Source organism: Pistacia vera, unplaced genomic scaffold, assembly GCF_008641045.1.
Source record: "Pistacia vera cultivar Batoury unplaced genomic scaffold, PisVer_v2 Contig217, whole genome shotgun sequence".
Classification (NCBI taxonomy): Eukaryota; Viridiplantae; Streptophyta; class Magnoliopsida; order Sapindales; family Anacardiaceae; genus Pistacia; species Pistacia vera.
In genome coordinates, this window is record NW_022196021.1 from 763,750 (window position 1) to 877,769 (window position 114,020).

The 114,020-nt window shown below is 32.3% G+C and overlaps 6 protein-coding genes and 3 pseudogenes across 8 annotated transcripts; all 9 read left to right on the top strand.

Annotated features, from left to right (window-relative positions):
• The first annotated feature begins 7,795 nt into the window (after positions 1 to 7,795).
• On the top strand, positions 7,796 to 9,293 carry LOC116130025. The gene is made up of 5 exons (XM_031415775.1): positions 7,796 to 7,891; positions 7,998 to 8,174; positions 8,306 to 8,380; positions 8,825 to 8,984; positions 9,193 to 9,293. Exons 1-5 carry the CDS (start codon positions 7,796 to 7,798, stop codon positions 9,291 to 9,293), a joined length of 609 nt encoding a protein of 202 aa, XP_031271635.1.
• Positions 9,294 to 22,100: 12,807 nt separating this feature from the next.
• On the top strand, positions 22,101 to 31,639 carry LOC116130119 (ubiquitin-conjugating enzyme E2 variant 1B-like). 2 transcript variants are annotated; one of them, XM_031415881.1, is made up of 6 exons: positions 22,101 to 22,221; positions 26,078 to 26,217; positions 30,525 to 30,650; positions 30,740 to 30,866; positions 30,980 to 31,064; positions 31,452 to 31,639. In XM_031415881.1, exons 1-5 carry the CDS (start codon positions 22,194 to 22,196, stop codon positions 31,036 to 31,038), a joined length of 480 nt encoding a protein of 159 aa, XP_031271741.1. In that variant the 5' UTR covers positions 22,101 to 22,193; the 3' UTR covers positions 31,039 to 31,064; positions 31,452 to 31,639. The 2 variants fall into 2 exon arrangements, with proteins under 2 accessions (XP_031271741.1, XP_031271740.1); XM_031415880.1 differs by lacking the exon at positions 31,452 to 31,639 and having other exon boundaries at positions 30,980 to 31,368.
• A 1,538-nt stretch (positions 31,640 to 33,177) lies between these two features.
• Positions 33,178 to 42,457, top strand: LOC116130026 (annotated as a pseudogene).
• Positions 42,458 to 44,343: 1,886 nt separating this feature from the next.
• Positions 44,344 to 47,043, top strand: LOC116130088 (probable peroxygenase 4). The gene is made up of 7 exons (XM_031415835.1): positions 44,344 to 44,585; positions 44,671 to 44,775; positions 44,866 to 44,957; positions 45,947 to 46,041; positions 46,294 to 46,419; positions 46,706 to 46,852; positions 46,996 to 47,043. The coding sequence occupies exons 1-7, from the start codon at positions 44,546 to 44,548 to the stop codon at positions 47,003 to 47,005; spliced, it is 615 nt and encodes a 204-aa protein (XP_031271695.1). The 5' UTR covers positions 44,344 to 44,545; the 3' UTR covers positions 47,006 to 47,043.
• Positions 47,044 to 57,426: 10,383 nt separating this feature from the next.
• On the top strand, positions 57,427 to 60,137 carry LOC116130123 (plasmodesmata-located protein 6). Of its 2 annotated transcripts, XR_004128000.1 has the most exons (4): positions 57,427 to 58,312; positions 59,515 to 59,634; positions 59,771 to 59,836; positions 59,925 to 60,137. XR_004128000.1 is itself a non-coding variant. In XM_031415886.1 (3 exons), exons 1-3 carry the CDS (start codon positions 57,580 to 57,582, stop codon positions 59,779 to 59,781), a joined length of 864 nt encoding a protein of 287 aa, XP_031271746.1. In that variant the 5' UTR covers positions 57,427 to 57,579; the 3' UTR covers positions 59,782 to 60,137. The 2 variants fall into 2 exon arrangements, 1 of the variants encoding a protein (XP_031271746.1); XM_031415886.1 differs by having other exon boundaries at positions 59,771 to 60,137.
• Positions 60,138 to 70,061: 9,924 nt separating this feature from the next.
• Positions 70,062 to 70,622, top strand: LOC116130028 (annotated as a pseudogene).
• Positions 70,623 to 72,678: 2,056 nt separating this feature from the next.
• On the top strand, positions 72,679 to 73,751 carry LOC116130029 (annotated as a pseudogene).
• Positions 73,752 to 86,145: 12,394 nt separating this feature from the next.
• On the top strand, positions 86,146 to 86,855 carry LOC116130089. Its single transcript, XM_031415836.1, has one exon. It carries the CDS (start codon positions 86,233 to 86,235, stop codon positions 86,623 to 86,625), a length of 393 nt encoding a protein of 130 aa, XP_031271696.1. The 5' UTR covers positions 86,146 to 86,232; the 3' UTR covers positions 86,626 to 86,855.
• Positions 86,856 to 88,766: 1,911 nt separating this feature from the next.
• On the top strand, positions 88,767 to 100,550 carry LOC116130054 (plant UBX domain-containing protein 2). The gene is made up of 3 exons (XM_031415800.1): positions 88,767 to 89,963; positions 99,209 to 99,487; positions 100,021 to 100,550. Exons 1-3 carry the CDS (start codon positions 88,983 to 88,985, stop codon positions 100,243 to 100,245), a joined length of 1,485 nt encoding a protein of 494 aa, XP_031271660.1. The 5' UTR covers positions 88,767 to 88,982; the 3' UTR covers positions 100,246 to 100,550.
• The last annotated feature ends 13,470 nt before the right edge of the window (positions 100,551 to 114,020 follow it).

A 114,020-nucleotide genomic window follows, 5' to 3' on the forward strand; every position in this document is an offset into this window, starting at 1 on the left:
AGATACCTGGACCGGCTCACCCTTAACCTTTAATTTGTAGCCTAATCTCTCTCATTCCAAACAATGACTACATAATTTTGTCTTTCATTACTTTTTTTATAAGAGAAAACTTTATATGAATTTTAAAACTTGTAATTCATTCATAGAAGAGAATGTCAAATCCGAATATTATAATTTTGGAAAATCCAAATTATTGTAAGCTGACTGAGAAAAGAAAAAGAATTTGACTAAGTTTCACGCTTTAGAAGATTGCAAATCAATTAACTAGTTAAAACATAGTAGTTAAGAGCACATTAGTTATTGTCATTTGGAGAATTCGAGATTTTGGAAATATAGCAAACGTTTGCATTTGAGAATATAAATAAACTTTTGAAAACCAAGAGAGAGAGGCAATATTTAATAGTCAGATTAATAATGGTGCATAACTACAAACAAGTAATAGTCAGAGTGTGCATTGTTTTTTTCAGGACAAACAAACATTTGAAATCAAATTATGGGTCATTAAGGGTGTATTTGGTTCATTATTTTGGATAAGATTTTAAGAATAATTTTGGGTAATTGGATAGGGGAGTATTACAAAGTAAAATTTAAAAAATTTTGGGTAGTTGGATAGGGAAGTATTACGAGGTAAAATTTAAAAATTTATAAAAAAACCCCTAAGGTTTATTAATTTAATTAAACACCCTAATATGTAAAATGACAAAAATACCCTCACCACCCATAGTGCTAGATTCCGGCCACCACCGCCGGAATCTGGCCAGAAAATTTTATTACGACACAGACCGGTCGGATCTGTGTTGTAATGCGTCACTATGGCCTTTTCCGGCTAGATCCAGTTGACGGCCACATTTAGGCATAGATCTAGCCTTTTCCGGCTAGATGCACCACGGATCTGGCCAAAAAAGGCCAGATCTATGCCCAAATGTGGCCGTCAACAGCGGCAAAGGTCCATCGACGGCCGTTGTGATAGATTGCAGCTACCACCAACTGTGGTTGTCGGAATCTGGCAAGTACGGGTAGGTGGGGGTGTTTTTGCTAATTTTTAAACTTTTTTTTCTAGGGGGTATTTAGTAAAATTAATAAACTTAAAGGGTCTAAAAGTGATTAAAAAATTCACTAATATTTCTAGAATAATGTGCCAAACAATATTTGGGGAATATGATTGGGAATATGGGTAGAAATATTGAACCAAACGCACCCTAAATTCTCAGCAATTCCCTTTTCCCCTTAATTAACCAATTGCCATTATTGTTTTATTTTTTATAGAAAGTACCTAAACTTCAATCTATTTCCATTACATTTCTTTTTATGAACCACCTCACTGTATTTTCACATATAAATGGTCGATCTGTTTATATCCATCCTATAGGTTTGATTTTTTTTCTTGACTTGATTAAAACGACCTGCTCGTTGGATTTTCACATTTTTCTATAATTTTGGCCCTCTGTTTCTAATAGTAGAAAGTATAATACTTTATATATAAACTTTTCATACAAATTGATGAGTTTTAATATAATTAGATTATTTTAAATTAAGAATAAACTTAACAAATTAAAGGAGATGATATGTCAAACATGCAGGCTTGTCACATTAGTTCGTAAGGAATGATTTGTATAATTATTTTAACTTCTCATTTATACTATTATGGTTAGTGACGATACTATTTCTTGGGGTCCTTAGTCTATTCATGGATTATTCATAACATTACGTACTTGTTTAATGTGTTTTCAAAACATCTAATTTTTATTCAAAATTATATATTTATAGTTTGTTTTGCACTGTGCATTTTACATTAAGTACAATAATTTTGGATGATTGAAGAGACAAAGGTAGGGCAGGAGGTGTTGAAGTACAGAGAAAAGGACAGGAATCCAAGTTAATTTGGCACGTATTCTTTATGAACAAATTAAATGAGTTTTTTCTTATTGTCGAACACTCAATATTTATATCATTAATATTTTACTTTAATTAACCAACTACTACCAAAATTATTGATATTAATTTGGATGCTTTGATGTAGAAAAATCGGGCAGACAAAATAGAAAGTCCATTTCCATAAATTTCTACTCCATTTATCACCTCTTAATGTTTTATTTTTTATTTTTTTATTTTTTTTAATAACCGAAGGTGTTCGGATCAACTTATGCGTATCTCAACTAATCATCGGGAGTCGAGACTTTGAAACTACCAACCGGATAAGAGTTCCAGTAGTTATCCTTATTAACAACTGAAGAGGGTTCTTGAACTTAAGATCTCTTGAATAATACATCCAAGAGTCCCTATCGAACCATTCGGTCACCTAAAGATATTTCCTCTTAATGATTTTCATTTTTCACTTATAAATAGTAACGTAAAAGTTTTTTAGACAAAGTATTTCATATAAAGACACTGTGATGTGATACTGTTTTTACGTGAATATAAAAGTTATTAGTTAATTAATTTAACTTAAAAGTCTAAGTTATTAGTTAATTACTTGAATAATAGTACACATTTATGTATGCACATTCATATTTATTATTAAGTTTTGTTTATTACAAATAAATGCATCACTGAATTATGAAAATCTTGCACCCTATATGATATATAGAAATTCCATTTCCATTTCCCTACTTTCTACTGTAGAGTAATGTTAAGTTTACAGCTGAATCATACAAACAGATAAAAAATAAATGACATAATAGTTATTTTACATAAATTTTATATAATTTTTATCTGTTTATATAACTCAGTTATAAGTAAAACATTATTACTTCTTCATTTTTCAAGTACTCAAAAGGTAAGTAAAACATTATTGATTCCTCATTTTTCAAGTACTCGGAATAATTAATGAACGTACCTACCATTCAGCATTATTATTTTGTCAAGTGTTGATCCCAAATTACTTTTGCATAGTATTCGCTTTAATTAATAACATTAATTGTTTGATCTCTTAGAGAAAGTGATAAACACTATCCTAGTACAAATGCTTATCTGAAATAATATAATATCAGTTAAACAGGTTTTTTTTTTTTTTTTAACAGTTAATTATATAATTATCTTATCTTTTTTTTTTTTTAAATTTATCCGTACTATCACTAGTATGTTACTTAACCAGTTAATATTTACAACATAAAAATATGATTCATTCATTTATAAAATCATTATATAGGTGGGTGATCAGCTTTCAGCTATGCAAAATAATGGACTGACCATAATAGCTTACAGTATCCGACTAAAAGTAATTAATGAGTAGATGCAATACAGACTAAAGAAAGTGCACCAAATGATGTGATAAAATTTTGATCGTTTATTAATTTTAACTTAATATTGATCAATGATCAGGATTTTAACATATCATTCTGTGCATAAATTCGGTGTACTACTGTCAGTGTCTGTAACATTACTCCCAAAAAAAACACCAAAATGAATGTTTAGTTAAGAGAATATTGTATTATTGTGAATGTTATACTAATAAAAAGATAGATTATCTTGAAGATTACTATGAATGTTTAGGAAAATGTGTTTGGATAGTTAGAATAAATTGATGGATCTATTATATTAACATGTTTGGGATGGAAGAATAAATTGGTAGATATATTATATAATTTATTAAATTGGCTTCTTTTTAAATACTAATATAATATTATTTTTATTATTATTTTTTGAATAATTTCTTTTGACCCCTTACGTTTGAGATATTGCTAAAACACCACAACAACAAAAAAAAAAAAATTAAAACTTAACAAGAACACCACCACCCACCCCAAGCCACTGTCGGCCGCTACCACCACCGCCGACGGTGGTAGAAATGGTAGTAACGATGCACGACCGATTGAATCCATGATGGATCTAGTCAGAAATATCCAGATTTATTACTAGAACTTGTCATTGTTAACGGCCAAAGTTTTGGTCATTGACGGCCAGAGATATGGTCGTCGTTGATGGCCAGTGTTCTGGCTGTTGACGACCAAATCTATCTAGTTGTCTGGCCGTTAACGATGGCCAAACAACCAAATATCTAGTCGAAAATGGCCAGAACAGATATGGTCATTTCTGACAACATCTTTGGCGATCAGGTAGTTTCCAGCCAAATCTACGACGATTTGGTAGTTTCCGGCCATATATCTGGTAGGAAATTGCCATATCGGCAGCATTGGCCAACAGTGGTGGCCAGATTCAATCACCACCCTTGGGTAATTTTTTTCAAGGTTTTAAAACCCAGACTGACCTGACTGGTTTAACCGGTTCGATCGAAACCGATGGCTTAGCCGAGTCGGTCAAGATAGAAAACCGAAAATAAGAATTAACTAAGAATTAACCCGTTTTAGCCCGCGGTTGGACTGGTTTTACTGCCGCGATCCACCGGTCCAACCGGTTTTGTCAACTCAAATTCTTAAGTTCTAAGATTCAAATCCTTTTACAATTTTCAATTAAAGCCATGTGGCTAACCAACCCAAAAAAATAATACTAATCAAAGAAGCCACTAGAAGAAGAGAGAATCCAACTCGAAGAAGAGGAGAAAAAACAAGTGAGAGGAGTTGAAACCCTAGGCTGTTGCTGCTGCGGTGGCCATGGTGGTGGAGAATGGTGGAGGTGCATATAACAGTGGCGGCACACAGCTAATAAGATTTTTTTAAAAAGGAAGAGTGGATGTGTTTGTGTGTTTTTTGTGTAGAAGGCATGCACCTTTTGATTAGAGGAAAGCTGAAGAATCGAAAGAGCTTTAATAATTAAAACAGAAGAAATGAAAGAGTAAAGAACAATAAAGAGAGTTGGAGAAAGAAGTTATTGAAGCTTTCTCTCTCTACTCTTCTTGGTTCCTGCAATTTAAGATAGAAGAGATTGAAAATAAATCATTTAATTTAATAAATAAAGAAGGTTTACTTATATTGAACATAAAAAACAAATATTAAATATCAAGAATGTACTGAATTGCATTTAATGAAAAGCTGTTTGTTGGTGGACACGTATGAGAGGTGAGAGATAAATGAGCTACTGAGATAAAGAAGGAGAGGTGTACAGAAAACATTAAATTGGGTGATGGGATCAAAAAAACGATATCATCGGTTTAATTCACCGGTTCAACCGAGTCAACTGGTTTAACCTGTTAACTCAGGATCCGATCATCTATTTGGGTTACTGATCGGGTCAATTTTTAAAGCAATGATTTTTTTAAAGTCTAATGGTATTTATGTCTTAACAATTTTGCATACAAAGATAAAATAGTCTTTGAATTTTTTGTAAATTTTTTTCAAAACAATGGTATTATTGTCTCAAAATTTTAATAGTTAATGGTAAAATTGTAACAAAATTAAATTACCAAGTAATCTTAAAATACCTAAGAAAATAGAGATAATCAGATTACTTCCTATATTACAAATAGTAAATACTATTGGTTTATAAAGATTACCGTAATCTTATATTACTTGACAACCAAACATAGTAATCAAGTCATATAAGTTGACATTAAACCAAAAATTGGTTGGTTGAGTGGTAAAGGCTTGGGGCCAAGGGGTTTGCTCCCCTGTGGTCTCAGGTTCGAATCACAAAAACGGTTGCTAATATTATTGGCCACAAACTGCAAGGTCTGTCCTATTTTGAGAGCTTTGTTTGGGATCAAATGACTAATTGATGTGTATGTAAACTGGTCCAGACACCTCCAATATATATATATATATATTAACATTGCCTCAACAAAGGGAGATAACACACAAAGTATAGATAAAATTAGATAAACACGGAGATGGGCAAAATTAGAGTGGCAGGTGAGGTAGGTGTAAAATTCAAGCCATGCAAATTATGTAACCAACAACAGCCATCAGAAATATTAATAATAGAAAAACAAGAAAGTAAGTGGAAGCAATGCTGAAGAAAGAAGAATATAGACGGTCGGGCATCAAGTTTAAAGTCATTTTGGTGTGGTGAGTAAATAGCTGCAGGTTTTTGCCATTAATGTTATGGTGCGAGGACATGGAAGAATTCAAAGAAAAACTTGGGTGTCAAGTACTGTCAAGTGTCTGTTGTTTTGAAATTCGAAAAGAAATAAATCACCATTGTTAAATTAATATTCTCTTCAATTTCCTTGGTTGGAACCCCCGAACCATCCGCTCCCGCTTAGGAAACTTTAGCTTCAACGTTATGTCATTGTCCACCACCAACTTTAGTGGCAAACCCCTGGAAACTGGAAACTTATGATTTAGGGAAATAAGGATATGCTTCTGCTAACAATTATAGCTCTTGGTTTGGTGGTAAGCGTGTGATGTTAACAAGTTTTTTTAAGTTCGGTCAGCTGACATTTATAGCTCTTAGTTTAATGGTAAGCATCTATCTTAACAAATGATATCATAGTCTTGTTACTATCTCTGCTAAAAGCTACAAGTGTCTTATGCCACTGTCATTCTAGTGGTAAGCCCAAAATTCTACCATCGGCCTGGTGATAAACGCATAACCCTATTGCCTCTTCTAACAGTTGTAACTTTTGGATTGGTGGTAAATGTAGATATACAAAATCTACCGTCATAAAAATAGGGTCTGATCTCGTGAGATTGAGACCATTGACAATCCCCTAGACCAGGACACATGAAAGGACAAGCGTGAAGCTTCCGAAAAACACTGGGGTGGTGTTTGCCGTAGGCACTCCGACGCTCAAGTCAGCGAGGTTGAAAGAGATTATTTGATAAGAATTAAGGAAATTAAGAATTATCAAGAGTCTTGTCGGAGGTTAGAACTACAGCAGAGGCATCGGGTTCTTGAGAGCAAGAACTTTAAGAGCAAATAGATTATTTTGAGTAGTGTAGATTAACTATGGGAGATTGACTCTTAATGAGAGGGCAAACCTCTGTTTTTATCGTGAACCCAAAAGGTTGGAATCCTAGTAGGACATTGAGTCCTCTTTTTTGAGAGATAATCCCTATCAAGAAAGAAATATGATTTTTTGACCTTATCATATTAAGTTTAATAGTTTAAATAAGATTTGGAATCTTAGTAAGACACTAAGTCTTATTTTGGGAGATAATCCCTATCATGAAAGAGATATGATTTCTTGACCTTATCAGATCAAGTTTAATAGTTTAAATAAGAGTTGGAATCTTAGTAAGACACTAAGTCTTATTTTGGGAGATAATCCCTATCATGAAAGAGATATGATTTCTTGACCTTATCATATCAAGTTTAATAGTTTGAGTAAGATTTGGAATCTTAGTAGAAGAGGAAATGGAATGGGATTCTGATTTCCTATTTATAGACTGTTGCAGGCTAATGGACTGAAACTCAGTTTACCATAACTTATAGGATAGTCCAACTCATAGAGTCGATAGTTCGCAAGGTGATTTTAAGAGTAGACTCAATTGGGATTGGGTTGAGACCTTGAATCATGATATGTTTATTTTATTGTTTGGCCTCGTCAAACCCAAGACAATTTTTAGCCCTAACAGTAAACACCTGATCTTAAGCACCACCATTTTCTAACACTGTAATTTTGCCAAGAGATAAAATGATAACCCTTAGATCATTAAAAGCATTACTGACAACCTGGGAGTCTTAAAGGCTAAACTGCAGTAACTTGGACCAAGATTTAACAGTACTTGCCAACCCCAGTAAGGCAAGACACGGCAACCTTGAATCATTAAGGGCTAACCACGGCATCTTGGACCAAGATTTGACAGCTAAATTATTATATGTTACAGATAATCGATATATACAGTAATAACCCTGTTTATTTCCATGGAGGTCTCGTTTATAAATATGCACAACCAGCCGTAACCCATGTTTAAATTCACCAGCACCAGTATATATATTTTTACACATCTAAAAACCGATGATAGAGACGTGGGATATTGTGTGTCTTCCTGGAGAGGAAACCACCATGAAAAAGACTACAGTTGGCCTCAAACGACTCCATGCGACCAAAAATGTACTAAACACATATTCTTCATCTCTCTTCTTTCTTTCTCGTTTTCTATATTCTTTTTTCTATAAGACTTGTTCTTAGATCCATCATGCCTTGTTTCAATTTTCAGGACAATTATACGGTTGTACCTCAATGGATAATTGTTATGTACAATAAAGAGTTCTTTGGGAACTGCATGGCTCACCCGAACACAAAGAAGAACGAGGTGGATCGTTTTTGCATTGATTGTCTCTCGTCTTTGTGCTGTCACTGTCTTCCGTTTCACACTCGCCACAGATATGTTAAGGTCTCTCTTCTTCCTTTTCTCCAGTAATATATTTTTAGTAAGTAATATGAATTCACTGCCTTAGATTTTCTTTTCCTTGTAAAACTTAATAAAAAAAATTTCATGGCTACTGGATGGTTTTGCTTTTGCAGATTCGTCGATACGTCTATAACGATGTGATCAATCGCCATGATTTGAGCAAACTCTTCAACTGTTCCGGCATTCAAGTATGTTAATTTCCTCAACTCATTCAGAAAATTTGATAATAAAAAGAGAATTAGGGCAAATTTGTGTAGAAACCGTTCATCTTCCCTACTTAATAATTTACAAGATTTTCTTTCAGTCTTAGTTTAGAAATGAGATGAAAAATACAAATAGTAACCTGCAATTTGCTAATGAAATATTTCGCCACCAGATTTATTGAAAAAGGTCCAGAAGAATTTATGATGCACCTATCAATACATTTAATTGTAGTACAAAGCTTTTGTTACATCACTTAAATCCATCATCAGAGTGGGCCAAATTTAAGAAGTTATGGATGACCTTCTTCTCCTTTAATTTTTTTTTTCTAATTCAAATCGGTTCTTCATAGTTATAGATTTATTAATTTAAATTAATTATCATAAGAATTCACTGTTTTTTTAAAATAAATTTCATTTGTTTTTTCACAGACTTATCATACAAATAAAACCAAAGTCCTGTTCTTGAAACAAAGGAATCCTCATCAACAACAACAACCGCAACAAATTAATTCAAAGGATTATGGTTGCATTATTTGTGACAGAAATCTACAAGATAATTCACTCTATTGTAGTATTGCATGCAAGGTCAGTCTCTCTAAATTCCCTCTTTTATTTGTTTTTTTTTTTATTTGGTTTGGATAAATATGTATGATAATAATCATTTGGGATAAATATTTAATATCCTTAATCCTGGTTAATATGACAGGTTGGAGCTCTATTTGGAGATAGACACAGAGAAGAAATTAAAGATAAATCAAATAATAATCACAACCATAATCTAAAACTTATCGTCAAAGATGAAGATGAGGATAAAGAATACTTGACACCACCATCGCCCAAGAGGCAAAAACAAAAGCGATCAAGAAAAGGGATTCCACTAAGGGCTCCAATGCTGTGATTTTCATCACCAGTTTTGTGAATAATTAAAATCATGTGTATTATTATTTCATGTTTAGTAAGAACATATACTACTTAATTTAGATTTAAGCGTACTAATTAATTAAAGTGATTAGGATTGTATAATTATAAATAATATCATTTTGATTTCTCCAACTATCATTTTATCAACACTTATCAATGGATCTTTGACTATATCATACTTGCAGGATCAATTAAAGATATCATATATAGATATGAGTCTAGGGCTGTTATTGAGCCGAGTTTTCGGCTAAACGAGTTCGGCTCAATCAAGGGGGACGAGTTTGAGCCAAGCCAGATGAGCTGCTAATTTCCTAGCTCAACTCGAACTCATTAAGGGAGAGGGGGATTCAAGCTTGGCTCGCAAGCTAGCTTAACGAGCCGAATTTGAGCCAGCTTGCAAGCCACTAGAAAAATGTGCATCTTTGATCTGTAGACTACTTTTTTTATCTTTGATCTTTCCAAGTCTAACTAAAGGAAAAGTATCCATGGAGAAGAACAGTGCCAGCAACAACTCTAAAGACCAGAGAATTGGCAGTAATGCCATTAGAGACTACAACAACAATAATCAAAACTTTAGCAACGTCAAGCTTAAAGATTCACTGAACAGCAACAGCCATAACAATGGAGAAGAATATCTTAGTGGGTATTCATGGCCACCAGGATCTTACACATGTAGCTTCTGCAAAAGCAATTTAGATCTACTCAAGCTCTCGGTGGTCATATGAATGTCCACAGAAGAGACAAAGCTAGGTTGAGGCAGTCACCTCCAAGGGATGGTCAGTACCCAGTTCTTAATCACCTCCAACAAGACGCCCGACAGGAGGAGCAATGGGCAACACGAGCGTGACGGCGAGAATAAGACGGCGACAGCGTGGTGGACGCTAAAACTATCGGTCGGGTAAGAGTTTTAGTGGCTACCCCTATTAGCAACTGAGAAGTAACTCAAACTCAGGACATCTTAAGTAATACACTTAAGAGTCCCTATCAAACCACTTGACCACTGGACTTCGTTTGATTTACTATTCTGATGCTTCGTAGAACGGTATTTTGGAAAAAGTAAAGTTAAATTGAGTTGGGTTATTTTTACGAAAAATGTAATTGTTAATGTTTTTAGTTGAATAAAGTAAAATTGGATTTTGAGAATATTGAAATAAATGTTTTTTTGGGTTTTTAGAATAGAATAATGGAATAGGATAGTGGAAAACTAGTAAAACAAATGCAGCAGATGTTTTTATAACAATATTTATATAAACTCGTATGAGGAGAGGATACAATGATAAATGCCATTCTAGTTTTTATGATATAAGTCAATTAACAATCAACATAAGCCAGAATATTTTAGTGAGTGTTGAATATTGAAAGCAAACTAAAATTAGATAAAAATACGATATGCACCATTGGAAATGTTGTTTTTTCCGACATAGAATAATTGTCAGAAAACACAACTCCTGCATCTCGGACTATGATTTTCGACTCAAAAAATCATGTGCCGGAAAAAAACTGAGCCAGCTTTGTCGAGGACAAAGCTATCTGATGTCAAATGGAGTGTTGTTAAAAGCACTAACACAATCTATATTGTGCTAAACCAAAGTTCAAATTTCAAAATTTATGTCATCTTCTGATGCACTTTTACGTCGGAAATGTTTTAACCTCCTCCAACATGCATGTAAACAAGTTTTAGCAATTCATGGTTTTTTGTCTCTCGACCGCGCTATGAATTTTTTTTCAATTTTAGTACTTAAGTGTCGACGCAATACATGCGTCGAAACCATAAGTGGCCATCTTCCGAGCATGCATGGCATTAAAAATTGGTTTCCTGGCCACTTCTAACACCAAGTGTGCATATGAAATCGAAGAAGTTTGGCTGCTGCCTGCTGGTCATATTCCGACGCGAGGCCAGCATTGGGAATGACAGGCGAGAAACTCCGACGAAGCAGAATACTTATGCCGGCATTGCTTAATTGCATCGCTACAGTGGTAACCTTAATTTGAATGGGAAACATAGGGTACGAGATTGTAAATTATATATATATATATATATATATATAAAGTACTGGACAATAAATAAATATTAATAACATATGCAATAAAAGGGATGTAAGAATTTGTCAAAAAACAAATGGTTATCCATGTATAAAAGCATCTCCAAACGACTCTTTATATAACCTAAACTCTTTATTATAAAGAGTCTATCCATAAAAATAAGAGTCCAACATACTTTTTATCTTTAAAATATAAATTAGAGAGTAAGTTTAGCTCTTCATATTTAGAGAGTCAAATTTCACTCTCTATCCTAATTTTAATTAATAAACTGCAAGTTTTTATACATTTTATTTATTAATTCTCTTTCTCATTAAGTCTCTTTCTAACAAATAAAGAGCATCTTCATTAAATTTAAATAGTCTATTGGATTTGAATAAAAGTTGTGTTCTTTATATTTAAAAATTAATGAAGATGTTCTTTATCTATATAAAAGATGCTCTTCAAAATAAAGATCACCATTGGAGATGCTCTAAGATGTTAGAGTATCTCCAAATGACTCTTTATATGACTCAAACTCTTTATTATAAAGAGTTTATCCTTAAAAATAAAAGTCCAACAGACTCTTTATCTTTAAAATATAAATTAGAGAGTGAATTTGGCTCTCCACATTTAGAGAGTCAAATTCACTCTCTATCCTAAATTTAATTAATAAACTATAAGTTCTTATGCATTTTATTTATTAATTCTCTCTTCCATTAAGCATTTTATTTATTAATTCTCTTTTTCATTAAGTCTCTTTCTTAAAAATAAAGAGCATCTTCATTAAATTTAAAGAGTCTATTGGATTTGAATAAAAATTGTGTCTTTATATTTAAAAATTAATGAAGATGCTCTTTATTTATATAAAAGATGCTCTTCAAAATAAAGATCACCATTGGAGATGCTCTAAGATATTAGAGCATCTCCAAATGACTCTTTATATGACCCAACTCTTTCTTATAAAGAGTTTATCCATAAAAATAAGAGTCTAACAGACTCTTTATCTTTAAAATATAAATTAGAGAGTGAGTTTAACTCTCCACATTTAGAGAGTCAAATTTTACTCTCTATCCTAATTTTAATTAATAAATTATAAGTTTCTATGTATTTTATTTATTAATTCTCTCTCCTGTTAAGCATTTTATTTATTAATTCTCTCTCCCATTAAGTCTCTTTCTTAAAAATAAAGAGTATCTTCATTAAATTTAAAAAGTCTAATAGATTTGAATAAAAATTATATTTTTTATATTTAAAAATTAATAAAATTATTCTTTATTTATGTAAAAGATGCTTTTAAAAAGAAAGAGCAGCATTGAAGATGTAGAAGGGCAGCAGATATAAAAATTCAATTTAAGGTGCAACTAAGTTTCTTGCTGGAACGGCAAGAGAGACAACCTGAACTTTAAATTAAAAAATTAAAGCCATTTAATTTTCAGCTATCTGCTTCTGAACAAACAAGCTGTGTATGCTTGCTTAATTACTTGTTGGTCCAATTATTAATTAATGTAAATAGTGAACTATGTCATAAATTAATTAATAGATATCTATATACTTGACATGAACAACTCAAGTCATTGATCTCTATTTCTTGTTTCTGGAAAAATGAAATAAAATTACTAAAAACTATTATTTAATTGATATGAAAATTCTTTGATATGAATGTCCTTAAATTTTTAGTATATGAATCATATGTTATTATTATTTACCTCAAAATGAAAGATAGTATACCTCTCACTTTGTGGTCAGATGATAAACTCTTTAGTCATTAGAATTAGTTATATTGCGACAGCGTGGTGGACGCTAAAACTATCGGTCGCTAAGAGCTTTTAGTGGCTACCCTATTACAACGAGAAGTAACTCAAACTCAAAACTTCTTAATGTAATACACTAATAGTCCTATCAAACCACTTGCCAGGCTCGTTTGATTTACTATTCTATCTTTGTAAACGAGAAAAAGTAATTAAATTGAGTTAGGTTATTTTTACAAAAATGTATGTTAATGTTTGAGTTGAATAAAGTAAAATTGGATTTTAGAAATTGGAATAAATGTTTTTTTGGGTTTTTAGAATAGATATGGAATAGGATAGTGAAAATAGTAAAACAAATGCAGATGTTTTTATAACATATTTAATAAACTCGTATGAGGAGAGGATACAATGATAAATCCATTCTAGTTTTTATGATATCAGTCAATTAACATCAACTGAACAGCAACAGCCATAACAATGGAGAAGAATATCTTAGTGGGTTTTCATGGCCACCAAGATCTTACAAATGTAGCTTCCAAAACAGCAATTTAGATTTGCTCAAGCTCTCGGTGGTCATATGAATGTCCATAGAAGAGACAGAGCTAGGTTGAGGCAGTCACCTCCAAGGGATGGTCAGTACCCAACTCTTAATCACCTCTAACAAGACGCTCGACGGGAGGAACAATGGGCAACAGGAGCGCGACAACGAGAATAAGACGATGACAACAATAAGACGGTGACGGCGATAGCATGGTGGTGGATTGGGTGATTTTTTCTTTTTTACTTTTAGGGGGCGTTTGGTTCAGGAATGTTAGATTACTATGAATGTTAGATTACTGGGAAGATAGATTACCTTAGAAGATTACTGGGAATATTTAAAAAAATATGTTTGGTTAGTTGGTGGGTATGTTATATGAATATGTTAGGTTATGGAGAATAAATTGGTGGGTATGTTATTTAAATTACTAAATTGTCCCCCTTTTAAATATTAATATAAGATTATTTTTATTATTAATTTTTGAATAATTTCTTTTAACCCCCAATATTTCAGATTTAGCTAAAACACCCCCGCTTATATAAAACTTTCATTTATGACGAAATCACCCCCACCTCCTGCTGCCGCCTGCCGCCACTGCAAACCGCCACCGGAAATCTCCGAAAGCACCTATGAGTACCTCACCGTGACGAAGAGGCTTCGATATGGTTGTTTTCGGCCATTTTGATGGCCGAAAAAGGCCATATCAGGCCAGATCTGGCCGAAAATGGCCAGATCTGGCCGAAAATGGCCAGATCCATTCTGGCCATTTCCGGCTAGATCGGTGGATCTGGCCGTTAATGGCCAGATCCTTGGCCATTAGAGGCCAGATCTGGGTGAGATCTGGCCGTTAACGGCCAGATCTATTCCAGCCGAAATAGATCTGGCCGTTAACGGCCAGATCTGGTCGCTAATGGCTAAGGATCTGGCCATTAACGGTCAGATCCACCGATCTGGCCGAAAATGGCCAGAATAGATCTGGCCATTTCCGGCCAGATCTGGCCTGATATGGCCGTTTTCGACCATCGAAATGGCCGAAAACAGCCATATTGATGCCTCCCGGAGCCTCCCATAGAAACTCGTTCTTTTTTAGGGACTCCGGCGAGTTTTCGGTGGCGATCCGTGGTGGTTGGCCGCTGTCGGCGGTGGTGGTAGTGGTGGTGATGGCTGAGTGGCAGTGGTCTATAAATTGTTTTAAGTACAAGGACATTATTGTCCAAAATTTTAGTTAAATAAGGGTAAAATTGAAATAGGATATTAATGTAAATTTATTTTAAAATGAGGGCATTATTGTCCAAATTTTTCATTAATAAGGGATAAAATTGTAACAAAAAATGATAACCCTGGTAATCTTAGAATACATAAGAAAATGGAGGTAATCAGATTACCTCCAATATTACCAATAGTAACTACTATTGGTATTTGAAGATTACCGGAATCTTATATTACTTGACAACCAAACGTGGTAATCAAGTAATATAAGATGACATTACCCCAATAATCTGAGATTACTGCCAACCAAACGCCCTCTTAGGGATTTTCAGTAAATGGGGGAAGAGATCGTGTTTTCACAAATTTTTACAAGTGGGGATTTGTCATTTTTTCAAATATTAAGTAATGCAAATTACAATTTAAAGCCCCATAGTTTCAAAAACCCTCTACATCAACCCTTTTTTTTGGAGCCAGATTCGGCTCACGAGCTGTTCGAGCCGAGCCGAGCATTGATCAAACTCGGCTTATAAAATATTCACGAATTGAGGCAAGCCGACTCAATTATAGCCGAGTCGAGCTCTGGACGAGCTTGACTCGAGCTAGCTCGCGAGCCGCTAGATTTGTTTACCAGATCATGACTTTGCAATTGCAACATTATATTTTTTATTTTTACAGATAATTAAACTAGATTAAAAATTTTTTTTTATGAATGGAGGTGTCCGAGCCAACTTACACATACCTAAACTAATCTCTTAGGACCCTAAAACTATCAGTCAGCTAAGAGCTTTCGTAGCTACCCTTATTAACAACCGAAGAGTAACTCGAACTCAAAACTTCTTGATCAGTAATACACTCAATAGTCCCTATCAAACCACTTGGCCAATGGGCTCCGTTTGATTTACTATTCTAATTCTTTGTAAAACAGTGAAAAAAGTAAACTTGAATTGAGTTAGGTTATTTTTACGAAAAATGTAATCGTTAATGTTTTGAGTTGAATAAAGTAAAATTGGATTTTAAGAATATTGGAATAAATGTTTTTTTGGGTTTTTAGAATAGAATAGTGGAATAGGATAGTAGAAAAATAGTAAAACAAATGCAACGGATGTTTTTATAACAATATTTATATAAACTCGTATGAGGAGAGGATACAATGATAAATTCCATTCTAGTTTTTATGATATCAGTCAATTAACAATCAATATAAGCCAGAATATTTTAGTAAGTGTTGAATATTGAAAGCAAACGAAAATTAGATAAAAATATGATATCCACCATTGGTAATGTTGTTTTTTCCGACATAGAATAATTGTCAGAAAACACAACTCCTGCATCTCGGACTATGATTTTCGACAAAAAAAATCATGTGCCGGAAAAACACTGAGCCAGCTTTGTCGAGGACAAAGTTATCTGATGTCAAATGGAGTGTTGTTAAAAGCACTAACACAATCTATATTGTGCTAAACCAAAGTTCAAATTTCAAAATATATGTCATCTTCTGATGCACTTTTATGTCGGAAATGTTTTAACCTCCTCCAACATGCATGTAAACAAGTTTTAGCAATTCATGGTTTTTTTTTTTTTTTTTTTTTTCTCCACCGCGCTATGATTTTTTTTTTTAATTTTAGTACTTCAGTGTCGACGCAATACATGCGTCGAAACCATAAGACAAGTGGCCATCTTCCGAGCATGCATGGCATTAAAAATTGGTTTCCTGGCCATTTCTAACACCAAGTGTGCATAATCGAAGAAGTTTGGCTGCTGGTCATATTCCGACGTGAGGCCAGCATTGGGAATGACAGGAGAGAAACTCCGGCGAAGCAGAATACCTATGCCGGCATTCCTTGCATCGCTACAGTGGCAACCTTCATTTCCATGGGAAAACAAAGGGTACGAGATTGTATATATATATATATATATATAGAGAGAGAGAGAGAGAGAGAGAGAGAGTAAAACCTCTTTATAATCATAACGGTGGGATTAATTAATTTTATTATTACAAAGAGGTTATAACTTAATAACTTAATAGAGGTATAGTAACAAAAATTTCTTTATAATTCATGTTTTAATAGTACAGTATTAGGATTTCAATTGATGTCTTAATACTATTAAGATTTCAATTTAACGCTTCAATTGCTTACTTTTAAAACAGATAGAAGATCGTATCTTGAAACCAGTAAAAATAAGTGTCATTAATGGAATTGTAAATGCAATTTTGTATGGTTAAATTGATGTAAAGCCACAAACAATTGCCAATTGTTTTAATCATTACAAAATTATGCAGCAAATTGATGTGAAGCCACATATTATTGTCAATTGTTTTAATCATTACGAAATTATACAGCAAATTGATGTGAAGTCACATACTATGACCAATTGTTTTAATCATTACCAAATTAGAATCCCCGCTATCGATGAATTGCAAGTTATAAATTAAGTGGAAGAGGAGAATCAAAAAGTCGTTGTAGAATTTAGTGATCAGATTTGCAACTTCATTACACTAATCGAATGAATATTAATGTCTTTCTCAATCATCCAAATGAGCAATAAGTCATGTATGTTTTAACTAAAGAATAAATCATTATTACAATTAGACAAAAAGATAAAAGAAATTATCATGAGGATGATATTACGAAAATACAAAAGGTTTGTGCCAAGAAGCTCTAAATATACTTGAGAAACTATAAATATATGACTTCAACAAGAAGATGTTTATGCCAGCGAGTAATCTACCAACAAGTTAAAAGATGTCGTAACAATTCTAAACCATAAATCATTATCTCAAATAACTTTAAATAAATATTTTATTTCATCTTAAACATTTAATGTAACATAACATATATTTTTTTGTATTATATAGGTAATTATTACTATGTGGAGACAACTTTTCTTAAAACGGGAATTAGAAAAATTAAAACTTATTACAATGTAGAGTTTATTTTTACTTATAACTATCTCAAATTGGGAATTGAATTTTTTATGACTATGTAGAGTTTATTCCTATATAAAATATCACTATATCTAGGTTTTACTCTATATATATATATATATATAGATATATATATATATATATTATATATATATATATATTATTTATATAGAGAGAGAGAGAGAGAGAGAGAGAGAGAGAGAGAGAGAGAGAGAGAGAGAGAATACTGACAATAAATAAATATTAATAACATATGCAATAAAAGGAATGTAGGAATTTGTAGAAAAACAAATGGTTATCCATGCATAAGGAGCATCTCTAATTGTGCTATTTATTTTGAAGAGCATCTTTCATATAAATAAAGAGTATCTTCATTAATTTTTAAATAAAACCAACTCTCTGTCTATATTTATATTTTAAACAAATCAATAAAAAATCAGTAAATTAAAATAACTAACCATCATAAATAATAAAACTTCAAAATAAATTAAACAGAACAATAAATCGTTCAAAACAAATTTAGTTCCATATCAAACATGACACAAACAAAAAGAATTTGTTTACATATATATTTATTATCATTACATAAATTATCATAAATATTTTAAATGTTTACATATATATTTTGTATCAACGCTCATAAATTTATAGTGAAATGAAAATCTATTGTAATATATGATCAATACATATGTGTGATTAATTTGTTATATATAAATATATATTATTATTACTATCTACATATACATTTTGTATCAACACCCATAAATTTATAGTGAAATGAGAGTCTATTATAATATATGATCAATATATATGTGTGATTAATTTGTTATATATAATGTATAATTGTGTATATACAAAATTATTATCATACATATATTAATCAAAGGTTAAATATGTTATGAAATTACCAAAATTATAGGTTATCATATATTTATTATCATTACATAAATTATCATAAATATTTTAATTGTTTACATATATATTTTGTATCAACACTCATAAATTTATAGTGGAATGAAAGTATATTATAATATATGATCAATACATATGTTATCATTATTGTCTACATATATATTTTGTATCAACACCTATAAATTCATAGTGGTATGAGGGTTTATTGTAATATATGATCTATACAAATGTGTGATTAATTTAGGTTTAATTAAGTTATTATATTATTAAATTTATTATACTATACATCGCTTGATTATACAATATGTTATGTTTATCAATTTACCATACTATATTTATTATTTATTAATATTTAATTATTGATTACATTTAGAAAAATATGAATTTATTATATTATATATCACTTGATTATACAATCTATTATGTTATTAAATTTGTCATGCTAGTTATCATAATAATTTATTACTTTTTAATTAAAATGTTATATACTTATATATTTAATTATTGATGACATTTGGAAAAAAAAAATCCAAACATATTATATATATAAAAAAAACAAAAGTATTATAATATTTTATTATTGATTACCAGTAAAAAAAAAAATTTCATCCAAACTAAATCAAACATAATATAAAAATGAAAAAAAAAATTAATTATAATAATGCATAACATGTTTTTCGAACATAAACGAACAAACAATCGAACGATTATTCGCAAACGGATAGATTAGTCGAATGTATAGTGTTCGCGAACATAATCGAACGAACAACCCATGTCCGAACTCGATCGAACATATTATCGAACGAATATCGAACTGTTCGCGAACATTATCGAACAGTAATCGAACTAACAACGAACGTTCGCGAACTGTTCGGTTCGTTTGCAGCCCTAAGTCAAACTCACTCTCTAATTTATATTTTAAAGATAAAGAGTCTGTTTGACTCTTATTTTTATGGATAAACTTTTTATAATAAAAAGTTTTGGTTATATAAAGAGTCTTTTGGAAATGCTTTAAGAGCATCTCTAATGTGCCCTTTATTTTAAAGAATATTTTTCATATAAATAAAGAGCATCTTTATTGATTTTTAAATATAAAGAACAAAATTTTTATTCAAATCCAATAGACTCTTTAAATTTTATGAAAGAGAATATGTTTTTTCAAGAAAGAAACTTAATAGGAGAGATAAATCATAAATAAAATGCATAGAAACTTACAATTTATTATTTAAAATTAGGATAAAGAGTAAAATTTGACTCTCTAAATGTGAAGAATCAAACTCACTCTTTAATTTATATTTAAAAAAAACCGAACGACTTGCACCCACCCAAAGTTTGATGTAAAGACGATGTGATATCGAAAAAGTTTGGAAATGATAATTACCCGCTTTCTATTAAGTTCCGTTAGTGAAATTAGTTAGAGAAAAAAAAAAAACCAAATTCGTTTCATTTCCTCAAACATTCCCGCGAACCAAACATACACAAAAAATAAAAAATAAAAATAAAAATTAACCTGTGTGGGACGCATGGCGGTTAGAAGTTGGGAGGAAGAGGAAGAGAGAAAAAGGTAGGAGAGAGAAAGAGGGGAGAGAGGCTTTCGATCTGACCAGCCTCTAGTCTATATCCCGGTGTCGGGATCTTGCCTAGTGGCCAGCCATATCGCGTCATCATGATCTGGGCGCCACTTGACCAAATCTAGTCATAGTGGAGAGAAGGGGAGGAAGGAGAAGAGAGCGAAGAAAGGAAAGAAAGAGAAGCGAGAGAAGAAGAAGAAAAGATAAAGAGAAAGAGAAAAGGCGGAGAATGGCTGAGATGAAAAGAGATAAGAGAAAAAAAAGAGAGGGAAAAGGCGGAGAAGAGATGAGAAAGAAAAAAAAAAAAAAAGGGAGATAAAATTTAGGGATTTTATAAAATATGAATAGTTAAAATTACCTTTAAGTAAGAAAAAATATCAATAACATCATATTATCGGACAGATTTCACTTACATAACTTTACGGAAAGTGTGGGTGATTGTCATTTTTAAACTTTGAATGGGTGCAAGTATTTTAACCTTTAAAAAATAAAGAGTTTTTTAAACATTTTATAATAAAGAGTTTGTATTATATAAAGAGTCTTTTACAAATGTTCTAAGACATTAAAAGTTTAGGTATATAAATTCAATTTAAGGTGCAGTTAAATTTCTTGTTGTAACGGCACAAGAGACAACCTAAACTTTAAATTCAAAAATTAAAGCCATTTAATTTTCAACTATCTGCCTCTGAACATGCAAGCTGTGTCTGCTTGCTTAATTACTTGTTGGTCCAATTATTAATTAATGTAAATAGTGAACTATGTCATAAATTAATTAATAGATATCTGTATACCTGACATGTACAACTCAAGTCATTGATCTCTATTTCTTGTTTCTGGAAAAATGAAATTAAATTACTAAAAACTATTATTTAATTGATATGAAAATTCTTTGATATGAATGTCCTTAAATTTTTAGTATATGAATCATATGTTATTATTATTTACCTCAAAATGAAAGATAGTATACCTCTCACTTTGTGGTCAGATGATAAACTCTTTAGTCATTAGAATTAGTTATATTTAGGGGTCTTGTGTCCGATTTATAAAAGAGGTACCTCCTATATTTGTGCAATTACCTTGGTTCGTGTATTCGAGTCGTTGAAGAAGTATCTACTATATTTGTACAATTATTTTGATCTATTTGTTCAAGTCGCAAGAGATGTATCTATCATATTTGTTCAATTACCTTGGTCTATTGGGTGTATCGTGACTTTGAGAATTAAAGAGACTCTAATATGGGTTTGAACACATCAAATACCTAAAAAAACAAAAATGAAAGATATTATTAAGAAAATAAAAAAAATCAACTAAGTGTATTTTTTTGTATATATTTTAGATGTGGGTTTTGAAATCTTTCCCTAAAAATTATTTAAATTCAGATAAAATGTTTAGTACAATGAATGCATTTGTACGTCAGTGGTTACTGAAATTTACAGTGGATATTATATATATGTATATATATGCAATAATTGACCTTGAATTTTTATGTTAATGTTAATTTTTATATTTTGTTTATATAATAAAATAATAATAATTTAAATAATTAAGGGTTTAGATATTATAATTTAAAATAATTTTACCAACTTCATTCTAGAAGTATTAACAAACAAATTTTTTACCCAAAAGTAAAAAAGAAGAAGTATTAACAAATAACAAACAATAACTACTTTTTGACTTCAATTTTAATATCATTAAATTAAGAATTAAAATAAGGGATAAATAATTGTAAAAATATACACTTATACAGTATATTTAGATGAAATCATTTGAAAATAATTTTTCATAATTTGATTTTAATATTTTTTTCTGTTGTGATACGGAGCCACACAGGAACAACCGTAGACAGACAACACTTAAACATTTCTCTGTCGTCATTCAGTCTTTTTAATATTTATTTACAGTTGTTAACAGAAGAACCCTAACTCAAATCTCTGAATCAAACGCTCTCAAAATGGGCTCTGAAGGATCAAGCGTTGTCGGTAAGCTTCTAGAAACAACTCTAAACATTAATTTTCTTATTAATTAATCACTATTAATTTTCCGCTTTTGATTTTGATCAACTATCGTTACTCTCTTTAAACTACATAAGCTTTGAGGATTTTCATAAATTAGGGTTTTATTTGACTTGAGCTTGTAAATGTTAAAGGATCTTGTTAATTTTGCTTGTTTGGGTGAAAATTGTTGGTGGATCACTGGCTTTGATGTGTACTTGAACAATACGTTTTTTTATCACAAGCTGCAAAATCCAGAAAAATAGAGTGGGATTAGTGTGATGGGAGCTTTTTTTCTTATTCGTCTTTTGAGATTTTAAGGTGTTGTAGTTGGAATGTTGTAGCTGGAAATGTAATTTTGGTGATGCAGATGAGGTTTTGTTGTCAATTTCTTCGAATCGTTTTGGGGTATACTAGCTAAGGAATGTTAAAAATTTAATTTAATTGTGAAATGATTATGTTGTATACTAAAAATAATTATACAGTTGAGTATGGACAATGTAATTGTTTGATGTTACAAAGATCCCAAGTGGAAACTACTCAAGTGTGTCAGTTTGTCGATCACTTGAGTTGTGGAAATTAGTCAAGAATTCTAAGCAAGAAGTAATGATGTCCAAACTACAGATACAATCAAGTTACAAGATAGAAAGATCAATAATACAACCATCACCCAAGACAAAACGATTTACATGGTTTGGCTAAATTGCCTGCATTCATGAGTTAGATGTTTGAGTCAAAGCAAGAGTTACAACCAATATTCAAACCATTATATTATTTTTAGAATAAAAAATATACTTATCTAAAGTAACAAGCAATGTTCTAATACTAGAATACAAAAAAAAGAAAAATTATACTCATCTCAAGTATCAAGCAATGTTCTAATACTAGAATACAAAAAAAAAAAAAAAAAAAAATTATACTCATCTCAAGTAACAAGCAATGTTCTACTACTAGAATACAAAACATAAGTTTTCTCTACAAAAGTTCTCATTCTCCTCTAACTCTTACTTAAAATAAGACAAAGAAGAAAAAGCTTTATGTAAATTTATATGGAGAAAAGACCATGTTGTCCTTAATGAAGAATTGGCCAAATTGGGTTCTGTGATGAACTTGTTAGTCTTTTGGTCAAATAAGTAGCACATGGACTGAAATACTGTCACATGCTTCTGCGAAACACACAGTTATCTACTAAACTCCGAAAGCTACAAAACTTCTTTCACTGAGAGTTGTTGAACATTGGCTCAAATTTGTTCAATTTTTTAATAAGAACAAAATGGTTTTTACTCTTCATAAATTTGTGTAAGTCTTTGTTTCTTTGTTTAATAATGAGAGAGTTAGTGAAAGGTGAGAGAGAGTTTGTGTAAGATAATAACATATGCTTGTGGTTTAGTTTCATAATGTCATTTATGATTGATTGTGACTCGAACTTGGGTGTGCTTGTGATTTTGAAACTACTGTGATGGTGTGAGAATGTCTTGTAACTTTTGTTTTGTTTCATACTAAGAAACAGTGTCATCAACTGCGGTTGTAAGCAAATTATCTAACTGCACAGACCATTGTGTTTTTATGCGGTTTTTATGTTGTTGATCTTTTCTATTGTGATTTGATTTCTTTGGTTTAGACATTATTGTTTTTTACTTGAGATTTTAGTCCATTTCCGTACACTAAGTGTTCTAGAGATTGCCACTCTTGAGTTCTATTATAACAAATCAATATTGGAGTCAAACTGTGAGACATTGTAATGCAATGGCTCGGTTGCGAATTTTGGTGTTGTGACCTCCTCTGATGATCTTGTCTGAGGGGGATTGTTGAGTCTCACATTGGATGATTAGGGGGTCTCAAGCTTTATTTATGAGGAGGATGTGTTGCTTCACCTAAGTGACTAGTCTTTAAGGTTAGATATCTGCATCTGATGTGTTTGGTCTGATGTATCATTACAGAGTTTTGCTTTTGGATTAGCTTGTCATTTGTTATAATGGTTGTTTTGACCAGTAGCAGTTACTTTTTGCCTGTTAATATCGTGTTTCCATTTTTGGTGAATGGATGAGGTCCAGTGTGATTATGATCATTTTCTCTGTTTACGTTGCCAGTTTTCCATTTAGATATTGAGTAGAAGCTTCATCTAGATCTTTGGTTCAATTTAATTTATGTTTTTACACTATTTATGAGAATACAAGATTGGTGCAGCCTAAGTTTTGGGGCATTATTTTAATTATTATACTACTTCGATTCTGTTCCTCGGATGAAGCCGAAGTCATGTTGTAATTTGACGCTGAAATTGTGAAAGAATGTTATGCCTATCTCAATTATTTCTAATTAGCCTGAGGGTTTTGCTTGGCTAGTTGCAACTTTGATGTGGCTGAACCTCTGCATTGCAATATGGAGCCATATGATGTCCAGTTTGATTATCTTATTCTTTTTCAGTTTCAAAATCCATTACATTGACATTCGCAAAGAATTAGGAAGTATATTTTGGGTCCCTATTATTACTTTTAAATTGTTCTGGTGTAAACGGGCACTGCATTCTTGAATTCGAGTTCGGTTAGTAGCTTTAGGGGATTTCTAGGTGATCCTGATTAAAAGAAAGGGTTCCATTGAATCCTTTGGACTACAATTTCTTGTGTTTTAAAACTGGGCCTTATAAGATGTTAGTGGGTTTGTGAGATTTCTGGGTTCAGAAAAGGGTTTACTATTTAGGCATAATCTTTATTAGTGAAAGAACTCAAATAGTACCTGATTAACGAATAGTTGATTGTTTCCCAAGATATATGGCAAGTTCAAAGCTATAGATTGAAATTAAAATTGCTTCTACCAATCAATGCAAGCTAAACACTTTACAGAGCTGCATCAACGTACAGTTGTGGCAGTTATCACATTGAAGTGTTTATGATGTCAAGGATGGTGCAGCATCTTCAGGTTAATTTGATGGAAATGACTTATTTACATTTGAGTTTTCTATGAGCTTCATGCCTTGATTGCTGAAACTGAGACTGTGGTATATTATTATTTGTGATGGAGATCAGTGACAGAAGTTAAAAGAAATAAGTACGTGAGGTTTGGCTGCTTTGCGATTAAAGAATCCACAGATGCTTTCCATATGGAGGGCCATCTAGGAGCTGATTATGCATATATATTTGACAGAGAAAATTCTGCCGAAAGCAATATCAAACTTTTGTAGCTTGGTTAAGGTTCCCATGTCTATTCCATCTTTTGTGATTCATGTGATTCAGTTTATTGATTTGTTTCAAATTGGTGGATTTCACTTTCTTAAATTGATTCTGGAGATCAGATAAGATCATGTATCGATTTCATTAAGGTATTAGATTTCTTCATGAACAACAGTTTACTAACTATTGTGAAAGACAGGATGATTAAACATAAATTTATCTCCTGGGTATCTCATATAGCGTCGTCATTCATTGTATGAGATTTGAATGTATCTTAAGAACTATGATTCTTTACCTCTGCTAATTGTTAAGAAGTGCCAATTTTCTTAATTTTTGTATTTGTAGAATTGGTTGACAGGTTGCTTTGTATTGTACACTGCTTCAAGTGGGATAAAACTGGAAAGTTGGTGGTCTTTTATGTATTATTTTTATATATTCATCTGTTTTAGCTCTTATTGTTTTCAATTTCATTTTTAAAATTGATACCTTATCTAAAAGTATTTGATGCGCTGAACCTCTATGTGGTGTTAAAATAAACTGTTGTACTGGATTTAATATTTTTATTGGTGAGGATTCTTCATTAGTAAACTAGCATATTGGATATTTTTTCTCTTATTATTAGTTTTTGATGCATCCTTGAGTTATTATCGTGTGACTAAAGTTATGAATTTCTGCAGTGCCTAGGAATTTCAGATTACTGGAAGAGCTTGAGAGAGGTGAAAAAGGGATTGGGGATGGAACTGTCAGCTATGGAATGGATGATGCTGATGACATATTAATGCAATCGTGGACTGGGACTATTATAGGTCCCCCCAATGTATGTCTTCTCTCTTTCTCCTTTTATTTTATTTTATTTTTTTTTTTTTTGGTTGTTGTTGTACATGAGTCTTCATACACATATAAGAGCTTTTCTTGACCTAGTAGATGTCAAGAATTTCAAAATCATCCACAATAGAGACCTAATTGATTTAACAGTGAGGAGTGTTATTTGTTGTTTTTAAGATGGGACTTATTAATGTTTCTTGAAAAGCAATGTAACATCCCTTGCTTGAAGTACATTGGACCAAAATGATAAACTGAATCATGTTGCCAACTTAAACAATTTGGTATTGAATTTAGTTAATAGAAACTTGGTTGGTTATTTCCCTTTGGATACAAGCAGCTAGTGACTAGCTATCAAGTCACCATCTGGAGTGCCTAGTTGTAATTGGTGGGAGATTGTCCCCTTTTTACTTATTGGTTAAGGACATTCTAATTGAACTTTGTTAACATTTTGCCAAGCACATATCTGAAGGTCTGCTTCATTCTACAACGTTAAGTTTGCTTTTGATATTTCTAAGTGGATTTGATTAATTTGTTTGATTTGAGTTAAATTGGATTGGATGGAAGTTGATTATATGTATGGTGTAGCCTATTTTTGAGTAGTACAGGATTAGATATGACCGTACTATGTGAATAAACACATTTTCATCTCTAAGTTAATTAAAATCAATTGAAATAATGAAAGATAATTATAACAAAATTAAATACTTTAATTATCTTCATTATGAACCTTTGGACATATGATAAGACTGTACTATGTGAATAATCTGATAGTAGTCTTAATATGTGCCATTTGGGCATATGTTAAGACCACCCCTATAAGATTAGTTATCCAAGTATGTGGGACTAAATGGTGGGTCCTGATTTGCAATTCTACACCTTATAAACATCAGACATTGTATTGGGACTATGATATATATGATAGTTCAATCTACTGCCCTCTCAAATATAGCAAATAGGCTCTAAGGATGTATTTGGTACATTGGATAGAATGGGATTGGTTACGGAATTTTAGTCTTGATCTCATTTTTGGGTCTGCATAAGAAGACAAGATTACTCTTTATTGGTCCATTAATATTTCCATAATTTTGGGATAACAAATTCCGATATGCTTTTGGTTTAACCTGTCCAATTATGACAAAGTTTCATGGTATGATATAAATGGACAAGATCCTCTCTTTTTCTTTTTCTTTTTTTCCTAAAATTTTGGGGACCTTATGACACATGCACACTTAACATTGAATGGTCAAGATTTGTTCATTTATATATTTCCTTATCAACCATTAAAACACCATTAAAGCACAGTCAAGATCTACAGAAAAATTATGGAAAAGCAAAATGTTCCCTTGAAACCCAAATTTCAATATTCCATCTTTCTCTTCACACAAATCTGTTCTCAAATCCAATGGTCAGAAAATATTCCCCCCAAAAAAAAAAAAAAAAGAAAGAAAGAAAGGCAAAATCCCAAGAATTAGATGAACTTTTCTGGGTAATTCAAAAGTGCAATTGAGTTTGTGTTTGATCCTTTTTAGTTTCATAGGAGTGAATGGAATTTTTACTGCTGAATTTTCACTAGACTAATAATTATTACAGTTGTGTAAGTAAATAGTCAACTTTTCATTGAGTTTGATAACTTCTCTTTTTTGATCCATAATAAACTCTTTATTTTTAAAACCTTCCATCTCATTCTCAATCTCAATACCCATAAATATCAAGTCCTAGAGTGAAGAAGCCCCTGTAGTTGAGATAGACAGTTCATGAAGAAGCCATAATTCTAAATTTCAAGTGGCACAAAGTCTTTTGAGTACATCTGTGTATTTCTTGTTAGTTAATTTGGGTCACCAAAATGAATTTGGGAGGAGAGTCATGTTCAATCCAGGAGGCTAACATTTGAAATTGGGATGTTTGTGCCGTAGAAGATAACAACTTATTAATTAGAGGACCCAGGGGTTGGTTTGCAACTGAGGATGTTTATAAGTGGAAGATAAAATTGCAATAGGTTTACTTACTGATTTAAGCAAAGGTTTAAGTGGATCCAAAACACAAGTTTTATTGGTTCATAACGCAGTTGAGAAGGAAATGAATAATTATATGTTGATTATGGAACCAATAAATATTGTCAGTAACATTCTTTAAGCAAATAATATGAGACTCTTAGATATCTTAATCCATCTTGGTGTGCCTTGAGGCTTTTTAAATTTTTTATAAGTAAAGAAAAAAGATATGCTTTTTGAGTCTTGAACATTGGATGTTACAATCAATCTTTGGAAGCTCAGACTCTCATCTAAGATCTAAGATACCACAAGCTCTGCCCCAGTGAAGTGGGTCTGCCTCTAATACAATGGCCTGCTAACCCTCTCTAACCAAGTATCTTAGCTTCTGTGCTTTGATGACCCGTTGGGAGTTGGGACTATAAAACCTATATCAGTGTTTGGCTATTAAATTGCTTTTTTGAGTCTTGTGCAAACATTTCTTTCTCCTTGTTTTCCCTTATACTTTCTCATTGTTGCTGTCATTTTATTTTTCTTATCACCTTATATGGTTTTCATCTTCATTTTTTACTTGTATTACCACCTGGCTGAAACTTGGAACTCAAATTTGGAGAATACTATTGCTAAGGTGAAATGGGCCCATGATTTGGTGGTCTTATAACCTATATTTTATCGATTAGCTGAAAAATAGTTGATTTGTGTAACGTGTGTGGAAATTACGCCTAAAGGTTGTGCGTGATAGAGAAGAGATAGTTGAGAAGATGGTGAAAGTTATTTAATTATCAGTATTGTATTTTAGACAGTATAAATGATCTAAGGTTAAGGTAGATGAGCTTGCAATCACAGAATATATAGCTGAAAACAGATGGAGATATAGTTTCTACAATTAATAAATAATTAGAATCAATGTGGAGCCTTTTGACTTCTCATGGCATCTTATCTCCTTGTTTTGTTCTTGCATAATGGAAATCACATGAAAGGATTTTATTTTGGTCCAATTATGGTTGTTGACAGTCCTTTGTGATGTTGCGTGGACATGTTCACCTATTTGAATTGGTATTTCATGAAACTTGTTGAACTAATTTGATAAAAACAAATTCATATAGATTTATATAATTTACTTCATCAAAAAATTTTAAAGGGTGATACATATAAATCTTTACACAATTAATTTTGCAAATACTTGGAGTTCGTTTTTTCTTAAACAGAGTCTCGTCTATATTACATGTATCCTGGTATTAGCTCTTTTACATGTTCGAATCTTCTCTTATAACCAGTACAAGTGCAACAAATCCAAACTTGCAAACATTCTCAATGGGAAAATATAAGTAATTAAGATGCCTCCCGACCGTAAACCAACACGCCGATCTTTTTTATCTAGACTTCCCCAACCAAGCTCCTTAAACTGCATCCTTTCCAAAACTTCTCTTTTTCTCTCTTTCCATTTCCATTTCTCTTTTCCATTATTCATCATCTCTTCACAGTTTGCTAATGCTTTTGTTGGTTGTTTGATGAATGGGATTGAATAAGAAAAGAGGGCAGAGTGGAAGAAAACAAACCAAAAAAAAAAAAGAATGAGTTTAGTTTTAGCCTTTCCATGGAGTTTGGTACTGTGGTATTAAGTAAGAGAAAAGAAGCTTCACAAAAATATAAAGGAAACAATTAATTAGAGAGAGAATAAAGAAAGAGCCTGAGTTTATACTGTAATGAGGAAGAAAAGGAAAATGATAGCATGAATATAAAAGATATTAATGAGAGAGAAATTTATTTTGGGAAAGTGTGGGAGCTCGCTGGGCAAGACTGCTTTGAATGTTCTTAAAGTTTATAGTTTCTGTAATCCTTAAGAAGAAGTCAGCGTTTGGATTGTAAAGAAATAAAATTGAGTAAATCCAAAGGATGAAATTTTTAGGTCTAGATGGTATGAAACTTGGGACACTTGAGTCTGAAAAAAAGGTCATATATAATTATATTTACACTTGTGTTCCTGGATAAAATCTTCTGTTTATTAGATTTCAATCCTCATAAATGACCCTAATTGTTTCTCGTTGCAATGTATTGTCAAGTGTCCTTTGTGTGTCATGTACCTGGAAGTATATGTATACAGTGTGCACAACCTTGCTGGACATGTGTTTCTCCGTGTGGTGTATGATGGAACTCCTTAAAAACTATTTGATGTTTGAATTAATATTATTCTTTTTGACATTTCTCGGACTTTGGGCTGTAATTTTATTAGAGCACATATTAGATCTTGATCTTTAGTTATTTTTTTTCAGAAGAAAAATTTATCTTATGTATTGATTCTTCATGTCAGACTGTTCATGAAGGGCGTATCTACCAGTTGAAACTTTTCTGTGGCACAGATTATCCAGACAATCCACCAAGTGTGAGATTTCAAACCCGGATAAACATGACCTGTGTCAATCAAGAGACTGGAGTGGTCAGTGTCGTTACTCTATAGACAGTCTTGACAGTATATGCTTGTAATATGATTTTAAAAATATACTAATGTGTAAATAAAATAACCAGGTTGAACCTAGTCTTTTCCCAATGCTTGCTAATTGGCAAAGGGAGTACACAATGGAGGACATTTTGACTCAACTGAAGAAAGAAATGATGTCTCCTCAAAATTGGAAGCTTGCTCAACCTCCCGAAGGTGCGTCAATTTATCTTTTACCCTTCTGTCTGACGCTTCTCGCTAGATTTATGTTGTAAACATGGAGTGGGTTGAAGAAACAGGATAATTGATATAACATATTGTGTTTTCAGGCAATGAAGACGCGAGGATGGATCACAAGGGATTAGTGCTCAAGTGTTGTATTCTGTGAGTCACACAAAGATTCGTTGTATGAAGGTGATAATGTATATAAAGTCTATATGATAGATTATTCGACCTGCGGCTAGTTCCATGAATACATATGCATGCCTGAGAAAGTTTGTCATTAGTTCCATCAAAATTGTGGCTAAATAAATTGGATTCTTTATGAATCAATGACATGTGCATAGTTTAACTGTGTAATTCATGCTCATCTCCGTCCCGTCTTGTCGCAATATATTTCTTAATGTAATAGTTGAACCTCTCTAGTTTTGTGTGTGGGTGGTACTCTAGAATGAGTCAAGCAAAAAAGAAAAAAACAAGTTTTAATTAGCGTGTTGAATCAAGGCTACATTTGATAATAATTATGTGTTGGTTTAGGTGGAAAGGCAATGCTTGAGATTTGTTTAGTTTCCACTTTAACAGGTAACAGCAGCTTTTGGTTCTCCAATCAGCTTGGCATGTTGAAATGTGAAGAAATTATTGAGCTTTAAACGCGGAGATAATCACATTTTCACATATGAGGTCAGGGCTAAGTACCAATACGTCCATAAGTTTCTGAGATTGACAAATACATCTACTTTTTACCTAAAAGCTTAAAATATCCTAAAATTATTAGTTTTAAATTTAGCATAATAATTTTTATTTTTTAATTTCTAAATAAAATCTATTATCATCTTTTAAATCTCATCTTCAAACACAACCCTATTCTTTATGCAAATTTAATAAAAACACATTGTGCATCAAATTCAAAAACGAAAATGATAGAGCCATCGAAGGTTGTATACCAAATCTGTGCACCGAATGACGTGGTAAAATCTTGATCGTGATTAATATTAATTAATATGAATCAACGGTCAGGATTTTGTCACGTCATTCGATGCACAGATTCGGTGCGCAACCTTCGGTGGCTGTAGCATTACTCATTCAAAAAATGAACTTAAAAGTGATAGTTGAGGGTATTCTATTATCACCTTTCAACATTTCAACTTCAACATATAAATTAAATTACCACACAGGAAAGTTTAATAAAAACACTTATAGAGCAAATGCAAATGAGAAACTAGCAGGCAATTAGGTAAGGAATATAGTGTATTTGTCACTTTCAGAAACTTAATGGGTGTGTTTGTATTTAGCCCAAACCTCAAACTAGAATTAGTGTGACACTGTAGCATAATAAGAAAATAAACAAAAGCAACAATTAATGGATAATACAAGCTGGTGTTTAAAGATTGTGAGAACTTTTAGAATGTGAACGTCTTTCTTGTTTAACAAACAAGCAGTTGGCTTTCAAACAAACAAAACCAATGTGAACCATGAAATATTAATTTCGAAAGTGATTCCACCCAATATTATTATTTATTACTAGCTACCTTACAGAGAGAAAAGCATCTCCTTTTTAACTTGATGTTAGGCCCCAACTTAATGTCCCCTAATCTTCTTTTTAACCTAACCATTAACAGGCTGTTCCCCTATAAATCTCACTTATATCTATTCAATAAATTATGTTGTATATATGGGTATATTTGATTTAAAATCACAGAAAGAAATCATTTTATTTTTATAATCAGGTTGTTCAAGCCAACTTATGCGCATCTTAATTAATCTTCAAGGTTCATTGATATTCTACAAACCCAAAAATCAGGAAATCACAATGTGGTAGATGACATTAAGGTTTAAACACATAAACTCAAGGAATTGAGACAAATCTATCCAGACCACACACACCCTTAGGATCTATCCATAAAGTTTTGTCGAATCTAATTTATTTTATTTTCCTTTCCTTAGTCATGCAAAACCAAATTTATATTTTCATATAATTTTATTAACGTGATATTTCATCATTTTTAGTTGAAACCAATGTTCTGAAAACCAGACCGCTCGGTCGGACCAGTTCGACCAGCAACCGACGGCAAATCCGATCCGGTATATTAAAAAAAACATCATTTGGATTTAAACCGGATTGGACTGCGGTTGGACTGTCGGAATAGTGCCAAATCGCGGTCCAATCGCAGCTAAATCCCGCCGAATTCCGGCATCTTTTGACTGAGAAACACCCTATTCGACGTGACAACATCTCCACGACCAAACCCATCCATTTTCGTCGCCGTCGTCCAACCTTCGTCGATCGCCATCCACCTAAAATTATGCGATGTCGGATTTCTTTTTGTTGATTCCGCGAGTTCTGACGCAATGGAACTCCCTAGCACCACCATCAGAGTCGTCGGCACCTGCACATCAAAAGCGCCAAGATTCCAGCTTCAATTGGCCGTCGATCGCAGCACTGCACGCGCACCACCACTCACCAGAATCTTCGCGTGATAGGGGTGTTTTAGATAGATTTAAACCTTAAGGGAGTATTATAGGGGTGTTTTGATCAATTTCAAACCTTCAGAGACTAAAATAATTTTAATTACGGTCCAACCAATCGATCAAACCAGTTAAACCGAAACCAAACCCTGAACGGGTCATTGTCTGGTCTGATTTTCAGAACATTGGTTAAAACAATTCAAAGTAGTATGGAACAACAAACAGACTACTATACGTTTTGATACATCATTTTTTAAAAAAGATATAGCTAAAAGAGTTGGCCAAGAAAGACTACGGAGAAGGAACAATTCAAATGAGTGCTGCAAAAAAAAAACTCCCAAAGAAAAATTTTATAATTTTTTCATGTGTTACACGTGGAGCAACGTTGGGTCCAGTTGTCTATTTTCTTTTTTATCTTGGTAAGAAACTTTGTACAATTGTTAGGGATCTCGACAAATTCCGAAGCTTCATACGTCACGTTGTTCTCACCAGAGTTTCAATATTTCTCTCTTCTTTTACTTTATCTATTTACCTCGAAAGTATCTGAAATAATAGTTTATTCCTATCATTTATCTTCAGTTGAAATTGGGTGTTTAATTTCAGCAATCATAATACATGTTGTCAATTGTACATCAATGAGTTGACATTTAAGCCAATTTGGTGCTCGAGAACATAAAAAAAAAAATAATATAATAATTTAAAAAGTGACACCCACAAATAATGCTAGCTACAAGTTGCCACTTTTGTGCATGTTTTTATCGTAAAGAATCAGCAAACAATCACTTTATCACTTTGTTTGTTCTTGCTTGTGTTCGCATTTTGAGAAAATTCCTGCGCAATTTCAGTTGTCTGTTTGTGTCATTCATTTCTGTACATCATCACTGTGGCGTTACATTTTGGACAAAATCTTCAAACAGGTGTCTCAAGAATGCAAACGACGTCTGTGCTTAACCTATCTGTATTGCTCTAAGATTTTGATTTTGCTTTGTTTATTATTTATTGTATCTTAACTATAATTACCAAAAGAGTCGTGAAGCAATTCTATCTATACAACTTTTTTTTTTTTTTTTTAATTTGGTTGAAGGAAAAAGAGTTAAAGGAATTAACTCTCAAGAGATTGATTGGCTATCAGATTGTTCATTTCATTAAGTTTATGTTCGACTTAAGGACATCTACCACATTTTGGTTTATTGGTCATTTGATTTTACAGTATTCAATATCTGTGAATTAATTGAGGTGTAGTACATCTCGATTGCCTCTTTAAGCTTGTAGAATATTCAATGACTTCTGAAAATTAGTTGAATACGTGTTACCCGACACCTTGGTTACCCAAAAAGCAAAGGATAAACATAGGTTTAGGATTAATTCAAATTCATTTGGCTTTAGTTTGGTTAATCACACACGAATTGTATTAATTTATTATATTGGATAAGCTTTAAAGGCCTTTTCTTAAAACTAATTCAATTCTATTTGAGTTATTGAATTTAATGCTTCCATTAAAGTTTGTATATTTCCATGATAGTTGCAGTGAACTCAAAATTGTATCATAAATTTATATAAAGAACGGTGCCCTTAGCCCGAGTTCCGTTCAAGAACTTATCACGTAAGTATTAATGGATTTTTTAATAGTTAGATAAGTATACGAATACGAATACTTGAGATTCATCTCCAATAAGAATTTAATTGTGCAATTTTCTTCTCTAACATTCTTATAAGTTTCATTATATAGTAAATCATTAATTTAATTATAAAATGAAATAACAATACAAATATATAACAAAAAGAATTTGATATCTTTTAGAACCAAAAATTATTCAACTTCAAGCACTTGAAATTTATTAGAAATGTATATTAAGCTATTATGATTGAAAATAAACAGAAGAGTAAATTGTAATTTACAGATAAACAGAAATATTTACCATTTCTGGCAGTCATTAGAAAATCATTTTTCTTTTTAACTATATTTAATCTCCAGATTTTTTAATAAAAATGTGATAATGTTACTACCATAATAGATAGTTTTAAAGATTTAATAATGTGATTAGATATTGCATTTGCATATCTTGACAATTGCAATTACTATAACATAATTTGAAGCTTAAATTCAAAATTCTTTAAACTAAAATAAATCGTCAAACTTTTCCCACTAATTTCCAGCCAAAAAGTTATTCCTAAATCAAAGAGAATATATAATAAAATATTGCATGAAGAATCCAGATTTGTGATTGAGATGATCAATTAGTCAACCACAAATTCTCTTTTATCTAACCGTATCTGTTCTTATTCAGTAAAAATCAGGGATTTCGCTACAGCTAGTTTTTCTTTTTGGAAAAAAAAAAAAAGAGAAAAGGAACTGATATTATTAGGCATCTCCAACACAGCACACATTTTTGCTGTGAGATTTTATTCCGTACTATTTTCCACACATTTTGGCATACTATTTATCACTAAATATATTCTATTTCATGTTTTTTGTATTTAATTATTTTTAATTTATATTTTATGTTAATTAATTATTATTTATAATAATTATTGATTTAAAAATTATTGAAAATTAAACAAACTTCATTCAATGCACATTAAATTACATTACTCAAATAAATTAAACTAATATAAACACTAAATTAAAAAAATCAACATAAACTAAAATAATATGTAGATTTTACTTTTGCATATTTTTTTTGATATTTATATAGATGTAATGTTTTTTATATTGTTTTTTAATTAATAATAATAAAATTAGTTTTTTATTATTTTATTTAATAAAAAATATTATATTAATTTTAATTATATTAAATAATTAATAAAAATTAAGTATTAATAAAAGAAAATATTATTAGTATCATATATATGTGTAATATATTAGAGATGAAGTAGTAAAATATCCTAAAAGGGTGTTAAAGTTACACTCACCAATAAAACGAGCAATGAAATATCCTCTTGCGGTGGGAAGAACCCGAGAACAGCATAAACCAAGACCCCACTCACGAATTGAAAAACGATCAAATTACTGTTATTGCCGAAAATTTTCCAAACCTGAGATTGTTTTTTTAGATTTATTGCGACGTTAAAATTAGGCACGTGTCCTTTTTATTAATTAATTCATTGTTATTATCATTAACTATATTTCTATTTATCCCTTTCTTTACTGTTCTTTCTTTTGCTTTATGAGCTGTGGATTCGCTCTCTCCTCTCTGCGTATTCAGAATCCATTAAAGTTAAAAATTTTAAGTTCCCTCTTTCCTTCTTTATTTTCTCCACTCATCCCCATTTATTTAACTCTCTTTAGCTATTCAAATCCACTCTCATCCTCTCTCTGTCTCTCTCTCTCTCTCTCCCGTTTCTGTGTCTTCTTCTTCTCCTCGGCTTCTTCGCCTTCATCAAAAACTAAAAAGGAGTATGTAATATGCATAATTGCTTTTTTTTCATCATTTTTTGGAAATTTATTTATCATTTTTTTTTTTTTGGGAACGTTGGCAGAAGTTGAAAGTTTGTTCCAAATAGCATGATTTTCTGCAGAGGCCGTTGCTTTCTTTGATCGAAATCATGACGGGATAGTTTATCCTTGGGAAACCTTTCAAGTTTCTTTATTTTCTTCTTCTTCACAGCTTGAGATTTTTGTTTCTGTATTTTTTTTTTTTTAATTTTGGATGATTTTACAGGTTTCGATCAATCGGTTGCGGCATATTCTTGTCCACCGCTAGTGCCTTTCTCATCACATGGCACTCAGTTCTAAAACTCTTACTCGCCAGGTACTCTATGCATTTCAATTCAAAGTAAACGACATTTAATATTTTATGTATATTCGTTTCGTTATACCTCACATCATTATTATTTCCTTTCCCTAATCATACTACAAAACCACTTATTCCTACCATCACAACAATTAGGATTTACGCATATCTCTTCCAATAATTATATAATTTTAATCATAAAATTCAACCTCTACCACAACAAAATTCATTGATCTCTCTCTCAAAAACTCAAACAAAAATACTTAAAAACTGTATATATTATTATGGATTAATTCATATGCTTTTACAAGATCGTTTAATTTGAGGGCTCTCAAACTTTCTAAAAAGCGTATCCTTGAACGGGTTTTTTATTTGTTATTAGTATTAATTTAATGTTAATTAATGAAACTCATCCCACCAAATTATATTCTTTGTATTTTGCTTTCCACCCAGACTTTGACTTGAGGCTGCTTTCTCAATTTGGACCCCATTTTAATATAGACCATTAAATTTTGGTAGCGGTCCGTGAATAAATTAAATACTTATGAGATTCTATTATTTGTTTTTTTCAAGGTGATTAAATATAAGTTAAAAGTTCTGACATGTTAATTTATTACTTAAGTTTTGTTGTCTGATTGGCGACGACCGTGGACCTTTGTCGTCCTTTGATAATTTTTTTTTTTTTAATTAGAACGAATAAGATTTCCACTCGGTTTATTAGTTTTTATCACCATACTGATGTGTTAATTATTTAATTATAGTGGATGACATGAACAAGAAAATGATTTAAAATAATATTGATTATAATAGCAATAATGTTGATACTTCCACAAGTTGTAATATTAAATTTTATAAGCAAACACAAATTTAATTATATTTGCGACGTGTTCCACTAGTTAATCTAGTTATAAATTATTTAATTAATTATTATGATTCCTTGTGTTGTGGGCAGGAAATGTCCAAACCTTCTATTCCCAATTGAGGTTAAATATCCACAAAGCCAAACGGCAGCGATTCCGGCGTCTATGATTCGAAGGAAGGTATATTCTTAGTTTAAATATTATTTCTTGTTATTTTTTTATTTTAATTTTTCTTTGATTAGGAGGCTTGTTCTTATTTATTAATATATTCATCTGATTAGGGCGCCACCACCATATAAAGGGTTTATTTTTGTTAATCTAATGTTTGTGCATTATTAAAAGGGTTTTTATTTTTATTTATTATATTTTTGGTCTGTTATATAGATTTTTTGTCTAATTGATTAATTTCGACAAATTTGTAGGTTTGTTCCTTTGAAGTTTGAAGAGATTTCAGCAAGCATGCACGTACACACCATATGCTTTAACATCAGATGAATTAATGGCAAGCTCAAACCAACAGAGAACCTAAGGATTACAAAGGATGGTTAGTTTCCTTCTTCTTTATTTCTTTTTGTTCTTGATATATTTTATTATATTTTATTATTATTATATTATTATTTTAAATTTTCATCTCTTTAACCCCCTTGTTTCTGAAACTTCGGTTTTTATCTCATTTAAATGCAATTTCTGAAATAAATTGTTTAACTTTAGTCTCCCTCATTCATAAAATAACACAAACATATTTTATGATTCCGCCTCTGTTCGGTTTGAATTCCATTTATTGTTAAAAATTAAGAGTGAATGGAAATATTGCAGGTTGCAGCTCATGCAGAATGGAAGATCTTATACTATCTATGCAAGGACAAACATGGATTGTTGGCCAAGATACAGTAAGAGCTGTTATGATGGAAGCCTGTTTGAACGAATGGAGATTGAAACAATCAGCCAACAAGAAAAGCGTAATCCACTAGCATTTTACGTTAATGGATATATCTTTCATTTCTTCTTTTTATGAACTTGTAAATAAATTGCATGAACGAAAATTATAAAAAAAAAAAAAAAGGAAATGTTATATCAATTTCTTTTTTCTATTGCAGTGATATGTAAAAGAACAGCTTTGGTTTATAGAACCATTGGTCGGGCTGCCGAGCCCGATGGATAGTCCGGATTTGAGATTTGATGATTTGCTTAAAGAAAAATGAATTTGTTTTATGTACTATTCTTTGGTGTGATGTAATTAATTAGAAGCTTATTTTATGTAAAATCTCTTAATTTGTGTTATAATATGTAGTTCTCTTAGGACCAAATCAAGGCATTTGGCAACAAGTGAAGTTTGTAACGTTATTATTTTTAAATGTATGCATTTTCTTTTAAGTCTTTTATCTATTGTCAGATTTAATGTTTAATATTAGAAATGTGGTCCATTATAAAATAAAGAATGGTATTAATTAAGTCTACACATTCTCTTTTTAATTTTCAATAATAATGAAATGCTGTTAAAATATAATTTATAAGTATATTATATTTGATTTATCTCCTTTTAATATGTTTTTCTTAAATTTCTTGGTTAACCCACATATTTTTTTTTTAAAGGTCGAAATTCCAGTTGTCACTTTATTTCAGATTAAAATTAAAATTTCAATGAATCTATAATTCATTCAACAACATCGTATTTCTTCCTTTAAAAACAATGCACAGGATTTTTTTTTTTTTTTTCCCCAATTATCACTCCGTTACATTAGATTTCTCTTTTACCAGTAGAAGTGTAGAATCTAGGAGAGAGCCACCCTTGAGTAGCCCAAACAGTAGGACGAATGTTGGGATATATGATTAAGGTATATAATCTTAGATTTAATTTTTTTGGTTTGCAGAATTTAAGAATTTAAGCAAGCAATCATCATCGTGGGATATTGTGTCAAATAACTATAATGATTATTTGAAGTACGTGTAAGGTGACTTAAACACCTTATTAAAAAAAAAAAAAAGTGTAGAAGGGGGCGACATTTCAAAGCTATCAAACAAAGAATCTTTAATGCAAGGAGCCTTGTTTAGTATGAGGCTTTTTTTATGATTTTTTATTTTTTTTTTTGGCTAAATATATGCACTCACCCATAGTTTGCCGTAAGAACAATTAGTACCAAAAAGTTTGGAAATAACAAACACCTACTTTTCTTTAATATTTGTTTGTTAAGTTTAACCAAAGAATGTTAGAATAGTAAATTCAAAAATAAATGAAAGTTAATTATGTCATTTATCCCTTTCTTCTTCCACATATCTTCTCTCAACTCTTCATCTTCCTCCTTTCTTCTTCAAAGCCGCCGATACCGACTTTCTTTCCTTTTTCCTTCACCTCTCATCACCATCCTCCTCCATCCCCAACCAGATTTAACCCATTTTTGGTTGGAATTTCCTCTTTCCCGTGACCCGTCTTCACCCTAGTGACCGTCAGAGTTTGGAGATTTGGTTGTTTTCCTTCGCGTTGTGGCAGTAACCACGACATAGCAACGAGCGGCCAGGCACTCGTGCACTGCCACGCAATCCACTTGATTTTCTCCTTCCCCACAGCGCTACCATATCTGTTTTCTCTTGCGAATGCCACCGATTGCTACCTCTTCCCCAAAAAGATCACCAAACCCACAGTGGTGCAACTCAGTTCTAAAAACTCTTACTCGCCAGGTAACTCTATGCATTTCAATTCAAAGTAAACGACATTTTTAAAAATATTGTTTTATTGTTTAAATTTATTTCCGTTTTACGTTTATACCTCACATCATTATTATTTCCTTTCCCTATCATACTTAACAAAACCCAACCTTATCCTACCGATAACAACAATTAGGATTTACGCAATCATCTCTTCCAAATTAAATTATGATAAATTTTAATCATTAAATTCAACCTTCTACCACAACAAAATTCATTGATCTCTCTCTTCAAAAACTCAACAAAAATACTGTATATATTATTATGGATTAATTTCATAGCTTTACAAGATCGTTTAATTTGAGGGCTCTCAAACTTTCTAAAAAGCGTATCCGATTACGGTTTATTATTTGTTATTAGTATTAATTTAATGTTATAATGAAACTCATGCCCACCAAATTATATTCTTTGTATTTTGCTTCACCCAGACTTTGACTTTGAGGCTGCTTCTCAATTTGGACCCCATTTTAATATAGACCATTAAATTTGGGTCGGTCCGTGAATAATTAAATATCTTATGAGATTTTATTATTTTGTTTTTTTCAAGGTGATTAAATATAGTTAAAAGTTCTGACATGTTAATTTATACTTAAGTTTTGTTGTTCATATGGCGGACGACGTGGACCTTTGTCGTCCTTTGATAATTTTTTTTTTTTTAATTAGAACGAATAAGATTTCCACTCGGTTTATTAGTTTTTAATCACCATACTGGATGTGTTATTATTTATTAATAGTGGATGACATGAACAAGAAAATGATTAAAATAATATTGATATATAGCAAATAATTGTTGATACTTCCACAAGTTGTAATATTAAATTTTAATTAGCAAACACAATTTATTAATATTGCTGACGTGTTCCACTAGTTAATCTAGTTTATAAATTATTTAATTAATTGATATTGATTCCTTGTGTTGTGGGCAGGGGAAAGTCCAAACCTTCTATTCCCAATTGAGGTTAAAAATATCCACAAAGCCAAACATGGCAGCGATTCCGGCTCTATGATTCTGAAGGAAGGTATATTCTTAGTTTAAATTATTTCTGTTATTTTTTATATTTAATTTTTCTTTGATTAGGATGCCTTGTTCTTATTTTATTTATATCATCTGATTAGGGCAGCCCACCAATAAAAAGGGTTTATTTTTGTTAATCTAATGTTGTTGTCATTATAAAGGGTTTTATTTTTATTTATTTATTTTTGGTCTGTTTATATAGATTTATTGTCTAATTGATTAATTTTCGACAAATTTGTAGGTTTGTTCCTTTGAAGTTTGAAGAGATTCAGCAAGCATGCCGTACACACCATAATGCTTTAACATCAGATGAATTAATGGCAATGCTCAAATCCAACAGAGAACCTAAATTACAAAGGATGGTTAGTTTCCTTCTTCTTTATTTCTTTTTGTTCTGATATTATTATTATTATTATTATTATTATTATTATTATTATTATTTTTTAAATTCATCTCTTTAACCCCCTGTTTCTGAAACTTCGGTTTTTATCTCATTTAAATGCAATTTCTGAAATAAATTTGTTTAACTTTAGTCTCCCTATTCTAAAATACACAAACATATTTTATGATTCCGCCTCTGTTCGGTTTGACTTCCATTTATTGTTAAAAATTAAGATGGTGAATGGAAAATATTGCAGGGTTGCGAGCTATGCAGAATGGAAGATCTTATACTATCTATGCAAGGACAAACATGGATTGTTGGCCAAGATACAGTAAGACTGTTATGATGGAAGCCTGTTTGAACAATGGAGAGGAAAACAATCAGCCAACAAGAAAGCGTGGATAAGCTTTAAAGGCCTTCTTTCTTAAAACTAATTTCAATTCTATTTGAGTGATTGAATTTAATGCTTCCATTTAAAGTTTGTATAATTTCCATGATAAGTTGCAGTGAATCTCAAATATCATTTGAAATATCTTAATTTAATGACGTAAAAATTGTATCATAAATTTATATAAAGAACGGTGCCCTTAGCCCGAGTTCCGTTCAAGAACTTATCACGTAAGTATTCATGGATTTTTTAATAGTTAGATTAAAGTATACGAATACTTGAGAATTGAGATTGCATCTCCAATAATAATTTAATTGTGCAATTTTCTTCTTCTAACATTTCTTATTAAGTTTTACATTATAATTAGTAAATCATTAATTTAATATATAAAAATGAAATAACAATACAAAATATTATAACAAAAAGAATTTGATATCTTTATAGAACCCAAAAATTATTCAACTTCAAGCACTTGAAAATTTATTTAGAAATGTAGTTATTAAGCTATTATGATTGAAAATAAACAGAAGAGTAAATTGTAATTTACAGAATAAACAGAAATAATTTTACCATTTCCTGGCAGTTTCAATTAAGAAAATCATTTTTCTTTTTAACTATATTTTAAATCTCCAGATTTTTTATAATAAAAATGTGAATAATGTTAACTAACCATAATTAGATAGTTTTAAAGATTTAATAATGTGATTAGATATTGCATTTGCATATCTTTGACAATTGCAATTACTATAACAATAATTTGAAGCATTAAATTCAAAATTCTTTAAACTAAAATAAATTCGTCAAACTTTTCCCACTAATTTCCAGCCAAAAAGTTATTCATAAATCAAAGAGAATATAATAATAAAATATTGCATGAAGAATCCAGAATTTGTGATTGAGATGATCAATTAGTCAACCACAAATATCTCTTTTATCTAACCGTATCTGTTCTTATTCAGATAAAATCAGGGATTTCGCTAGCAGCTAGTTTTTCTTTTTTGGAAAAAAAAAAATAAAAGAGAAAAGGAACTGATATTATTAAGGGCATCTCCAACACAGCACATTTTTGCTGTGAGAATTTTATTCCCGTACTATTTATCCACACTAATTTTGTGCGATACTATTTATCTACTAGAAAATATATTCTATTTTCATGTTTTTGTTATTTAATTATTTTTAATTTATATTTATGTTAATTTAATTATTATTTATAATAATTATATGATTTAAAAATTATTGAAAAATTAAAAACAAAACTTCATTCAATGCAAACATTAAATTACAATTAGCTCAAAATAAATTAACACTAATATAAAAACACTAAAATTAAAAGAAAATACAACATAAACTAAAATAATAATGTAGAATTTTACTTTTGCATATTTTTTTTGATATTTTATATTAGATGTAATGTTTTTTATATTAGTTTATTTAATTAAATAAATAATTAAAATTAGTTTTTTAATTATTATTATTTAATAAAAATATATATATTAATATTTAATTAATATATATATAAATAATTAATAAAAAATTAAGTATTAATAAAAAGAAAATATTCACTCCTAGTATTCCATAATATATGGTGTAATATATTAGAGATGAAGTAGTAAAATATCCTAAAAGGGTGTTAAAGTTACACTTACACCAATAAAAGCGAGCAATGAAAATATCCTCTTGCGGTGGGAAGAACCCGAGAACAGCATAAACTCAAGACCCCACTCACGTAATTGAAAAACAAGATCAAATTACTGTTAGTTGCCGAAAATTTTCCAACACCTGTAGATTGTTTATGTTTAGATTTATTGCTTGACGTTAAAATTAAGGCACGTGTCCTTTTTTATTTAATTAATTCATTGTTATTATCATTAACTATAATTTCGTATTTATCCCTTTGTTTACTGTTCCTTCTTTTACTTAATATAGCTGTGCGATTCGCTCCCTCCCTCTCTGTACTTTTCAGAATCCATTAAAGTTAAAAATTTTAAGTTCCCTTCTTTCCTTCTTTATTTTCTCCACTCATCCCCATTTATTTAACTCTCTTTAGCTATTTCAAATCCAACTCCTGCATCCTCTCTCTCTCTCTCTCTCTCTCTCTCCCCGTTTCTGTGTCTTCTTCTTCTCCTTCATGGCTTCTTCTGCCTTGTCATCAAAAACTAAAAAGGAGGGTATGTAATATGCATAAATTTGCTTTTTTTCATTATTTTTTGGAAATTTATTTATCATTTTTTTTCTTTTTTGGGAACGTTGCAGAAGTTGAAAGATTTGTTCCAAATGAGCATGATTTTCTGCAGAGGCACGTTGCTTTCTTTGATCGAAATCATGACGGGATAGTTTATCCTTGGGAAACCTTTCAAGGTTCTTTTATTTTCTTCTTCTTCATCAAGCTTGAGATTTTTGTTTCTGTATTTTTCTTTATTTTATTTTATTTTTTGGATGATTTTACAGGTTTCCGATCAATCGGTTGCGGCATATTCTTGTCCACCGCTAGTGCCTTTCTCATCAACATGGCACTCAGTTCTAAAACTCTTACTCGCCAGGTAACTCTATGCATTTCAATTCAAAGTAAACGACATTTTTAAAATATTGTTTTATTGTTTAAATTTATATTCCGTTTTACGTTTATACCTCACATCATTATTATTTCCTTTCCCTAATCATACTTAACAAAACCCAACCTTATTCCTACCGATAACAACAATTAGGATTTACGCAATCATCTCTTCCAAATTAAATTATGATAAATTTTAATCATTAAAATTCAACCTTCTACCACAACAAAATTCATTGATCTCTCTCTTCAAAAACTCAAACAAAAAATACTGTATATATTATTATGGATTAATTTCATATGCTTTTACAAGATCGTTTAATTTGAGGGCTCTCAAACTTTCTAAAAAGCGTATCCGATTTACGGGTTTATTTATTTGTTATTAGTATTAATTTAATGTTAATTAATGAAACTCATGCCCACCAAATTATATTCTTTGTATTTTGCTTCCACCCAGACTTTGACTTTGAGGCTGCTTTCTCAATTTGGACCCCATTTTAATATAGACCATTAAATTTTGGGTCGGTCCGTGAATAAATTAAATATCTTATGAGATTCTTATTATTTTGTTTTTTTCAAGGTGATTAAATATAAGTTAAAAGTTCTGACATGTTAATTTATTACTTAAGTTTTGTTGTTCATGATTGTGTCGGACGACCGGTGGACCTTTGTCGTCCTTTGATAATTTTTTTTTTTTTAATTAGAACGAATAAGATTTCCACTCGGTTTATTAGTTTTTAATCACCATACTGGATGTGTTAATTATTTAATTAATAGTGGATGACATGAACAAGAAAATGATTTAAAATAATATTGATTATAATAGCAAATAATTGTTTTGATACTTCCACAAGTTGTAATATTAAATTTTAATTAGCAAACACAAATTTAATTAATATTTGCTGACGTGTTCCACTAGTTAATCTAGTTTATAAATTATTTAATTAATTGATATTGATTCCTTGTGTTGTGGTGCAGGGGAAATGTCCAAACCTTCTATTCCCAATTGAGGTTAAAAATATCCACAAAGCCAAACATGGCAGCGATTCCGGCGTCTATGATTCTGAAGGAAGGTATATTCTTTAGTTTAAATACTATTTCTTGTTATTTTTTTTATATTTAATTTTTCTTTGATTAGGATGCCTTGTTCTTATTGTTATTAATATATTCATCTGATTAGGGCAGCACCACCATAATACAAGGGTTTATTTTTGTTAATCTAATGTTTGTTGCATTATTAAAAGGGTTTTATTTTTATTTATTTATTTTTGGTCTGTTTATATAGATTTATTTGTCTAATTGATTAATTTTCGACAAATTTTAAGGTTTGTTCCTTTGAAGTTTGAAGAGATGTTCAGCAAGCATGCACGTACACACCATAATGCTTTAACATCAGATGAATTAATGGCAATGCTCAAAACCAACAGAGAACCTAAGGATTACAAAGGATGGTTAGTTTCCTTCTTCTTTATTTCTTTTTGTTCTTGATATTATTATTATTATTATTATTATTATTATTATTATTATTATTATTTTTTAAATTCATCATCTTTAACCCCCTTGTTTCTGAAACTTCGGTTTTTATCTCATTTAAATGCAATTTCTGAAATAAATTTGTTTAACTTTAGTCTCCCTCATTCATAAAATAACACAAACATAATTTTATGATTCCGCCTCTGTTTCGGTTTGACTTCCATTTATTGTTAAAAATTAAGATGTGAATGGAAAATATTGCAGGGTTGCGAGCTATGCAGAATGGAAGATCTTATACTATCTATGCAAGGACAAACATGGATTGTTGGCCAAAGATACAGTAAGAGCTGTTTATGATGGAAGCCTGTTTGAACGAATGGAGATGGAAAGACAATCAGCCAACAAGAAAGCGTAAATCCACTAGCATTTTACGTTAATGGATATATCTTTCATTTCTTCTTTTTATGAACTTGTAAATAAATTGCATGAACGAAAATTATAAAAAAAAAAAAAAAAAAAGGAAATGTTATATCAATTTCTTTTTTCTATTGCAGTGATATGTAAAAGAACAGCTTTGGTTTATAGAAATGTCGCGCAGCCGATGGATAGTCCGGATTTGAGATTTGATGATTTGCTTAAAGAAAAATGAATTTGTTTTATGTACTATTCTTTGGTGTGTGTAATTAATTAGAAGCTTATTTTATGTAAAATCTCTAATTGTGTTTATAATATGTAGTTCTCTTAGGACCAAATCAAGGCATTTGGACAAGTGAAGTTTGTAACGTTATTATTTTTAAATGTATGCATTTTCTTTTAAGTCTTTATCTATTGTCAGATTTAATGTTTAATATTAGAAATGTGGTCTTATAAAAAAAGAATGGTATTAATTAAGTCTACACATTCTTTTTTAATTCAATAATAATGAAATGCTGTTTAAAATATAATTTATAGTATATTATATTTGATTTATCTCTTTTAATATGTTTTTCTAATTTCTTGGTTAACCCACATTTTTTTTTGGGGGTCGAAATTCCAGTTGTCACTTTATTTCAGATTAAAATTAAATTCAATGATCTATAATTCATTCAACAACCTCGTATTTTCCTTTAAAAACAATGCACAGGATTTTTTTTTTTTTCCCCATTATCACTCCATTACATTAGATTTCTCTTTTCCAGTAGAAGGTTAGAATAGGGAGACCACCCTTGAGTGCCAAACAGTAGACGGATGTGGGATACTATGATTAAGGTATAAATCTTAGATTATTTTTTGGTTGCAGAATTTAAGAATTTAAGCAAGCAATCACATCGTGGGATATGTGCATAACTATAATGATTATTTGAAGTACGTGTAAGGTGACCTTAAAAAACTTATTAAAAAAAAAAAAAGTGTAGAAGGGGGCGACATTTCAAAGCTATCAAACAAAGAATCTTTAATGCAAGGAGCAAGTATGAGGCTTTTTTTATGATTTTTTATTTTTTTTTTTGGCTAAATATATGCACTCACCCATAGTTTGCCGTAAGAACAATTAGTACCAAAAAGTTTGGAAATAACAAACACCTACTTTTCTTTAATATTTGTTTGTTAAGTTTAACCAAAGAATGTTAGAATAGTAAATTCAAAAATAAATGAAAGTTAATTATGTCATTTATCCCTTTCTTCTTCCACATATCTTCTCTCAACTCTTCATCTTCCTCCTTTCTTCTTCAAAGCCGCCGATACCGACTTTCTTTCCTTTTTCCTTCACCTCTCATCACCATCCTCCTCCATCCCCAACCAGATTTAACCCATTTTTGGTTGGAATTTCCTCTTTCCCGTGACCCGTCTTCACCCTAGTGACCGTCAGAGTTTGGAGATTTGGTTGTTTTCCTTCGCGTTGTGGCAGTAACCACGACATAGCAACGAGCGGCCAGGCACTCGTGCACTGCCACGCAATCCACTTGATTTTCTCCTTCCCCACAGCGCTACCATATCTGTTTTCTCTTGCGAATGCCACCGATTGCTACCTCTTCCCCAAAAAGATCACCAAACCCACAGACCAAACAACCATGATTTTGAAAAAATAAAAAAAAACCAGATAAACCCACACTACCACAGATAGAGATTGTGCTAATTTGTTAGTATTCAAAGGTTTTTAGAGATTTGTGTTTCCATAGTTAGATTAAGGGTATATAAAGATATGGGTGTTAGTTTTGGTGTCGGCGTCAATGGTGGGGATTGTTTGGTGCTAATGGCAACATGTATCTTTCTTTTTGGAGACTTTACTATTGAGTTGATTGTGTGTGGGTGTTCTTTGCTATTGATTTTCGGTGTCAAAATCAATCGAGGTGCGTTTTCTCAATTTTCCGACAAGGTTGGTGCTAATGGTGGCACCATTATCTTTCACGTTTTGTTGGATTTTTGGTGTTTGATTGGTGGGTTGCTGTTTATAAGTGTTTGTGTTGCTGTTGTGGTTTTTTTTTCTAGTCGTCGGCCGCTCCTCCATCACTCCAACCTTGCTACTTTATCGTCATCCTGTTCAACCTTTTGCCGCATCCAGCTCCCGTCTGCCTAGCAACCAACTCTTCCACCTTTTACCACACTATCCTTCAGCAAACGAAATTCATTAACAGAACCCGACAGAAAGTGGGCGTTTATCATTTCTAAACTTTTTGGGTAGCAATTTGTCTTTACAGAAAACTACGGGTAGCTGCATGTCGTTCGACCTTTTTTTTTTTTTTTTTTTTTTAATCTCATTAAGAAACAAATATGGCAAAGTTCAAACAAAAGAAGTTAGAAAAAAAATATTAAAACTTATTTTTTCATGTTTATTGTGTTCAGAGTTAGAAATCATTTTAAAATGTAAAGGATTTAGAGTTTTATGAAATAAAGAGATTTATAATATTTGGGGTGTACGACAAAATTAAATACCCCCTTGGTAATTATAAAATTAAAAAATATATTATGTTTTTAAACACTATAATTGAGGATTAGAAAGTGATTAAGTGAGGCTTAAATAACACTACTCTAAAACAAGATTTAAAAAAGAAGTGATTTTTAGCGTAAACTATTTTACTCTTTAGCCCAAACTTCACTCTTCAGTTTTAAGTAAGGTTATAATTGTAATAACATATTTTATTCTTCTTCCTCCATTTTTTTCACTTCAAAGCTTTGTATTTAAACAAATTAATTCATATTTTGCGTGATATCGATAGAGATGATTTGTCTCATGCTTTCTAATTAATTTTGATTAATTTAAATTTGCTTTTAACTTTTTAGCACTCTAAATACAAAGCTTTGAAGTGGAAAAATAGAGGAAGAATAATAAATTTTTTTTTATTACAATTATATAGTCACTTAAAATTGAAGATTGGGGCTAAAGAGGAAAACAGTGGGGCTAAAAATAACTTTCCTTTTAAAAATCCTTTCCAAAATGTTATAACTAGGATTAAATCAGTGGAAAATTGGGCCCTTTCCGAGAGGTAAAGATATCAAGGCCCAAGTATGTAATATTGGCCATGGGATTTTAATTCAACGTTCAACTGTTTATGGGCTCTGGAATTGACAACTTCATCATGTGTGGCCCAGTATATACATGAACAGCCAATTTTAATTATATAATTAATGATATAGTAGAATAATATATCTTCTATGTTTGACGTCGTAAAACCTCATGCTAAAGGCAAATGTATGATACTTTGCAATGTATATAAAAACACAAAGTAATTGGGTAATTATATGCTGATGTCACAGAAATAGATGGTTCTATAGTGTCTTGGAATATTTTAATAAATTGAATGAAATAAATGGAATGAAAGTAGTGGCCTAACTTGAAAATTTGAAAGATGAAAGATAGTAGATTAATGAAGAAGGTTTTAAGAATTGGAAAGCAAAAAGGTGAAAAATAATGGTGGAATTCAATGTTTTGTCCCACATTAAGTAGTATAGAAAAATGTTTTTTCTCTCATTTCAAACACATCAAAATTTTTCAATCTGTCATTTTCACTATAGTTTTTAAGGTTTTCTTTTGTTAGAGTTAAGACTTAATTCAAATCGTTAGAACAGAAGAGTGGTGCTTCTCTTGCTATTCATCTGTCGTTATATCATAAAAAACAAACGCTGTTCAAATCCTTGTGCACCCAAGTGAAGGAGGCAAATCTGTTTTAAAGAAACTGTGTGTTACACAAGCCTCGGCATTCATCCTAAGGTTGTATTCTTCGGATCTCTTCCTGTTATTCTGAAGGATTTTCTACACGTGATCACGTTATTGGTATTGTTAATATTATTGTATTTTCATTTTATTTTATTGGTATTTAATTATATTATTTTTATATTCAATAGATTTATTATTTGCGGTTATTAATATAATAATTGATTATTTTTATAACATAGTGTCTATTACTCTATCGAATCTAACATAAAAGCTTATAGTCATGGTTATAACTTTATTTTGCTATATATATATATATATGAAAACACACCTATTAGTTGGGTGATTAAATGCAAATGCTATATGGATAGGTCCCTCTTATATATATATAAGTCCCATCTTGTCTTACAAAATTAATTATGGATCCCTTAATTTAATTTAATTTTTTTTTATATTGTTGGCCACAATTAAAGCAAAAATTCCTTTACTAACATCAAAATATATAGTTAAATCAAATCTTTTGCCTAACAACTTATTGTACAAAAAAAAAAAAAAGTGGTAATTAATTAAGTACATTGCCTAAAATGTGGTAACGTGTTATATAAAATCATGTCAATTTTCTTCTATTTAATATATGTATTCCTTTGATTTTGTGTTTAATTTCTGCCTCTTAGTTTTCCAAAATTTTCTAAATTCTCAAAAAATAAAAAAATAATAATAATAATGTTAAAAGCTACAAATGATTGCTAATAAAGCAAATTAGTACTTACTTGGAGTTCTAATTGTATGAAACTAGAAGTAATGAATTAAATTAACAATTAAAATAGCTTTTTATATGAATCATGAGCTCCTTTTTTCAATTAAAGAAAATTATTACTTAATATGAGTTCTCATTGAATAAAACTAGAAGTTATTAATTACATTAACTATTTAAATAGCCTTTTTTATGTATCATTAGTTCCTTTTTTTTAATTAGTACTAAAAAAACGAGTTCTCATTCAATAAAACTAGAAGTAATAAACTAAATTAACTATTTAAATAATCTTTTCATGTATCATGGGGTCCTTTTTTAATTAAACTCATGCGCATAATGATGCAAACTAATCCCAATAAAAAAAAAGTCCTTTTTTCTGTATCCAGAATTTCTGGTGTATGTCTTGTCTCTATTAATAATACTTAAGATAATTAATCACAGTTTAATTCTAATAAACAATCACTACGTCCTCATTAATGATTAAACTTGTTGAACATTTCAGAAACATAGCGTGGTGGGTTTGATCAACTTTAGCTCATTAGAATGTTACAAATTCCAATGAGCACTATTTCATTGTGATAAGGATGAAGTTTCCAACCGAAGATTAGTTGTAAATAAGGTGTCGTGTCATTAATCTTTGGCCAAATCAAAGAAGTAAAATGTCACCATTTGTCAAATTAAACTCATAATCGTAAATAGTATTATTAATGTAATTAGTTCATCTTTCATTTTGGATTCTAAATCATACCAAATAATTTGTGTAATTTGAGTTCTACGTTAAGAAACTTAATTATTAATGAAAAATAATTATTAATGTGATTGATAATTAATAAGATCTTTATCACAAACAACAATGCATATTTTTATGAGTTAAATCAAATTAGGAGATAATAATATTTTTTTTTTTTCAAAAAATAAGAATACCTAAACGAGTTCTAATAGTTTTAAAGAGATCGGATTAGGTGGTGTTTAATATTTTATTTTATGTCTTTATTTTCAAACATAATGTTCTCAAAATCCAAATACAATATGAAAACATCTAAAATGAAAATGGTGAAAACGCATTTGTTTGTTTTTAATTTTTTCGTCATATATCAAAAATTTCATTTATCATGTATTTTATTTAATAAATAAAAATATTAAGTGAATGATACTGCACACATTTCAAGAAAAGATAGAAAATAAAAATGAAATAAAAAACGATAGATTCAATCGTCTTGTATTAAAAACTGAAATCGGAATGGTCAAAGTTTTAGTTTTTATGTAAGAAATAACATGAAATACACATAAAATTTGAAACATTTTATGTGATGGACAAACCCTAGCCATGCCTGAACAATAGACGGCCAGCTCAAACTCTAGACAAGAGCAAAATGAATCCAGCACCAAACACAGAAGCTAAGGCTAAATCGAGAAGCATGGAGCTATGTGGAGGTCGTGCAAAACCTTATCACTAATGCAAAATGACAACAATTTGGTCGGAGGTTAAGCCAAAACTTTGTAAAGTTCTTGTGGGCTCATAATTTTAAATCAAAAATACATACAAAAATACAAACTCTCATCTCTCATTAATTCATTTCATTATTGAATTTGAATGTGACTTTCCTTTCATCTTCCATCTTCCATCTCTTTCTCTTTAATTTGATGGAACAACCACTTATTCCTCCTGCACACGACAACGTCTTCTTCAGTCTTCTTCATGACTTTCCAACCACGAAGCTACAGCTAGTTTTCATGTGAACATATATATTTGCGTGTTTAATGGAGAACTTTTGGTCGTCAAGAAGAGACAAATTTGGAAAGAGATTATTAATAGTTTCCAATTTTACGTGCATTTTGGGCTGTGTCAATTCAGGATTTTAATGCAAGAGACCGATCAAATTTATTTGATTTTAATTTACAAAAACTAATGCCATGTAACAATGATTCATATTAACATAAATTTAAGGCCATTCTATGTATAGAAAAGGAAAATTTTATTTGGGAGATTTTTGGATTATTTAAAATTAAAAAATAGTTGTATTTTATTTCACATAAATGAATATGAATTCAAAGCAAAAATTCCCCCCCAATAGAAGTTAAAAGTCTTTCTATTCAACGTCAAAACCAAGCACTACGCTTTACAAAATTTAAAAAAATGTCCAAGACCATTCACCTATGTCGGATCAAAATTGCATTGTGGGCCTGCATTGGAACAAAATAAATTCTCTTAACAACTATATATTAAAATAAATAAAGTAGATTCAATTGCGATTGGAGTCATCTTTTGCAGGTACTGTATACCATATAATTAAGGACACCATAAAAGATATCATAAGATTATATCAAATTTAATTATTTCACGTTTGTCTACTATCTCCTTAGTTTATCCATTTCTTTTGCACCTTACTGCCCAAATGATTGAATCTCTTTACCATTATTTAATTCATCCTAATCATTTTTCATAAATTTTTTGTGCAATTCTTGTTTTCAAGAATAAAAATGTGATCATCCTGCTCTTACTTTTTCTTCATCTAGATCTCTTTAGAGAAAACTCAAAAATTATGTAGTTCATAGATTCATACGATTGAGTAGTTAGTTTTTGTGATTCACTTTAAGAATTTTCTTCTAGAAGAAAAGTGCTAGAACAATATCAATAATCTTTCTAGCTATCAATCGCTACACAAAAATAAAGTAATAGGCATATTTTTTGAAAATGTTTCATGAAAAAATGTGTTTATTCAAAGGCATATGTTTCTTTGAAAGATATAACAAAAACATTAGATATGAAAAAAATGTGTTTATCATTTATAATTAAAGCATAAGATTCTCTTGAATATATTTAACAAAAACATTCGAGTCAGAAAAAAATGTTTTTATCTAAATTTACTGTTTAGTTATAATGACAAGAACAATGGATAAGTACTTAATTACGTATATAAATAAAAAGTTGCCCCCCCTTCATAAATGATCTATTTATTGATAATTTTGACCTCAATTTACAGATAATTAATGAAAGGTATCAAGTCTTGTCAATGGAAACAGGATGATATTTCCATGCAGTTTCATATATTGGATCATACTAATGTACCAAACAAATGTCTGGTAGGAAATATTGTTGCACAAGGTAGAAACAAGTAGTATTGAACAATACTCAAAATTATATATTGCAAGAATATTTGATTTTTAAATGTTTTATTGAGAAAATTATATCAAATAACACTATTTTGAGGTGTGAGTTGAAAACTAACATTTTTTTTTTTTTTTTTGGAAAGTTTCTCATAATATAGCACAATTTTATTTTATGGACAAAAATGCCCCTTTGAGTTTTTCATCAACCTTAAACCAAAACTCATTCTTCAACCTTTAAAACCCATCTAGCCATTCTCTATAAATATAATCCCTACTAAATCTAAGGATATTTATGTAAATGGGTGGTTAATATTGGCTATTTGGGTTAATTTTAGATGAAAATGTTGAAAATTAAAGGATTTTAATGTTTTTAATGAAACTTGGGATTGTTTATCGGCCGGATTTAGCCGTTTGGCAACCAAGATTGAAGACGATGAAAAATGGCTAATATCGACTAATAGGGGGTATTTATAATTTACCTAGTTGACACCGTACGTATTCAAACAAAATAAAATATCATTTGTGAAAGTTATAGATATCCCTTATTAGTATAAAAAGTGTTTGATATCCCTTATTGGCTAGTTTCTGCCATTTTTTGTCATCCTCAACCTTGGGCTGCCCAAACGACCAAATCCGACCAAATCTGACTGATATCCCCAATCTGTAAAAAAAAACGCAGGTCCTCTATTTCATTTTCCATAGTTGACAGCCATTAAAACCAACCAAATTCACACAATCAAACAACAATCAAGCCCATCTGACATCCTAAACCAACAACTCCATCAAAACCCTACATTTAAATAATCCAACAAAATCTTAAATGCTAGTCAAATCAACTGAAATCCGTAAAATAGCAAAATCAGTTTATGGGTAGAGTTTGCAAAGTCTCCAATGAAGGGAATGATTAGGATGGGTTTGAAGAAGATGAGTGAATGTTTAAGGTTTATTTATATATGAAAGCATTTTTGTCCTTCAAATTTGTGTAATATTGAATTATGCTATTTGTTGAAAAGTTTTAAAAAAGTGCTAGTTTAAGTTCCCTACCTAAAATAGTATCATTTTATATAATTTCTCTGTTTTAAATTTAATCCAATAAAAAAGGGGGAATTATTTGATTAATATATCTTTTTCCTTAACTTTATTATAATTGGGCATTAATTAGTTATTTTTCTTGTTGCAATATGCCAGTACATATTAAATATAAAGGAAGAATGTGTAAATGAGACAATAAGGTAAATGAATTATAGCTAGGTATTTTTATGAAGATTTATTAACTAGATGTACTAGTTTTCAGTAGTAAAAATAAATGAGTTATAGGCCGATTTGTTAGTTAGTATTAGTTGATAATGTTATCGAATCAGTTTACATTATTTGACCAATTTAATCATTGAATTGATAATGAATATGAATGTACGATATCTTTTTCACTAGTTTTCGATATTGACTCGACATTATTATTATATAGAAATTTAAGTTTTATATTTAAATATATACTCAAAATTCAACTTAAAAGGAGGAATTTGAAATTGATCATTTGGGTTTAGGAGTTAGATTGTCAATCCTATTACAGGTGAAGTGTTTTATAAGTCATATTCGTACTTTTTGTTATTTTCCACCAGAAATTATGCTCTTATTTTAGTATGTTAATTCCAAGTCTACTTCTTAAAAGTTTAGGGTTACATTAGATTAAAGTTAAATTATACCAACTTTTATCCAATGTTTAATTATAAGCTTCCATTTCAAGTATTTTTCACTAAGTCATCGTCAACTCCCAAGTCATTCGTGATAGATTTTTCTCCATTTCCCATTTAAGGTATTTTTTACTTAGTCATCGTCAACTCCCAAGTCATTCTTTGATATGTTTTTTTTTTTCCCATTTCACACACACACACATATATATTTTATTTTTTTCTTTTGGTTAACTGAGGTGTTTATATCAGTTTACATACAACTCAGAAGAAGTAACACTCAAATCATTCTTAATAGATTTTTTTTCATATATAATGTTAATTAAAGTGTAATATGGTCAGCTTACACGTACTTCAAAGGAAGTTATCCCACAACAACTAATCGTTACGGCCCCTTAGGTAAGTCTAACGAGAAATAACTTAAGATCGTGGGTCGAAGCCATGTACCGCCCTCTTGATTTGTCCTTACCATTAGGCTATCATAGAAGGGTTATTATATACAAGTTTTATCAATATACCTGGGAAGAAATTAAAAAAAAAAAAAAAAAAAAAAAGATAAATTAATGTAAAATATTCAAATAAATTTAATAAAATTCAATCCCATTCCATAAGTAGTTAAATCATTCCAAGCCGATTTAACTCTCTATAAAGAAAAATCAAATATCACTTAAATTTCAATAATTTAAAAGCCTCAAAACATCTAGTGATTGATAAAGTACTCTATGCAACAATGGAGTTGTGCCACACCATTGAGAGTGTCATATACTTATGCCCCATTAACAAGTTACACATGTATCCATTATAAAATAGTTAACAGTATGGTCAACCATTAACACTCTCTAATCCATATTTAATTGACTTTAAGCTTAAATCTATTTTTCTTTTTTTATATATTTTTTACAAACAGAATTTCTTTAATCTTCCATTTCTAAAATGCTGAAAATGATACTCCTGTTCATTATTCAAATGTTATATATATATATATAGATAGATTAGATTCCTATATAATCTCTCATTTACTTATAAAAAATATTCAAATGCTGAAAATGCTTATAAAAAAAAAAAAAAAAACATCATTTCGACGAGAAAAAGATTACCAAACTTGTAATTAGTATTATATAGATTCGATTCCTATATAATCTGTCATTTACTTGTAATCTACTGATAAACCTTAATTAAAAATATAAATCCAATAACTACTCTACCTTTTAATTACATTATATTAATTAAAAATACTTAAATTAAAAAAAAAAAAAAAAACAATCATATAACAAACACATGATAATAAATATATATCAAGTTACTCTCTTCCTTACGTAAATTTTCCTTAAAGCAACTCCCTCTCCACTCCTCTGAAAAAGCTCTCTCCTTTTCTTCAAATTCTCCATTAAAATTCTTCAAATAATTCCCACAAATATTCATCATCATCTTCTTCAGCCTTCCATCTCACTTCAGCATGTCTTCAATCTCTTTACTTCTCCTTCTTTTTCCAATTCTTTTCATCACTTTCTCACTTTTCGCAACCCCGTCGTCCTCCGCCGTCGACACCTTCGTCTTCGGAGGCTGCTCCCAGCTCAAATACGCCCAAGGCACCCCCTACGAGTCTAGCGTCAACTCGATGCTCACCTCCCTAGTCAACTCAGCCACCTTCACCACCTACAACAACTTCACTATCCCCTCCTCCACTTCACAAGAAGCTCTCTACGGCCTCTTCCAATGCCGCGGCGACCTCAACAACGCCGACTGCGGCCGCTGCGTCGCCCGAGCTGTGAGTCAACTCGGCACCATCTGTGCCAACTCGTGCGGCGGCGCTTTGCAACTGGAGGGCTGTTTCGTCAAGTACGATAATACGTCGTTTTTAGGGGTGGAGGACAAGACTGTTGTGGTGAGGAAATGTGGGCCGTCGATTGCGTATGACTCTGACGCGTTGACTCGGCGTGATGCGTTGTTGGGTTATTTGGGGGCGGGTGATGGGAGTTACAAACCGTACAGAGTTGGCGGGTCGGGGGATTTAGCCGGTATGGCACAGTGCGTAGGCGATTTGAGTGCGAGCGAGTGTCAGGATTGTTTATCTGACGCGATCGGACGGCTGAAAACGGACTGTGGGGCCTCCAAGTGGGGTGACATGTACTTGGCCAAATGCTACGCGCGCTACTCTAAAGGTGGAGATCACTCGAACGGCGGTGACGGTAAGCGGTTTCGCCACCTTGTTGGGTGGTGGTTTCTGGTTTTCGGTAATTTTTTATTTTTATTTTTGACTTAAATTTCGTGGGATTTTATGAAAATTATTTAAAAGCTTATGGTAAGACGTGTAAAATTAATTATTGAGTTTGCATGTTGGTTTGATCTTTTGTAAATTTCTTTTATTTTTTCTTTATTTATGTGTGAATTATTAGAGTGTGGGGGACTAAAAGGAAATTTCCCATGTCTAAGTAACTAGTGACTTTGTTTAATTAATGTACTAATCTATCAAATTAACCATCTCTTTATTGTGTTATAGCTTATAATTCACTTTCTTATACCTTCTTAGGGAATTTTGTCTATGATTTTTCTCGTAGGGAATTTGGTTTTGTTTTATAAATTTGTATAATTAGTGAAATAAGTGAAAAGATTATGGTTCTAGATGGGTTGTATGAAACAAAGGTGACTGTGACTTGAATGGTTGAAAATTTTCACTTTATGGGTTATAAAATTTTTAAATAATTTGATAAAAAGTTGGATCATGTATTTCAAAATTAATCCAATTGTCAATGAATCAGTTGAATGTTTTAGTATTATTGTTGCTATAAACGTGATGAATGTTTTAATGGATATAAACTATAAAGTCTTCAATGTAAAGGGAGACAATGAAATGTAATTAGGGTTTCATTTTGAAGTGGCAAATTAAGGAGAAGTTTCTATTTGACTATTTGGAGAAAATAAAAGATGTCAAACTACTTTGGATTTTCTTGTATTTAAACACTATATTATAGTATTCAAAGTTACCTGTAAAGCACTAAGATTATAATCATACATAACATGAAAGTAAAAATAAAATTTATAAGGTCCCACTTTGAATTAATGTCTTCTTAGAATTCAAAGAAAGAAAGTATCCGATGCTAACATAAAGTTGTAAAGCCTCATCACTTAGAAAAACTTTGAAGTTTCTTGAATTTTCCACTTAAATTTAGATGCAATTACTCAAAGTGACGACAACACCCTAATTTCGTATGGATGAAACCATAATCGATATCGAAATCACATATCGTTTGATTAGAAAGCGTTATTAGATTATTCATGTAAAAGTTTCCGAGTAATACAAAATATTTTATGGCCGGTTTTGAAAATTAACTGCCCATTGTTTGATAATATTAGTGATTTCTAATTGTTTGATTCTTAATTTTGAATGTAGAAAACAACAACGATGAAGAAATTGAGAAGACACTTGCCATCTTAATTGGACTCATTGCTGGAGTTGCTCTTCTCATTATATTTCTTTCTTTCTTAAGAAAAGTATGCGAGGGAGAAAGAGGTATGTCTATCATCTTTTCATATTCTTTATTCATTTTAATTTTATTTCTACAAAGTAAGTATTAATATTATTGATTCAATAACATTATCAAGTTGGAAAAATTACTTATTTTTCTTTAAATCTTTTGATTTTGCAGATGGAAAATGATACCATTTGTAAATATACAAAGAAAAACTACAACTCTCTTCCATCACCTGCTCTGGTAATTAAATCAAATTGTTTTTGACTTTCGGTGGCCCATTTTCCACTTTCTCTTTTGTTTAATTTCCTTTTCTTTCTCCTTTTGTAAGTTTCTTTGTTAGTGCCTTTAGAGAAAGCTTTGAAATAGTGGATAGAAGAAAGATGGCTTTCGGAAACAGTTGCCTCGAAACAAGTGAAATAAAAGTTGCAATAAGCTCAAAAAAGTTAAAAGCCAAAAGATTACGCATCTCTTAACTCATGTAAGATTGTCTCTTAATTATTTGTACTAGTACTACTAATAATAACTAGTGAAATTAATCACTTTTCTTACAAGTGCTTTTCTTTTTTAGTTAGTTAGTGCTTTTGTTGGTTGTGTAATTTTAGCTTTTCGCTAACTTACGTTTAGCAAGTTGGCAAAATTTCATTTCATTTCATCCAAAAGTTTCATTATCTATACATTCATTGTTTGATTTCTTGTCAATTCAAAATCCACTTTGTTTTAATAATTCTTCATCTTTTAGCTATGCCCAAATTATTGTTGTCGAGTTTCGGTCATATTATTTGTGATTTGATGTTGTAATGTTAGTTCTTTTTTTAGCATCAATATCTTTGTTGTTAAAAAATATGCAGATCTTTTTATGAGAATATTATTCGATGTTGAATCAGACTAGATTGGGAAAATTTATATACAATTATTTATCAGTTTCGAATTTTTTTTCTTCTTTTGTCTTGAAACAGGTTGATTCAACATTGAATAATATTTTTAATATATAGTGTTATTGAAAAATTTTGCTTGTAGCCCACTTTTTCACTATTTTTCATACCAAAATTTAGCGTCAAGTAAATATATTCATGTCAATTAAAAATCATACATTCTTTTTACTTTTAGTTTAAATTAGAATTGTGATAGATAGTTAATTAAAAAAGGGAGTAACCCATGTGTAAATAATTTATATATCTTGAAATACTATAATCTTGATTAGAGTTTCGACCAATGGGAGTTTTAATTGATGTTTTGACCCAAAAATAAAGGTACTTTGACAAGAAAAAAAACATTAAAAAGGAACATATTTAGAGTTGTCTATTGAAATCCCATCAATCAGCAAGACCAAATTATTCTCTTTATTTGGTGGAATATATGCATGAAGTGACAAATGATTAATTAGTAAATTAAAGGAGACAATTAGAATGGGTATTTCAGGGATCAATAAAGGAGAAGCATGATTCTAGTGGGTTATGTTGATGATAAAATGTTTTTGAGGAGAATCTTCTCTCTCATCTATTATTCTTTTGCTTTTTTGCTTTAATTTTTTTTAGCCTAGATGTTCCCAATCTGTCCCAATCTGGTCCTTGGAATCCATTATCTTTTTATTTTTTGGGTTATCCTTTGTACCGTTACTTTAAATCTCTTCTCTTAACCATGGTTATCTTAAACCTCTTCTCTTAATCACGATTATTTAAATCTCTTCTCTTAATCATGATTACAAAAAGACACACTATCTCTCGTTCTTTGGATGTGAATATACTTTTACATACACGTCATAGGTTTTATGTTGAATCTCATCTTTGAAAAGTGGTATCATTTGAACCTATTATTTGGGTTAATATCCACAAAACCTATCAGGGTTTCAAAATATTAACAACAGTCAAATGCTTTTTAAGTATCTAAAAATGAATATTAGATCGAAAAATTTGAACAAATATAAGTGATCAATCATTTAAAGCAAAATTGATAGGCTAATGATAAAAGATTTCGTTAGTATTACTGAAATCAAGGGGATATTTTTGGCATAAACGAAATAAAACCAAACTTTAAGGGTCTAAGTGATAGTTACCTTACAATCTTGAAAAGTAATGTGGAAAGGATACGAATTTGATAATCTTCTACAAAAAGACCCAAAAGCAAAAATTATAAAATGGGACAGGAAGCATGACAAATATTGAGGGCCAGATTATGAAACTTCAGAATAAAAAAGTGGAAACTAAAATAATGTTTATCTTATATGATGGATTCACTCTCGCCTATCCTTGCATAATCAATCAATTTTGGCCACTTCTCTCATAAATTAATCTTCAATTGTCTATTTTTGAATGTCAATTTATTAATTTATTCTTGTATAAACGACATTATTAACAATCACTTTCTGTAGTTCTCATGAGAGTTTAGGCAACCCAATTGATCATTTTATTTATGGAAAGAATTATCATAATTGTTCCTATCAATATTTAATGGCAACCTTCACTATTAGAAAGATTTCAAAAATTCCATAACATTATGTTTACCATATGAGGGTCGATTCTGGGTAGGAACCGGAACCAAAACCTAGGGTACCAGTCAATTCTGACTCTAATAGATTCTTTTGCACAATCCTAGAAACAATCATAATAAGACTTAGCCACCAGAGCCCGATAATCTTCTTCTCTACCAACGAAAATTGTAGCAATGATTTTCTTTTTTATCAAAAAAAAGTCAAATTCCTAGATATTAAAATTAGGGTCGGTGAAACCCATTCCCATTAAGGGATTCCTCCGAATTTGATGGATCAGTGTCTCTGTCTTCAACCTCGGATTATGTTATTCATATACTTACTCATTAGCCTATCAATTTTGCTTGGTAGTAGTTGAAAATCTCATATTAATTTACCTTAACTTAAAATAAACTAGAACCCTTTAAGAATTTTATTCTTGAAGAACGAATAATAAATAAAAAAAAGTTATACAAGTGTAATGATTTCATTGTTACACCTAAAATCAAACTATAACGAATCTATATATACTTTTGAAATGATAAAAAGAAAACAAAATAACCCAAACAAAAAGATGGGTTTATTATATTAGAAAAATTTCTTCTCAATGTCTCACCTAACCTAAAAATTAATTCATCCACGATTCAAGATTGTCCCTTTTTTATTTCTTTTCAATGCCCTCCTTTTGGTCAACAAGAATAGTAACCCAATCGAGAGAATATGCAAAGTAACTTGATAAATAATTGAACTATGAACAAAGCAAAGACAATGACTACTAAGAAGCTACTAGAATATATTTGTATATAAAGATATATCCATTATGGCCTAATCTATGACTTTGAATATCAAAATAGCTGCAAAGACTTTGTATTATTTTTTTTAACCTAGATGGGTATTATGAAGCTTCTAGTGAATAGTTGTTTCTAAGTGTTTGGAGGATGAAATTAATGGGGAAGAAAGTGACAAATTACAAAATGAAGAAAATGATGGGAGTATGGACGAGGTGGTAGGTTTTTGGAGATTGTCTTTTTGATTCTGCAAGTGTTGAAAAGAGTAAAAGGAGGGGCAAAAATATATATGTGGTTTGAATGAGTTAGGCAAAGTAGTTGGTCTAACTTCATTTATAAAAGATAGTAAAAAATTGAAGATGCTCATGCTTGTAGCATTATAGGAAGACTTATTTCAAATTAAATATTGAATAGTATATTCATTATATATATTAGATGCATATTTTAATCTTTTTAATAAGTTCAGTTTAAAGCAAATAATATTTAGTCAGTTCTTCTCTCTTTTCCTCTTATTTTTTCTCAATTCTATTTGTAGCTGTAATTTTATCCGAGTAATTGATTGTATTCGTGCTTTAAATGTATATTTGTTTCATGCATGTGATATGATTTCTCAAAATTGTTAATGAAATAAAAAAGTATATCCTATATTTGAACAAAGAATAAATAAGTATACTTTGTATCTTGTACACACTCGAAATATATTTTCATTTTTTTGTCAATAAAACTTCTTTCACTATATATATATATATATATGGTGATCGAGATTGTCCGGACCAGTTTGCACGCATCTCAACTGACATCCGAGACTTTGAAGTTAATTACCGGGTAAACTCTATTAATGATCGAGGAGAATCGAACTCAAGACCTCTTACGTAATACACCCAAGAGTTCCTATTAAACCAACCGGTCACCTAGGGGTGGTTTTCTTTCACAATATTGAAACTATGTAATTATTGACAACATTTTAGTTGTAAAATTATATCCCATTTATTTATAGCTCTTCTTCCTTCATAGTGTGACAGAACCTGAATTGCTATGTGAGTAAGAAACAGTTGGCTCTTAACAACTTTATATACATAATTTTCGTAGTTTATTTATTATTTATTAAATAGACAAAGAATATTTTGTAAGATCAAGAAAAATTGCAGATACCCCCATTCGGCATAAATTATGGGCCACATTTGTACATTTCATTGTCTCAAAACTCCATAGCCCTATTCGAACAACAAGGAAATAATAAGCCCACTTCAATAGTAAAGCCCAATACCTCAAAAAGAATTGGGCTTTTAACCCACATCAATAACAAATCCCTCAAATTATAGAAAATCAATTGAGCTCACAGGTCATCAAAACTTGTAAATTAGCCCAACCTAAAAAAGGAACCCAAATGGGCCAAGTGATACCTTTTATTGGGTTTGTTTTATGCAATAAAACCCAATGAAAAAGTGTCATTGGGATAGAGTGGTGTTGTTTAAGCTCGGGAAGTGATTTTCACCTCAGTGACTTTCACTTTTTATAAATTGAATTCTAGATTTTATAAACTGAATTTTATATTTATGTTCAATGATATGAGATGTGACATTGATAATTAGTAAATACTTAATTACGAGAATCCAAATCTTATAAATTGAATCCCAAATTTGTTCGATAGATGTGAGATGTTACATTGTACAATTTTTTAAATATGATAAAGTACTTGTAATGATGAATCTAATCAATTAGATTAGCATTAAAACTGATTATCAACAGTAATTATCACCTAACGATAATGCAAATGATAATGATTAGAATTGCATTGAAACTTTGGCGTACTTTTTGCTTGATGGGTAGAATTGAATTATCTAGTAGCTTATAATATAGACAGTAAATGTTAGCAAATGAGACAATTGTTTGAAAACTAGATAGGGACCCCTCAATGGAGCTGCCAAGGATATGTAATTCTTCATGTAACAATTTCAGTAGGCTCATAGTCAAATGTGAAGGTATTTAGAGTGCTTTAGTCTGAATGGTAGGTAGTACGAACATTATTTTGAGACTCCTACCTTCCTCCATACTTTACAAAAATTCGAGTTAAGTGTATAATTTTCCTAAAATATACAAACACAAAACATTGTCAAAACAATTAGGTTAGATTTCTTTGTATTTTTCAAAATGAAAATAACTTGTTAGACACCCATGACACTGTCTAATACATTGGTGTCAACCAAAAAAAAAAAAAAAAAAAAAAAATTAGCAACACCCATTATCAACGGTTGGTATGTGATTATCGACTGATTGGACAGAATCAATTCGTTCGAAATCAACTGACATTGACCAATAGCCTCTATCAACTGAAACCTGTCTTCAACATCCACCACTTTTTGGCTAACATTTTGACATTGTCCGTACTCATACCTAGATTTTGTCAAAAGCACCCATTTTCACATCTCTACTCAAATATATGCTTAATCAACTATAGCAACAACAACCCAACAACCAACCCCCCCCCCCCCCCCCCCCCCCCCCCCCCCCCCCCTCTTGTCCTTTCTATCAATATAAATTCCATCAACATATTCAACCTTCCTCATTGTTTGATGTCATATCAGCTACTATCAACATTATATTAGACAATTTATCAAAATGTTGTCCTTCAACGTCGGTGCTCCACCTATTATAACTTACCCTTACGACTTATTTTTGTATGACATCTATTTATATTTTTCCTCTAATGCATAAAATGTACTATCTAGGACGTGTGAAACCCTTTTATGAATCAACACAATAATGATATGTCTGCATAAAATCCCTCTAAATCCAAACAAATGACAATTATAATGAATATTACATGAACTTTTTTCAAAGTATACCACAAAGGTACACGCCGATTACTATCTCCAAACCGAACATCTCCTAAAACTTGTATCCTCATACGAATCACACTTTTCAAAAAGATAAGTCACAATAAATCTTCCCCGTAATCTCTTCTTGAAATTCTTTAAATTTTGCAGTATGTATGCATTTTGAAATTGTTTCTCAATAGGGTAATTAGTTATGCTTGGTATCCAAGATTTGAAAGATCTAAAATCAGCCCCCTTTCTTTTTCCACTTTATCTTGCAATGCATTATCATATTGTTCCACAAATTGTTTCACATTGTTTTGGAATTTGTTCATATAATCCATAAAAAATGCTGCATACTTTCACCACGTTGATAGTAGGCATACTTGTCCAGAAAGTATCTTTAACAAATGCAAGTACCCAACGTACTCTTTCTTTGTACAATCCATATAACCATTATTCTGTGAAAGTTGTGCACATCAATGAATTTGTTTACATCGTTCTTCGAACTCTTCACGTGTAAAGGAATCATACACAATATTTTGTAACTTAAACTTTATAGTTTCATTTTTTATACCATTTTAACTTTTCTAGCAGTTTTCTTCATATATGCCACAAACCCACCTATATTGTACCAGGGAAAACAATCTCAATTGCATTTTGCATGGCTTATCGTGATCAGTGATAATAATTCCATTAGGAGCAAAATTCATGCATTCAAGCCAAGAACGAATAGTCATACAAATGTCTCAGTGTCCTCATGGAAATTAACCACAAACCTAACAATGTCGATGTCCATGATGATCACCCCAAAAGTAGCAAATGGCATATCATACTTTTTTGTCAGATATGTTGTGTCGAAGGTCAAACGTCACCAAATTCTTTATATGTGACCCTGCATCTATCATCAACCCATAGCATATATGTAATCGACTCTCTTCATCTACATCAATCATGTACTAAAATTTGAATTCTCTTTTGCATTTTCATAAAATACCAAGTACTGCCGAAGCATCTCCAACTCCAAGTTTTAGCCTTCTACCTTTTTTAATGTAGTCTCTACATCTTTTGTAGAAACGTCAAATTCTCTATACCTCCTGCCTAGGAATGAGAGAGTCGAGCAATTCACGAGCATTTGAGCTGACTCGTGAAAAGCTTAAACTCGATTCGAAGTCAATCGAGTGAGCTCGAGCTCAGTGGCTTGTTTAAGGGGTCGAGCCGAGTTTGATCCAGGCGAAACCGGTGTCATAGGCTTGCAAGCCTCATCGAGCTTGGAGGGCCAAATTGCAAGTTTTGTAACTTTTTTTTTTTATTTTCAAGTTTTTAAATGATAAACAGCACCCTTCTCACAATAACTCAAAGCTCGAGCTCAAGCACAAGCTCGAGTACCCACTCATACTCGCAGCTTGAGCTCGAGCCCAAGTATTCAAGCGAACGAGCTCAGCTTGAACTTGAACTGACACTGTTCATCACGAATGAGCTCGAGTGTTCAGATACTCGCTCAGCTCGTATACACCCCTACTTTGCCTCAACTGAACATAACTGAAATTTTTACATAGTCTAATCCTAGTTAGATCATTAACTTTAAGCCCATTTTCACATAAGGTTGTGTCGTTCGGTTTACCTTGAAATATCTTTTTTTCGTCGAACTTGTAAGATCATGGTTATGTTCAAGCACAACTGATTTATTTCCCATATTGCATTCACCATTCAAAGCTGCACTAATCTGACTCCTAAATCTGTTTTAGCAATAAGTTGTTTTTCAAGGTATTTCTAGATTTACATATCTCCTTCCCAGAACAAGAACACGCCACTGTCATGTATCATCTCCCCATCATCTCCTTTCTTTGACGTAGTATCAGACTTCAAAACCATTTTATTACCATACCTTTTTAATACTTCACCAGACTATCAACTGAATCAAACACCATTCCATATGAGGGTCCACTTCTTCCTTGCACATCCCATATCTTCTAATTCATCACATTCATTTCTTGATTTAATGGTTTATAATGGACAAAATAGAATGTACTAATACAAAACATCATAGAAACAATACGATAAACAAATTTAAATTCATGTTAAGAAAAAGTTAAAGTTTCGAACACATTTACTCAACATCATTGAAATGAGGCAAACTAGACTCTTCATATTCCATATTCATGCAAAACCATAACAGTTTTTGCGTTCGAATGGTTACACAGTCACCACAAATATTGTCTATCATTTATTTTGTATTGTAACATATATTTAATCCAAAATAGAATATGAAACTAATTAATGCATAAATTAAGTAAAAATTCTTAGTACCTCAACAAATATTTAACCTCAAAAAAATTTGATCTCCCTTTCCACCCTAAACGATTCTCTCTATGAAAAATTGGTGGCTTTCCCGTGAAAATACTATAAACGTCTCTATAAAAAATTGGTGGCTTCTTGTGAAAATAGTGACTTTCTTGTCACAGTAGTTGGTTGTTGTGGCTATTGAGGAAGAAACCACCATTGTCGCATGGAGACTAACAGGATCTGGCAAGAAGCCGAACACACAGAAAAAAAAGATGAGACAATGAGCTAAAATGTATTAGCTTTAAAATGAAGCTACAAATAAAGTATTTTTTTTTTTCATCTAAAATTTTGGCTTATTTGCATAAGTATATAGACAAACTATATTTTTATTTGCATGATTGAAAAAATTTGAATTAAAAAAAAAAAATTATTTGCCTCACTGTTCAATGGACGGTCGTCCATCTGAAAGACACCGTCCATATAATAGGATGGCGTCCATTTTATTCTTTTAAAAAATCATTCCTCCTCATTTAATAATACGCAAGTCATTATGGATGGACGTTCATTCGAGGTGGACGCCCATCATAAGAAATTGACTCTCGTCCATATAATATAGACGGGAGTCCATTGTTATTTTTCAAAATTCGTCCAGATTGGTGGACGCCATCCACTTGTAATGCGTGGCCATCCATCAAATATGGACGAGCGTTATAGTTGTTGGTAACTGTTCATTTATAAAGACGTGTTATAGTGTCCAACGTGTTGCGTCTGATCTGATGCCACCTAAGTAGGTACAACAATTCGGTGAGATTAATCGGTGTTGTTAGCATTGTTGTAAATAATACTCAATAAATTGATAACCTCGACAAATAATATTTTTGGCCGGTCCCGACTGGGACCAATGGGTAAATTAATAATTCGCTAAATTTATAAGATAATGCATTAAAAAAAACACATAAATACCACTTGATTATAAATTAATAATCTCTTTCTACATCAAAATATATATATACATGACTCAATTAGCTAGAAAGCCTTTGTAAAATATGACTCCTATAGACTAATGTATTTTAACAAGAAAAAAACATCATGATTTTTACACAACAAGAATAAATATGTCTGAATTTTAAGAGAAAAACAATTTCCTCTAGACTAATTCTATGCCGTATTAACTATGAGTTATTCCCTATATCAGATTAACTCATATAGCTATAACTAGATGGTAATGTACTACACTAATCAATGTGTACTAATCAAGTACTAACATTGGAAATTTGAAAAAAAAATTGAAAGGAATTCAAATTTCAATGTTATACTTGAATTAGTACACATAGTTTTTCAACTAGATTGATGATATTATTTAACATCTATTCCCTACACCATATTAACAACATTATTTGTACATGTATTAAGTTCAATGTTTTGGAAAATAAAATAAAAATGTTTCATAATTTGATAATTATTCATTTAAACATTATAAATATTCGATTAATTATAAATTTTTATAATTCTAAAGATATAATTTATCTAGGTATATTTTATTGGAATATCATAGTGAAGAAAAAGTTTTCATTATTAATCACAAACCACTTCACAAAGTGTTTATGAAGTAATATCTTTAGAAAATAAAGGTGCACAAGGATGGTGTTTTAATTAAAAAATGAATTTTTTCACTTGACATCTAAGTTTGGCTTTTTGAAAAATAAAAATTTTATGTTTTAATTAATAAAAGAAGTCATAATTCAAAAAATTAAAAAATATTATTCTAAAATATTATTATATCTTTTAACATTTCAAAACTTCAAATAATTAAAACAAGCAATCAACGAGTGATAAAATTAATAAAATCTAGCTCGTTTTGTTGTTTGTAATTAATTATTAAATTAACACATAAATTATGTCTTTTTTTTTTTAATTTTGAGACACATTGTTTTAAACTTCCATCTGTCCCTTCAAGTTCTCCACAGTCCACTCCGACATCACGCCACGTGTCACCGCTATTTTCCTCAACTATATAAACCCGAATATCTCACCTCCCTTTCTCATCGCCAAGTGAAAAAATTCTTCTTACCGACGAAGAAGCGTACCGTTTTGCAGACTAGGTTTTCTCCATGGCTCTCGAATGGGTTGTGCTCGGCTACGCCGCGGCCGCAGAAGCAATCATGGTGCCCTCCTCACCCTCCCGGCCTCGATGGCCTACGCAGAGGCCTCGTCGCGGGGACACGTAATCCCTGAAGCCGTTTCTCTCGGTGGTCCCGTTTTGTCTGTTTGCTGATGGATATCTACTGGAAATACGAGACGCGCCCGAAGTGCGAGGGGGATTCGTGTACCCGACAGAGCACTTGCGCCACCAGAAGTCGATCATGAAGAGTCAGCGCAACGCGCTCTTGATCGCGTCGGCTTTGGTTTTCTATTGGCTGCTCTATTCGGTCACGCATCTCGTGGTGAAGATCGATCAGTTGAACCAGAGGATCGAGAGGCAAAAACAAGGATTGATTGAGTCATTGAGGTTGTTTTTGATCTCTGTTTGTTTGAATGTTATTTTGAGGGTTTCAGATAGCTCACTGATTTATTTTCATTTAATGCATGGTGTTTATCTCTGTTATTTTAGTGTTGCAACTTGTTTTCTAGAACTTCTTTCGGAGCTGGTTGCTTTTCAAGTTTGGTACTGAAGCTTAAGTAACATTAAATGGGTTATTCGAGTGCGATTCTAGTTACTTCAGTAACTAGCAGTTATCATTGAAATGGACATAAAATTGGGTGTGTGGTTCTTTATTATTCAGCGAAATAGAATTTTTAAATTTTGCATATCTAGGAAGTATGATTTGGATGTTGGCTATGTGTTGCCAAACGAATTTTATAGTTTGTGGCTATGTTATTGTCGGGTCTAGTTTCTTTGTATGCTTGAGAGTTGATTGATGGTAGCGGTGCTGGGTGAAATACAATATTACAAAAAGCGGTTAGTATTGCTGTGTGTGCTTAGGATAGAGAGCGACAGCTTCGACGATTGTTAGCACGTTGGTAGATGCATTCAATTGCATGTTTGATGTCCTGTAACTGAATCAGGTGCATGAGCATGTTTGCACCTGCTTTATGATCTTAAGCAAGCTTGGTCTTCCTATAGATCATTAAATAGAATTTCTTAGTGTTCTCTTCGTGCTTCTTATAAACTTCCAAATTAAGCATTAGGTTAGTTCATTGGGCTTTCTTTGATGAGTTTTCTCCAACCATACAACCATAGGGATTTCTATAACACTCAAATAGTTTCAACGTATGAGCTCCTTTATACTTTCACTTATGGTTCAATTTGTTCTCCGAACATATACGTGTTAAGTTGTTTAGACACTCATCACAACTTCAACTACAATTTGGGGTCTTTTCAGAAGAATTTTTATTGTCGATACAAATGCGCGGATAGGAAATAGCAATAGGTTTCAGATTATGGGTAATGGTGATTCTTTCATTTTATAGTTTTTGTGGCAGATACTTAATGGTATGTTGCATGCTCTTTGAACTTGATTAAGGGTTCAAGGCATTGGTCAATCCGATTGTGATGTTGAGCAAAGTTTGGTCTTGCAGAAAATAATGCTAACAGATATACTTTTATTCAGTTCTTAAGTCTCGGTCTTTCCATCTGTTGTTTATTCTAAACTTGCAGATTAGTATTGGACTAGGCCATTCGGCAAACTGGCTCCATCTTCTATTGCAGTCATTTCTAGTTGAATCCAGACCTGATATTTGTTAATTGTTTACATGGTATTGTGTAAATTATAATATGAACCAATGTAAGTTTAACTTATTCATAAGTCAGGGATTGACTGTTGGTTATATAGTCAGATCCTCTTACTATGTACCTAATTTAATTTTCTGTTTGGGTGATTATAATTTAATAAAAACCATCCAAATTTAATGAAAAATTAATCAAGTTCGGTAAAAATTTGTTTAAATTGATTTGATTTGATCGTAAGCATAAAAGTTGTTGAAATCTTAATATTCTTTTAACATTATATTATCTACTCTTTGACATAATTTTTTTTTGCAAATTATAACAAAACAGATCTTCTGTAAGATATAAATTAGCTTCACAAGCCAGGCAAATTAATTCAAAAGCTTTGGTCCCTGACTGACAATATAAAACTAGAAATCGAATAATCAAGTCAATTATGAACATAAAATAGTAAAACAATAAAATATTAACGAAGTAAGAAGGGTTAGGCTTAACATAGAGGCTCATAAGATTTAAGTTAAATTAAATTTTGTGGTATAATAACAGTTTTATTTTGATTATCGTTAATTGTTTTTATTTAATTAAAATCAATTCAAGATTTCTTTATAACTTTCAACTTAATAAAAAAATAATTTATCATTGGTTTGGTAAGGTTTACGAATTGGGATAATTTTAACAAACCCTTTTCTTCCGATGAAACTTGCTGTTTCCAGAAAGAAAACCTGAGGTGGCATGTTCTAATTGGACTTTTAAGCAATCCCACACCGCTCAACTTCTGTTTCCAATAAGAAACAAAAACCTTTCTTACCACCAATTCCATACAGCCCATTCCAATTCTGTTCTGTCTCTTCTTCTCTCAAATGTGACACTTTTCTTCTGATTATACGAGGTAACTTCCCCCCAAACCCCACCCCCTTCTCTTTTCTTGAATTATTTTCATTTTGTTTCAATTTAAACCTTTTAATTAATTCGTTTCTTGATTCTTTACTTTTCGAAAAAAATAATGGATGACATGAAAGATAAGATGAAGGGCTTCATGAAGAAAGTTAACAATCAGTTATCTTCTTCTTCTTCAGGTAAATTCAAGGGCCAAGGTCGAGTTCTGGGTTCCGGTTCTTCTTCTTCGGGAGGACCCGTTTACCCTAATACAGCTCGACCCAATCCACATACCTCAACACTAATCCCAATCCGAATCCAAACACACAAACAAAACCTAAACCTAAACCAAACCCTTCTCCTTCTCCTTCTGAGAAATCGCTGTTTCTGAAGAGAGCAATAAGTCCGGTTTTGTGAATAATCCGGACCCGGGTCGGAAACCCTCTGATGGGTTTGACCCGTATGGTTCATGATCACTTCCGGAAGAGATCGCAACATGGGTATTCTTTAAATTTGTTTGAATGTCCTATTTGGGCAGGCTTTTAGGACTGAAGAAGAGTTTCTTTACATGTTGAGAGCTGTGTGAATAATAGTAATATTAATAGATAATAATAAAATAACAGCAGTTCAACTGATGATAATAATAGTATAATAATGGTGATGTTGGTGGTGTTTTGAATGATCTAGGAGTGAATTGGAGACTTGTGTTGGTGTTTTTTTCTGGGAGGCCGAAGGAAGGGTCAGTGAAGTGGTGCGTAAGTTGTTGGGGAATGTGGTGAAGGAGCGAGAATGCAAGTTTAGGAGAATTCGAATGAGTAATCCGAAGATCGGGAAGCGGTTAGGAGGTTGTGGGAGCAGTGATTATTGGAGTTTGTTGGGTTTGAATTGAAAGAGAAGTGGGGGAAATGTGGGCAGTAATGGAGGTTCCTGATGAGGAGAGGGTTGTTTGATTGGTAAGGTAGTGGAACTGTTGTTGGATCCGAAAAAGGTGAAGCACCACAAAGTCGAGAAGTTGAAGGAGGAGGAAGCTAAGGATGAGGCCAAGGAACACGTTGAGCCGGTCAGGGTTGATAGACAGGTATATTGCTGTTTTATACTTTTTAGATGTGAATTGATGTTATTAGCTTCAATATTCAAAGTGAGTCTATGAATTTATGTTTGTTAATAGATAGGAAATTCATTGAAATGGTTAGAATAGTTATGTAGCACGTGAGAACACACTTGGATAGGGCTGAATATGATTTATTGTTGATTTTATAGCAATGAACATTGCATGTTAAATGATTTTATAAGATATTAACTTTAGACTTTAGTTTTTGTTGGCTGTTTTGGATATGAGGTTTTAAACACGGTAACACAAAATCATAGACAAAAATGAAATGTGTTTTATCCCCATTTTTGTCTTTTTCAGCTTGCTAAGTCAAATTTTACCAAAAAAACGCTAAAAAAAATGATATAACAAACCGACTGAACACAATGTTTTAGTTTGCTTTGGTTCGGTTGTTAATTTAAGATGATACGGTAAGGTTCGTTTTTTTTTTTTTCAATTGTTCGATTCGGTCAGGTGAAAACACAAACCAGACCCATTTTTTCCACTCTAACACATATCAATTATAATCAATTCATTTTCAGAATCATGGTTTTTGAACCCATGAACTCTTAGAAGGGAAAGTCTTAGGGTAAGACCCAAAAGTTATAAAAACATACAAACATGTCATAAAAACATGTGTTTTTTACCATTTAAGGAGAGCCATACATGGTGTGATGACTGGCAGGCTAACATGTTATAAAACATGAGTTTGTTCTGCCATTTAAGGGAAGCGCTGCAGTGTGATGAGTGGCAGAGTAACATGTTAGGAAATAAATGGTTTTTCTACCATTTAAGAGAAGCCACACATAGTATGATGATTGGCACACTAACATGTTGTAAAATATTGGGTAAACCACCATTTAAGGGAAGCCACACGTAGTGAATTTTCCGTAAAAACTGTGTTCTTCACTTGAACTTTTAAATTTTCAAAGAATGGGTTGTTGCGGAAGCATCTGAGATAGTTCTTTAAATATTTGGAAGTAGATTAACACCAATTTAATTTGTGTCTAATTGGGCTCTTTTTTCTCTATCTGAATTAGAAATCCTCCTTTATTTTGCGGTCAAATCCAATCAAAGTTTGACTATTCAAGTGAATGTCTAACCATTTCCCTCTTACATCATCTTTGACTTTAAAACTAAGCTCTTGTGCACTTGTCTAAGAATGATGTAAGAAGGTAGTGGTCAAACATTTACTTGACAACAGTCGCACTTTGATTAAAGAGCAATGCTGTGCTTACAACTGAGTCATATAAACAGACAAAAAATAAATGATAAAGTAGTCATTTTACATAAATTTTGTGCAATTTTTGTCTATCTGTATGACTCAGTTGTAAGCAAAACATTATTGTTGACTAAATCTGGCCCACAAGAAAAAAGATGATTACTGTTTCGAGTAAAAAGAGAGGAAACCGAATTAGGCACAAATTAATTTGGGTTTAAAAATTTGAAAGTTTGTCCACTTGCCTCGTCTAAGAGATACTTGAATACAGTGAAGTATATTGATCTTGTTTCTTCCAAACTTCTATCCCATTCAGTTATGATTGAGATCACATCAATTTGGGCAAAGAAGTTTGGACAAGGAGACACCATAATTTACTCCATCGACATTTATAACCCGAAGAACTCATATTTTATGGTGTAGCCATGCCTGGAAATTGAAGACAATTTCTGATAATTTTCAGAAAAACTAAATAAGAAAATACAACTTGCGATTATTGGAATATCTTCATGTTGCATTTGGTTGAAATTTATCTTGTACATGAGGAAATCAAAGGCTTATGCTAGGAACTTAGTACAACTAGGAGGACCAAAGGCCTTTTTCTATCTATACACTCTTTCAAAAATGCATTGAAGAGATCATTTTGGAAGATTTTCCATGGATATGGGCTTGAGGGATTATGATGCCTAGAATCTGAACAGAACTTGCTAGATAAGGGACCTCTATGGACATATTTAATAACAAGCTTCGATGGATAAAGCTTAATTCCCTTCTAACTCTTAAATATTTGGCTTTATTTCATTAACTTTGGTCTGTTCCACAGAAGGCCCCAAGCCAACTGCCTATAGTGTGGTGGTTAGGAAGTAATGTCTTTTGTCTATCAATAGTATTTCCAAGGCCAAAAACTGAACTCTGCCTATAATCTGTCTTGCTTCAGTTTGTCCACTTGCCTTGTCTAAGACATACTTGAATTCGGTGAAGTAAATATCGATCTTGTTCCTTCCAAAGCCCCCTCCTCTTCAATTTATTATTGAACTGCATCAATTTGTGAAAAGAAGTTTGGACAAGGAGACACCATTAATTTACTCCATTGACATATTTTAACCCGAAGAACTCATTTTTTATGGTGTACCCATGCCAGGAAATTGAAGACGATTTCGGATAAGTTTCAGGAAAAATAAATGAGAAACTACACTTAGGATTATTGGAATATCTTCTTCTTGCATTTGGTTGGAAGTTATCTTGTATATGAGCATGTCAAAGGCTTGTACTAGGACCTGAATACAAGAGTACCAAAGACCTTTATCTATCTNCTTTTCTATCAATCATAAATTCCATCAACATATTACAACCTTCCTCATTGTTTGATGTCATATCAGCTACTATCAACATTATATTAGACAATTTATCAAAATGTTGTCCTTCAACGTCGGTGCTCCACCTATTATAACTTACCTTAACGACTTAATTTTTGTATGACATCTATTTATATTTTTCCTCTAATGCCATAAAATGTACTTATCTAGGACGTGTGAAACCCTTTTATGAATCAACACAATAATGATATGTCTGCATAAAATCCCTCTAAACTCAAACAAATGACAATTATAATGAATATTACATGAACTTTTTTCAAAGTATACCACAAAAGGTACACGCCGATTACTATCTCCAAACCGAACATCTCCTAAAACTTGATACTCCTCATACGAATCACACTTTTCAGAAAAGATAAGTCACAATAAATCTTCCCCGTAATCTCTTCTTGAAATTCTTTAAATTTTGCAGTTATGTATGCATTTTGAAATTGTTTCTCAATAGGGTAATTAGTTATGCTTGGTATCCAAGATTTGAAAGATCTAAAATCAGCCTCCCTTTCTTTTTCCACTTTATCTTGCAATGCATTATCATATTGTTCCACAAATTGTTTCAACATTGTTTTGGAATTTGCATATATATCCATAAAAAAATGCATGCATACTTTCACCACGTTGAATAGTAGGCATACTTGTCCAGAAAGTATCTTTAACAAATGCAAGTACCCAACGTACTCTTTCTTTGTACAATCCATATAACCATTTATTCTTGTGAAAGTTGTGCACATCAATGAATTTGTTTCATCGTTCTTCGAACTCTTCACGTGTAAAGGAATCATACACAATATTTTGTAACTTAAACTTTATAGTTTCATATTCTTTATACCATTTTAACTTTTCTAGCAGTTTCTTCATTATATGCCACAAACGCCACCTATATTTTGTACCAGGGAAAACAATCTCAATTGCATTTTGCATGGTCTTATCGTGATCAGTGATAATAATTCCATTAGGAGCAAAATTCATGCATTCAAGCCAAGAACGAAATAGTCATACAAATGTCTCAGTGTCCTCATGGGAAATTAACCCACAACCTAACAATGTCGAATGTCCATGATGATCAACCCTCACAAAAGTAGCAAATGGCATATCATACTTTTTTGTCAGATATGTTGTGTCGAAGGTCATAACGTCACCAAATTCTTTATATGTGACCCTGCATCTATCATCAACCCATAGCATATTATGTAATCGACTCTCTTCATCTACATCAATCATGTACTAAAAATTTGAATTCTCCTTTTGCATTTTCATAAAATACCCAAGTACTGCCGAAGCATCTCCAACTCCAAGTTTTAGCCTTCTACCTTTTTTAATGTAGTCTCTACAATCTTTTTGTAGAAACGTCAAATTCTCTATACCTCCTGCCTAGGAATGAGAAGCGAGTCGAGCAATTCACGAGCTATTTGAGCTTGACTCGTGAAAAGCTTAAACTCGATTCGAAGTCAATCGAGTTGAGCTCGAGCTCAAGTGGCTTGTTTAAGGGGTCGAGCCGAGTTTGATCCAGGCGAAACTCGGGTTGATAGGCTTGCAAGCCTCATCGAGCTTGGAGGGCCAAATTGCAAGTTTTGTAACTTTTTTTTTTTATTTTCAAGTTTTTAAAATGATAAACAGCACCCTTCTCACAATAAACTCAAAGCTCGAGCTCAAGCACAAGCTCGAGTACCCACTCATACTCGCAAGCTTGAGCTCGAGCCCAAGTATTCAAGCTCGAACGAGCTCAGCTTGAACTTGAACTTGACACTGTTCATCACGAACTGAGCTCGAGTGTTCAGATACTCCGCTCAGCTCGTATACACCCCTACTTCTGCCTCAACTGAACATAACTGAAATTTTTTACATAGTCTAATCCTAGTTAGATCATTAACTTTAAGCCTCATTTTCACATAAGGTTGTGTCGTTCGGTTTACCTTGAAATATCTTTTTTTCGTCGAACTTGTAAGATCATGGTTATGTTCAAGCACAACTGATTTAATTTCCCATATGCATTCACCATTCAAAGCTGCACTAATCTGACTCCTAAATCTGTTTTAGCAATAAGTTGTTTTTTCAAGGTATTTCTAGATTTACATATCTCCTTCCCAGAACAAGAACACGCCACTGTCATGTATCTCATCTCCCCATCATCTCCTTTCTTTGACGTATGTATCATTGCTTCAAAACCCATTTTATTACCATACCTTTTGTAATACTTCACCAGACTATCAACTGAATCAAACACCATTCCAATATGAGGGTCCACTTCTTCCTCTGCACATCCCATATCTTCTAATTCATCACATTCATTTTCTTGATTTAATGGTTTTATAATGGACAAAATTAGAATGTACTAATACAACACATCATAAGAAACAATACGATATAACAAATTTAAATTCATGTTAACGAAAAAGTTAAAGTTTCGAACACAATTTAACTCAACATCATTGAAATGAGGCAAACTAGACTCTTCCATATTCCATAATTTCATGCAAAACCATAATCAGTTTTTGCGTTCACGAATGTGGTTCACAACAGTCACCAACAAATATTGTCTATCATTTATTTTGTATTGTAACATATATTTAATCCAAAATAGAATATGAAACTAATTACATGCATAAATTAAGTAAAAAATTCTTAAGTACCTCAACAAATATTTATAACCTCAAAAAAATTTGATCTCCCTTTCCACCCTAAACGATTCTCTCTATGAAAAATTGGTGGCTTTCCCGTGAAAATACTATAAACAGTTCTCTCTATAAAAAATTGGTGGCTTTCTTGTGAAAATATTAGTGACTTTCTTGTCACAGTAGTTGGTTGTTGTGGCTATTGAGGAAGAAACCGCCATTGTCGCATGGAAGACTAACAGGATCTGGCAAGAAGCCAAGAACACACAGAAAAAAAAAAGATGAGACAATGAAGCTAAAATGTATTAGCTTTAAAATGAAGCTACAAATAAAGTATTATTTTTTTTTCATCTAAAAATTTTGACGCTTATTTGCATAAGTATATTAGACAAACTATATCTTTTTTATTTGCATGATTGAAAAAAATTTGTAAATTAAAAAAAAAAAAATTATTTGCCTCACTGTTCAATGGACGGTCGTCCATCTGATAAGAACAGCCGTCCATATAATATGGATGGGCGTCCATTTTTATTCTTTTAAAAAATCATTCCTCCTCATTTTAATAATACCGCAAGTCATTATGGATGGACGTTCATTCGAGGTGGACGCCCATCCATAAGAAATTGACTCTCATCCATATAATATAGACGGGAGTCCATTGTTATTTTTATTCAAAATTCCGTCCAGATTGGTGGACGGCCGTCCACTTGTAATGCGTGGCCATCCATCAAATATGGACGAGCGTTTATAGTTGTTGGATAACTGTTCATTTATAAAAGACGTGTTATAGTGTCCAACGTGATTGCGTCTGATTCGGATGCCACCTAAGTAGGTACAACAATTCGGTGAGATTAATCGGTGTTTGTAGCATTGTTGTAAATTAATACTCGATAAATTGATAACCTCGACTAAATAATATTTTTTGGCCGGTCCCGACTTGGGACCAATGTGGTAAATTAATAATTCGCTAAATTTATAAGATAATGCATTAAAAAAAAACACATAAATACCACTTGATTAATAAATTAATAATCTCTTTCTACATCAAAATTATATATATACATGACTCAATTAGCTAGAAAGCCTTTGTAAAATATGACTCCTATAGACTAATGTATTTATATACAAGAAAAAAACACTCATGTATTTTTACACAACAAGAATAAATATAGTCTGATATTTATAAGAAGAAAACAATTTCCTCTAGACTAATTCCTATGCCGTATTAACTATGAGTTATTCCCTATATCAGATTAACTCATATAGCTATAACTAGATGAGTAATGCTACGTACACTAATCAATGTGTACTAATCCAAGTACTAACATTGGAAATTTGAAAAAAAAATTTGAAAGGAATTTCAAATTTCCAATGTTAGTACTTGAATTAGTACACATAGTTTTATTCTAACTAGATTGATGATATTATTTCTAACATCTATTCCCTACACCATATTAACCATACATTATTTGTACATGTATTAAGTTCAATGTTTTGGAAAAATAAAATAAATAATGTTTCGATAATTTGATAATTTATTCATTTAAACAATTATATAATATGTCGATTAATTAATAAATTTTTATAATTCTAAAGATATTAATTTATCTAGGTATATTTTATTGGAATATCATAGTGAAGATAAAAGTTTTCATTATTTTAATCACAAACCACATTCACAAAGAGTGTTTATGAAGTAATATCTTTTAGAAAATAAAGGTGCACAAGGATGGTGTTTTAATTAAAAAATGAATTTTTTATCACTTGACATCTAAGTTTGGCTTTTTGAAAAATAAAAATTTTATAGTTTTAATTAATAAAAGAAGTCATAATTCAAAAAATTAATAAAATATTATTCTAAAATATTATTATACATCTTTTAACATTTCAAAACTTCAAATAAATTAAAACAGGCAATCAACGAGTGATAAAATTAATAAAATTCTAGCTCGTTTTGGTTGTTAGTAATTAATTATTAAATTAACACATAAATTATGTCATTTTTTTTTTTTTAAGGTTATGTTCAAGCACAATGATTTAATTTCCATATGCATTCACCATTCAAGCTGCACTATAATCTGACTCCTAAATCTGTTTTAGACAATAAGTTGTTTTTTTTTTTGCCAAGGGCTTTCTAGATTACCTAGCCTCCTTCCCAGAACAAGAACACTCCTGTAGTATCATCATCTCCCCGAGTTAAGTGTATAATTTTCCTAAAATATAACAACACAAAACATTGTCAAAACAATTAGGTTAGATTTCTTTGTATTTTTCAAAATCAAAATTGCTTGGTAGACACCCACTGACACTATCTAATACATTGGTGTCAACCAAAAAAAAAAAAAAAAAAAAAATATTAGTAGACACCCATTATCGGCGGTTGATATGTGATTATTGATTGATTGGACAGAATCAATTCGTTCTAAATCGATTGACACCGACCAATAGCCTCTATCAACTGAAACCTGTCTTCAACATCCATCCACTTTTTTGGCCAACATTTTTGACATTGTCCGATACTCATACCTAGATTTTATCAAAAGCACCCATTTTCAGCATCTCTACTCAAATATATGCTTAATGAACTATAGCAACAACAAATCATAAGCAACAACCCCAACCAACACCCCCCTCCTCCCTTTTTTTTTCTATCAATCATAAATTTCATCAACATATTACAGTCTTCTTCATTGTTTGATGTCATATCAGCTACTGTCAACATTATATTAGATAATTTATCAAAATGTTGTCCTTCAACGTTGGTGCTCCACCTATTATAACTTACCTTAATGGCTTAATTTTCGTATGACATCTATTTATATTTTTCCTCTAACGACATAAAATGTACTTATCTGGGACGTGTGAAACCCTTTTATGAATCAACACAATAAAGACATGTCTGCATGAAATCCCTCTAAACTCAAACAAATGACAATTATAATGAATATTACATGAACTTTTTTCAAAGTATACCACAAAGGGTACACGCCGATTACTATCTCCAAACCAAACATCTCCTAAAACTTGATACTTCTCAAACAAATCACACTTTTTCAAAAAAGATAATTCACAATAAATCTTCCCCGCAATCTCTTCTTGAAACTTTTTAAATTTTACAGTTGTGTATGCATTTTGAAATTGTTTCTCAATAGGGTAATTAGTTATGCATGGTATCCAAGATTTGAAAGATCTAAAATCAGCCTCCCTTTCTTTTTCCACTTTATCTTGCAATGCATTATCATATTGTTCCACAAATTGTTTCAGCATTGTTTTGGAATTTACATATATATCCATAAAAAAATGCATGCATACTTTCACTACGTTGAGTAGTTAACATACTTGCCCAGAAAGTATCTTTAACAAATCCAAGTACCCAACGTACTCTTTCTTTGTACAATCCATATAATCATTTATTCTCGTGAAAGTTGTGCACATCAATGAATTTGTTACACCGTTCTTTGAACTCTTCACGTGTAAAAGAATCATACACAATATTTTGTAATTTAAACTTTATAGTTTCATATTCTTTATAACCTTTTAACTTTTCTGGTAGTTTCTTCATTATATACCACAAACACCACTTATGTCTTGTACCAGGGAAAACAATCTCAATTGCATTTTGCATGGCCTTATCTTGATCAGTGATAATAATTCCATTAGGAGAAAAATTCATGCATTCAAGCCAAGAACGAAATAGCTATACAAATGTCTCAGTGTCTTCATGAGAAATTAATCCACAACCTAACAATGTCGATTGTCCATGATGATCAACCCCAAAAGTAGCAAATGGCATATCATACTTTTTTGTCAGATATGTTGTGTCGAAGGTCACAACGTCAGCAAATTCTTTATATGCGACCCTGCATCTATCATCAACCCATAGCATATTCTGTAATCGACTCTGTTCATCTATATCAATCATGTACTAAAATTTTGAATTCTCTTTTTGCATTTTCATAAAATACCTAAGTACTGCCGAAGCATCTCCAACTCCAAGTTTTAGCTTTCTAACTTTTTTAATGTAGTCCCTACAATCTTTTTGTAGAAACGTCAAATTCTCTATACCTCCTGCCTAGGAATGAGAAGTGAGTCAAGCAATTCGCAAGCTACTTGAGCTCGACTCGTGAAAAGCTTGAACTCGATTCGAAGTCAATCAAGTCAAGCTCGAGCTCGAGTGGCTCGTTTAAGGAGTCGAGCCAAGTTCGATCCGGGCGAAGCTCGAGTCGATAGGCTTGCAAGCCTCATCGCGCTTGGAGGGCCAAATTGCAAGTTTTGTAACTTTTTTTTTTATTTTCAAGTTTTTAAAATGACAAATAGCACCCTTTTCACAATAAACTCAAAGCTCGAGCTCAAGCACAAGCTCGAGTACCCACTCATACTCGCGAGCTTGAGCTCGAGCCCAAGTATTCAAGCTTGAACGAGCTCAGCTTGAACTTGAACTCGACACTGTTCATCACGAACCAAGCTCGAGTGTTCAGATACTCTGCTCTACTTGTATACACCCCTACTTTTGCCTCAACTGAACATAATTGAAAATTTTTACATAGTCTAATCCTAGTTAGATCATTAACTTTAAGCCCCATTTTCAGATAAGGTTGTATCGTTCGGTTTACCTTGAAATATCTTTTTTTCGTTGAACTTGTAAGATCATGGTTATGTTCAAGCACAACTTATTTCATTTCCCATTTGCATTCACCATTCAAAGCTGCACTAATCCGACTCTTAAATCTGTTTTAGCAACAAGTTGCTTTTTCAAGGTATTTCTGGATTTACATCCCTCCTTCCTAGAACAAGAACACGCTACTGTCATGTATCTCATCTCCCCATCATCTCCTTTCTTTGACATACATATCATAGCTTCAAAACCCATTTTATTACCATACCTTTTGTAATACTTCACCAGACTATCAACTGAATCAAACACCATTCTAATATGAGGCTCCACTTCTTCTTTGCACATCCCATATCTTCTAATTCATCACATTCATTTTCTTGATTTAATGGTTTTATAATGGAAAAAATTAGAATGTACTAATACAACAGAACATAGGAAACAATACGATACAACAAATTTAAATTCATGTTAACAAAAAAGTTAAAGTTTCGAACACAATTTACCTCAACATCATTGAAATGAGGCAAACTAGACTCTTCCATATTCCATAATTTCATGCAAAACCATAACCAGTTTTTGCGTTCATGAATCTGGTTCACAATAGTCACCAACAAATATTGTCTATCATTTATTTTGTATTGTAACATATATTTAATCCAAAATAGAATATGAAACTAATTAAATGCATAAATTAAGTAAAAAATTCTTAAGTACCTCAAAAAATATTTATAACCCTAAAAAAGTTTGATCTCCCTTTCCACCCTAAATGATTCTCTCTATAAAAAATTGGTGGCTTTCCCGTGAAAATACTATAAACAGTTCTCTCTGTAAAAAATTGGTGGCTTTTTTGTGAAAATATTAGTGACTTTCTTGTCATAGTAGTTAGTTGTTGTGGCTATTGAGGAAGAAACCACCATTGTCGTGTGGAAGACTAACAAGCTCTGGCAAGAACATGCAGAAGAAAAGTTGAGACAATGAAGCTAAAATGTATTAGCTTTAAAATGAAGCTACAAATAAAGTATTATTTTTTTTCATCTAAAAGTTTTGGTTCTTATTTGCATAAGTATAATAGACAAACTATATTTTTTTATTTGCATGATTAAAAAAAAAATTGATTTGCCTCACTGTTCAATGGACGGTCGTCCATCTGATAAGAACAACTGTCCATATAATATGGACGGGCATCCATTCTTATTCTTTTAAAAAATCATTCCTCCTCATTTTAATAATATCGCAAGTCATTATGGATGGACGTTCATTCTAGGTGGACGCCCATTTATAAGAAATTGACTCTCGTCCATATAATATGGACGGGAGTCCATTGTTATTTTTGTTCAAAATTTCGTCCAGATTGGTGGACAACCATCCACTTGTAATGCGCGGCCGCCCATCAAATATGGGACGAGCGTCCATAATTGTTGGACACCTATTCATTTATAGAAGATGTGTTATAGTGTCCAACGTGGTTGCGTCTGACTCGAATGCCATGTAAGTAGGTACAACAATTCGGTGAGATTAATCGGTGTCTGTAGCATTATTGTAAATTAATACTCAATAAATTGATAACCTCGACTAAATAATATTTTTTGGCCAGTCCCGACTTGGGACCAATGAGGTAAATTAATAATTCGCTAAATTTATAAGATAATGCATTAAAAAAAAAAAGCACATAAATACCACTTGATTTATAAATTAATAATCTCTTTATACATCAAAATTATATATATACATGACTCAATTAGCTAGAAAGCCTTTGTAAAATATGACTCCTATAGACTAATGTATTTATATACAAGAAAAAAGCACTCATGTATTTTTATACAACAAGAATAAATATAGTCTGATATTTATAAGAAGAAAACAATTTCCTATTGACTAATTCCTATGCCATATTAACTATGAGTTATTCCCTATACCAGATTAACTCATATAGCTATAACTAGATTGATGATATTATTTCCAACAACTATTCTCTACACCATATTAACCATACATTATATGTACATGTATTAAGTTTAATGTTTTGGAAAAATAAAATAAAGAATGTTTCAATAATTTGATAATTTATTCATTTATACAATTAAATAATACATCAATTAATTAATAATTTTTTATAATTCTAAAGATATTAATTTATCAAGGTTTAACTGTTCTATATTTTATTGGAATATCATAGTGAAGATAAAAGTTTTTATTATTTTAATCACAAACCACATTCACAAAGTGTTTATGAAGTAATATCTTTTAGAAAATAAAGGTGCACAAGGATGGTGTTTTAATTAAAAAATGAATTTTTTATCACTTGACATCTAAGTTTGGCTTTTTGAAAAATAAAAATTTTATAGTTTTAATTAATAAAAGAAGTCATAATTCAAAAAATTAATAAAATATTATTCTAAAATATTATTATACATCTTTTAACATTTCAAAACTTCAAATAAATTAAAACAGGCAATCAACGAGTGATAAAATTAATAAAATTCTAGCTCGTTTTGGTTGTTAGTAATTAATTATTAAATTAACACATAAATTATGTCATTTTTTTTTTTTTTAAATTTTGAGACCAAATTGTTTCTCAAACTTCCAAGTTCCATCTGTCCCTTCAAAGTTCTCCACAGTTCACACTCCCTACATCACGCCACGTGTCACCGCTATTTTCCTCAACTATATAAACCCGAATATCTCACTCTCACCTTTCTCATCGCCAAGTGAAAAAATTCTTCCCTTACCGACGAAGAAGCGTACCGTTTTGCAGATCTAGGTTTTCTCCATGGCTCTCGAATGGGTTGTGCTCGGCTACGCCGCGGCCGCAGAAGCAATCATGGTGCTCCTCCTCACCCTCCCCGGCCTCGATGGCCTACGCAGAGGCCTCGTCGCGGTGACACGTAATCTCCTGAAGCCGTTTCTCTCGGTGGTCCCGTTTTGTCTGTTTCTGCTGATGGATATCTACTGGAAATACGAGACGCGCCCGAAGTGCGAGGGGGATTCGTGTACCCCGACAGAGCACTTGCGCCACCAGAAGTCGATCATGAAGAGTCAGCGCAACGCGCTCTTGATCGCGTCGGCTTTGGTTTTCTATTGGCTGCTCTATTCGGTCACGCATCTCGTGGTGAAGATCGATCAGTTGAACCAGAGGATCGAGAGGCTCAAAAACAAGGATTGATTGAGTCATTGAGGTTGTTTTTGATCTCTGTTTGTTTGAATGTTATTTTGAGGGTTTCAGATATGCTCACTGATTTTATTTTCATTTAATGCATGGTGTTTTATCTCTGTTATTTTTAGTGTTGCAACTTTGTTTCTAGAACTTCTTTCGGAGCTGGTTGCTTTTCAAGTTTGGTAACTGAAGCTTAAGTAAACATTAAATTGGGTTATTCGAGGTGCGATTCTTATAGTTACTTTCAGTAACTAGCAGTTATCATTGAAATGGACATAAAATTGGGTTGTGCTGGTTCTTTATTATTCAGCGAAATGTAGAATTTTTAAATTTTGCAATATCTAGGAAGTATGATTTTGGATTGTTGGCTATGTGTTGCCAAACGAAATTATTATAGTTTAGTGGCTATGTTATTGCTCGGGTCTAGTTTCATCTTGTATGTTTGAGAGTTGATTGATGGTAGCGAGTGCCTGGGTGAAATACAAATATTACAAAAAGCGGTTAGTATTGCTGTTGTGTGCTTAGGATAGAGAGCGGCACAGCTTCGACGATTCGTTAGCACGTTGGTAGATGCATTCAATTGCATGTTTGATGTCCTGTTTAACTGAATCAGGTGCATGAGCATGTTTGCACACTGCTTTATGATCTTAAGCAAGCTTGGTCTTCACTATAGATACATTAAAATAGAATTTCTTATGTGTTCTCTTCGTGCTTCTTATAAACTTCCAAATTAAGCATTAGGTTAGTTCATTGTGGCTTCTCTTTTGATGAAAGTTTTCTCCAACCATACAACCATAGGGATTTCTATAACACTCAAAAGAGTTTCAACGTATGAGCTCCTTTATACTTTCACTTACTGGTTCTTCAATTTGTTCTCCGAACATATACGTGTTAAGTTGTTTAGACACTCATCACAACTTCAACTACAATTTGGGGTCTTTTCAGAAGAATTTCTTATTGTCGATACAAATGCGTCGGATAGAGAAATAGCAATAGGTTTCAGATTATGGGTAATGGTGATTCTTTCATTTTATAGCTTTTTGTGGCAGATACTTTAATGGTATGTTGCATGCTCTTTGAACTTGATTAAGGGTTCATAGGCATTGCCGTCAATCCGCTTGTGATGTTGAGCAAAGTTTGGTCTTGCAGAAAATAAATGCTAAACAGATAACTACTTTTATTCAGCTTCTTAAAGTCTCCGGTCTTTCCATCATTGTCATGTTTATTCTAAACTTGCAGATTAAGTATTGGACTAGGCCATTCTGGCAAACATGGCTCCATATCTTCTATTGCAGTCATTTTCTAGTTGAATCCAGACCTGTATATTTGTTTAATTGTTTACATGAGTCTTGTGTAAATTATAATATGAACCAATGTAAGTTTAACTTATTCATAAGTCAAGGGATTGACTGTTTGTTATTATAGTCAGATCCTATTACTATGTACCTAATTTAATTTTCTGTTTGGTGATTTATAATTTTAATAAAAACCATCCAAATTTAATGAAAAATTAATCAAGTTCGGTAAAAATTTGTTTAAATTGATTTGATTTGATCGTAAGCATAAAAGTTTTTGTTAAATTCTTAATATTCTTTTAACATTATATTATCTACTCTTTTGACATAATTTTTTTTGCAAATTTAACACAAAACAGATCTTCTGTATAGATATAATATTAGCTTCACAAGTCCAGGCAAATTAAATTCAAAAGCTTTGGTCCCTGACTGATCAATTATAAAACTAGAAATCGAATAATCAAGCTCAATTATGAACATAAAATAGTAAAACAATAAAATATTAAAGAAGTAAGAAGGGTTAGGCTTAACATAGAGGCTCATCAAGATTTTAAGTTAAATTAAATTTTGTGTTAAATAACAAGTTTTATTTTGATTATCGTTTAATTGTTTTTATTTAAATTAAAATCAATTCAAGATTTCTTTTATAACTTTCAACTTAATAAAATAAAATAAAAATTTATCTATTGAGTTTGGTAAGGTTTACGAATTGGGATAAATTTTAACAAACCCTTTTCTTCCAATGAAACTTGCTGTTTCCAGAAAGAAAACCTGAGGTGGCATGTTCTAATTGGACTTCTTAAGCAATCCAACACCGCTCAACTTCTGTTTATTCCATATAAGAAACAAAAACCTTTCTTACCACTCCAATTCCATTACAGCCCATTCCAATTCTGTTCTGTCTCTTCTTCTCTCAAATGCTGACACTTTTCTTCTGATTATACGAGGTCAACTCTCCCCCAAACCCCACCGCCCTTCTCTTTTTCTTGAATTTATTTTCATTTTTGTTTCAATTTAAACCTTTTTAATTCAATTCGTTTCTTGATTCTTTAATTCTTTCGAGAAAAAATAATGGATGACATGAAAGATAAGATGAAGGGCTTCATGAAGAAAGTTAACAATCAGTTATCTTCTTCTTCTTCAGGTAAATTCAAGGGCCAAGGTCGAGTTCTGGGTTCCGGTTCTTCTTCTTCTTCGGGAGGACCCGTTTACCCTAATACAGCTCGACCCAATCCACACTACCTCAACACTAATCCCAATCCGAATCCAAACACACAAACAAAACCTAAACCTAAACCAAACCCTTCTCCTTCTCCTTCTGAGAAATCGCTCGTTTCTGAAGAGAGCAATAAGTCCGGTTTTGTGAATAATCCGGACCCGCGTCGGAAACCCTCTGATGGGTTTGACCCGTATGGTTCATTGATCACTTCCGGGAAGAGATCGCAACATGGGTATTCTTTAAATTTGTTTGAATGTCCTATTTGTGGGCAGGCTTTTAGGACTGAAGAAGAGGTTTCTTTACATGTTGAGAGCTGTGTGAATAATAGTAATATTAATAGTAATAATAATAATAATAACAGCAGTTCAACTGATGATAATAATAGTAATAATAATGGTGATGTTGGTGGTGTTTTGAATGAATCTAGGAGTGAATTGGAGACTTGTGTTGGTGTGTTTTTTTCTGGGAGGCCGAAGGAAGGGTCAGTTGAAGTGGTGCGTAAGTTGTTGGGGAATGTGGTGAAGGAGCCCGAGAATGCGAAGTTTAGGAGAATTCGAATGAGTAATCCGAAGATCCGGGAAGCGGTTAGCGAGGTTGTGGGAGCAGTTGAATTATTGGAGTTTGTTGGGTTTGAATTGAAAGAAGAAGGTGGGGAAATGTGGGCAGTAATGGAGGTTCCTGATGAGGAGAGGGTTGGTTTGATTGGTAAGGTAGTGGAACTGTTGTTGGATCTGAAAAAGGTTGAAGTGCCACACAAAGTCGAGAAGTTGAAGGAGGAGGAAGCTAAGGAGGAGGCCAAGGAACACGTTGAGCCGGTCAAGGTTGATAGACAGGTATATTGCTTGTTTTATACTTTTTAGATGATGAATTGATGTTTATTAGCTTCAATATTCAAAGTGAGTCTATGAATTTATGTTATGTTAATAGATAGGAAATTCATTGTGAAATGGTTAGAATAGTTATGTAGCACGTGAGAACACACTTTGGATAGGGCTGAATATGATTTATTGTTGAATTTTATAGCAATGAACATTGCATGTTAAATGATTTAATAAGGATATTAACTTTAGACTTTAGTTTTTGTTGGCTGTTTTGGATATGAGGTTTTAAACACGGTAACACAAAAATCATAAGACAAATTGAAATGATGTTTTATCCCACATTTTTGTCTTTTTCAGCTTGCTAAGTCAAATTTTACCCAAAAAATCGCTAAAAAACTGATAATATCAAACCGACTGAACCAATGTTTTACGTTTTGCTTTGGTTCGGTTGTTAATTTAAGATGATACGGTAAGGTTCGGTTTTTTTTTTTTTTCACTTGTTCGATTCGGTTCAGGTGAAAAACAAAACCAGACCACATTTTTCCACCTCTAACACATATCAATTATAATCAATTAATTTTCAGAATCATGGTTTTTGAACCCATGAACTCTTAGAAGGGAAAGTCTTAGGGTAAGACCCAAAAGTTATAAAAACATACAAACATGTTATAAAAACATGTGTTTTTAACCATTTAAGGAGAGCCATACATGGTGTGATGACTGGCAGGCTAACATGTTATAAAACATGAGTTTGTTCTGCCATTTAAGGGAAGCGCTGCAGTGTGATGAGTGGCAGAGTAACATGTTAGGAAATAAATGGTTTTTCTACCATTTAAGAGAAGCCACACATAGTATGATGATTGGCACACTAACATGTTGTAAAATATTGGGTAAACCACCATTTAAGGGAAGCCACACATAGTGAATTTTCCGTAAAAACTGTGTTCTTCACTTGAACTTTTAAATTTTCAAAGAATGGGTTGGTGCGGAAGCATTTGAGATAGTTCTTTAAATATTTGGAAGTAGATTAACACCAATTTAATTTGTGTCTAATTTGGCTCTTTCTTTTTCTATTTGAATTAGAAATCCTCCTTTATTTTGCGGTCAAATCCAGTCAAAGTTTGACTATTCAAGTGAATGTCTAACCATTTCCCTCTTACATCATCTTTGACTTTAAAACTAAGCTTTTGTGCACTTGTCTAAGAATGATGTAAGAGGCCAGTGGTCAAACATTTACTTGACAACAGTCGCACTTTGATTAAAGAGCAATGCTATGCTTACAACTGAGTCATATAAACAGACAAAAAATAAAGGACAAAGTAGTCATTTTACATAAATTTTGTAAAATTTTTGTCTATCTGTATGACTCAGTTGTAAGCAAAATATTATTGTTGACTAAATCTGACCCACAAGATAAAAAGATGATTACTATTTTGAGTAAAAAGAGAAGAAACCGAATTAGGCATAAATTTAATTGGTTTAAAAATTCGAAAGTTTGTCCACTTGCCTTGTCTAAGAGATACTTGAATACAGTGAAGTATATTGATCTTGTTTCTTCCAAACTTCTATCCCCTTCAGTTATGATTGAGATCACATCAATTTGGGCAAAGAAGCTTGCACAAGGAGACACCATAATTTACTCCATCGACATTTATAACCCAAAGAACTCATATTTTATGGTGTAGCCATGCCTGGAAATTGAAGACAATTTCTGATAATTTTCAGAAAAACTAAATAAGAAAATACAACTTGCAATTATTGGAATATCTTCATGTTGCATTTGGTTGAAATTTATCTTGTACATGAGGAAATCAAAGGCTTATGCTTGGAACTTAATACAACTAGGAGGACCAAAGGCCTTTTTCTATCTATACACTCTTTCAAAAATGCATTGAAGAGATCATTTTGGAAGATTTTCCATGGATATGGGCTTGAGGGATTATGATGCCTAGAATCTGAACAGAACTTGCTAGATAAGGGACCTCTATGGACATATTTAATAACAAGCTTCGATGGATAAAGCTTAATTCCCTTCTAACTCTTAAATAGTTGGCTTTATTTCATTAACTTTGGTCTGTTCCACAGAAGGCCCCAAGCCAACTGCCTATAGTGTGGTGGTTAGGAAGTAATGTCTTTTGTCTATCAATAGTATTTCCAAGGCCAAAAACTGAACTCTGCCTATAATCTGTCTTGCTTCAGTTTGTCCACTTGCCTTGTCTAAGACATACTTGAATTCGGTGAAGTAAATATCGATCTTGTTTCTTACAAAGCCCCCTCCTCTTCAATTTATTATTGAACTGCATCAATTTGTGAAAAGAAGTTTGGACAAGGAGACACCATTAATTTACTCCATTGACATATTTTAACCCGAAGAACTCATTTTTTATGGTGTACCCATGCCAGGAAATTGAAGACGATTTCGGATAAGTTTCAGGAAAAATAAATGAGAAACTACACTTATGATTATTGGAATATCTTCTTCTTGCATTTGGTTGGAAGTTATCTTGTATATGAGCATGTCAAAGGCTTGTACTAGGACCTGAATACAAGAGTACCAAAGACCTTTATCTAACTATATACTCTTTCAAAGTTGTATTGAAGAGATTATTTTGGAAGCCATGGATATTGGCTTGAGGGATTATGATGCCTAGAATCAGAACAGAACTTGCTGTATCATTGCCCTTTAAATATCTTTATACGTTTCCGATCAAATGAATGTATCAGTTTTAAGGATTTTCCACCACTATTGACCTTAAACGTCTGCATATTCTCTTGCTATAACAAAGAGATGACCTTCGCGTCTTCCTGATACTGAAGTTTAAAGCTAATATCTTAACAGAAGTCGGCTGAATAGAACCTGCCCAGAAAATCAGACAATACAACCCTATGTAAATAGCTAATAGTCACTCCTAGCAATATCAATACAAACAGTAAACAACTTAGCAAAATAGTGTAAGTACACCAGAAAAGGATAAGCATCAGACTGACTTCGAGGGGGCCACCATCCCCACAATACTGAATTCGAGGGTTAGTAACCTCCCTTCCAATTTACTTCCTATTTTTTCTACCTCCATTTTCTTATTCCTCTTTTTATTCTGTTCTGTCACCTGTCTGTTCCAACCGAATTCCACCCCATCCCCTCGTATCATGCCACCTGTTCCACAAATATTCCCTCTTAACAAATCCCAACTTCCTAATATTCCCATACTTCCTACCACAACCCTTCCTGTGGTACACCAGCCTTGTTGGGTGCTCATCATTACCCTCCCCAAGGACAACCACCTTGTCCTCAAGGTGAAAGGCAGGAAATTGGTGGTCGATAGTGTCAAAATCTTCCCATGTGTTTTCATAGGAAGGTAACCCCTTCCATTGAATCAGCACTTCCCACTGGCCATTCAGAAGTTTCCTTTTCTTGATAACTGCTTCAGGTTCGAGTTGTAACGTTAAATCCTCGTTAAGAGCTGCTGGAAGAGGCTGGCTGTTGGCAATTGGAAACATGGCTTTCTTCAGCTGTGAAACATGGAAGACATTATGAATGCGGGCTGAAGGAGGCAGTGCCAACCTGTATGCCACCGCTCCAATCCTGTCCGTGATGATAAAAGGACCATAAAACCGCGGGCTCAGTTTCTCATTATAGCGACGGGCTAAGGATCGTAATCGATACGGTTGTAACTTCAAGTATACCGAATCTCCTATCTCAAATGTCACCTCTCGACGATGGCAATCAGTAGCTAGCTTCATGCGGTTTCGAGCCTTAAGAAGATTTGTCTTTAACTCCTCAATGATATGGTTTCGGTGCTGAAGTTGTTGGTCAACATCGGCAATTGGAGAAGTATGATCTGCATACCGTAATATTGTTGGAGGTTCACGGCCATAGAAAGCCTTAAAGGGGCACATTCCCGCAGAGCTATGATAGGTGGTATTGGACCAAAATTCTGCCCATGGCACCCATTTGGGCCACTGCTGTGGGTGGCTATTGACGAAGCATCGGAGGTAAGTCTCTAAGCAACGGTTGACCACTTCGGTTTGACCATCCGTTTGCGGATGGTAGGCTGAACTCATGTGCAACTGTGTGCTAGACTGCTTAAGTAATTCGGCCCAAAAATTACTCATGAAAATCCTATCTCGATCGGATACAATAGTTCTCGAAAATCCGTGCAACCTGACCACCTCTCGGATAAACAGGTCCGCTACCGTCTGGGCTGTATATGGGTGTTTAAGAGTGACAAAATGGCTATACTTGGTGAACCGGTCGACTACGACCAGAACAGTGTCGACCCCTTGCGCTTTGGGTAGCCCCATAATAAAATCCATTGAAACATCATCCTATACTTGGTGAGGAATAGGTAAAGGTTGGAGCAAACCTACTAGACTTAAAGCATCGTATTTATTCTGTTGACAGATGCTGCAAGCAGCTACAAATGCCTTGATGTCTTTCTTCATTCCTTCCCAAAACACCACATTCGATATTCGTTTGTTTGTCCGAAAAAATCCAGAATGGTCTCCAATCGGTGAAGTATGAAATTCCTGTAATAGCTGATGAATGTGAGGCCCCGATTTCGGTAAAACCATTCGGTTATGGTACATCAAATGGCATCCTACCAATCTGAAACGGGGGTGACTGTTTGGGTCAATCAAGAGCTGTTGGATAATCTGTCGTAACTTGGCATCTTGCTGTATAGCATCCTCAAGGCTATCAAGTCCCGAAAAACACCCCATCAAAATAGCATGATACTCAGTTGGCTCGGACATCCTAGAAAGGGCGTCTGCTGCTTTATTTTGTGGTCCTGGTTTATATTGGATGATGAAATTTAGTCCTAATAGTTTGATAACCCACTTTTGCTGACTTTCACTTAGTAATTTTTGGTCGGTTAGGAAATGTAGACTCCGCTGATCTGTCCTGATAACAAAACGTCGACCTAGGAGATAATGCCGCCATTTTTGCACAGCCATTACCGCAGCCATTAATTCCCTCTCATAGACTGACTTTAGTTTTGAATTGATAGACAAACCTTTACTGAGAAATGCAATCGGCCGCCCTTCTTGCATCAGTACTGCCCCTAAGCCACTTCCCGAGGCATCTGTCTCAATAACAAACTCTTGAGTGAAATTGGGCATCCTTAGGACAGGGACGCTGGTCATGATGCTTTTTAATTTCTCGAAGGCCTGTTGAGCTGCTGGATTCCAGGCAAAAGAGTCCTTTTTTAAAAGTGCAGTGAGTGGAAGAGCTATCTTATCGTAATCGCGAACAAAACGGCGGTAGTAGCCCGTCAGCCCCAGAAATCCTCTAAGTGCCCTGATGTCCTTTGGTTCTGGCCATTTAGTGATGCTTTCTATGTTGGTGGGATCAACTGCTACACCCTTGGCAGACATGACATGGCCTAGATATTCCAGCTGAAGTTGCTCGAATTGACACTTCTTTTGATTTACCACCAGTTGATTCTCCAATAACACCTGCAAAATAATACTTAAGTGCTCTGCGTGTTCATCCATCTCCCTACTGTAAATCAATATATCGTCAAAGAACACCAACAAAAATTTTCTCAAATACGGCCTGAAGACATCATTCATGACTGCCTGAAACGTTGCGGGTGCATTGGTAAGGCCGAAAGGCATTACGAGAAACTCATAGTGCCCCTCGTGTGTCCAAAAAGCAGTCTTTGGTGTGTCTTCGGGTTTCACTCTAATTTGGTGATATCCAGATTTCAAATCGAGTTTTGAAAATACAGTTGCCCCATCTAACTCATCAAACAGTTCGTCGATAGCGGGGATTGGAAACTTATCCGGAACGGTCACCTTGTTAACGGCCCGATAGTCTACACAGAAGTGCCACCCTCCGTCTTTCTTTTTCACTAATAAAACAGGGCTGGAAAACGGGCTGATGCTTGGTTTTATAATTCCTGAGGCCAGCATCTCTTTGACAATACGCTCGATCTCATTTTTCTGATAATAAGGGTATCTGTAGGGTCTGAGGTTTGGTGGCTGTGTTCCCAGAACTAGCTGAATAGCATGGTCCTTTGACCTGGTTGGAGGTAACCCAGAGAGTGGCTCGAAGACTTGACTATAGTGTCCCAATACCTTCAACAGTCTGTCATCAATAGCCCCCATATTTTCACACTGAGTCTGCAGCTGCCCAAACTCGATCAAACAGCCTTGTCTTGCGCTCTGTAATGCCTTAATCATCGCCTTGAGCGATACCATAGTCTTGCTAAGTGATGGACCCCCATACAGACAGACTACCCGTGGTCCCATTGTGAACTTCATCGTTTGTTTTCTCCAATCTATAACAGTCTCACCTAGAGTCTTAAGCCATGCAATACCCAGGACTACATCCGCGCTACTCATCTCAAATGGAAAAAAATTTTGCACGATTGTCACACTCGGTAGCTCCAAACACACGTCCTTACATTCCCTTTCACATCTAATGCTATATCCATCACCCACCCTGACACCGAAGGATTGAGTTCTGGCCATTGGTATCCCCAAGTGTTCAACCACTTTTGAGCTAATAAAATTATGGGAAGCCCCACTATCAATCAACACAATCCACTCTTTACCTTAGATTCTTCCTTTGAGTTTCATTGTCTTCGGTCCCTGAATCCCAACCATTGAACTAGGGGAGAGCTCCACGTTGTCCTGTGGGTGCTCTATTTCAGCTTCGATACTTTCTCCACCCCCACTTGGATCTGGGTCATCTTCTTCATTGTCAATCAGGAGGATTTGAAACTGTTTTTCGCCACATTTATGCCCTAGAGAGTATTTTCCATCGCATCGAAAGCAGAGCCCCTTCTCTCGTTTCTTCTGAATCTCGGCGTCTGTCATCCGACGAAAAGGGAACTCACGTCGTTGGAAGCCTGATCGTTCGAAAGGTCGTGAGTTCGTCATGGATGATTCACGCGTGGAGGAATTCGTCGATGAACCCTGCAGGGAGGATTCTGGTGTTCGTCGACTGAAAGGGGAAAAAGAGTTTGAATTAGTTTTTAGGGATTCTATCGCGTTGGGAAATTTGGGATTATTTTCAGTTCGGGTCGGGTTGAAAAATCTGGGTACACTTCTGGATCCAAAGGTAAACCCAGGCCCAAATGTGCGTGAGCCCCTGTTTACTCCCACTTGGGCTTCTTCTAAGGCTTGGTTCTTTTCTTCAACCCTTTGGGCCAGCTCAATAACTTGCATCAATGAATTTGGTTGGGCCAACCTCACCTTAGCCCTAATCTCTGTTTTTAACCCATTTACGAATGCAGCTTGTAGGATCTCTTCTTTCTCCCCTACCAATAGAGCTGCCACTGCCTCAAACTGACGACGGAACTCCACCACTGAGCTTGTCTGTTTCATCGCCATTAGGGACTCGTATGGGTTGAGTTCTTGGGATCCACTAAATCTCTGAAGGAGTACTAATTTAAACATAGCCCAGGAGCTTGTCGGAGTCCTGGATTCTGTCCACTGGAACCAATTGATGGCTTCTCCTTCCATGCAGACAGTTGCTGCAACTAACCTTTCTTCTTCCGATATTCCATTGATGTTGAAGTATCTCTCAACTCTGAAGATCCATCCGGGATCTTCACCTGAAAAGATGGGCATTTCCAATTTTCGCCCCCCTATTTCATTATGGTTTTGGTTATTGCTCCCAGATCCACTGGCTCCATTTCCATTTTCTTCGTGGTGAGACTGATTATTTTTGCCTGACTGTCCCTCTGCTCTATCAACCTCTTCTTCATTCTTTCGCCTTACCCATGACTGTATCTCCACCAAACACTCCCTGATGGTACCCATTTCTACTCCCAGCTTTGTAACCTCTTTCTCCACATTATCGAGTCTAGAATCCATCCTCGTCACGACCATTACCCAGACCACACTGCTCTGATACCACTTGATAGAACCTGCCCAGAAAATCAGACAATACTACCAACCAACAATCCACACACGCGCACAATCATAGTTTAATGAGAGGACCCTGTTATATTAATCATCAATAGAACAATACAACCCTATGTAAATACCTAATAGTCACTCCCTAGCAATATTCAATGCAAACAGCAAACAACTTAGCAAAAATAGTGTAAGTACACCAGAAAAGGATAAGCATCAGACTGACTTCGAGGGTCAGCCACCTCCCCACAATACTGACTTCGAGGGTCAGTAACCTCCCTTCCAATTTACTTCCTAATTTTTTCCTACCTCCATTTTTTCTCTTCCTCTTTTTATTCTGTTCTGTCACCTGTCTGTTCCAACCGAATTCCACCCCATCCCCTCATATCATGCCACCACGTTCCACAAATATTCCCTCATAACAAATCCCAACTTCCTAATATTCCCATACTTCCTACCACAACCCTTCCTGTGGTACACCAGCCCTGTTGGGTGCTCATCATAAGCATACCGTTTTTCTTATTATTTAGGAAGCCATGGATATTGGCTTGAGGGATTATGATGCCTAGAATCAGAACAGAACTTGCTGTATCATTGCCCTTTAAATATCTTTATACGTTTCCGATCAAATGAATGTATCAGTTTTGAGGATTTTCCACCACTATTGACCTTAAACGTCTGCATATTCTCTTGTTATGACAAAGAGATGCCCTTTACTTCTTCCTGAAACTGAAGTTTAAAGCTAATATCTTAACGGAAGTAGGCATACCCTTTTTCCTATAGCCAGTAGATTCTTCAATTAAATGAAATTTCAATTTAGAGAATTTTCTGGAGTATTCATGCTTGAGGTGTATGTAATGCCTGAAATCTTGTCTTGTATAATAATCCATAAAACATGTCTAGAGGATTTGCTAGAAATGTAAGTACTTATCTGATTTTGTAGTTGGTGTGAATTGCTCAGTCTCTAACATCAAAGTCAATTATTTAATTTTTGTTTGAATTTATCTAATTGCTTCCCGTGTACATTTTTGGATTATCATTTTCTTGGAAATTGGCTATACATTTCATTGGCTCAAGCAGTGTCTAGAAGATTTTTCAAAATTTTATAAGACTATTTTACAATGCTATCTTATTTTTCAGCACTCTTTAAACTGTTCATTGCCTTATTTTTCATCTCCGAAATTAGTTTTGAATATAATGTGCTTGGCTGTGGTATCCTCTGTGATATTTGCTTTGTGATACACAAGTAATCTAACATTGTTTCTTATATTATTACTCTTGAGTGTAGAATTTTTATTTTGATATGTAATAAAACCCCCCTTGGATTGCTCTGTCAACATGCCCTGTATTAGTGTGTTGATATGACGTTGTCATTTATATGGTTACTTTAGATCCGGGTCTTCTTTTCCGTACCTGAAAGCATAGCAGCAAGAATCGAGTTGCCAGATTCCTTCTACAACCTATCAGTTTCAGAGCTGAAGAGAGAAGCTAATACAAGGAAGAAAAAGATTGAAGAATCGCAGCTATTGATTCCCAGGTCTTACAGGGAAAAGCAGGCAAAAGCTGCCAAGAAGAAATACCGCAGAGCTATTATCCGCATCCAGTTTCCTGATGGAGTGGTGCTCCAAGGTGTTTTTGGTCCATGGGAGCAAACAACTGCTCTCTATGAGGTTAGTATTTACAGTTATTAGTATTGTGTTTTGGTTGTTTATGAGTGCGCACACTTATTTATCCGAGTCTCATGTAATGAAATGGTACTTGGATAAAATTTTCAGACTCGGGATTGTTCAGTAATCGAAAGTTGTTTTCTGCTCTACTAGATTCAAGGATAGTCAAAAAGATGTGTTTGCTTTGTAATTAGAAGATGATATTTGAAAAACACGAAACTCATTTTTGATCATTTATCATATCAAAACCTTCCTGCGGATAGCTTTATTTACTTCAGTTTTTCACAATTTCTTTTACCTCACAAAGCACCATCTGAATTTTGTGCATTTTTTATCTCTAAACAATACAATTCTACACATTTAACGCTAGAGATGTATATCAACTTTGTGTTATTCTGGAAATTACTAAGAAAGTTTGTGCTTTTATCCTCTCTAATAGTATATCTTAGCTATAACTTAAATTTTATAAACACAGATTACGAACTTATGCGCATGTGTATGACTTCAAAGTGATAATCATTCTCTTTGGTTTTCAGTTTGTGAGCTCGGCACTGAAAGAACCCAGTTTAGAGTTTGAGCTGTTACATCCTGTATTAATCAAACGCCGAGTGATTCCAGCAGCAGGACAGAAACCTACCACATTAGAAGAAGAGGATTTGGTCCCGTCGGCGCTTGTCAAATTCAAACCTATCGAGACAGATTCTGTTGTCTTCACAGGGCTCTGTAATGAACTCCTGGAAATTATTGAACCCCTTGAATGATGCAGAAATTGCTCCAGTATTGTTCTTCACTGTTCCTGTACCGGGGCATATCGCATTATGATGGTCTCCTCGCATTGATCTCACAAATCTTCAGCTGGTTTTGCTTATGTCTGATCTTTTTTTGGACCCTATAGATATAGAAAGTAGACTGTAAATGTCAATTTGTGCATTTGTGTTATTTATGTTCTTCACCAGTACCAAAAATTGATTCTTTTCTTTTGTCAGATTTGGAATAATTGTAATTGTGCAATTAAATCAATTTGATATTTGCTTTGTGAAAGAATATAAAGCTTTATTTTCAGATATATCATATATCCAAAGAGTATATCAATTCGTCCAGAATTCTGGTTTCAAAATCAAGTTAATTAGAGGGTCTTCATTCAACACAGAATTACTTAATAATACAAATAAAAAATGTTAAAATTTGATTAAAAAAAACAATTATTTCTGAAATTTAATATTATATGTAGTGTAAAGAGTTATGTAATTAAAATAATAATAATAAAAAATTAGATTACTAATCATAACAAATATGATACAACAACTAATCCAACCAAATTAATATTTTAATATTGTTTTATTTTTTTAAAATATGAAGAACACAATCCAAATTATAATATTTAACAGAAATGATAGACCCACAAGGCACAAGCATAAAACTAGAAATGACGAGTCATTGAGCTTATTGACTTTATTGTATGATAAAATTGGATCATCAATGATCAAATCACATGGCAAATCTTCTTGAATTTGATATCTCCAAGATCCAAAAACACATCCAAAATGAGGCAATCTCCCCATGTGATGCCAAAAATAATTGGAAATTTACACTCCATGTGAGGGGTTCAATGAGATTGTCTTTACTTGTATGATAATTTTTTCTTCCAATTGTTGCCAAAAAGGAGCTCAATTTGCTTGTGAATTATTGTGCTTGTTTGCCCTTTACAAGCCCAAAGTCTTTGTCTTGTGAAAGGAATTGAAGAAAGGTTAAGGGAATGGTTCATCAAAAACTAGCTAGCTTAGCTAGGACAATGCACACTGAAAAAGATGTTTGCTTCCCAAGAAAGTTTTAATATAAATACTATAATTTTAATTCGGAAAATGGAATTAATGTAGTACAATAACAAAAGAGAATACCCGATTCAATATTCTTCAAATATAATAGTAGAGTGACTAAGAACAATGAAATGAGAGATACGATAAAATCTTAACTAATTGAACTATATTATGGTATAAATATAAAGTTGAGATTCCAATATATAGATGTTAATTTATAAATATTTTATTATACATTAATCCAAAATTATTATGGTATTAAAGAAAAAGTCATTTTGATTGGTCGGAGCTTTTTGAATCATTTCAAAAGCAAAATCATATGAGTTTTGTACTAACGCGTGAAAATAGATTATCTCATTTCATTAAATTTATTTATTTATTATTTATTTTTTTTTTTGTCATAGAAATAATTAAAGACAAGATCACTTAAAGAAGATAAATGTTTTCAAAATACTTTAGTGTACCATTATCCAATACTAAATTAGCAATTCCCATGGATTGTATATAAAAAAATAAAAAAATCTCAGCAAGCATTCTATTTTTAGATTATTTATAGCCCTTTCTTGCTATTTTAATCTTGCTGTCACCCGCCTTATATTTGACTTGAAATATTATTAGCAAGCTTCTTTTATTTCACATTTTCATTATTTATTTAATTTATCTTCTACATTAGAATTAGCGAGAAGCAACATTATTCTTCTTCTCGAATCTTAAATTATAATTCAACGACAAAAATTTAAACTAATAATCAATTTGAAAAAGAGTTTATTACATGTCATCTGGAAGGTTTGACACAAAAGCATTTTATAAAATTTGAAACGTTATAACTCAGTTTCGAATGACTTTTTTGTGAATTAAATATAACAATTCAAAAGATATATTATATATTTTAAATAATCTATTTGACATTTTTTTATCAGTAAACAATTGGCAATTTTACATAAACAATTGAAAGTTTGATGAGAAGATCGACCATTTTGGTATTGTTACAAATTTTTAATGTAAAAAATAATTAATTATTTGATTAAAATTGTCAATCGATCATTCAAAATGTCTTCCATCCCTGTTATATTTGATTGTTAGAATCATTATTTTAGGGTATTAGCCTTGGTTTCTCAAAGCTAGAAGAAGAAAAGTTTGTGCCTCAAACCTTAGGAGTGACGATGTAATGAACCCGTTTAAAAATTAAAGAAAAGAATACACGTCTTGACTAAAAACCAATACAAACATTGAAAGTGAACCACCCACTTATGACGGGATGGATAAAGGGACGTATGGTTGAAAGCACCCCCATTTTTTAATTCAAGTTGTACCAAGAGGTGCTCAATTACCTTACCTAAAAAAAAGATTGAAAGTGAGATAAATTACTTATAATATATTTCCCTTATTTTTTTCCATCTCTCAAATATAATAAAATACATAACTAAAGATAATAAAAAATTAAAATTAAAACCCCTCTTTCAACAATCTTTATATTAAAACTCTTCAATATATATTTTTAATTAGAGTGCTTACTTGCCCTTATTTTTTTTAAATGAACTATAATATTAAAATTGTCTAGGATGAATCATCCTTCTGAATTGGCTCAATTTGACATTGGAATATTTGGTTATCTAAACTTTAAAAAATGTCACCTTCCACCCGGATTAAATTAAAGAATTTGCAAATTACATAATAAAATAAATTAATGCAACTTAAAATTTTATAATCACCTCGTTAATATAAAACAAACGAGATTGAATTCCCCACTTGCCTTAGTTGCCTAGAAGAATCGAGTGCCTGGTCAACTCAACGTGGACCACAACAGATTAATTAATTATTTTAATTAGTTAAATAAAGTAACAATTAGTGCAATTAAAATAATATTGTTTTGGTTTGCACTACAATATGAAGTTCTCCATGTGAAGGTTTTCACTATAAAATAATATTGTTTTGGGCAAATAATTAAACAAACATAAATTAAGACAAGAAGAAATGTTAATTTTTTCTTTCTTTCTCCTTTTGTTTATTTATGGTGTTTAGGTGTGGAATTAATTAACCAATTTAATTTTATATTTAGATGGCTAAATGACAATGGAAAGGAAAGAGCCTTTTGCCTTGCTGAAATCTAAAATTTATGTTCCAACTATCGTATTTTTGTACGTACATGTAGCAATTTGATCCTAATTGATTAATATTGTTTGTTTTGGACTTTATTTAGAAGAATTAACTTTTGAGCTTCACAGCTCAAATGAGTTTTATCTAGAACGCGTCCACTAAATTGAGAGAGTTCTTATAGTAAAACCTTGTATATTTGGCCTGTTTGTAGTGAGCAATCACTGATTTGAGAAATGTCATCAATTCAACCATCAAATTTATCAACAATTTCATCAATTTAATATCTACAGAATATATTAACCTCTCAATATTATTGACATATTTTGAATATTAGATTGATTGAATTTCCTTGAATAGTAAAAACATTATTTTCTTACAAACTTCAACAGAATAACCTAACAATCCATAAAAAAATGGGGATAGGGTCGTATTTCCGAAACTAGTGGGTGCTCATTACAAAAAATGGCCAAACACAGAAGGGTTAGGATTATTTTTCTGAAACCAGCTGGTGTTCACTAACGAAAGGCCAAACACAAGGGACTTTAATAAATGAACCCAAATTGAGAGCACTAAAGCTTTAATCACTGACGATGTGAAATGTGACAGAAACTGTTATGTGAAATCATAAGCGGATTTGGAAAGTCCTATATGATGACACATTATTTAAGACGTAAATTTTATGATATTAAGATATTTAGTATTAATCTTTATTTTTTTATGGGTAAATATTTGACATTTATGGTTGGCTTTTTTTGTATATACATGTTTATTTAAAATGCTTATATCAATGGAATAAAATATAAAAATTTTATTTTTGTGGAACCCTGGTGAGATTTATGCATTAGCATCTACTATCCGTTGTGGCCGCGAATCATGATGTTGTAGATTTCCTAGCTAGCTTTGTTGATTTTTTGGGTTTCTTATTAATTAATGTTGCAAAATTTACATTTACATTTTTTTTTTATTTTTTTTTATTTTTTTATAATTTGGGTTTGTATGTAATAGAGAAGTAGTCAATAACCTCTCATATGTTTTCTTTATTTAAGTTTAAATTTGTATTTTGAATTTGTGGTTGAACAGTATCTGTTATCTGGTATTATACTCTTATATATATACCTTTGATGATTGAATGAAAAAGTACACAACCAAATTCTTTCTCCTTTGTTCATCCTTGCTTCTGTTTTATGGTATCACTCGTATAAGAGCAATTTTAATTGGTGTCGCCATCGTCCTCTCACAATCATCCGCGTCACTGTCCTCTACATTCCCAATCAATAAAGCCACCATCATATTCCTTAGAAGCCAAAGACGCTAAAAACCACTCCATTCAACGTGAGCTATGTTGTCACCCTCACTCAAAACAAGCAATGTCAAAATCCACTCCCTTTATTGTGAGTGACGCTGACATCCTTGGCCCTAACAATGAGTGACACAGACATCCTCTACCCTAACAGCTAAATTTTAATTGTTGTTGACGTCACCACCAACCAATACCAAAATGGCCACAAACACAAACGTCAGTTTTGCAACCTCCGATCTTGTGATTCAAAACACCAATGAACGAAACAACATGTTAATCACCACCAATATCTCTACCCAAGTCCTACTCAAACTCAACAGCAACAACTATGTTTCATAGACACTCCAGTTTCACACCCTTTCCATAGAATATGATCTCCGTGGTTATATCAACAGATCGAAACCATGTCCAACCCCTCTTACTATCACTACAAACAACACTACTATACCAAACCTACTATACCAAACCCAACTCATACAATATGGATTCGACAAGACCAATTAATTCTCAATGCTCTTGTTGGATCTCTTTCTCCTACTATTACCCATTCATTGCTTAAGCCAAAACCTCCAAAAAAAGTTTGGATAATCCTCTCTAACATCTATGCAAAGCCATCGTGAGGACGCATCAAGCAGGTAAAGAGCATCTTAAGAATCTCTCTAAAGGTTCACAAAGTATTACTAGCTTTCTTCAAACTATGAAATCATGGGCTGATGAGCTTGCAATTCTTGAGCACCAATTGATGAGGATGATCTCACAGAGAAAATCCTTGATAACCTTGGTGATGATTAGAAAGAACTTGTGCGTGTTGTTTAAGCTCGAGACAACTCAACCGCCTTCGATGAACTACATGAAAAAGTCTTAAATTTTGAAGTGTCTCTCCAAGGAACAAAGTTAGAACTATTACACTTCCCACCCTCAACAAATCCTACAAGTCGCAATAACATGGGTTGACGCCCTCCATCTAACTTAGGCAACAAAAACTTCAATTGGCGCTCACCATAGAATCTAGGAAACAATAGAACGGGCTAGCTAGCACCAGTCAGCTACAACCAACAACTACTCTTCGCATCTCCTAACATCGGGCCAAACCCCTCGCAAAGTGATCGACCTCCCCCATGCCCTTATCTTGGCCATTGCCAAATTTGTAAAATACATGGACATACTACTAAGAGATGTCCCTTTTTTCGCCTTCTACCAACTCAGTCATCTACAAAACTAAGTGCACCAATGACCAACTCTCCCACACCATGGAAGCTCTAGGCTTACTTCATTGCAAAACAACGGTTCTCACACTCCACAATGGCTACTTGATAGTGTTACTTCTCATTATGTCACTACTGACCTGAACAATTTATCTCTTCATGCACCATACATCGGGTTTGACGACATTACGATAGGTGATGGTTCGAGCCTTCCTATAAACCACATTGGTTCCACATCATTTACTACTTCTACCACTACATTTCAATTAGATAATGTCCTTTGTGTACCTGGCATGAAAAATAATCTCATATCTATTTCACAATTTTGCATATCAAATAATGTCTCTGTGGAATTCCTACCCTCTTCTTTTCTTGTCAAGAACCATTGCACATGGGTAATCCTTTTGAAGGGGAAGACGAAGGATGAGGTGTATGAATGGTTGGTTTCCTCTCCAACCTCCTTTCTATTATTCGCTTTCTCCAGTAATAAAACAACTTCATCTAAGTGACATCATAGATTATGTCATCTGGATTTTTATGCAATGCTTGTCACTACAATAAAAACCATAAATTATCACTTTCCACCTTTTTCTTGATTCTTCTCAACCCCTTGAAATTATTTTCTCTAATGTATGGACCCTGCCTATTATTTTACATGATGGTTTTAAATATTATGTCATCTTTGTTGATCATTTTAGTAAATATATCTAGTATTATCCCTTTAAGCAAAAACCTAAAGTTAAAAATGTATTTATATATTTTAAAGTCATTATGGAAAAATACTTTAAAAATGAAATTCAAACACTTTATTCAGATAATAGTGGTGAATACTCGCCTCTTGCTCCTTGCCACTTAAGGCATTTCTCATCTTACTACTCCACTCCACACACTTGAACATAATGGATATTCTCAAAGACAACATTGTCATATTGTCGAAACAAGTCTCACTCTACTCTCTCATGCATCACTTCCTTTAACCTTTTGGTCTCATGCTTTTGTCACTGCGATTTACTTAATTAATCGTATGCCCACTCTCACGTTAAACTTTTCATCTCCTTATGAAACAATTTTTGGTTCTGCCCCAAACTACTCTAAACTTCAAATTTTTGGTTGTTTATGCTACCTTGGCTTTGTCCTTACTCCACTCAGAAACTTAACTCTTAGTCCAAACCATATATCTTTGTTAGGTACTCTCTCACTCAAAGTGCTTATTTATGCTATCATCCTTCTACATCAATAATGTTTATGTCTCATCATGTCAAGTTTGTTGAGTCGGTCTTTCCTTTTCTAACTTTTGCCACTCAATAACCTCATCCACAACCTGACATTATCTCTACGTTGAATTCCTCCTGTAATAACCGTTCCAACATGCTCTGCTTCTTTAAACCATTCTCCACACCATTTAAAGTTCAACCTCAAGGGTAGCTTATGTGTGATGATAGGTTGGCCTCTACCACCACCACATTGCCCTTACCCACATCACCACAATTGTCGCAAGAATCTCAACCCAACCACCCTCCCCTCTGAGCCTTCAATTGAACTCCAACCGCACCCTAACCACAATGCTTGAATCAATTCCTCACGACCACCGCCCATACACACTATGCTCACTAAGGCCAAAAATAATATCTGAAAACCAATCCAATAGCTTAACCTTTTCAAGCAACTCTCCCAAGCTCGTGATGTGGAACCAACCACCGCGACCTAACCACTCAAAGATCCAAAATGTCGTCAGGCAATATCTGAAGAATATGATGTTCTTGTTCGAAATGGGACATGGGAGTTTGTACCTTCTCCATTTAGTCACAATATAGTTGGTTGTAAGAGGATTTTTTGCACTAAATGCACTTCTGATGGTTCTATTGACTGACACAAAGCACCCTTAGTTGCAAAAGGTTTTCATCAACGTCTAAGAGTTGACTATCATGACACATTTAGCCCTGTGGTCAAGCCTTCTATGGTTCGTCTTGTTTTTATCCTTGTTGTTAGTTGTGGGTGGTCCTTACGACAACTTGATGTCAACAATGCATTTTTGCAAGGCTATCTCTTTGAGGATGTATATATGTCCAAACCTTTAGGTTTTCTTGATCTTGACTATCCAACTTATGTTTGCAAACTTCGAAAATCAATTTATGGGCTTAAGCAAACCCCACAACATGGTATTATGAGCTTCGCAAATTTTTTATTACTTTAGGATTTCAAAACTCTCATGTTGACACCTCTATTTTTGTTCTCAAAACTAGAAGTCATATTATGTATCTTCTGGTTTATGTTAATGACATTATTGTTACTGGTGATAATGATGATCCAGTTCGTCAGTTTGTGTATTTACTTTCTCACCAATTTTCTCTTAAGGATCTTGGACATTTATCTTATTTTCTTGGTGTGGATGATATTCAAAATACTCATGGTATCTTGCTATCTCAAAGACATTATATTATGAATCTTCTCGCTAAAAAAAAAATGATGGCTGCTAAACCGATACTCACTCCCTTACCTACAAGTCCTTCTATTACACTACAGTCAAGTACCACTCTCTCGAATCCTACAGAGTATAGAACTATTGTTGGGAGCTTACAATATCCACTAATCACACAGCCAATATAGTTTTTGCAGTCAACAAGATTTCTCAGTTCATGCATCGACCAACTACCAAACATTGGGTTCTTCTAAAATGCCTATTGCATTATCTTTGTTGTTCCTCTAATGATGACATTTAGTTTTATTGTGATTCTTCACTTTTCGCGCATGCCTTTTCCAATGCTAATTAGGCTAGCAACAAGGATGATTTTTCCTCTACCAGTGCTTATGTTGTTTATCTTGGTAATTTAGTATCTTGGAGTTCGAAGAAGCAACATTGCTAGATCCTCTACCAAGGCTAAATACAGAGTCGTTGCTTCTACTACTACTGAGCTCAACTGGGTGTGTTCTCTTTTGATTGAACTTGGTGTTGTTCTTCCTCACTATCCTGTGGTTTATTGTGATAATGTTGGAGCCACTCATTTGAGCTTGAATCTAGTTTTTCATTCATAAATGAAACATGTTGCTATTGATTTCTATTTTATTCGTGATCAAGTCCAAAATGGCTTTCTACGTGTTGCTCATGTTTCTAGTGAAGACTAGCTTGCAGATCTCTTACCAAACCACTTCCCAGGTCTTGATTTCTTTCTCTTAGAACCAATATTGACCTTTTCAACTGAGCTCAATCTTGAGGGGGCATAATAGAAAAGTAGTAAATAAACTCTCATCTGTTATCTTTATTTAAGTTTACATTTGTATTCTGAATTTGTATTTGTATTTTGAATTTGTGGTTGAACAGTATTTGTTATCTGGTATCATACTCTTGTATATATACCTTTGATGATTGAATGAAAAAGCACGCAGCCAAATTCATTCTCCTCTGTTCATCCTTGCTTCTATTTTAGTATGTGGGTTGTCGAATGTGAAGTAAATTTGAGATTGAATCAGTGGATTTGGTGGGATTTGTGAAGTAAATATGAGATTGAATATGTGAATTTGAAGGGTTTGTAAAATTAAATCTGAAATTGCCCTAAAGTTTTGAGTAGCAGATTTGAGGATTCTTCCTTTTTTTTTTTTTTTTCCTTCTAGAAAATGAATGGTAAAAAGAGAGAAAGATTTGGAGATTATAAAGTTGGGAAGCGAAGGAATTAAAGATTATATTTGTTGTTCTAGAAAAAAAAAAAAAAATCTTCTAGTTAGGTTGGATCAAAAAAATAAAATAACTTTTGTATTTGTTGTTTGAGTTAAAAAATTATTGGTTGGGCGATGAAGCAATTAAACTGACTTGAAGGAATAAAAATGTAAGAGGAAATAAAATGAACTGAAAAAAGGAGAAGAAAATAAAATAAAATGGAAGATGAAAAAAAATAAATGGGGGAGGAAGAGAGGAAAAAGAAAGAGTTAGGGGAAAAAAGGAAAAAGAAAAGAGATGGGGGATGAAAAAAATTTCAAAGATGACTTTTCTAACGTTGGTCGAAGAAAAAGTCAATCAAACAATTTTATCCTTTTTGACCTAACGATTTGTTAACGTTGTAATTAATTAAGGGGCATTTTAATTCATTTACAAAACTATAGGAGGTGGGGGTTTTGATTTTCCTTACTAATACTTTGAAAGAGGAAATATAAACACACAAAACAAGAAAAAACATGACAAGATTGAATTATTAGCTTTCTTTTACTTATGATGAGAATTATTACATGATAGAATTTAGTATCCAAATGGAAATAGTGTAATTGATAATACAGTAGAACCTCTCTATAGTCATAATGTTGGAACCAACTAAATTTATTACTATGAGGGTAATTGATAATACAGTAGAACCTCTCTATAGTCATAATGTTGGAACCAACTAAATTTATTACTATGAGGAGGTTATAACTTAATAGAGTTGTAGTTACAATAATTATTTTTTTATTCAAAAAAATTTCTTATTTTATAATTCATATTTTAGTAGTATTAAGATTTACATTCATGTTTTAGTAGTATTAAGATTTCAATTTATTTTTTTAGTAGCATTAGGATAGTACGAAAACGGATATCAAAGAGTTATTGTAGAATTAGTGATCAGATTCAACAACTTCACTAGACTAATCAAATGGATATTAATGTGTCCAATCATCCAAATGAGTAACAAGTCATGTATGTTTTAACTAAAGAAAAAACATTACTAGAATTAAACAAGAAGAGGAAGGAGATAATTCTGAGGATGATAGTATGAAAATACGAAAAGTTTTGTGTCAAGAAGCTCTAAACATACTTGAGAAGTTAAAAATATTTTGACTTCAATAAAAAGGTGTTCATGTTGACGACTTATTATAAATCTGTAAGATAAAAGATGTGGTAATAACTCTATAGTATAAATCATTGTCAAACAACTTTAGATAAATATTTTATTTCATTTTAAACATTTGATGTAACATAACATATATTTTTTGCAATATACATATAATTATTACTATGTAGAGGCAAGTTCCTTAAGACAAGACCTGAAAAAATTATAACTTATTATAATGTGAAATTTATTTTTATTTATAGCTGGCCTAAGTTAGGACTAGAATTTTTTATGACTATATGGAGGTTTTTCCTATAATCACTATGGAGGGGTTCTACTATATATGATTTTAAATGTAAAATTTACAAAACAAAAAATGAAATTTATAACAAAAAAATGTGAAGATGTTAACACATTATATAATAATATAATGAATTGACAACATTGAACAAAAGATTTACTTTATATATTTAAAATATAAAATTGATAATTGTGCAATATAAAATATTTATTTTTTCTATTCTTTTAACAATCCAAAGATTCCTCAAAATCATTTTACAAACTCAAGTTCTAAGCTTAAAAACCTGTCAAACCCTATAACACTTACTTTGCAAACCTGAGTTAAGTGCATATGAATTGGCTCAAGCCCTAGAATCACAAACCTGATCATTTGACTAAACACTTTGTAAGTCATAAAATATAATGTTTATATAATATGTTATTTCACAGTTTGGTTATTATGAATACTATAATTTCATATATAGTTATTAATTTAGATAAGGGTAATACTACGTTGACAAACGAATCTCACAAACCTAATGTGGTACTGAGTTAGCATTATCACGTCAACTGATGACTTTGACTAAACATGAACGACAATTCCTTAAGGAGGAACGATCATTCATTCATAAGGAATGACTGTTCCTTTCATAAAGAACGGTCGTTCCCATAAGGAGGATGTTCCTTATGAATGGAACAACCATTCCTTATGGAACATCCATTCCTTCTTATGGTTGTTCCATTTCCATAAGATGGAATGACTATTCCATCTTATGGAACAACTGGTCTTTATGAAAAAACGACCGTTCATCCCTAAGTACAGTCGTTCCTTCAGATGGAACAACCATTATGGAATAACTGGTCCTTATGAAGAAACGGCCGTTCATCCCTAAGTACTGTCGTTCCTTCATAAGGAATAGTTGTTCCTTAAAGGAACGACCGTTCGTCCCTAGCCACTCCTTTATACCTTCATTCCCGTTCCATAAGTGAAGGAATGGTCATTCTTTCCGTGAGGAACGACCGTTCCTTTTATGAACGACCAACTGTTCATTCATAAAAAAACAGTTGTTCTCATAAGAAATGAATGCTCCTTGTAAATGAAACTACCATTCCTCATGGAACAGTCATTCCTTCTTATGGAATGGTTGTTCCATTTCCATCTTATAGAACAACAATTCCATCTTATGGAATAGTTGTTCCTTCTTATGGAATTGTTGTTTCATAAGATGGAACAATTGTTCCTTATGAAGGAACGATCGTTCATCCCTAAGTGCAGTCGTTCCTTCATAAGTAATCATTGTTCCTTCATACCAGTTCCATAAGGGAAGGAATGGTTGTTCCTTTCTGAGGAACAACCGTTCTTTTTATGAACGACCGTTTTTTGGGTCTAGTCAAAATCATTTTGCGTTGGGTATGGTGAGAGCTATCACTCAGCTGTTACATCGGGTTTGTGAGATGCATTTGCCAGTCTATCTTTATGGTTTAGATAATATTAAAAAATAATTACTTTCAATTTTTTTAATTATTTGATTGCAATGAATCGATAATTAATAATTAGCATCACAGTTTACATAAAAAAAATAACTCTAAACTCGTCTTTTAATATAAACTTTATGTTGGAGTGCAAAATGGAATACAAATTGTATGTTTTCTTAATTGTGAAACAATATTGTGTTTCCATATTTTAGGAGATTATAGACATTATTATAATATTATGTTTCCGTATTGTATAGCTAATTTTTTGTATAATTAAGTAGGTGATGTATTCATAACAACTCAATACAATTAAATTGAATTCATCTAAAGATATCTCTCGGATATACTCCAACCCTTTCAGTTGTCTTTCTTGCCATCTCAAAGATATCTCTTAAGCATACTCTGACAATCTTCTACTCAAATTCTGACATGATATCAGAGCGTTTGTTCTAATCGAGCTTCCCCTAACCTCTGAATTCTGCGAACCCACTCTAACCTTCATTGTTTGTTGGATTCCTGCAATTACATTGGCACTCGAGTGCAAAAGTTATTTGATTCAAATAAGACTCGATATTTGATAAGAATTAGTGTTTGATTTACTTTATTAGTATTAAGATCATTAATTTGGGTATAAAGGAACACATTTTCAATTTATCATTAAAAAATAATTATGAGAAGCACAGTTTTTAAATAAATTATTTTTCTTCTCCCTTCGGTGTTGCATACTCAATTTATTAGTATTCTAATGAAAATTATCATTGAAAATTAATATTTTTAATTAAAAAAAATTCTATGAACGAGCCAACCATGCATCTAGTTTGATGAAATGCATTCAAATCCTAAGTGTATTTGTTTTACTAAAGAATAAATTATAGTATAATATAATATAATATTTGAAGGATAATATAATATTCATTCTTTAACAAATTATAATAATTTATTGAAGATAAATTGTCATGGTCTTTCTTAATCACAAAATAAATAATTTCATCTCATGACTCAGACAACCACTTTCAACTTTTACAACTACAATTTTTAATAATGTTTAGTATGAACCAAATTATTTTAATAAATTTATTCAAGAACAAATAAATGCTCCCGACAACAACATAAAAAAAAATCATTTAAATGTTAAAACATAGAAAAATTAACCAAAAAAAAAACCAACAAAATGATGGTTAAATTTTAACGACGTATTAATAGTTCATTAACCCCGTTAGAAGCCCTTTAATCTAATAGAGTAATGCTACGTTTATAAATAAATCTTATAAAGATTTTCATATAAAGTAATGTGGCAAAAAATGAATAGAAAAGTGATTATAATGAGTTTGATTTTTTGTTTCACTCTTTCATGTATATTTTGCCATCTCACTTTGTATGAAAATCTTTGTAAGATTTCTTTGTAAATATAATATTATTGAATCCAGTAAGATCACGTTGAAATAATAGTTTTTCATTTTAAAAATTAATTTAGAATAAGATAAAGAAAATATTATTTGAAAATCTCAAAATCTATTTGTTAAACAAATTAGAGATGTTTTCAAAAGGCACAAGTTCAAAAGAGTTTTG

Excerpts from the sequence above, each read along its gene's own strand:
- LOC116130025 (XM_031415775.1), top strand. The coding sequence starts at position 7,796 with ATGATAGAGACGTGGGATATTGTGTGTCTTCCTGGAGAGGAAACCACC. Across the intron at positions 8,175-8,305 it reads CTCGCCACAGATATGTTAAG|ATTCGTCGATACGTCTATAA; the intron begins GTCTCTCTTCTT and ends TTGCTTTTGCAG. Across the intron at positions 8,381-8,824 it reads TCAACTGTTCCGGCATTCAA|ACTTATCATACAAATAAAAC; the intron begins GTATGTTAATTT and ends GTTTTTTCACAG.
- LOC116130119 (XM_031415881.1), top strand. The coding sequence starts at position 22,194 with ATGGGCTCTGAAGGATCAAGCGTTGTCG. Across the intron at positions 26,218-30,524 it reads CTATTATAGGTCCCCCCAAT|ACTGTTCATGAAGGGCGTAT; the intron begins GTATGTCTTCTC and ends TCTTCATGTCAG. Across the intron at positions 30,651-30,739 it reads TCAATCAAGAGACTGGAGTG|GTTGAACCTAGTCTTTTCCC; the intron begins GTCAGTGTCGTT and ends TAAAATAACCAG.
- LOC116130088 (XM_031415835.1), top strand. The coding sequence starts at position 44,546 with ATGGCTTCTTCTGCCTTGTCATCAAAAACTAAAAAGGAGG. Across the intron at positions 44,586-44,670 it reads ATCAAAAACTAAAAAGGAGG|AAGTTGAAAGATTTGTTCCA; the intron begins GTATGTAATATG and ends GGAACGTTGCAG. Across the intron at positions 46,042-46,293 it reads GTCTATGATTCTGAAGGAAG|GTTTGTTCCTTTGAAGTTTG; the intron begins GTATATTCTTTA and ends ACAAATTTTAAG.
- LOC116130123 (XM_031415886.1), top strand. The coding sequence starts at position 57,580 with ATGTCTTCAATCTCTTTACTTCTCCTTCTTTTTCCAATTCTTTTCATC. Across the intron at positions 58,313-59,514 it reads TCACTCGAACGGCGGTGACG|AAAACAACAACGATGAAGAA; the intron begins GTAAGCGGTTTC and ends TTTTGAATGTAG.
- LOC116130089 (XM_031415836.1), top strand. The coding sequence starts at position 86,233 with ATGGCTCTCGAATGGGTTGTGCTCGGCTACGCCGCGGCCGCAGAAGCA.
- LOC116130054 (XM_031415800.1), top strand. The coding sequence starts at position 88,983 with ATGGATGACATGAAAGATAAGATGAAGGGCTTCATGAAGAAAGTTAAC. Across the intron at positions 89,964-99,208 it reads CGGTCAAGGTTGATAGACAG|ATCCGGGTCTTCTTTTCCGT; the intron begins GTATATTGCTTG and ends TGGTTACTTTAG. Across the intron at positions 99,488-100,020 it reads AAACAACTGCTCTCTATGAG|TTTGTGAGCTCGGCACTGAA; the intron begins GTTAGTATTTAC and ends TTTGGTTTTCAG.